Consider the following 144,179-nt stretch of genomic DNA (forward strand, 5'->3'; position numbering starts at 1 on the left):
TCGACAGCGAATAAAGCTTGGAAGGTATTTTATATGAATTTTAAGTTCGCGAGCGCGATCCAGCATTATAGGCCGCACCTAGAGCATTGACACCCTCGGAGGTGACCCGAGGTGACCCCCCTACATCCCCTACGTAACCGTTGCAGCCGGTACAAGTTATGATGACGTCGTAGCCGCCATTTCTGTTTTGACGCGCTTCCCGACGAATCGCTCCTCGCCAGCGGGTCAAACCTGAAGTGATTTGCCACGTCGAAAATTCCTTCCATCCCCGCCGCAAAAAAATCGTCGCCATCAGACAACGATGAGCCCGACGACGACAGACCGCGCGGAAATGCGTCACTGTTCTGTGTGCTCACGTGACCGAGCGTTTCACTCGCTAGGTGGTGATAGTTGCACCCGGCGGCTGGTCGTTTTTGGAGCTCTGTCAAACCGAAACTGAGGCTGTGTCGGTAATGAGGAGCTTGTAATTAATTATCTGTCGCGCGCTGCAGCAAACGATGTGCCGTGTTATGACTAATAGGCCCCCAGCAACACATTGCAGCAAAAAAACGCGGGGCAAAAATCTTTGTGTCAGGACTCCTTTAAAACTCGTTTGTCGCCTCTCACCCTTTCCTTGACTGCTTCTTCGCATCTAACCCGGCGATTATCAGCCCCCGGCGATTATCACGTGCTCCGACTCTTCTGCTGGACCGTCCCGCACCTGGCCACTGCCTCGGTTATTAGCGCGTGCCACTGCTGCTTTGTCCCCTCCCCTTCCCAAAACTACTTCGCGGAAGCTGGGTCCTGTGACCCTTGCACCTGTCTTTTCCAACCCTGTTTCCCCCTTCGCGTCTACCACGGCGGGGGTCGATTAGAGCTGTGCACGGGCCGTATTTCCGAGCCCGAGCCCGGCCCGGGCCCGCTGACTTTGTCGAAGGCCCGCCCGAGCCCGACGGCAAAGGGCTGCGAGCCCGCCCGGCCCGGCCCGACGTACGAAAACACAATCCCGGGCCCGGCCCGGCCCGGCCCGGCTTTTTGAAGGTTCGCTGTGAAAAGAAAACATCGTTTTCCGGTAATTTGGCATTTTATGGAGCATATCAAATATTGTCAAACGACACACGACGAACAGTCTCTAATAGAGACTGTTCGCGGCACTTTTGCTATACAAGTAGATGGCCTCATGAGTTCGCTCGCCAAAGCCGTCACGTGTATGGGGTATGCCAATGCAAGCGTCAGCTTGCACGAATGCTATGTACGTCGGGTCGCTCGTCGCTGTCGCGTGCATTTTCGCTCACATGGGATTTGGCCTTAAATCTAACGCGGAACAGTCGCGTGGCGCCGTCACTAGCTCAGGTGGTGTTACTTCTCTGTTTGTCGGAGTGCAACAGAGGCAGTGCTTTACCTGCTCCCCTTTTGTTTAAAGTAGCGAATGGAAAGTAAAAGCGGTAAAGGGCGGTCGCGGAAAAGGCGCTGTATGCGTGCTGGAAAACAATTCCCGCTCATTCTCTATATTTCGGGCTTGAGTCGGGCTTTGCGCCGGGCCCGAGCCCGGCCCGATAAAACTCCAAGTAGCCCTAGCCCGGCCCGGGCCCGAGGTGAAAATACGTCGGCCCGCCCGAGCCCGGCCCGCGGGCCGGGTCGGGCTCGGGCTTTCGGGCTACCCGGAGCCCATGCACACCTCTAGGGTCGATGCCCGGCTGTCGCTGGCTTCCTCGTTCGCCATGACTACCTTTGCTAACCCCTCCTCGGCTGACTTAAAGGGGCCCTGCAACACTTTTCGAACATGCTCAGAAAGCGCTGCCGATCGGTAGTCGAGGCTCCCGAGAACACGCGAGCCAAATATTACAGCGATGCGCACGGCCAGGAATTTACAATAAATTCTCAAAGTCAGCTGAAAATCGCTCCCTCTTCTTTCGACAAATCTTGCAAGATTCGCGTTGCCTCATGGTACAACCGGGCGTCACTCTGCCCACCGGATGTGCAGCTTTTGTGTGGTTTACTGGCTCCTACTCGAGGAAACAGCAGACGTTTATGCAAGAAACTGGCTTCGGAATGGAATCATCAAGTTCGGTACTTCAAGGACTGCTTGCGAGTGGCCTGTCACAGTCAAGGTGGAAACGGTTACCGTCGCTACCAAGAGTGGTTACGGCTGTCGGAGAGTGCTACAGAAACCTTGTGGAACCAGGCACGGCAAGGCTTACCGAAGAAGAAAAGACACATAGGGACGGAAGGAAAGGTCATGGTACTGGGCGATCTTGCCTTGCCCGACCATTATGAAAGACTTCTACAACACGGTCCGAAGTTCTGTGTTGAACCGGTTCTCTCCCGTGCCGAGAAGGTGGAAGTGGCCAGGTCTGTGGCAAGTCGGGTGAAGGACGAGGACAAACTGAGGTGCAGTACTGATTGCGTAAATGTGTTTTCATCTAGCAATGTAAGACCAAACATAGGAAAGAAACTTGGACCGGTGATTAGGTTTCTGTCCAATAGCGGTAGTCGTATCGCTGTTTCGGATAAGGAGGGCTTCTTTGTGATTTTGCCGGGGAAAGTTTATTTGGAAAAGGCCCAAGTCGCTATAGATAAGAATTTCCGGAGAGTTGAAGAGAAGGCCAGTCTTGTGAAACGTCGGGCCGTTAGGAAGCTAGCTGACTTGAACCTGAGCAGGTTATCTTCAGCCGTGAAAAACGAAAAGGGTCTGTTGTTAGAAGCATTTTTTACGGTAAAAACACACAAGCCAGACCTTCCGTTCCGTACCATTGTATCAGAAAGGGGTACTTGGCTACACCTAGTGTCTGGTTTTTTACAAAAGCATTTGGATTCGCTCCGGTTTTTTGACCCGTTTTTAGTTTCAAACTCCATGGAAGTCGTTGAATACCTAAAGGGGGACAGTGAAGTGGTTCGCGATGCCTTCAGTATTGATGTTGTGGATTTATACTATTCCGTTCCGCATGGTCCGTTGCTACAAAGTGTAAAAGAGTGCATCACAAACAACAATGATGAAGTGGCTTTTTGTAACGCCAGTGGGGTGTCCGTAGAAGGTTTTATGGAAATTCTGTCAATGTATTTAAGTTCCACGCTTGTGGGGTGGGGTGACAAAGTGTACGTCCAAAAGGATGGAATTTGTATTGGGTCTAGTGTCGCTCCGATCCTGTGCAATATCTTTTTGAGCAAACTCGACACAGCTATGGAGAAAGAGCTAGAGGGCATGGGTCTGAAGCTGTTCAGATTCGTGGACGACTACCTTGTTTTGGTAAAAGACAATCCGCGCACGGGCACGCTAGTGAATGTTTTGAAAACTTTCAAGAAAATTGGGTGCGGCTTACAGTATACCTTTGAAGTGCCAAAAGAAGGACGTATTCAGTTTCTGGACCTTGAAATTAAGTTGTGTTCCTTTCACACGTGTTGGATGTATCGCCCCAGATCAGTAAAACCTTTGCTCAGCTATCATTCAGCTCATTCAAAGATAGTTAAGAACGGGATCGCCACTTCATGCATAAAATCCGCCCTCACAAAGTCATGTGTACATTCGATAAATGAAAGTGTTTCCGAGCAGATTAAGCGCTTAAGGGGAGCTGGGTATCCAGACGAGTGTCTCCTCTTGGCTTGTGAAAAGAATCGCCGAGAAGTAAAGAAAACAATAAGCAGCGCTAGTGAAGAAGACAAGCAAGTCGAGGGCGGCAAAGAGCGATTAGTGGTTATCCCGTATCTGCATAACGTCTCACATCGGTTGAAAAAAGTTGCTTCAAGGTATGGGGTGCGAGTTGTTTTTTCAGCCAAAAATAGATTGTCTAAGATTTGCCCGGCAGTGGAAAGGTTGGCCACAAAGAAAAGCGGGGAAAATACGGATGGATGTCAAATTAAACATGGCAGGAGGTTTGTTGAGTGCAATAAAGAAGTAGTCTACGGTATTCCTTTCACATGTGGAAAGGAATACGTGGGCCAAACAGGACGTTGCCTGAATGTACGCCTTCGCGAGCATGAGAGTTCACTAAAGGGGGCCCCGTATTCGCACTTGGCGATGCACTGCAAAGAGTGCACCTGCCAGCCAAAACTTAGTGACACAGAGATAATTGATATGCACAGAAAGCGAACGACAAGGGAGATAATTGAAGCATTTCGAATTAAGAAAGGAGGTGAGATGTGTGTTAGCCAGGCGTCTGTTCTGCTAACCGATTCTGAGTTTGCTTTTTTTAGATATGACATGAACCAGTGCAAATTTTTTCTTATTTTTTCTTGTTTGGAGAGGGGGGGGGGAGGGCTTAACACGTGTTTACTTGATGTATGCGATGGGTTATCGAAGTGGTGTTTTGTTGATTCACTCTGTGTTAACAAGGGTGGTGTGTGGTGACGAGGATGCATGTTATGCATATATAAGATTGTTCTTTCCAAAATAAATTTTCAGTTGCTAGTAAGCGCTCCGTCCTGTGTCCTTTCTGAGTCTTCGTATATTTTGCGCTTGTTTCATCATGAACCTATACCAACACGCCCAACTGGCAGTCATCTTAGTTGTAGTACTCTGAGCGCTGCTGGTGCGGCTGCTTGCTGCGTGCTTCAGGTATATTGTCGTTTGGCATCAATCCTCGGCACAGAAGACAATTGAACGCTGTGTTAAACTGTGTCCGGACCTCTCATGTATGTTATTTTACTTCAGGTTACACTGCATATCCTAGCTTTAAGAGAAAAAAAAGAGTAGACAAGGTTTACATGTCACCAGGTCGGTCTCGTCGTGTTGATGGGCGCGCGTCGCTTCGCTGAATATGTATTAGTTAAAAAAAAAAAAAAATAAATAAATAAAGACGAGAAATCATGTTCCTGTCGTCATGAGAGCAAAAATCTTTAGTGAACGTCAGCACGAGAGCGATACAAGTTGCACTGTGCGGAAAATAACTTGCCCAAACGTAGAGCTATCCGCGACTACGAAGACGAAAAAAAAAAAAAAACCCGATGGGACGAAAAAAAAGAAAAAGAAAGCTTTTTGCGCTTCTTTTTTGTCCAAGCAGTACTTTCAATGCACGTACACTGCGTTGTCAGCGCAGGACTTCGAGCGCAGTGATGCGTTAAACGTGATTGAATATGAGACGGTCGCCGGGAAGTAGGTTAGAAGCGCGCCCGCGGGGCGACGACTGGCCGCATGCCGTTTGCAAAAGTTTAACGTCACGGAAATCTTATGAACGGCAAAATATTTCCTGCTGCACAAGGGATAAGTGAGTCAGTAAGAGGTTTTGGTGACACACACAATGTGGCGGATGAGCAGTAGCCCGCTCAGGCCGGCGGCGGCAGCCTCAGCTGATTGCTCAGCGCCGATATCGTCGCTAGGCCTATACTGCTTCGAAGCTGCAATGTATAGGTATGTATACGTACGTTAAGAGCCGCCTACGCTTATATAAGAAGCTAAGCTTTGCTACCGCTGTTGCTGCTTTACGCTGCGTTCGCGATAATATCACATTTTGAAAAGAATAGGGAAATCCCGGCGGCGAAGTTGGCTGCGATGCCGGCACGGTCGAATTTTCGCCGTGCACTCCATGGCGCGAGCTGTAAACATAAGTTTGGCTTGTATCACAGGTATCGTTCACACTAGACACATCACAGTCGTGATCGCTTTTGAAGAGAGGTCGGTTTAGGTGTCGCTATATATTTAAGCGATCTATGTTTTGCCCGGAAAACACGTTGTATCCAACCTGTCACCGCTGGCGGCGATCGCCCCGACGAGGGGATCGAGTACACGTTGTATAAGTTTTGCTGTCGCTGATCGGCACATCAGTGGCGCAGAAAGCTTGTTATGACGCAATAGATTGTTGCTAAATTACCATGCATTATCACAAACACGGTGAACAATACGTTGAAAGTGCGCGGTAGTTACCGCTCCGTCCGACTTCGTTGACTGTCGCACACATTCCTGTCGGAGCTTGACAACCTTTGCAAACACGTAAAATCCGAGTCCTTTTGCTTCAGGTTGCTGTTGCAACATCTCAGCTTGCAGCACGTGAACCCAACCATCGCGATTCATCCAAATACGGCCCCTAAAGCTCGATAATGCAGCTCTCTAAGTACCGGCATGCACTGCGGCAGCGGTGGCGTAGTGCAACTCGCGGTGAGATCGGAGACCTATAGTGCTGCCAGGCCCGAGGCATGATGGCAGTTTGGCGTCCGGGCCATGGGGCGTCGCTACCGTCGAAACGATTGCAGCGAACCTGGTACGGGCGGGAAGTGAAGGCCTCAGTAAGCCTAATTAAAATAAAATAACGCGGCCACGGTAGTACACAGTAGTAAATAAAAACGTGCTTTTGCATTAAACTATAACCTTTTCTGCTGCCCTACTGATCCTGCCTCGCCATCTCAAGATGCGAGAACTGGGAGGTCCGCCTGTAGACTACAGATTCGGCATTGCAGCTCGCTGTGGCTCGGGCTGCCGACGTCACGAAGGTACATAGCACAGTGTGGGACTGCGCTATAGCCGAGAGACTCATCATCATCATCATCAGCCTGTCTACGCCCACTGCAGGGCAAAGGCCTCTCCCATGTTCCGCCAATCAACCCGGTCCTGTGCTTTCTGTTGCCACGTTATACCTACAAACTTCTTAATCTCATCTACCCACCTAATTTTCTGTCTTCCCCTTACGCGTTTGCCCTCTCTTGGAATCCAGTCAGTTACCCTTAATGACCACCGGTTATCCTGCCGACGTGCTACGTGCCCGGCCCATATCCATTTCTTCTTCTTGATTTCAACTATGATATCCTTAACCCCCGTTTGTTCCCTGACCCACTCTGCTCTCTTCCTGTCTCTTAAGGTTACACCTATCATTTTCCTTTCCATCGCTCGCTGCGTCGTCCTCAATTTAAGTTGAACCCTCTTTGTAAGTCTCCAGGTTTCTGCTCCGTAGGTAAGTACCGGTAAGATGCAGCTGTTATATACCTTCCTCTTGAGAGATAGTGGTAGACTACCATTCATGATTTGATAATGCTTGCCGAATGAGCCCCATCCCATCCTTCAAGGGGGTTCCAAATGCGCTTGCTTAAAAGGATGTCTTTTGGTCTGTCTGCCGCTATTTCTGCCCACCGTGCTGTTTACCTATGCTAACTGTCAACATACTTTTATTACCAATTGGTTATTCATAACTTTATTACCATACTTTCTCGCCTAGTATCATGCCCAGTTTAGTGTAGTCTTGCTAGTGCAAATTATGCCATGTGCAAATGAAACCTGTCTACATGCCCTTTTTGTCATGATCCCCGACAGCGTTGAGAGTATAAGTGATAAATGTAAAATAAATTATGGAGGTGTGGTGAAAGAAGATGCAGCAGTACAAAGTGGGAGTGTGGCCGTCCTGGTGGCCCACTCCAGTTTATTGACACACAAAAGGGCGCGCCACCGCCGCTACGCGCTGCCAATCGGTCCCGTCTTCAACGACAGGAATGCAATTCCAGTAAAGCAGGTCCCACAGCCACCTGTCACAGCTCCTGGATGCTGCTGCACACAGTACATGGCATACTTGAGGCACATCCAAAACACAACACAGCATCAGAACACCATTTCTCATTACAATAAGCCAGAGGCGGCGCCAGGAGTGCCTTCAGGGAGGCAGGAAGGCGGAGAACTTATGCTTGCTCTTGTGGAGGGAAGGGGGGGCAAAGGACGGAGGGGGGGGGGGGAAGCTGCCTCCCCACGCCACCCGCTGGCACAGCCCCTGTTACAAGCAAGAATGTTATATATGCATCTCAGACTTCGTCTGTTTGGGATCGATTACAATTAACAGTGTGAAGAATATCTGCAATGCTACAAACGGCATCAGACAGTTTATATGGCTTTGCACTCATCTACTTTCGACAGCAGCACTCGTTTACACCAAAGGTGACCTCTTTAATAGTGGTTACCTGTTTATTCCTTAAACAGCTGCGTTCCCACAACACTGGAAAATGAACACTGCATCAGCAGATAGTGAGGAAGAGTGCGGTCACAGAAAAATTACCTTTTTTAAGGCTAGCGGGTGAACAAACTCAGGTTTATAGACAAATGCTATTCATAATGATAACTGAATTAGATAAGCAGGTATTGGCTGTTTCGTTCCTGAGGTTAACTTCCTTTCACTTATGTAATCTGCAGTAATTATCCTACATCGTTATTATACATGACCTGCAGCAGCATTAACCCTTTTGCTACGGAAAAGAAAGCAGAAAAACGTGCCAGAATTATTGGAAAATCTTTTCACTCAATTTATAACGCTTTTTTTCTTAACAAAACGGTACCATTCTTTCAATTAGGTAGGGTTCATTAGGTAGGGCCATTTTCCCATCATCTAATCTCATGATCTACAGCACTACTCGATTCGCGATGAACAATTTTCTTTTACCCAAAATTCGGACTAATTATAGGAAGCAAACTGTAGCATTCACCTCTATTTCCCTTTGGAACACTCTTCCGCTTATCATGAAAACCACAAGACCATTACATCATTTTAAGAAAGAACTAAAAATGCACTTACTTCATTCTGAATAGCGATAGAGCAACTGTGTCTTTCATTTAAGGTACGTGTGCTTAGTTGTTCAGTGTATTTTGGACATAGATTATCTGACTATTGTATTGTTTTTTTTCTTTGCCTTTTGTCTCATCATTTTTGTTTTGCTGTGATATTTTAAAAGCGTATTAGTTTATGTAATGACATGTATAATTATTCTGTGAATGCTATGTTTTTTTTTGCTTAAATGATTGATCTCGCTACTGTTGCTACTATGATGTGCATATTACCTTATTTCATTTTGTACAGGAGGTCCCGATACAGACTATGGGACCTCCTCCTGTATACCAAACGCTTGTAACTTCGCTCAAGATTTAATAATAAAATTCTGATTCTAATTCTAATTCTAAAAAAAAAATACTCCAAGGTGGCTTCACCGCATGGCAGTACAATGAAAAATGGCAATAAAATGAAATCCAAGACCCAAATGGCCCAACGTGGACAAGTGTGGCTAGCTAGCGTCAATGAAAAAATCCGTAAACAGGGGGTGGGTGCTCGAGCCGACGTTTCGTCAAGTGGACTTGCCTCTTCTTCAAGGCTGCAACTGATTTCCTTATTTTAAGCCACGAAAGTTACAGCGTGAAAGGAACGAGGACAAAGGAAAAACGAACACCACAGGACGAGCGCTGACTGCCAACTGAATGTTTATTGCATGAAAACCAGCCTATTTATACAATCCCAGAGAAACATGTGCGAAAATTCCAGACCATATCAAGAAGATTTTAGAGAAAGGTCCCAAGTACAGTTTTGAGCCACGCTTAACTGCTCCGCAGCTTCTTGCCATGGGCAGGAGCATAAGAGATAGAGCGGAAGTTCAAGACCGCGAGCGAGTCATCGGCGAGGCAGTGGACTGTGTCCTCAAGCATGCTCCGAGGAAGGTATCAGGAAATGCGCCCATAAAAAGTGCTATCAGTTGCCTGAAAGGCGCTTCAAGTGATACAGGCCGACAAAGGTGGCTTTGTTGTTCTGCCTGAAAGGTTAATGGAAGAAAAATCCAGGAACGCCGTTTTGAAGAACTTCAAAGGACATGCAGCTGAACTCAACGAGGCAGCTTGTGAACACCGTGGATTCTGAATTCCTGGAAATGTTCTTCACATGCAAGACCCACAAGCCTCAGTACCCTTTTAGGGTAATCATGTCCGAGAAGGCATCTTGGCAGTGCCACCTAGGGAAATTTCTACAGACTCATCTAAAGAAGCTGCCGATAATGGACCCTTTCCTGGTAAGAAGCTCCGACGAAGTCATTTTCCAGATTAACGAAGCTCAAGAAACTGTTCGGACTGCATTTTCTATAGATATAGAGGACTTGTTTTATTCTGTGCCGCATGATGGTCTTATGTCAGCCATGCGTGAAAGAATAGAGGATGTTGGGGAAGTGAATTTTCAGAATTCAGTGGGTCTTAGCAGCAACAATTTTTTAACGCTTTTAGAATTTTATCTTCATTCAACAGTAATTAAGTTTGACAGCCATTTTTATATTCAGCGAACTGGAATATCTATTGGTTCAGCCATAGCTCCTATTTTATGCGACATATTAGGGGCGAAGCTCCTTAAAGCGGCACCCGTTCGTCCCTCGTAGTGCGTAACCAGTCGTAACGCTAGTACCAGATCTTGACCTCCAAGGTGGTGCCGGTGGGAGATTTCTCCTGTGCGTTGTTGAACAATAAAAAATTCACAGCGTGCGCGTTAACTAAAAGCCGAATTCTTCTGTCTCTCATTCCCCATTAGCAGCCATTGGCATGTTCCAGTAGGAAACGTTAGAAGTAGAAGTGTAAGTGTTAGCTAAAAGCCGACTTCTTTTGTCTCTCATTCCCATTAGCAGCCATTGTTTACCTCCAAGGTAGTGCCTGGTGAGATTTCTCCTGTGCGTGATTAAACAATAAAAATTTTGTTCAAAACGCCGTTGATTGATGAAATAAACCAACGAAAGACGCCAGATGTTTTCTAAAAGCAAAACGAAAAGACGCCAGCTGCTTAACGAAAGACGCCAGATGTTTTCTAAAGCAATGGTTTTCTAAACAATGAAATTCACAGCGTACATGTAAAATTAAAGTGAGCTGCAAGTCGTCATAACTCTCATTGAACCTTCTGTATAAACGCGCCCGATCTCACGTCGGTGATGATGTACTGGGCAGAATTCACGGAAGATTCACGGTTTACCGATGAACCTCCGCAGCTTCGCCCACTCATCATCATTCACTCCGTGGATATGCTGCGATTTTTTTTAGCTTCTCTTGACAATGTTATCGCAGCTAAGTTGATACACACGCCTGTAACACAAGTGTTGAGGTACGTAGACGATTATTTAGTTGTTATAAAGAATAGTGATCGCCACCTTTTAAGAGACCAAGTCGATAACAAACTAGGCATTTTTACAAAGTCATCTAAAGGACTCAAGTTCACGCATGAATTGGCGATGAGTAACCGTATTCAGTTTCTAGACATCAACATTTGTTTTTCATCAAGTAAGCATGTATGCTGGGCCTATCAGCCTAGGTCAAAGAAAACCTTGTTGCCGTATGACAGCGCGCATACCAAGTTGATCAAGAGGGGCATAGCCGCCACATGTATTAAGGGAGCACTAAATAAGTCTTATGAGCATGAATGTGAACGTAGCCTGATGAATCAACTAGCACGTTTACGAGAAGCAGGGTTTCCCCAATCTGTGACTACTTCCGTCTGCGAAACAATCTTGCAGAGTGCAAAAACTGAACCGGGCAAGAAAGAAAAGAGGGAAGACAAGAGGCCAGTGCACGTAGTACCGCACCTGCACAAGTTGTCGCACAATCTTAAAAAAGTTTCAAACAGGCACAATGTGAACTTGCTTTTCAATGCCCCTTGCAAAATGCCATCGATAAGTGTTCTCATGAAATAAAAAGCAGGCCCCACAAGTGCACCACTAATCACAAAACCCGTTACACTGATTGCACGAGTAATGTGGTGTATCGAATTCCCATGAGCTGTGGAAAAGTGTATGTTGGTCAAACTGGACAGTGTTTTAATGATCGCGCTCGTCAGCACAGCAATAACATAAAAAATAGATATGGTAGCCATTTGGTTGACCATTGCAAGAAGTGCACATGCGTTCTCATGTTTGCAAAAACAAAATACATAGCCAGAGGAAAATCTAAGAAAGAAAGAGAAATTTTAGAGGCATTTTAGATCAATCACGAAGCAGACAATTGTGTTAGCGCACCCTCACTTCACGGAAGGAATTAGGCTTCCCGAAAGATAGATTAGACTCGTCATTACGTGCGGTTGATGTGCGCATGTTTCTCTCGGATTGTACAAATAGGCTGGTTTTCATGCAATAAACATTCAGTTGGCAGTCAGCGCTCGTCCTGTGGTGTTCGTTTCTCCTTTGTCCTCGTTCCTTTGGCACTGTAACATTCGTGGCTGGATGATTCCACGTAAGATCGAACAAACGATGGCTGGTCGACCTCTTAAATTTATTCCAAAATTTTATATATTATTGCCTGATGAGTGGAAAGAAGAGATCCGCAATTTCTTTTGCCGCCAAAAAATTTTTCGAAGCACAGGAAATCAATAATGACAGAGCGGTGGAGTGGAGCGCTCATCCATTCTGCTGTTTTGGCCAACTTTCGTTATGAATTGCACAAAATATATTAAAGTTAGGTAGCTGAAATTTATTTAACTAAATATATGCATGTTTTCACTTCTGCTCAGGTATTTTTAGTTTTTATCTGTAGTGTAGATGTTTTTATAAAAAACCTCAAAATTGGCCCAGGAAACCTTATTTTATTTACTTTGAAGGTCTTCATCTCAAAAAAGCCTTGTAGCAGAGCGACGAAAATTCCGCATTACGTTCTTCGCATACTTATCTACCAAACTGCCGAATCTTATATTTATATAACTTTTCAGTAAAGAGATACGATCGGGCTAATTTCAAGAAAACACCGAACAATGGAAACTTCAGATGACAATTACAAAAAAAAACCCCATTTTTTATATTTTTAAACTTTGTCCACTTATTCCCCTCCACATCAGCTTTCACAATCATTAAAAACATATTGCATAATTTCGTTGCACTAATAGTTACGACCGCTCCAATGAGACCCTTATACCTGGCGACAACTTTCTGTGGCAGCACAGCCAAGGCTACGCAACCGAACCACGCACTTTTTTACTCCCCTTCTGTACGTAGTCCGCGAACGCTAGCTTTTGTAGAATACGTAGCATAAAAGAAAACATAAAAACAAAAGAAATAGGTATTACGTTCAAGATTGCTTGCATTGAAAGTAAGAATGATAATCCCGTAAAGGATTTGCGATTTTTTCTCTTTCGAGTTTCAGGTTTTCTGGTGTCCGTGTCACGTTTTCCGTCCCCACTCAACAACGATGGCGTCGCTCGGCTGCAACAGGTGCACATCGAAGCTTGCAAGTGAGCATAAGCGCGTGTTCGTTAGGTGATCTGTGTTCATCGACCAGAAAGAAACGAAGACAGCGTTGCGTTGTGAATTATTTTGTTGATTTGCCCATACTATCGCCGAGAAAGAAGTGTGCAAGTGATACCACCATGGCAAGTGGGTCTCTCATCGCGATAGCTTCCTTGACGTTGACGACGGCGACCTGCAAGTCTTCAGCAAGAAGAGCAGCTTGAAAGCAAAACTGCGATTGGAAACAGTACGTAAAATAAGTGGCCCATTTCATAAAATGCGTTGCATACATGGTCGGTATTTCGGTTGCCTACTATTACTGATACAGTCGCACCGTACATTGCGTCTAACACCGTGCCCGTCGGCGTCTACGGCGGGAGGCGTTTTGGCGTTTTGAATGAGAGCGATTTACGGTGACAAAATCACCCATGCACAGCTTTGCCTCAGCAACGGACGCGTTCATGACTATTATGCGACTGACAGCGTGATTTTCAATTTCCAAAAAAAAAAAAAAAGCATTCTTGACCACGGGAGTAAGGAACGCGTGTCACCCGTTTGTATAATCGCACACGTGAGACGCCCGCTCCTGAGTGGTCGTGGCCAACATATCTGCTGCCTTTCGATGCCTTCGCGTCCCCTAACAAAATAACGCGAGCGTCTCCAGAAAGTTATAGCGTCTCCAAATGTAGGAAAACGACGATGTCGACCATGTGTGCACCGAAATTCAGAAAATGGCTTGTTACCTTTGCGTAAGGTTTCCAATTGCGCAGTTACTGCTGGGCCGTGGCTTTTCTTTTTTCTTTGAAAAGTAAAACCGACCGCTTTAATAAAGCTGATTCCTGCGTTCCTTCGCAATACGAAATATTCTATCGCTTTCCCCAAAAATAAATGTAAACAATACTAAATGGTGCTCGCTTTGCACGTGGACTTAAACCGCTAGCACATTAGCGTTATATAATTTGATTTGCAGAAGACCTCAGCAACGATTCAGGTATTTGTGCTGCATGCTTAAGTATATCAAGTCATGTGGTAGATTTCGACTATATCTGTGAATAAACTATCTGCGTAAATTCCCAAATAACATCATGAATACTCGTATGGAAACGCACATGCATGCGCCCGCGAACGGACTACTTGGCGTAGTAATACATGTGCAGAAGCTCCGCCCACGTAGCTTTGACTGTGCTGCCACAGAAAGTTGTCGCCAGGTATAGGCAAGGCTCAGCGCACCATGCTGGTCTAAAGATCCGATCCTTCCATGCTTAAGAAATAAGCTTCTTAATATAATTTTTAGCTAGTGTGGATGGTAGGAGAGTCAAGTTGACAGCGTTACTGGGGTCCCGTCTTTTGCTGCATGAACTTGCCGAGAGCTTTCGGTCCAATGCGCTCAGAATCAGCACTTTCCTTCAGCTGAATTTCCCGATGCATCACCTTAAAGGGACACTAAAGAGGAACAATGAATTGGTTTATATCGATAAATTGTGCTCTGAGAAGTCTAATGTCGTTAATTTCGGTATGATAGGTTTATTAATAGAGGAGGAAATCAAGTTCAGTTTCATTTTTAAATTTCGCTCTGAAATCTCCCCGCGTGATGTCACGGATTTCAAAGTGTATTTATCGTATTTTGGCGCCATTGGCTCAACAAGATTATCCTAAACTTGGCATGTTAAGTCTATGGACCCCTCAGAGGACAATGCACTTCATTTTTATCGATTAGGAACTACTTAGTCCCTAGTAGGCGCCGTCAAAATATGTGACGTCACGGCGAATGGCGCGGAAACTTCTAGGTGGCGTCACCACCCGCATTTTCTTTTTGCTCGTTTTCTCGCTTTACTAAGCGTCTTCTTGCAGCAAGCGTGGTGTTTTTGGCATTGTGAAAGAGTGCTTTACTAATATGAGAAAAATCGTTTTGCTCTTTAGTGTCCCTTTCACTTTAGGCACACAGTATCTTGCAGCGAACATTTTCGGCTACCACCTCCTGCACCTCAGTTTGTTTTCTCTTGATGTAGGCTGGCCTGAACCGACTTCTAACTGTGCCAGGAGGTTTCAAAGAGGACACGCCGGTAGTCGCAGTGATCTGGTTAATGACGTCGATTTCTTTTTCAGGGGGCATAAGAATGTCATCGTTCAACTGCGCGTTCCGTGAAGCTCTTTCATTGCCGTCGTAGCAAAAGCACGCGTAGCAGAAGTAGTCCGTCTCACTGACAGTCACTGATCTTTCGGGTGTTAAACGTTCCTTCAAAGCATTGATGTCGGTAACTCTGAGAAATTTTGGCTTCTTTGCAATAATTAAGCTTCTTGTGCTTCGAAAGGTTGTGTGAACAGTGGACCGAACGCGCGGCCAGTTCAGGCCGTCTGCTGCCGACACCTAAGATAGGCAAGCGCAACCGGTTACCGATAGGTTTGCTTTTCTTTCCATTGACATTCATATTTTGCTTTGCCACTGAAGCGCCACGTTCATGCTTTCCACTGATCACAACTGGCGCAGCGCAGTTTCTCTGGCAGCAGCGTGCGTAAAGCGAGCGCTCATAGCCTCATAGCTCTCTTATAGAGTTTTCATCTTGCTTCCATCTCCGCCGTGTTATCTGCGCTTAGCTGCGATGCGAACAGAGGGCGGACAGAATAGCGAAGCTCCAGTGCACATGCGTTCAAGTCACCCGAGAGGTGTTGCTGTTTGGAACTCAATCGGTCTGAGGACGCGAAAAGGAGTTCTCACTGCGCCGTCTCTTACAACGAGCATCTCGGGTGTGCGCGCGCCTGCTTGGTAGCCGCGCGTTCGTGGTCGCTGCAGTGACCAAATAATTTCAAAATTAGTCTTCAGTGCCGTCGACACCTTTTTCGGCACTGCTGGCAATTTAATAAAAACAAATCCAATCCTGCCTGCATTTTATACACTTCCTGGGCAAGAAGTCGGAATTGCCAGTCCTTGCCTAAGGGTCTCATTGGAGGGGCCGTAACTATTAGTGCAACGAAATTATGCAATATCTTTTTAATGATTGTAAAAGCGGATGTGGAGGAGAATAAGTGGACAAAGTTTAAGAAATGTAAAAAATGTTTTTTTTTGTCGTCCAAAGTTTACATTCTTCGGTGTTCTCTTGAACAGCCCGATCGTATCTCTTTACTGAAAAGTTATATAAGTCTAAGATTCGGCAGTTTGGTAGATAAGTATGCGAAGAACGTAATGCGGAATTTTTGTCGCTCTGCTGCAAGGCTTTTTTGAGATAAAGACCTTCAAAGTAAAGAAAATAAGGTTTCCTGCGCCAATTTTGAGGTTTTTTATAAAAACATCTACACTACACATAAAAACTAAAAATACCTAAGCAGAAGCAAAAACAAGCATATATTTAGTTTAAAGAAATTTCGGCTACCTGGCTTTATTATATTTTGTGCAATTCATAACGAAAGTTGGCCAAAACAGCAGAGCGGATGAGCGCTCCACTCCACCTCTCCGTCATTATTGATTTCCTGTGCTTCGAAAAAATTTTTGGCGGCAAAACAAATTGCGGATCTCTTCTTTCCACTCATCAGGCAATAATATATAAAATTTTGAAATAAATTTAAGAGGTCGACCAGCCATCGTTTGTTCGATCTTACGTGGAATCACCCATTAAAATGCTGTGCCCCTGCTTTGCAACTTCTTCGCCGTGTCCACGCGATGCCGGTTTAATCTAACATTAACAGGCTGTCTCCTTTCGCTAATGTACCGTTTTTCACAATATGAACATTCGATCACGTAGATTACATTTGAACTAGTGCAGGTAAAACTAGATTTTATATGATGGACGTAATCACTTCCGGTGCTTTTAACTATAACGTCATCTTGAAGGTGTTTACAAGTCTTACACCTTGGACGAGAACAAGGTGTTATGTGGGCAGTAGAATGAGGGTTTACTTTTGCATGCACTAACATGTCCTTAAGATTCCTATTGTGGCGATGCACGACCTTTGGTACTTCGGGAAACGCTTTCCTAAGGCGCTCGTTGCTTGCCAGTATTGGGTAATACTTACGGAGGATATTATATATAAAATCTAGTTTTACGTGCACTAATTCAAATGTAACCTACATGATCGAATGTTCATACTGTCAAAAACGGTACACTGGCGAAACGGGACAGTCTGTTAAAGGAGCACTGACACAAAATTTCGAAGGCGAGATAATGAGTGAAATAGATGTATGTGGAGCCATACACAACGTCTACGAAATATCAAGGGCCAATATAGCCTAGAACATATTTAAAATCAATTTTAAAGTGCATGCCGCGCGACTGAGCGAGATGCGAGCGTCTCGCGACGCCAACATCAACGCGGTGGATATGTAAACAAACCTACGTCACGAGTTTGTGTCGGCTGGTTGTGCCCGTGCGCTTATGCTACCTGCCATTTCTTCCTCCGTGCCTGCGGCTTTGCGTGTGCTGGTTGTGCTCCCTTCCACTGTTCGCTCGTCGTGCCATTTGGCAGATGTTATGGCGCGCTCACACAGCGGCAAGCTTCGCCGGCGAGGCATTCGCGCCTCCGAAAAACATGGTCGCACTGCCAAAAGCGGTTGTCGTCCACTTCGAATCTATCAAGTGGCCGCCGTGCGCTCTGTAGCGTGTAAGCTCCGCACTGATGCTTCCATTAGCTTTAGATTCATGTCCTTAAGGTTCGACAGCAATGTATTCGTCCCGATTCGGCGCCGTTATTGAGAGCCATGGTCAAATAATCGATGCTGTAGGCTTAGCGAGTCGAAATGGGCGCTTCCGAATGCTCGGAGGACATAGATTACGCGTTTGTTAGTTGTTTCTAATCCTCCATAGCTAGCGCCACTTGACCTAGTGCCACCTTGGGGACACTTTATTTGGTTTTACACGACGCCTTTTTTAATGCCGGACAGACTAAAACGCTCTATTGACTGCTCGAACCATGCCTGGCAACAACACGGACGACGTCCGCACTTCTAGCGTGAAAAACGCGGATCAAATAAAAGCAAGCAGCTCGAAGCGTCCCGCGTCAGACGAACTGGCGTAGCAGACGAACCGTAAGTGCGGCGCCCGCCGCACCCGCTCTCGCGCGTCGCCTACGTCACAATTTTGCGTGGTCACGTGGCCAGCTGTGTTTACCCGGCCTCCGGAAGTAGTGCGCCTAGCTTTGTGCTCTTTGAAGCCGAAACTGCGACTGGGCGCTCTAAAAACGTCTCTAAATAAATAACCGTCGCGCACTCGCGCAAACGAGGTTTGCAGCCGTGATAAGATCTATTGCAAAAAAAAAATCACAGTTTCGCCGCAAGGGCGAAGCAATGAATGCGATAGCAAGAAACTAATTCTATACGAAGTGAGGCTCGCCAATGGATACTCTCAGTTTGAACAGCGCTCCTGTTACAAAGGCGGCCGAAGCAGCGAAAGAAACTAGCGTGCTTCAAGTGTCGAGCTGTGACACTTGATAGTTCGCGCTCATCTTCTGTTTGTTCGTTTAGCGGCGTCGTTTAGCGGCGCTCCGTAACATGAGAGCGGACATCACGGTTAAAGCTTGAAACATCCCTCTTGCCCTCACCACGAGAAAACCGCGCGAGCAGACAGCGGAAGGCCAAGGTTCTCCTTGCGCAAATATAAGAAGAAGCGAGCGAGCCCGCCGACGACTTTTAAATGCGCTCGTCGCGCTCCTAGCGCCATCTCGCTGGTAATGAAGAAACGCTTATGAGCGCCGGCCATCTCTGAGTCCGTCCAGCGGCAAAGGGTGTGTATATAACGCTCGCCGTTAGCTATTCGGAGGACCTGCGTTCCGTGGCGTAGTGGCTAGCGCCACTCGCTGCGGAGCAAGAGGTCCCTGGTTCGATTCCGCGCTTCGGAAGCATTTTTCTGAATTATTTTTCTTTGGGGCTTTTATATATATATACATACTTATACATATACGGTGCATGACGGCGACGGCGACGGCAAAATCCAGCCGAGACTGTCCATATAATTGCTATCGCAATAATAAAAAAAAGGTGCAAAATTTTTGTGTTAGTGCTCTTTTAACGTTAGACTAAACGGGCATCGCGCGGACACGGCGAAGAAGTTGCCCAATGGAGTGGCACATCATTTAATGTAGCAGGTCACAACTTTGGTGATCTCAAACTTTGCATACTTCAAACTTCCGGCCCTCAAGGGACAGAAAATATACCGAGTCATACCTTATGCATATGTTCAATACGCTCCAGCCAGCAGGCATTAACGTTGCTAAGGGGGCTCTTGAATCCATTCGGTATGGTACATACACAACGAAAACCAATGAGACTTAAACCCTTCTTCTAAGAATTTCAAACCTACTATTGTTAAGTGCCACGTGCTTCCATTGACAACCATTATTCTGCGAAACGTAAACTCCCCCCCCCCCCCGTTTCTTCTTTTTCTTCTTTTTTTCCCCTTGCTTCTGACTCATTCAGTTCGTCAAAGCGGCCTCTCCCCCACCCCCACTTTGGCAGTTGCCCTCCCCTTCTCCCTTGTGGTGGAGAGGGCACGAAGCATATACACACGAGCGCTAAGGAAATCAGTTGCAGCCATGAAGAAGACCACTTGTCGAAACGTAGGCTCGAGCACCCACCCCTTGTTTACGGATTATTTCATCGCAAGCTTCCATCTTCCCCTTGCTGCCGTTTTTTTTTTTTTTTTGATCTTATCTAGCGTCAAGAAACACAAGCATGACGAGTAGTTTTCACTGGTTCCGTGTGGCACCAATTTTTGTTGATGACGAGTAGAGTCGTCATCGGTCATTCTGTTACAAAATCTCATGACGTCTATACTCATCAACAGTAGCGAAAGAGTTAAGGCACAATTGCTGAGGGCAAATCACAGTCAAACATATCCGCGTCGTCGCCACCGGCGGCCAGTATCAGTGCACAACAGACGCCCTGCTACTGCCCTAGACTTGCTTTGCCGCCACGCCGTGATCGCAGCGTCTGCAGTAGGCTTATCGCTGCTGTTATACACCGTTCGCCCCCGGCAGCCAGCATCAGTGCACAGGAGACGCCCTGCTACTGCCCTAGACTTGCTTTGCCGCCACGCCGTGATCGCAGCGTCTGCAGTAGGCTTATCGCTGCTGTTATACACCGTTCGCCCCCGGCAGCCAGCATCAGTGCACAGGAGACGCCCTGCTACTGCCCTAGACTTGCTTTGCCGCCACGCCGTGATCGCAGCGTCTGCAGTAGGCTTATCGCTGCTGTTATACACCGTTCGCCCCCGGCAGCCAGCATCAGTGCACAGGAGACGCCCTGCTACTGCCCTAGACTTGCTTTGCCGCCACGCTGTGATCGCAGCGTCTGGAATAGGCTTATGGTTGCCGTTATACACCGTTCGCCATCGGCAGCCAGATCAGTGCACAACGGACGCCCTGCTACTGCCCTGGACTTCCTTTGCCGGCCCGCCGTGATCGCAGCGTCTGGAATCGGCTGATCGCTCTCGTTATACAGCGTTCGCCACCGGCAGCCAGCATCAGTGCACAACAGACGCCCTGCTGGTGCCCTAGACTTACTTTGCCGCCACGCCGTGAGCCCATAGCTAGCGAGACCGATAGCTAGCGCGAATGGCCCAGACGTCACTGTGTATGAAGCGTAAGGAAAGTTTGAGTGACGTCAGACCACATTAGTATGACGTGTAATGAGCGACGACCCCAAGGGACCACGGCTCCGCTGCACCAGGCAAGCCAAGGGAGCATTGGCTGCGAACTACTCTAATTTTTTCTGAGCTTGTTGACGAAGTAGCCGAAGTTGCCCGCATTTCTCAAAGTGCTTTGCATCGTCATGCGTAGCTGCGAAGGCGACATTAGTCGGTTCGCACACTTTGCTTCCGTACACCCGGTTGGCGTAAACGTGGGAGGATGGATGGATGGATGCTATGAGCGTCCCCTTTGTAACGGGGCGGTGACATGTCTGCCACCAGGCTCGAAGGAAAAAAAAAAAAGCTTCGTTGTTTTATGCTGGCCTAATACCTTATTTACATTGATTAAATCTATGTTATTATACCAAAAAACTATAAATTCACGGTCTATGTCTCTGCCTCTTAAGGCAGAATGACCCTATTTTTCCCCCCATTATTTATTTTTGTTCTTTATCTCTACTTTTCTGCCTGGAGGATGGATGGATGGATGGATGCTATGAGCGTCCCCTTTAAAACGGGGCGGTGACATGTCTGCCACCAAGCTCGAAGAAAAAAAAAAAAAAACTTCCTTGTTTCATGTTGGCCTAATACCTTATCTACATTGATTAAATCTATGTTATTATACCAAAAAAATATATATTCACGGTCCATCTCTCTGCCGCTTAAGGCAGAATGACCTTATTTTTCCCCCATTATTTATTTTTGTTCTTTATCTCTACTTTTCTGCCACCAATACTCTAACCGTCTCTTACTTATTTCTATCGCGGACGTGTTCAGCTTTCCATTGTTGTCCCTAAAACCCAAGGCTTCATGTAGACTCGTGCCCACACGTATACCTGGGTGAATATCGCCACATTCAATCAGTACATGTTCCATCGTTTCCTTAGTTCCCCCGCAGCATGTACATTGTTCTTCTTCGTTACTGAATCTCGCTTTATAACTACGCGTTCTAAGGCAGCCCGACCTTGCTTCAAACAGTAAAGCGCTTCCCCTTGAATTATCGTAAAACCTTTCCCTCCTTATTTCGTTTTTTCCCTTTCGGTAGTTACTCAGAGCCGGCTTCTTTTCCATCGCTGCCATCCAATAAGTCCTCTCCGCCTCTCTGACCTTCCGCTTAATGCTCCTTGTTGCCATATCGCCCGCACTGCTAGCCGTATATTTACTGGTGAGCCTCCTAGTTCTTTTTCTCCACTGCGTGTCAACGCTTTTTCTATACAAATACCTGAAAACCTTCTCTGCCCATCTACTGTTCTTCATTTTCCTCAGCCTCTCTTCGAATCTCATTTTGCTCTGAGCTTCCCTCACTTCAAAGCCTGTCCATCCCATATCACCCTTTACAGCCTCATTTGTCGTCTTCCCGTGAGCGCCCAACGCGAGGCGGCCCACCGTCCTTTGATTTACATCCATTCCTGATTGTACCTCTGACTTCATGCACACCACTGAGTTCCCAAATGTAAGCCCCGGGACCATCACACCCTTCCACAGACCTCGAAGCACCTCGTACCTATTGTATCCCCATAAAGCTCTGTGCTTCATAATTGCAGCATTCCTCTTTCCCTTTGCTACCGATGCTTTCTCTTGTACCTCCATATATCTATCCCCCTCATTTACCCATACTCCGAGGTACTTGTACTCGCTTACCCTCGGTATTTTTTGGCCCTGTATAAAGACCGCATGGTCCTCGTGATCATTGAATACCATCAATCCACATTTTGTTGCACTAAATCCTAGTCCTAGAGCCTCACATTCCCTTCCGCATATATCTGCCAGTCGCTGTATATCATCTTGACTGTCCGCAAATAAGACAATATCATCAGCATAAAATAGACCTGGAAGCTTCTGCTCAACCATCGTGCCGACCTGCTTGTGTGACAAATTAAATCCAATGTTGCTACCTTCTAGCGCTTTTTCCATCCTCACCATGTACAGCATGAATAACAGCGGGGACAAAGGACATCCCTGTCTCAGCCCCTTGCTAATTTCAACGCTGTCCTTGCTACTTATTCCTTCCCATTCTATACAAACTGTATTTTCCCGGTATATTTCCCTCAAAAGCTGTATACAGTCGTCACCTATGCCCACTTCTTTCAGTATATCCCACAAAATTTCCTGATTAACGTTGTCATACGCCCCGGTAATATCTAGATAAGCTACGTATAAGGGCCTGTTTTCTATTTTCGATATTTCTATACACTGGGTAAGAACAAACAGATTATCGTCTAACCGCCTGTCAATTCGAAATCCATTCTGAAGTTCTCCCAAAATATCATTTTGTTCTACCCACGCTTCTATTTTTAATTTTACTGCCTGCATCGCCAACCTGTATAGCACCGATGTAATGGTTAGCGGTCTATACGAGCGAATGTTATCCTTTTCTCCCTTGCCTTTATAGATTAAGTTCATTCTACTTTTTCGCCAACTGTCTGGTATTTCCCTCTCCTGTAAGCACTTTTCTACGGCTTTCAGCAGTGCTTCTTTAGTTTTATGTCCGAGTTCGTTAATGAGGCTGACGGGAACCCCATCTAAGCCCGGAGTAGTGCGCTTAGGAATTTTTCCTTCGGCCTTCTTCCAATTGAAATTCTCTAGTACTACATCTTCGTCAGTTGCACTCCTTTGCGTACTTTTACTCACTGGGGGAATCCCCTGGGCGACCTTTTTAAACGAATCAGCTGTTATCTTTCGGATGTAACCTAGCGCTTCATACCCTTCCAATTGATTTCCTCCTTCATCTACCATATGTTGTTGCATTGTGACAGACTTCCTACCCAGTGCTTTTAGGTGGCTCCAAAATATCCTAGGCGCGGCCTTCTTCTTTTCGCGAATCTCTGTCATCCAGCGTTCACTTTCACCTTTAATTTTTGCCTCGACTAATTTCTGCACAATGGATTTTTGCTCTAAATATATTTCCCATATTTGGTTGACTTCGTCCTGTGGCCGCTTCTCCTTTATTGCTTTTCTGTGCTCCCGTGATGCCTCACGTCGCTTCTCGATCGCCTCCCGGATTTCTTTGTTCCACCAACTTTTTGGCTTTCTCTTTCCTTTCCAACAAATAGTTTTCTTCTCTTTTTCCATTTCTTTCGTGATTACATGTAGCAGCTCACTATACTTCCAGTCTTTGCCTGGTAGTTCGTCTACTTTTTCCTCGACTCTTGCGGCTATATTTGTTATTTGTTTGTCATTTAGATACAAGCTGCCAAACTTTGATTCTATGTTCTTATTTTCAGTTTTATATCCCATTTGTAATATTATGCGTTTATGATCACTACCCAAGCTGTTAATGCCTTCCTCGTCTATTCTCATCTCTCTAAGTTTGTCATATATTCCTTCTGTCATGAGACAATAATCAATGCTCGATTGCCGGTTTCCGACTTCCCACGTGATCTGCCCTTCACACTTAGGCCCCACGTTAACTATCTCAAGACTACGTTGCTCGCAGAGATCTAGCAATAACTTGCCATTGGTGTCTGAATATCCGTCAAGGTCATGAATGTGAGCGTTCATGTCCCCTAGAAGGATTATTTCGGCATCATGACCAAATTCTTTAATATCGGTGCTTATGCATTTCACTATCTCCAGATTCTTTTCTCTGCAGTTATTGCCTGTCCACAAGTAAGCTACACCTAGCCACGTTTTCTTTCCACCTACTGTGCCCGAAACCCACATGTGCTCTGAACACGTTTGTTTCACTCTATTCAATTTTGTTCTGCTATGAATTAGCATTCCAACACCCCCACCTCTCCTTTCTGAGGTGATCCTGTTACTTCCTTCCCAAATATAATTGTCAATATGTGGTGGCTCTTCCAAGTCTCTAAGGTGTGTTTCTGTAACCGCATAAACACCTATCTGTTCCTTGCTTAACTGCTCCTCAATCTCTAACCATTTTGCCTTTTTTCTGCCACCCTGCATGTTTATGTAACTAATTGCAACACGCGCCTTCTCCCTTCTTTTACTTTTTCTCTGGTTTTTCGCTATACTGCCTGTCAAAGAGTCCCCCTGGTTGTTTTCCTCATTAGAAGCTACCGTGGGCACCGAAGGGCCCGCGTGCCCCCCAAAAAAGCTACTGCGCGTCCTGCCAGTCGCCAGCCCACCTCATGACCAAGCCTCTTATCGAAGTGAATTCTGTCTCTTTGGAAACCGCCCCACCTGTGCACCTCCCTGTTTATATCCACTACCTCGAAGCCCTTCTCTCGACTAATTCGCCATATCTCTTTGTTTGCGTCGACAACCGCTCTTTGCAAGTTGATATTTCTCACTGGTACTTCCGGTATTGTGCATACCACTATCTGCACCTGAGAGGAAATGGCGCGCATGTCCTCGACCCCTTTCGCCAATGTGGTCGCTAGTTCGCCTGATTCTTCATTCAAGACGTCGTTTAGACCTCCCGCGATTATCACGAGGTTACGTCCATTAGCCTTAGTTGCGAGTTTTGCGCTAGCTTGTCTCATCACTGATCCCAGCCTATGTCCCGGGAACTTCCCTATTAAAACTCGTTTGTCGCCTCTCACCCTTTCCTTGACTGCTTCTTCGCATCTAACTAAATTCGAGTCCCCGGCGATTATCGCGTGCTCCGACTCTTCTGCTGGACCGTCCCGCACCTGGCCACTGCCTCGGTTACTAGCGCGTGCCACTGCTGCTTTGTCCCCTCCCCTTCCCAAAACTACTTCGCGGAAGCTGGGTCCTGTGACCCTTGCACCTGTCTTTTCCAAACCTGTTTCCCCCTTCGAGTCTACCACTGTGGGGGTCGATGCCCCGCTGTTCCCGCTGTCGCTTGCTTCTTTGTTCACCATGACTACCTTCGCTAACCCCTCCTCGGCTGACTTAAGCCTTTCCCCCATAGCCATCGTTTTTTCCCGCTCTGTCGCCAACGCAATCTCCAGCTCGGCGATTCTTACCATGAGCTTATTCTGGGCAGCCATCATTATTTCCATTTTCGCCTCTAACTCGCATTGCTTACACTTGGCGTCAGCTCCCTCTGTCTTCTCATCCGTACAAACCTCTATTTTCCATCCCATTCCGCACCCTGAATTCCGCACCCTGAACCAGGTTTTCCAGGCCTGGTTCATATTAGCACCACCTGGTGGCGCTAATATGAACCAGGCAAGCACAGAATTGCTGTTGCAGAAACGCTAATATTCTCCATTAGAGAAATTTAGCGAGTCTTGGAAGGATCCGGACGGTTGCTCGCATGTGTGTGCAAGAGCAGACAATGCAGCACTGCGTGCTGCATCGTCTGCTCTTATTGTGGGCCCACGTGTTCAAGCCTCCTACACAGTGACGTCAGCGTCGCACTCGGCGCCCTGAAACCAAAACCGAAAGTCGCTCACAAAAAATAAAGAAGATATTAAATTATTTAGCGAGAATACATGAATCCAGGAGCATGTATCATGCTTCCTAGAGCAATAAGAAATGTTTGCAACAAAGAATGCGCAAGCCACAAATTTGATGGCACCACCGGGGGTGGTGCCGTCAAATCACCTTTGGCAGCGGCTCACGGACGCAGGCTGACAGCTTTCGTCTGTTTTTCAGGTTGGTGTGCACCTTTTGTTGCCTATTGTCCAGTGCCGCTGCCATAGGTGATCAGGGTGTTTACCGAGTTGACATTTCTAAATTCCCTGAGTTTTCCAGGTTTTCCCTTAGTGTTTTTGCTGAAATTCCCTGAGTGAATGAATGGAAGAACTTTATTGTTTGTCCGGCAGATTAACGGCCCGGGCTCAGGTCTCCCATGTCGGGACGTCAAGGCCTTGCCTCTCCGCCGCTTCACGGGCCTGCTGGACTGCCCAGAGTTGGTCAGCGAGCTTGGAGCTGCGCAGAGCGGCTTCCCACCTCGCCGAGAGAGCATCGGGATTAATACGTTTGGCTTTAGCCTCGCATTCCCAGAGCATATGCTTAAGCGTAGCTGTGTCTGTCTGGCAGACCTTACAGATGCTGGTGTTATAGATATCGGGGTATATTCGGTGATATAGCAGTGGATTAGGATAAGTGTTAGTTTGCAGCTGTCTCCAGGTGACCGCTTGAGCTCTGCATAGATTGCCACGAGGCGGAGGGTAGCATCGCCGGGCCAAGTAGGTCTTGGTCAGTTCGTTGTATCCCGTAAGTCGATCCCGGTCCGCGAACTCTTCGACAAGGCCAGCTCCTCCCGCACGGGTTGTTGCGTCGCGTGCGGTGGAGGGCACTGCCTCGTTAAGGTTGGGGAAGTGCGGGCAGACTTCGCCCATATGGGCGGGAAACCAGATCAAGGTAGCCTGAGAAACATGGCCGGCATTCGCAAGTATACGAAGGGCTTCGATCGAAATCCTACCCTTAGCGAAATTCGGTACAGCTGTGCGCGAGTCACTGAGTACACTTTGAGTGTCAGCGTCAGTTATGGCCAGAGCAATGGTCATTTCTTCAGCTACCGCCGGGTGTCGGGTCTTGACACTAGCTGCGTGCGTTGTCGTTTTCTCTGTGTTGATCACGACGATAGCGAACCCTCGTCCGTCCGGATAGCGCGCGGCGTCAGTGAAACGCGCGTTCTTATCGGTGCAGTATGCTTTCAGCAGAAGTGTAGCTCTGGTTTTTCTGCGACCTGGGTTGTAAATCGGGTTCATGTTTCTCGGCACCGGGGTGACTTGTATCTTCTCTCTTATCCCCTTAGGTATGTCCGCCTTGTCACCGTGCTGTCGGTGATACGTGATGCCCAACTCTTGTAATATATGCCTTCCCGTGCTGGTGATGGTGAGCCTTTCGAGGTGTGAAATTCTTTGCGCTTCCGCTATCTCGTCCAATGTGTTATGGATCCCCAGTTGGAGTAACCTCTCAGTGCTGGTGGATTCCGGTAGGCCGAGGGCGATTTTGTATTCCCTGCGGATGATAGTGTTAATCTTATTCTTTTCGCCTTTATACCAATTGTGCATAGACGCTACATATGCGATGTGACAAATGACAAAGGAGTGGATCAGCCTGATCAGGCTGTCCTCCTTCAGTGCACCTCTTCTATTTGTGACCTGTTGAGAAGTCTGACGGCGTTCGTGATCTTGTGATTGAGTCTCTTTATAGTTTCACCATTCACCCAGTTGGATTCGATAATCATTCCAAGGACTCGGATGCGATTGACAATAGGGATGGTGCCCCCGTCTTTGGTCTGTAATTGGATCTCTTCGTTTTCTCTTGTTTTAAAGAAACTCTTGGGAGGCCTGCCCCTAGGGTAGGCCGGTACAGCAAGAGTTCTGACTTTTTGGGAGAACATCGAAGACCGGTGCCTGCCAGATACTCCTCGACTACCTCAATGGCATCCTGCAGGGCCGTGTCGATCTGTCCGTCGCTACCCTTAAAGGACCAGATGGTGATGTCATCCGCATATATTGTGTGATTGACCTTGCTAACTGTTTGGAGCCTTTTGGCAAGGCCAATCATGATCAAATTGAAGAGCATCGGAGAGATTACCGAGCCCTGCGGGGTCCCTCTGCTGCCGAGCTCCTGTTCTTCGCTTGCTATATCGCACGCTAGAAGGATGGCTTTCCTTCCAGTGAGGAAATCTCTAACATAGTTATAAATCCTCTCACCGAGATCGAGCTCGGATATCTGTCTCAGAATGGCGGAATGGCTGACACTGTCAAAAGCACTCTCCAGGTCTAGGCCCAGGATCGCCTTAGTGTTGCGAGACCTGTTATCGAGAACCTGATGCTTGAGCTGGAGCATCGCATCCTGCGTCGACAGGTGTGCCCGGAAGCCTATGATGGTGTGCGGGTATGCTTCCGTAGACTCGAGGTAGTTGTTGACGCAGTTGAGGATGGCGTGCTCCATTACCTTCCCTATACACGAGGTTAGGGAGATGGGTCTAAGAGTCTCGAGACCGGGGGTTTTGCCAGGCTTGGGTAGAGACCATGTTGCTTGAAGATGTCACTCTCTAGCATAGGCGTGCGCACAGGGGGGGCAGGGGGGGGGGCGGCCGCCCCCCCTAATCACCTAAGAGGAAGGGCGCAAAGTCAGCCCCGTACATTTACCCTTAGTCACCTAAGAGGGGGGGGGGGCGAAATCTGTCCCATACATTGACTTAGTAGGGTGGGGGGCGCGCTGCGATTGGCCTTTGCCCCCCCCCCCTGATGGGCAACCTTGCGCACGCCTATGCTCTCTAGTACGCACGGTAAAAAATAAAAACGACTTAATCCCATTTGAATAGTACAGAAAACAGTAAAATTTCAATATAGCGAAGTTGGTAAAAGCGGCAACTTACTTCGTTATATCGAAACTTCGTTGAACTGAAATTCGGCCTTTCATGCAAGGCATAGTTACCAAAGGATTAATATTAAACTGAGAATGCCACAAGAATGCTCGACTAATACGGCAACATGAAAAAATATTTTTATTTTATTGCGTGAAAAAGAATCAATTTGGTTGAGCCTAAGGTGCAGCAATCACAGATGCCTTGCCAGAGTGTCACCTGTACAGACGAAATAAATGCAGGTTTAACGCACTGTGGAATTGAGCTTACTCTGCTGCTGCGGGTTGTCAAATCCTCGCGCGATGCCCAGAGCAGTGTGACGCCTTTGCTATCATGTTGCTCAGCCGAACCATTTACTCTCCACGAACGCGCAACATCGAAAACCGTCGCACGTTAGAAAAAAAAAAAAAAACAGTTTCACCGCGAGAGCGAAATAGTGAATCCGATAGCAACGAAGAGGAATTTTATACGAATATAGGCTAGCAGCTCACTCCTTCAGGAAACGCAGCCGCTGCACTAAGAGAAGTGTCCTATCTATGGCTAAGGGGCTGATACAGGTGCCTACTTTGAGGGGGCGGGGTACAAAGGCTGAAGCCACCACATCAGCAGCGCATTTGGGTGGGTCACGCATATTTAACACAGCCCAGAGGGGATTATGGCGGCGCCTAAGAAGCCTTCATTGGAAATGTGCATAGGGAAGCAGGAAAGAGCAGAACGATGAGGAGAGAGGTAGAGAGCAGGGACGAGATTCTCTTTACCCCTTTGGGCAATGGTAGGCAAAGCAACCTGACAAAGGGGGCAAACTCAACAGGCAGCCTAACAAAGGAGATGGACAACAGGCACTGAAGGGAGGGGGCGGGGGCTGGCTTTGGGGGGGGGGGGCGATCGCTGCTACCGCCCCCTCCCCCCTTTGGATCCGCCACTGCTATGGCTTCAACGGAAGTTTTGCAATTAGAGCACAACACCTACAAAGGCATGAGCCGTCAGCTGATCCCCTCTAAAGATACCGCGGCACGTGACCACACCGGCTGGTATAAAGTACGCACTTCCTGTCGCACTCACGCAGCTCCCCCCCCCCCCCTCCCCAACCCTCCGGCTCCCATCTCCATGTGCCCATCGCGCGGAGATGATGGTCGGCTGTTTCATCTTTGCTAAAGCCCCGTTCGTCGGCAGCGCTCGCGCACTTTCACTCGCACATGGAGCATACGACGCGCGGGGTGATGTAATCGCGATTTGGAGTTGATGAGGAACATCATGGCGAAGGCAAAAATTCGGCTGCAGTGTCTATATGATTGCTATCGCAAAAAAAAAAAAAAAAAAAACGCACTATAGCTGCGGGCTAAGATCGCATGAAAGCACGGCAACAGCCTGAATTACGGCGCATCCGATTGTGGTGGACACGTTACTGTTTTCCGACATCGCGCGCCGAATCGAGCACGTGGGACCCGGGCCGGTGTCGCGAATTTCGGTCGCCGCTATGCCTTGGCTCCGAGAAGTTTTGTAATTCGGCTTTGTAGCAAAACATCCACATCAGCAGTGGTGTGCCTGGTAATTGCGAGCTGCAGCCCTAAAAAATATCGGTCGACTGCCTAAAACTGGTTTCAGCAGTGCCCTCCCCGGAAAGAAAAAAGAAAAAGGCTTTCACTTATTTGCTGTGGTTGGGCCCGTTAATAACGCTCGCTCTCGCCTGGAAATTTATTCTATTCTTCATGGAGTCCTAAATAGCATCTCTGAAGCTAGGGATCAGAGCGAGTGAGCTCTCCGATAACAACCAACAAGCGTCGCAGTCTTTTTTCTCGCCGATCGGGATGGCTTGCAAGATACCAGCCTTGTAGAAGACATCCGCTTCCTGAACGATCGCGATCGCTTGCAAGATAACTCAAGCTCGTTACATCTACTGCTACCGCTTCTACAACTAATCATGGTTGTTACTTGACACGCGGCGATAACAAAAACACCATATCGGGCGCTAACGCACCGCACGCGCGACAAAGAATACAGAACTACACCACGTATTCACAGAACACCCTGACAGCATGCCACGGCATTAGCCGGATTCTCCACCGCTCCGAAGGCGATGACAGCATCGAGGTGCGCCACTTCCCCGCTGTTTTTCAGGATCCCTCTTTGTTGGAAAGTCGGCGACATTGTGGCCTTTGTGCTGAGACACAACATCCCCAGCGTTTGCATGCTTTTGCTTGCGCGCAGGATGTACGATGCGCGAGGTGACGTTATCGATTCGGACTATATACAAAGCATGACGGCGAAGGTAAAGACCCACCGAGACTGTCTATATAATTGTTATCGCAACAGAAAAAAGTATTTGGGCGCCCAACATCGGGGAATCTGTTAGGACGAAGCCAAGTAAACTGCCCGTCCTGTATTTTCAGGTTTTGCTGTGCTATGCAACTGAATTCACGAACACCCTAGACGTGAGCCTGGCCATCAAAACATCTGACCATCGTTGCTTGCAACATGCTGTGCGGCGTTCTACGAACGTCATCGACTATGCACCAGCGCATGTATATGGAACGGCGACGACCTCCACCCTCACAATGACAACGGAGCGCGCAGGCTACTTAAAGGGACACTAAAGGCAATGACGTTGATTGTTGAAATAGTGGTCCAGAAACCTCGTAGTGCTACTTTTATGCCAAGGAAGTGCTTATTTCGAATTAAAATCACGTTTTAGTGTTCCGCATCGCTTTAGCGCACTTCAAATCACCCGCCTGAAAGCGGTATTTCGCACGTCACTGTTGCCGTGCCCAACGTTGCCCGCCTTTCCTGCGCGGCGACATGCACCATTCGGGCATCCAGCAACATCACATGCATGCGGTATTTTGTCGAACTTTCTGTCAGAGCTACTTTCACGAGCGTGCAAAACACACGCGGCAGTACGCGATACCGAAACTACCACTGAGACGCGACCGCGTGAGCAAAGCAGGGTGCCAGGCGAAGCGCAGTTCGGCGAAAACAAAACTTTTGAACCACGCGCGCCATTCCCCATGGCAACGCCAAAGAGGTTCTTTTTTCCATGAATCAAACAGAAACGAACAAGCAGCATTTTATTACGTCTCTTGATGCACGGAAGGTTCTTTTTTTATTGCAGCTAGTTTGATTACAAGCGATTAATTGTATTCAGACTCTCACACGTCATCGGGCTCACTTCCAAAATGTCCCACTCGTGGCGCTCATCATGTGATACATTTAGCTTAATTTCTCGGTAAGTAGGGCATTGCTGTTGATAATATTGCCGTTTTAGACGTTGTCATACACTGAGCTTTTACTCTGACATAAATTGTTATTTGCCATTAGTGTCCCTTTAAGAGCAGTCGGCACCGAGGACTTTCGTGGGCACGGCGAATCTGTTACGATGAAGCCAACCATAGGTGTGCACAGGGTTCCCCTTCGGAGGGGAGCAAAGGTTCATCGCAGTGCCCCCCCCCCCCTAACCTTCCTCATGCGCACGCCTATGAAGCCAACTAAACTGCCTGTCCTGAACACATATTTGGGTTGCGCGAAAAAACATGGACGAAGGGTAGTGCACAGGACGGGCGCAAACTTCAACTGTGAAACGGAAGGCCAAAGCGGCACAATATGAATAGACATCAGCCTGACACGTGCTCATAAATGACAACAAAAAATCAACAAAAAAGGCAACAAAAAAGGATACTGTACTTATAAAAATTGCAGTGAAAACGCCAAATAAACAGTTGATAGTGAAAAGAAATCAAACAATGATCAGCAAAGGCATGTGCACTGACTGCAAGCTGGAATAAACTCACTGTCCAACAAAACGACTAGGTTTCATTACACAAAACTATCTAAAAATTGCAGCTCCTTAGGAAGCAAAGTCAGCGAAGGCTTCCATTATTTCCCTTTCCATCTTGCCGTTACACTTGTAGAGGATTAGTGTATCCCTTAAGTTCGGCGAACATTCACACCGCCTACAGTGCAAATCCAGGAGGCCACCCGTGCGGGAACGAATGGCTAGTCTGAGCTCCCTCGCCCTTTCGTTAAAGCAGCGCCCTGTCTGTCCTATGTAGCAATGTCCACAGGACAGGGGGACTTTGTAAACCACAGCTGTTATACACTCAATGGAGGGATCAACGTGGCGCTTACGACAGGGCATGCGCCTACTTTTGTGCATCATTGCACAAACTTTTGCCAACTTGCACGGAGCCGGAAAAACCGTTCTAACCCCGTAACGGTTGGCAACCTTTTTTCACATTATGTGACACGCGTTGTATGTAGGGCATTACGTGCACTGGTTTTCTTTCCGTCACAACCTGGCTCCATTTTCCATTACCGTTCATGCTCTGAAGCAGCCGTTGACAGGAGGATCACATTTGATGGGTAGCCAGCACTGAGCATGCGTCCCTCCTGGAGTGCAAGGCTTTCTCGACCTTATGGTGGCATGATTTTTCCAGTGCCGATCGACAACATAAGGACACAACTGCGTTTTTTGTGACCTTGGAATGTGCACTTTCATACGACAGCAATACCTTGGTAGTTCTTGGTGTATACATCCAACAGACGTGGTTACGCGTAAAAAATAGACGCAAGTCAAGGAATTGTAAACTACCGTTAACTGGCTTCTCGTGTGTGAATGTCAGAACACAACGGTGAGGTTGCTTTTCGGAATGAGGCAGGTGTGACAACTGAACATTTCTTTGAGCTTCTGGACTTTTACCTGAACTCCACCGCCATATGTCGTGATGGAAAATATTTTGTCAAAAAAAAAAAAAAAAAAAAAGAGATTTGTATAAGGGCCTTGGTCGCACCGGTGCTCAGCGGCATTTTTCTAGCCTCTGTAGATCGTACACTTGGTGCTTCTATTTCTTCGCTAGGAGTGGTGCGAGTACTCAGATATGTAGACGATTATTTAGTGTTCGTTACCGCCCACAATGATGTTGTTTTGATAGCAAGGTTTAAGCTATTGTTGGTAACTATTTTCAGGCTTCCAAAGGTCTGACACCTTGCAGTCTGTGCACATGCCTTTGCTGATCATTGTTTGATTTCTTTTCACTATCAACTGTTTATTTGGCGTTTTCACTGCAGTTTTTATACGTACAGTATCCTTTTTTGTTGCCTTTCTTTTGTTGATTTTTTGTTGTGATTTATGAGCACGTGTCAGGCTGATGTCTATTCATATTGTGCCGCTTTGGCCTTCCGTTTCGCAGTTGAAGTTTGTGCCTGTCCTGTGCACTACCCTTCGTCCATGTTTATTTGCGCAACCCAAATATGTGTTCAAGATTGCACCAACTAGCCCAAACGAAAGCTTTACTGCCTGTCCTGTATTTCCAGGTTAATAGGTTTGGGTAATGCCCCAAAACACGTGTTGATCCTGCCATTACATGCTTGTCGATGTTACTGCTGCTCTGTGGCAATGTAGAACAAAATCCCAATCCTAAGGTAGAGGATGTGCTACAAAAGCTTTTGGAAGGACAGAAAGAAATCAAAGAAGACATAAAAGTGATTAAGGCTGACTAATCTTCCTTCTTCAGTCTCATGGTTTGGCTCCACGGTTACTATCTGTCCTAAGTAGACGATTTTTTTTTTTACAAATTCCAGTGCCTTGCTACCTATCGCAAAGCGCTGTTCTCTTCCGAGACTGTTGAACATTACCTTAGTTCTCTACATAATAATTTTCAGACCTACCGTTCTGCTTTCCATGTCCAATTCAGTAATCATGAGTTGCCATTCGTCTCCTGAGTTACTCATCAATGTCATCAGCGAATCGCAGGTTACTAAGGTATTCTCCATTAACTCGTATACCTAACTCTTTCCAATCTAAGGCCCCGAAAACCTCCTGTAAGCACACAGTGAAGAGCATTGGGGAGATCGTGTCTCCCTGCCTTACACCCTTCTTTATTGGGATTTTGCCGTTTTCTTTATGGAGGAGTATGGTGGCTGTGGAGCCGCTGTAGATTTCTTCCAGTACGTTTATATATGGCTCGTTGATGCCCTGATTCCGCAGTGCCTGCATTACTGCTGATATCTCGACCGAATCAAATGCCTTCTCGTAATCTATGAAGGCTACTGTATATTGCCAATTATAAGTCGACATTTTTTTCGTAAAATGACCTTCCAAAGTTCCGGGGTCGACCTATAATCGGAGTCAACCTATACGCGGAACCGTAAAGTCGACTTATCTGTGGGGTCTGACGAAAGGTCGTCGTCCTCGGATTTCCAGCTATTTGACACATCGATAACATCAGCCGCAGAGGCAGCGGAGTCGCGGCAACAGCTCTCTCCCAATGCGCGCGCGCCGCTTCCGGAGCCGGACATTTTTGTGATCTGCCATGACGATCGCGAAACTATAGCGAAACCACGCGAGGCGAAACTATGGAGCGCGTTTAAAAATCACTGCCGTGCGGCATTAATGCAAACTGCTTGGGAAACACGGTCTCGAAAGCAGCATTTCAAACCTTTGATAGAGGGCGAACGATGCTCTATGAATAAAGAGGAACTTATGTTGCGATGCGCCCTGCAGTTTTGTTTTCATACAGTAGAAACAATTCGTTGACAAACCATCAGCGTTCCACAGAAAAGCTGGCAACACTTCGCGGGGAACTAAACCACATGACCAGTCACATGTGCCCACAAGCATCTTCGCGTCTTTTTGCACTCACGTCTGTTCGCCATTTCTGCATTTCGCTTCGCTTGCGAGCAGTGGTGTGCCCGGTTTGCGACGCTTCCAAACGGACGCCAAGATGCCACCGCTACGCCGGCAACAGTACAGCGGTGCTTTCATGAGGCAAGCGATCCTCTACGCAGAGTCGGAAAGCAACGTCAAAGCAGGGCGCAAATTTGATGTGTCGGAAAAGTACGTGAGGGAATGGAGAAAACAAAGGACCAAGATCTTCGCGTGTGCTGCTACACGCCGTTCCTTTCGCGGACCGAAGTCTGGACGATACCCTGCCGTTGAGGAGGCGGTTCGAGATTGGGTTCACGACCAGAGAAGCAAGAGCCTGAGTGTTTGCTACGATGATATTGAAGCAAAAGCACGTACTGTCAATGATGCCTGGTATGCACTGCCAACTGACATGGTCCGCGCGGTGTTTTCCACGTGCAGGACCTCAGTACTACCGGCACCCGTTCCGATGGCGAGCAGCAGCAGTGGCTCACACGATGACGAGTCGTAAGCAATGTTTCACGGGCAAAATGTTTCTTTGCATCACTCCCTCTTCTGAAAAACTTATTGGTGAGCTATGGCCGCAGCATGAGGCTGTGTTCGGAGTCAACTTTTTTTTTTTTCCCCTAGAAGGGGTTGCAAGTTGGGGGGTCGACTTGTAATCGGCAATATACGGTATATATAGGGGTTGGTTATATTCCGCGCATTTCTCTAACACCTGACTGACAGAGTGAATGTGGTCTATTGTTGAGTAGCCTGTATAAAATCCTGCTTGGTCCTTTGGTTGATTGAATTCTAATGTTGTCTTAATTCTATTAGCTACTATCTTTGTAAACAGCTTGTAGACAATGGACAGTAAGCTGATTGGCCTGTAATTTTTCAAGTCCTTGACGTCCCCTTACTTATGGATTAGGATGGTACAGTAAAAGCTCGTTAATTCGACACCCGTTAATTCAGAAATTTGGATAATTCGGACCGCTCTATTGGTCCCGGCCAAAGTGCATGTTAATCTATGGGACCAAACCTTCGTTAATTTGTCAGAATTCGGCTCCACACCGCTTAATTCGGACAAATGCTGACGGCTGCCGCTACACAAAAGTGCGGTAAAGCAGCGCTGGCACCACTGAAGTGAAACCGAAACCTGAGTGGCATCGCCATCGTCATCAACTAGTGGTGGCGATCGCAGCGTCACCGAACGTCGGCGTCTTCTTTCTTCGCTCCACTGCCACTGCGCCTCGGATGCCATTTTCCCTTGTGTTGTCGTGTCGGCACCGTCTCTTCTTGCGGAGTTCTTTTTCTTCCGTTGTGACCGTGTTTGCATGCCACCACCATCGTGCGTTACAGTGATGGCAGAGGACGTTTGCCTGAGCACTTTCGACAGTTTGCGTGCGGTTGGCCATTTGGAAGAGTTAAGAAAAATGGTAATGTCGGCCGAAATCTGCGTGAAAACACCAACGACCATTACAAGATACTTTAGCAAATAAAGGTATGCTTCTCCAACTTGATTTTAATGTTTTTCCTGTTCATTCGTTAATTCGGCATTCAGTTAATGCGGACATTTTTTCCAGTCCCGTGAAATCCGAATTAACGAGCTTTTGCTGTATTAGAAGAATAAGGATGGGATGGAGCACATTCGGCAAGCACTCTCAAATCATGAATGGTGGTTTACCACTATCACTCAAGAGGAAGGTGTATAACAGCTGCGTCCTACCGGTACTTACCCACGGAGCAGAAACCTGGAGGCTTACAAAGAGGGTTTAACTGAAACTGAGGACGACGCAGCGAGCAATGGAAAGGAGAGAGAGACTCTTTATTGGAAAAACAGATTTTTGCCGGCGTCAGTATACCGCTGGCATGCTACTCTGTGTAGGGATGGAAAGGAAAATGATAGGTGTAACCTTAAGGGACAAGAAGAGAGCAGAGTGGGTCACGGACCAAACGAGTGTTAACACTTTCCTGTCCACTCGGCCACACGCTTGCGTGGTGTAACTCATACTGAGCGCGATAGTACATGTAAGTCATGTCTGTATGTTTAAAATATGCACCTTTTTCAATCATTTCTCTTGCTTGGCATGTGCTGCCACACTGCAGGAATAATTAGAATTTTTTGCCTGTGCCGATGTCTCTCCGGTTTTTTTTAATGCTTTACTACAGCGGTGCGCCGGCTAGTTTCAGTTTCTTTCTTCCGCCGGTTCCGACTTATTGTGCCTTTCCAGTTTAGAATCTCTCAAAGGGTGACCATTTTGTGACACCCTCGTTTATTGCTCCCCGGGGCGCGATTATGCCCATTTCCGTGAAGGCGCTGCTGACTGACCCAAACGATGCCGCTGTGGTTGCGTTTCCTGTTTCGGGGGCTCACAAAAACCGCTTCCGTCTCGTTGGCGATAAGATGAAGGATTATTATAGGTTTCGGACTTGTGTTCGCTTTCCATACGCGCTCACAACTACACAGTTTTCTTCAGTGCACTCACCCGCGCAGTTTGCTTATGCTATGGAAGTGTGTGCCACTTTCTCTGGCACAAGTGAGTCTAGCGGTGATTCGGAGGACGACAAACCAGAATCTGATTCAGTATATGTCAGCCTGTCATACGAGGAGTTACTTAGGAGTTAAGACTCAGATGTTCAGTGAGCGACACCTCAAAAGCGAGCGCGGCGAGACGATGCTAACTGGATCAAAGGTGGCTTTCCTTGCCCCGTGTTTCCACTTAACTTGTGTTTCCATGCACTTATTTTTGTACTTCTGTGAACTACACAGACATTTATTTCGACGTATAATTTTTTAACAGTCATATAGGTTTTTTTAAGAATTTATCTTGCTGTTACTCACGAATAAACCATGTGTATGTTACAACCCAAATGATTTTTTTGTCACTTTACTGTCACCCAGAAAGATTTCAGACAATTTTTTTCTTAAATAGATTCGTCTGAATAATTTTATTCAGCAATAAAGATTGACCCACAAAGGGTGAATGAAACGGGTCAAATAGATGGAATTTGCTCAGACTTATCAAAAGCTTTTGATCGAGTTTCCCAGTCGGACCTAATTGGTAAACTACTTGATCTTGGAGTTAATTTAAATATAGTTCAGTGGATTCAATCATATCTTACTAATAGGACGCAATATGTGGGGGTGAATGAAAACAAATCGAAGACTTTAAATGTAACAAGTGGCGTCCCTTAGGGGTTGGTATTAGGACCTGCTTTATTTATTTGTTACTATATCAATGACATTACAAATGGACTTAGTAGAAAAGATACCGTTTGTTTATTTGCAGACGATTGCCTAATATATTTTAAAATATCATAGGATCCATTAGAATTTGCTTGAGCCCAACAATCAATCACTGATTGGTGCACACGATTGAAAGTGAAAGTAAATCACGAGAAAACAGTATACGTGTGAATAACTAGGAAAGCAAAGAATGTGTTTTTAATTACATGTTAGACAATAAGCCATTAACACAGATGAGACACTTGAAGTATTTAGCAATTCCGATCTCAGATGATTTATCTTGGAAGAAACACATCACTAATTTATGTAATGCCGCAGACGTTAAACTGGTCACTACGATGTAGGCTGAAATTTGCTCCCCGAGATGTAAAACTAACTGCATATACGACTGTGATACGTCCCGTACTAGAATATGGCAGCATAATATGGATCCACATAGAAAGAACGAAATAAGGATAATCGAGAAAACACAGAGGCGTGCAGCAAGGTTTACGATGTGGAAATATAAGTACACAGATTCTGTGACTGAAATGCTCGCTGAACTAAACTTGTGTGAGCTTTCATTGAGGTTGCTAGAGTAAAATTCATTTACTAAATGAAACACAGTCGTTCTAATTTTAACACTCACAAATACATACAAAACAGAATGTTGTGGACTTGACAGTCTGTTAGATCTAGCTACGAGAACCAATATGTGCCCACACCTAGAAAGGTTGACACCTCGAAATACTCACTTTTTTTCGAAAACAATTGAAGACGCGTTGCTGCATAGCCTCAGCAAAATTAATTCTTCAGAAGGATTCGAAAAAACGGTACTGGCCAATTATTCTTCCACGTAACTACACTTACGTATTATTACCTTCTTTTTTCAGTGATAAGAGGCACGTATGCTTTGACACGATTTCGCATAATTGTAAGTGATGTTGGAAAAGTTCCTGTCTATGATATTCAGAATTTTTATACGTGTGGTACAGCTTTTGCTGACTGTAGTGCTTGCAGTCTGTGTTGCTTTACGCTCATCGTTGGTCACTACTGTGTAAAACTGAAATTAATTTACGTGTTGTACTTTTGGTTGGATTTGTCTTGCAGTTTGCATTACGATTTGTACGGTCTGTATGCTTTGTTGTTTTCCCTGATTTCGTTGCTTGTGTCTTTAACGATGTTTCAAGTGTATTTCATTAGTCTGCCCTGGAGCCGCCTTTGGCTAACAATATATGAAAAAAAATAAAGCCCACCAATGCCATTTCCGCGTGTCTTGATTGGATCAAGTTTAGAGTTTGGAGTGGACTGGGGTGCCGTATGTGACACAGCAGCTTACTTTTTCTGTTGTTTTGTTAGTAAGAGAGCTCTCTTTTGTTATTCACGTGCATTGTACTCAAAATGTAACCAATCCACTCCTGCTCAAGTCCTGGAAGTTCAGGCCAGCAGTATTCAATAAATAAATAAATCTAAATGTGGCCAGTGCGGCCTCTATTTCTTGCTAAATTTAGTGCTACTGAGAACATCTTGAGGCTGGTTGGGAATTCTAGCACAGCGTGGTGCAAAAATAAGGAATTGTATTTAGGATGACTGCCAGTTGGGCATGTTGGTAAAGGTTCATGATGAAACAAGCGTGAATTGTATCAAACTGGTGCAGGTGTTGCAAGCCTACCAGCACTGCCTGTCGACGTTTACAAACGCTTGTCAGTTCTTTTTTCTTTTTCAATTCCTCCATGTTTTTTTGGTGAAGTGGTGTTGCAGTGGCAAGGTCTGAACTTTGCACACGACATCTATCTGCCAGCAATGGAAGCAAAGCATCAATTTTAAATGCCATTGTGCAGACCAGGAACGCATGACTGCAATGACATCCAGTATGAATGCCGTTTACTGCAAATCACAGGGGTATTAGTCAAAAGCAAAAATCTTGAGGTACTTGACGAGACCGAAAGAAGGCCGTGGAAATGGCCTTTTCTTGCTGCTACCATCGCTCACTGCTACGCCGGTGGTTTACGACACACTCCTCTCAACAAATGAATGCCCTATTAAACGAGAGTGCATGGACCGAGTGGCGGCCAGACCCTCACCGGCAGGAGGCAAGAGAGGTCCTCACTTGAGCGGGCCACTAGCCATGTCCCGTGCCCGGTACTGTGTCTTGCCATGAGTCCACGGCAGGTACCGGTACTTCAACATGTGCTGCATTAATAAGTGCCAAAACATTTCTTTATGACATTGCTGTTTAATTACAGCATAGACCACTTACAGTATCCACACTATAACCAAACATTAAAAAAAACCCCAAAAACTACAAATGCGTGAAACATGTGGACCATGTCATTGCGCACGACCAAGAATTTACATAAGTGAACAGGAAACCACTCTTCATTAAGAACATTGAAAGCTTGCCAGTGGGCTTCACATGAAGCAATGAAATCCCGCAGAGGAAACAGCCGTGCCGGTTGATTCCTTGCACTACTTATTCCTGTGCTCCTTTGAGCAGTGCTGTCAGTTCTCACAGAGCGGTAAGCAAGCCATAGCTTGAGGAGACCGCAGTGAGACCAGACGAAGCCGAACCTAAACAACTGTCCTTTATTCAAATCCATACAAACTAGGCTTGTGCAAATAGTAAACTTTAGGTTTGAAGTGAATAGTGATTTGGTCAAATAATTTCGAATCCAATTCAAATAGTATATATCGCATGTTATAAAAAAAAATGAGCGCATTTGTCATGACCCAACTAACCTGCACAATATATTTTAAGACTGAAACAAGGCATATGCAAATGTCATTCTTTTTGGTTCAAAGGGAAGTGGAAGCAACTTGAAGTAGAAGGATTTGACTTTCGATAGAATGCAAGTGATAACCTGTAAAATATGTTACATTTTAAAATTTTACTAAGGGCATATAAGCTGGTATAACAAGCTTTTAAACTTAAAAAATGATGAGTTGATGTGAGGGCAACATGTTAACTTAGCCTTGAAGTGGAGCTTCGCAGCAGTCCAGATTTCCCCTGAACAGGTGTATATACAGTATAGCACCCCTGCATTGCAGTGAAACCACCTTTACAGGGGGTTTCATTCGGTTAATATGTGTCTATTCGTTCATTTTGAATACTCCGAAATTTCGGATAATTTAAATTCGCGTCAAAGCGAATTCGAATACTGTAATATTTGTTTGAATATTCGGACAAGCCTAATACAAACCCTTGTCACCTAGATGGGGGCACTAACCGACACATTAACATGTTCATTGCGGCACGCTTTTTTTCAGTCTGGTTTTAGGTGCGGAGTGACCCACCAGTGGGCCATCGGGTATATTCCCCAGGTGTTTCGTGACCCACCGTTGAGACACTGGCTATGCCTGTTTCTTTTGCTCCAGCGGGATGGCGCTGCCAGCTTTGCAGCGTGTGTTTTGGTGCGTTTATTTGAAAGATGCAATGCTGTTCTCTGCCTTCTACGCGTGAATCTAGTTAAATACAAAGTGCTTACCACAAGAAAACACATGAAGTCACTTTTATTGATAGAAATGTTTATTGGGTAGATTTATCGGCTCCTTGGGAACAATCGCGCCACCTCACGTCCAATGCAATATGCAATATATACTTGAAATACGTGGCGCAAGGTTGCAACTGCGAAGAAACAAGAAGAGACAGAAAGAACGCCTTCTTTCTGTCTCTTCTTGTTTCTTCTCAGTTGCAACCTTGCGCCACGTATTTCAAGTAACGATGCACCAACTAGCCCAACATAACGTACTGTTATGCAATATATATTAGTTGGAACATTGAAGTTCAGATGGCAGCACAAGATTGAGAGCTGTCACGCGTGGGTCACCGGTGGGTCACGCAGCACACAGCAGAAAAAGATTTTTATTGAGTGCGTTGTGGGTCACCGGTGGGTCACAGCCTTTAACATCACAGAAATATTCTTCGGGGCGTATGTATCCTCATGCAGCAAAAATCGTACCTCTGCATTCAAGTGTCAATGTTATCGCACCCGCAAGCAGAGAAATGCACGTAACTTCACAGCCGCATAGGTGGAGCACAGGCTGTGACCCACTGGTGACCCTGACGCAGTGAAGGTGTTAAAGGGCCCCAAACCACCCAGAGGTCGAAATTTAGTTGTGGTGTGACAGTTCTGCACGAGTCTGCAACGAACACGTAGCCGTGAGAATGTTTCGAAACGGTGCCATAACAGCGGAGTTATACGCGTTTGATGATCGAAACACTGCGATCGCTCGTTTCACCCTTTCCTTCCCTACGCTCCACTCGTCTGCTGATCTCCTCACTTAAAGTCGCTTTGCCCTCCTCGCCGAGTGCCCCTCTCAATCTTACATGACATACCGTCATCGCTGACGAAACAGCGGGCGCTTCCGGTTGCCGCGACTCCGTGCAGCTAACCACTGTTGTTGCCATGCCGGCCCGTCCTCGTACAAATTGTGCCGGTATGGACCCTGTGTTACGTGCATGCCTTCAAAAGATCGCCAACATTATGGACCCGTACGGTGACACGTGTCGCGTCTTTTCGCTTTTCCAGTCAGCGCTTTGCAGCCAAGCACTGATGCGTGAAAGCCACTGCAAAACACTGTAGGATTCAGTTCGCGCAGCTTATCAGACCGCTAGGTGTGACTGCTGGTACGTTAGCGATTTGACAGTTGCGTTACCGGCTGCAGTTGCCGATTCACAAGCGCACACATGCGGGCAACACGACGAAGAACAGCAAGGAGCGTGGACAGCTGCTTGCAGACTAACCACAAGTCATAGATTCTTGTTCGACCAATCACAGCATTGCCTGCATGCCGCGCCACAGATCTAACACACTGACGTCGCACACGTCAACAGGCAGACCGGAAGGGTCAGGAGAGGAGAAGAAATTGTTTCTTAGAATTTGTGGTGCGCCCGCGGCTTGTAGCGCTGCCACGTGTGGCATCGTTGATCGTGACGGCATTCTGCACACGACGTGCGTGTTTACTTGAAATGTTTGCAAAAATATCGGAGGTGGTTTAGGCGCCCTTTAAACAGCAGCGACCTCTACATAAGTTTCAGCGGCCATAGTTGAAACAGTCCAATGGGACGATGCATCAGCCGCTACACAAGCACACAACACCATCCCGATCACCAGCCTGTCCCGAGTCACTCGTTGATTCCGTGGTTCTGGCAGGGCCTTGAGGAGTGGGATGAGATGCTTGCGGCTGTGGCTCTGACGCTGCTTCCGACGAAGCTTGTGATGATGGAGCAAAGAGGACAAGGTGACACCGGTTGCGCTGCAAGATGCCGCCTCGTCCTGTTTTTGTGATGTAGCTCCTGGGTTTCTGTGCTGGGCTTAATACACTTCCTTTTACATTTTACGGCCGTACCCAGACTTGCTGTCCAACCGGAAGTTGCATTTGATGTCTGGTCCAATGATGCTTGTAGTAGTTCCTTCGTTGCTTCCTTTTGGAGGATGCATTTCTCAACGCAACTGTGTCCTTCAGTGCCAGTTTGGGCGTAGCAATTCTTCCCTGCTGGGGACATTGGTACTTAGCCATTGGTACTGGGACTAACGCCACTGATGCCTGAGGTATCCTTGTATCTTAGGAAAGCCAGGTGGGGGTCTTTCACCTTGTTGAAGAGTTTTTTGACTGACATGACCATTCTCTGCACTTCTCCACTCAACTGGGTGTAATGAGGACTAGTTGTCGTGTGGGCAAAGCGATACGAGGAAGCGAAGGCTGCGAAATCTCGTGACAAGAATGGCAGCCCATTGTCAGATCGAACCACCTCTCCCATGGTGGGCGACCATGCTCTTCAGTGCATCCACGACAGCTTACGCGGTTATGCTCAAGGCCGTTACTTCCGGGTACCTGGAATAGTAATCAACTACCAGGAGGAGTTTGTCCATTGAATTGAAATAGGTCCATGCCGAGAAGTTGCCATGGACAATCAGGGAGAGGTGCCGGTGTAAGGGGATCGGCGAAGTTAACTAGAGTGGAAGCGCATTTCTCTCATTTTCTAAGTTTCTATCTTTTCGATGTCGTAACCCTGGTGCTGATGCATGAGAGAGTATCAGCTGTAGCCAAGAGCTTTCCCAGCACATGATCTACCTAGAATTGGTAAGGCATTATTTTGATCTGCAGGCTTTGTATTTTCGGAGGTCAAGGTCCATCTTGCCAAAAAGAGAGACGAGGGATAGGTGATCTGTCTCAATATCCAGCAGGATGCCACTTACGAATTTGTCGGAACAGCCAGAGAGCCCAGGTTATTGCCAAAGCTTCCTTTTCAGTTTGGCTCTGTCTTCGTCATTGCTCTCGAGGCAAGAGTGACAGTACAGCGCTCACCTGATGGCTGCGTCTGCAGCAGGACTGACCCAAGTCCAAACAAACTAGCATCAGCTGAGACAGTGGTGGCATATGGCCATACACCTATTGCACATCAGTAGCTCTTTCCCCATGACAAATGCAGCCTCTTGTCCATGTTGCCAAGTCCAGTTTGAAAACTTCTAGAGGAGGGCTCTTACTGGAGTGGTAATATCAGAGACGTGTGGCAAGAACCTGGCAAGACGGTTGATCATTCCAAGCATATGCCTGACTCCTGCAACCATGATCTTGACGGCTGTGACCTTGCCCAGGTATGACCTGATGCCTTCTGCAGATACAATTACTCCGAGGAATGGTACTTCAGACATACCAAATGAGCATTTGCTCTTGTTCAGTGTGACCCCAGCCTCGGTAAGACAAGACAGAATGTGGGTCAGTCGAACATCATGTTCCTCTCGAGTGCATCCGAAGATAAGTATATCATCAGTAATATTTGCGACCCCTTCCAGTTTCACTTGACGGAAACTTGGTGCTCCAGCTTGGACAACACAGCGCTCATCTTCGTTGGTCTCTTCGTCCCGTGTCTTCCCTTGCGTTGTAATTACAATTTGAAATGGAGAACACTGCTGTGTCTGCAATCAGCCTAAGGACTTGCTCAACTGCAGGGAGGATCTGGCGTTCTTGAAGTACCGCTTGGTTCAGCCGAGTTAAGTAGACACACCGACGGTAGTCTCCCAACGCTTTCAGAACCACCACCTGTCTGAAACACCACAACGTTAGTCTGTCGACACGGCGAATCACTCCGTCACTCTCGACGATGTTGAGCCTGACAGTTTCGTGCAACGGGATAGGAATTCGACGAGGTACACTAAGGGAGTGGCATCTGGTTCCAAGCCAATTTTATATTTGTCCTTAAGGGTGGCAAGAGAGTTCAGCTTGCAGTGAAGCCTCAGGGCTCTGCACTCTGCCAAGGAAGCTCACAAAATCTAGTGCTTGTATTGCCGGCAATCCCAGAAGAGGTAGAGAGGGACTTGATGACCAAGAGTCGCTGGGAGGATGTCTTCCTAAGCCACTGGAGTCGGGCTGTATCTGAACCCACAGTGGTTGACCTCCAGGTCATCCCTTAAGTGTCGAGCTCCGCTGGATGTTTGAGGAAGCCATCTGCTATAGTGAAAACCTCGGCTCCACAGCCACCTTTGAATTGCACTGCGTAGTCATCGACGGTGATGTCCACTACAAACGACTTGGCCATTACGCCGACAGCACTCAGTTGAATGGAATCGACTTTTTGCTTTGACTTCCGAGAGCGACAAACTTCTGCAAAGTGTCCCTTCTTACAAAAGTTGCAGAGCGAGCTGCGTGCTGGGCATTGTGGGTGAGGATGAGATGTGCAGCCACAGAATCCACAAATGGGCACCTCTACATCGTGACGGCAAAAGAAGGCTGAGCGTTCTGGTGAAGGTATGGTGAGCGGACTTCTGCATCTTCATAGCATCCATTTGCAAAGAGCTGGGGCCATTATAACTTGTTCCAACTTGAGACTGTCGCTTTTCCTTTTCAGCATCTTCAGCGTGGCGTGCTTGCGTCCATGCCTCTTGGAGAGTGAATTTAGCATTTCTGCAAAAGCCGACGACAAATCTGTCACATACTAGCCTCTCTTCAACTTCCACTGAAGGATAGGTGCAGCATTCCACCAACCTGCATAATTCGGTGTAGTACATATCGTCTTGCTGCTGTACACGCCTGTGGAAACGCGATGATTCATAGAGCTCATTACTAGGATGTACGAAGTGAGAGGCAGCATCAAGTGAGAATGTGTCGAGGAGCGGACGCACTTCAGGGCCCATGCAATATAGGAGCAAATGCACCTGTGTTTCTTCCGATGCATTTCAGAGATTGCGACGTAGTCCTCAAAGCGGCTTTTTCCCGTTGGCCAGCTCATGGCATTTTCGAAGTCTCAGTGCGTGAAGGTTGGCGCCAAACCATTTCAGACTCGGTAGACATGGTGGGGATGTTAGCTCCAAGTCGGTGCTCGACAACTTCCGACAGTTAATTCTGAGAGAGCGATAACCAAGCCACAGCTTGAGAGGACCGCAGCGAGACCACCAGTCGACGCTGAGCCAAGCAACAGCTGTTCTTTATTCAACTCCATACAGGGGCGCTACTAACCAACACATAAATAGTGGTGCAAGACAATGCAGATGAACAGCAAAGAAGAGAAGTACTGATATGCTAACAGGAGATTCAGTGAAAGTGACAGGGAAATTATGGGAAATTGAGCAACAAACATTAAAAACAAAACAGGGCACAACATACAAGGTCCCCGATTTTGTAAGTTAAACAGGCATGCAGTAGTCACTGCTCATCACCACAGCAAGCCTTGGCTCACCATGACATTTTTCTCTCCCCACTTTGCTGCTGGGCATCCCACAGTTAGGCATGACTTCCAAGATTGCTACATTGTCTCGAAGGTCATGCCCTGACCATGTGGCATGCAACAGCGAGAGGTGGCCGTTGGGATGAGATGGAGTGGGACTGCGACAGTATGAAAGAATGTGAGAGCACATACAGTGTGCAGCTACTTGCACACGGCTACGTGCGACCTGAGGCTTTAGTAAAGGTGGGAAGTTTCACACTGCTGTTTTGAATGGCCCGTGAGCACCACAGAAAGGGTTACCTATATTCAGTGCGAATGCGTGAGGATTTCTTGGTTTTCGGGACCATCTTAGTTTGTTGTATCCATTGATAGGTCAATTTTAATTAGTTAAAATTTGGTTTCAAATGCAGGCATCTCTATGGGCTTTTGAATAGGAATTTTGTTTACTTCATTATATCCCATCTCGTTATGATGAAAATGGAAAACCAAGCTTATTAACCAAAAGATCCGAGCATTTAGAAACCTTATATAGACCTTTTCACTGGAGAGGAACGCCACCATGCTGGGCTGCGCGTGAGAGTACAAAGGCTGACGTCACAGCCTCGGCAGGGCATTTTTGGGGGTCACACCTATTTATTGAAGACCAGAGAGGATTATGGCCGGCTGTGAAAAGGTCTATAAATGATCCGCATCTATAGAAAAAACAAGTAAGCAAAAGAAGATGGGCATAAGACAACAGATGTCAATAGTGGTGCATAAAAAAGTAATACCAGCTGCTAAAATTAGCCCATTCACGAAGAGTTTTTCGTTGCGGTGTTTGAATGTTGTTAGTGAAAGGTAGAAATTTATTTTTTCCCTGACACGACTCAGAAGCAGAGGCCCACAATGTTCAGTTAATGGGTCTTAAGGCTCTCCTTAGTTGTTTTTTAACCAAATTTGACAAGAATTCGCATGCTTGTTTAATTTCTTCTACCGATTCTAAAGATGCAGTTATTTTTTCTGTCAGTTCATACACAGTTAAACCTGCCTACAATGAACCTCCATACAATGAACTCCTCGATATTACGAAGTTTTTTTATTCCCCGTCATTACTCCATCGAAGCACATGTATTCGTGACCTCTATGTAACAAAGTGGCAGAGGGAGACACCCTTGATATCACGAATTTTTGCCTTTGACAACCTAGGAATTTTCCCCCGAATTTTGTCATTTTCATTTCATTTCATTTCATTTCATTTTTATTTCCTTAAAGACCCCCAAAAGGGTATTACATAAGGGGTGGGTAAATATACAATCAGCTGCATTGTCACAATGATCAATGTGAAGTTACATTTGAAATGCTATGCATGAAACTTGATGGGCACGTGATAGTGGCAACATCGTGGGAAAGGCCGTTCCAGTCTTTAGCTGCTCTGAGAAAAAAAGAAGCAGAAAATGCTTTAGTACGGGCACATGGGCGAAAAACTTGTAGTGCATGGCCGGTGTGATGAGATAGGTGAGCTGCGGGGATAATGTAAGGAGGGCGATGAAGGGGCGAGTAAAAAAACTTGTGAAATAATGAGAGGGTTGCAATGCGTCGACGATAAGACAAAGGTGATAAGTTGCACTCTGCTTTGAGGGATGGAGCACTGATGTCGTATGAGTACGAAGCATGAATGAATCTAGCTGCACGATTCTGAATAGTTTCTAGAGAATTTGCGAGACCAACTTCAGGCGGGTTCCAGATGGGAGATGCATATTCTAACTTTGATCCGACTAATGATGTACCGTATTTACTCGCGTAATGATTGCACTCGCGTAATGATCGCACCCCTAAATTTTGTCGCCTAAATTCGATTTTTCTTTTTCCCCGCGTAATGATCGCACCCCGAACTTGCCGCATCGATATGTCGTGTGCCAAGTCTAGCCGATGATCATCGCGTTTATCATCTGTCGAATGTTGCGTTAATAACTCTTCCGAACTCGCCAAGTGAACTGCACGCACCAAACATATTCGTAATTTTTGCCCACCGTTGGCGGAAACGTGCCATTTAGGATTGCAGTAAAGGCAAATGCCGCAGTTTTCACTGAATGCCCGCCATGTGTTTTATGTCTGTGGCAGCTGAACGCGCCCATCTTTGTTTCTGTGATCTGAAAGCAGGCATCGCTACGCTAATGCCGTAAATTTACTGATTTAAATGAAAGCATTCCTTATTTAGACAGAAGAGACTGTTTTGACGCGCGTGACGTACTCACAACCACTGTGACTGACGAAAAGAAGACAAAAAAAATGCGGTCGCTTCGCTCTGTGGGCCGCCATGTTTGTTTTGCTATCCCGCACTGTTACAGCGGCGGCCGCCTGTTGGTCAACCTGTTGTCATCCCGCAGCAACAAGCTGCCGACGCATTCCCATAATTCCTGAAAAAGCCGTGCCGCCGCCATCCCAGCCGCCCGTCACGGCGTCACCTGACACCACGTTTTTTTGGCTGTGCTTTGTGATCGTCTGTTGAAGCGCTGTTTCACCATGGGGCGGTATGCGAGCTTTACTGCCGCGTTCAAGCTGAAGGCGCTTGATTACGCGCTAGAGCACGGAAACCGCGCTGCCGGCAGACATTTCGGCGTCGACGAAATCCGGATCCGATATTGGAAAAAACAGCGCGAGAAGCTCATGGCTACGAACAGCACGCGCCGGGCTTTCCGCGGACCCAAAACGGGCAAGTTCCCTGACATCGAAAAGGCAGTCCTCGAATACGTGAGGGACATGCGCAAAGACGGTTGTGCCGTGTCATTAGACATGGTACGGACGCAGGCGCGCACAGTTTCCCGGAGGCTGGGAATAGCCACAAAGGACTTCCGCGCCAGTTCCGGCTGGACGACACGCTTCATGCGGCGGAATGGACTGTCGCTGAGGCGGCGGACGTCGTCGTGCCAGCGACTTCCATCCGCGTACGAAGACAAAGTGATCGATTTTCACAGGTTCGTCACGAGGATACGCCAGAAGAACGGTTTCCTGCTGTCACAGATAGGCAACGCCGACCAAACGCCGTTGACGTTTGACATGCCTCGAAGCACTACTGTGAACGAGAAAGGTGCTCGAAGTGTGCTCGTGAAAACGTGTGGTGCGGAGAAGCAGCGGTGCACCGTGATGCTCGCAGTGACGGCAGACGGGCGGAAGCTGCCGCCGTATGTGATTCTGAAGCGGAAAACAATTCCGAAGGGAAACTTTCCCCGTGGCATCCACATCCGCGCTCAAGCAAAAGGGTGGATGATGGCAGACCTCATGGTCGATTGGATCAAGACGGTTTGGGGGCGAAGAGCAGGAGCGCTTCTGCTTCCTTCACTTCTTGTGCTGGACAGCTTTCGGGGCCATCTCGTTGACAGTGTCTGTACCGAGCTGAAGGAGCGGCGCACGGAAATCGCAGTGATCCCTGGGGGTCTAACTTCGCTGCTACAGCCTCTGGACGTGTCACTGAATAAACCGTTCAAGGACAACGTCCGGAGGCTGTACGCAGAGTGGATGGCGGCGGGCGACCACGATTTCACGCCAAGTGGCAAAATCAGGAGACCCTCCGTGGAAGTCCTCTGCTCATGGATTCTCGAAGCGTGGAGTACCATTTCCAACGAGGTGGTCGTCAAGAGCTTTAAGAAGACTGGCATTTCCAACGCGCTCGACGGGACAGAAGATGACCGTCTGTGGGACAGTGAAGACACTGCCGATTCCGACAGGGAATCGTGCGGCGACGACACTGACGCCAGTGACGCTTCGGACTCAGAATGAATGTTAGGGGGTCAGAGAGTTCAAAAATAAAAGGGCAGTGTTCCATGCATGTAGCTCCTGCGTAATGCGTGCATTTTATTACAAAGGTAAGCCTTACTCTACTTTTATTTTTGGTTATGTTCATGATAGCTATCGTAAGAATTCAAATTAGCGACTTCTTTGCGTTTTCGGTGCTCAGAATATTGTTTCACGGAAAATTTACCCCGCGTAATGATCGCACCCCGAAGTTGGCGTAAATTTTTTTGAAAAAAAAGTGCGATCATTATGTGAGTATATACGGTATAAGCAAGTAGTTTTATGTGACTCGGAGCGTTGCGTAAATGACGTTTTAAGAAGCCCAAAGTTTTGTTAGCTGATGATGTGATTTTAGCAATGTGAGTGTTTCACGACAAATTGTAGGATAGGGTGACTCCAAGGTATTTATAAGTGGTTACTGATTCGACAGGGACATTAGCTATGTTATAAGAAAAGCAAAGAGGAGTTAGACGACGAGTGAAGGAGATTAGTTTGCATTTAGTAGGTTTTAAGGACATAAGCCAGTCATCACACCATTGCAGGATGTGGTCGAGGTCTTCTTGCAATAAGATGTGGTCAGAAGGGTTAGTAACGGTTCTATAAGTAACACAATCGTCTGCAAACATGCGGAAATTTGAAGATACATGCAAAGGTAGGTCGTTGCGTGCACTGATTGCGTGCGGTTAGTCAAGAATTCTTTTATATATTTTAGTACATATAGGGTGGAAGTTTAAGGAAGACAGTTTTATTATTAGGCGTTTGTGGGGTACCTTATCAAAGGCTTTTGCAAAATCAAGGAATATGGAATCGGTTTGTTTGTTTATGTCAAGGTTAGCATGAAGGTCATGAACGAAGATAGCAAGCTGGGTTTCGCGAGAGTGGCCCCAACGAAACCCATGTTGAGAATGGTGAAAGAAGTTATGGGAGTCGAGAAAGTTCATGACGTAAGAGTAAATGACATGTTCCATGAGTTTGCAGGGTACGTTGGTCAAGGAGATCGGTCGGTAGTTTAGTGGAGAGTTTCTGTTACCGGATTTGAAGACAGGAACGACCTTTCCCACTTTCCAGTCGTCTGAGATGACGCCTGTTGAAAGAGATTGCGAAAATAACAATACAAAATAAGCCGACGCAATATGACGTATGTTTTTCAACAGTTTCGCATTAATACCGTCCAGTCCAGATGCTGATGTTAACTTCAACTTTTCGATGAGGGATGAGATACCGTCAGCAGAAAAACTGATTTCAGGCATGGCAGATGTGATATGACATGAAAACACAGGTAAGGGTACGCGTGATTCGTTAGTAAATACAGATGAAAAAGCGTTGTTGAAAGCATGAGCGCATTCTGCATCTGGCACGAGCAGGGGCCGCATGCATCTGCGCTCGAGGCGGACAGGCCAGCGTTCTTGCCACCGTGAGCGTGCCCTTCCCCCCCTCCTTTCAAACCCTCAGCTGCTCGCGGGTGCCCCCATGGCGGCTTTCTTAAAAAAAAAAAAGTAAAAATCGGCTTTTGTGTTTGCAGTGCCACTCTTCGGTTGTTGCAGACGTCTCTGAACTGCACTTCGTTAACGTGACACTAAGTGAAGCCACTATAAAAAAATAAATCCTTGCTCCATGTCGTTACGCTTCAAGTTTGTGCAGCATATGTGGGGCCGTGCTGCATATGGAGAGTGCTTTTCCAAATATTCCATCTTATCCATGTCGTTCGCTCTTCGTTGTCGACGCCGTGCGCATGTGCGTGCTTTCACTGCCCGCACATGGAGCAGCCCGATTGCGTGCAGCTTTGTGGATTTTTTTCTTTTGCTTTTTTTGGAGGACAGCGCCGTCACTACCGAAATGTCAGAGTAGGTGCCGGTAGAAACTGCTCGAGACAACGACGGATCTTTGGAGGTCAGCTCGTTATGCACTTTGCCGTCTTGCTCCGCGCCACGGGTTCACTAGGCTGTAGGCCTCCATGATTAGGTCTGGCAACGCTGCGGCGCATTGCCGGAGCCGATCTCGGAGGCCACAGCTAGGCAATGACGGGGCAGCATTGTATTGACGTCCCACGAATGTCCAGTATTGCCATCCCTCACAAACAAGCAATAGAGCAAAATAACGCAGTTTCTTGATGCTAAACAAATGTTCTGGGTGAGTTTTGCCTTCAGTTTTTCTTTTGTTTAATTTGTGTTTCTTTTCCGAATTTTCGTGCTGAAACTGCATATAACGAAAACCTGTTTGCAATGAATTTTCTGGGTAATTTGTCAATTTCGTTATACAGTATAACCTCATTACAACAGACCTTCATAGTGAAGAGGATTTTGGTCTGTTGTAAAAGGAGTATGTAAAATCCAAGTACTGTTACAACAGACTTTTATGTAAACGCTGAATGAGTCTGTTATAACCGGAGAAAATTGCAAGTCACAAACATGGTCGTATTCTTAACGGGGGACAAAAAAAAATGTGATTTTTGGAAAATCGTATTTTCAGTTTCTGTAGCCCTTTTTCTATCTGATTCCAAAGTATCTTCACTGAAAAGTACGTAGAATTGCTACAAAAAACTTTTTTTGCCTGCCGACATGATGAAAATTGCGAAAATAGCAAAAAAAAAAAAAGAAAAATGCCACCATATTGGGCTCGTCGTAAAGAGTATTTCTCTGTGTTCAAGTTCTCCATTTCATCTAGCTCCTCCTTTCAGCAACAAGCGTACAAAAAGCACATTTTCGAAGTTCATTTTGAGGCCTCCGATCTGCTTCTGTCATGATGCTCGCTTCGGCAGCGTCGTCTGCTGCTTGTGGGTCGCGATGTCATGGCTGTCGAAAATTGTGCTGACACGTTCGCACTCGTTCTGTGTTCAAGGGTCGATGATAATTTAGAATATAATTATGCTTTAGTTTGGCAGCTGCAAGCGGAAGCTCAATCATCAGATTACGATAGCGCGCCGCACTCGTGTCGAACATCGCAGGCGTGCGACTACCCGCTGTTAGAGGTTCGGCTTCTCAGCCCTTCAGAGCTTACGACGAAGAGCACCGCGGGACAACTCTTTGTACTCGCGATCGGGCATGATGTACTTTGCAACATCGGGCACCGCGGCCACGCACATCGCAACCGAGCTTTCTACTCGATGTCGTCGCTAGGCCTAACTCCGCTCACGGTGCCGATGTACAAGACGAATCCAAACTTTGCACGCAAGAACATCCCACTAGCGGACATGCGAACGCGAAGAAGCCGCAATGTCCTTGTCGCAAGCAACGAATTACATCACACGCTAGCTCCTCAGATCCGCGGATGGGCATTTCGCGCATTGGCAGCGGACCCACCGGCCAAGCTCCCCGCGCAGCGACCGTTCGGAGAAGCGGTGGCAGCGGCTAGCAATTTCGTGCGTCAGCGTCCCAAACGCAACATCAAGCACACTGCGCGCTGATCTTTTGTCGCTACAGCTAGGCATAGCTGGTCATTGACAGACCGGAGATCGGTGGCCTTCGTTCTTAAATCGGTACGTCGATATCTGCGGCGCACTGTACCCGTCCCGAATGCGCCGAAAGTATGCTAAGCGATGTTTGAAGTTGAAAGTTATATGTCCGTGGTAGAAAAGTCCGCTGTAAAGGAGTCCTGACCACGTTACTGGCCTGACATTTTAGTCAATTATATCCGAATGTCCGCTGTACCAGAATCCATTGTGAACGAAGCTCAATCAATAGACCAGATAGGGAGGTCGGCATAACGCCGCAGATTGGTCTGTAATATCCGGATGTCTGTTGTAAACAGATCTGCTGTAACGAGGTTATACTGTATCCAGATATAACTGTATATTTAAGAAAACAATATACTTCGTTCTTACTACAACAGACAACTAACCACCTCACAAACATATGCAAATGACATGCGTCAACAGCAGAAAGCACAAGGCTCACAACAGAGGAAGCACATTTATGATTGCACCATTTACAGTACATTAAAAACTCCATTGCTTTGAACATGGCCATGCAGTGGCCACACAAAAGCAAATTTAAAAAAAAAGACTGAAAACCAAACTAATTAAAATTTGCTTGCTATGGTGTGTGCTCCAATCCCTTAGCTTCATGCTGCTAAAAGAATTTTTATTCTACCTGCGATAGCCACTGATATATCGCAGTAAATGCCTTGCTGGGTGTGTACAATGAGTACTATATTAAGAAAATCAAGAAACCAAACAAATGTGACAAATGAAGGTTGTGGAGAGGCACAAATGTGTGTGCACATGCACACTCGCAAAACGTGAGTTGGCCCTCAAGTTAGTAGACCCTCACGGCAGTGAAATGCAAGCGTGGCATCATTGAAGACGTTGTTTTGGCGTCAGCACAGGCAAAAAGTCAGGTGTCCTACTCGTTTTTAAACTGATGTTACAGCTGAAATATTAACCTCAGAGAGAGGAAACTTAGCAGATAAGGAGAGTGATAGATGCGGATTCCAAAAATGCTAGTTTCGAAAAATCAATTTTTTGATTATTTTATTGATATCAAGACCCATGTCCCCCCCTTATTAAATATAATATTCTGTCCTTGTAGCAGCTACCCTAAAACGCTGTCTACGCAGTGGATACATGTGTGCCATTTCAAGAGTGGGAGAAGCTTGTGCTTATGAATGAGTAGCTTGCCTTATGTTGATTCATATCCTTCCGGTCACCAGAATAGTTTTCAAATAGGCATCATTTTTCTTTTTCTGTTCAACTTTTGCCACACCCAGCGGGCATTGGTAATAGCTCAAGAAGTCTTTCATACCTTGATCTGCCGCTTCATGGTGAGGCAGAAGAGTGTGATGAAGTAGAGCAGAAGGATGGGCCAGAAGACGGGCACGTTGAATGCGTCAAAAAATGTGCACGCTATCGCCACCAGTGTTGCTTTGGTGGCCGAATACCTGCACATACAAATTGGAATGTGTGTGGCAGCACTGGTCTCAATTCATTACCTTAAAGGGGTACTGACAATATTTCGCGGCCGATATATTGTGTCAGTATTGTATAGCCTGCGGGATCGATTCCGGTGAACATGTTTATATCATCTGCAAAATACCAACAGCAAGTATAGCTTGGAAGTTATTTTAAATGAATTTTGAAGTTTGCATGAGCGATCGACATCCTCGCGCTAATCGCACCCTCAAAGGGGACCCTTGGGGACCCTGTGCTTCCCTCACGTGACCACGCTGCAACAAGTTATGATGACATCATAGCCGCCATGTTTTCTTGCCGCATTTGCTCCAGCAGCCTACTTCTTGGTGGCTGCTCGCGAACCGTGCGGAAGTGCGTCACTGTTCTGTGTTGCACCCGGAGGCTTGTCATTTTTTAAACCGAAACTGGCCGGTAATGAAGAACCTGTAATTAATTATCTGTCGCGCACTACAGCAAACGATGTGCTGTGTAGCGACTGTTATGTTATGTTATGTGTGTCCCCCAGCAAGACATCGCAGCAAAAAAAAAAAAAATAATAATAAAGAAAAACGTGAGGCCAAAATTTTTGTCAGCACCCCTTTAAATAGTGCAAAATGAGACACTGCCTAGAGATCCTTTTATTTCTATTATTTAACTTTCAGTGCCACCCCATCTGAATGAAAAAAAAAAGCAATTCTTCGGGGGGCTCGTCTTTTTGTTGGACACAACTAACGAAGCTGACCGAAATTAAACCAAGGAAACAATAGGAGACACTATTTGTTGTGTTTAATATGATGATGATGACCTAAACTGAAAGGAACTAAACTGGACAAAAAAGCACCATTTTCATCTGTGGGATCCCAACCCACAACCTGCTGCATGCTACAATGTACCATGCTGCAATGTACGATGACGCAAGTGGGTAATTCCATGAGAGGTCGAACGCGCATGTCCGGTCGATATTTCTGCTTGGTTTGGTCAGCGCCTCCTCTATTTTTCTGTGCCTGGGCGAAAGAGAGGAGCGCAATGGGAACCGGCCGTCAGTGTTAGTGCGGCTTTTAGCCGCTTGGCGCCACCACCGTAGTAGACCTGTCGTCTTTCGTGGAAACGAATGCCGTGGCTGCATTCGAAGCTGCTATTAGCCCCGAGAACGAACAATGGCGGCGCGGCAGTCGCGGCGATGTGACGTCACGGCAAGGACTCGCTTGCTCTGCGGCCGAGGATCGCCTTTTTCCGCGCCCGCCGCGTACCCGCTCTTTCGCGATACGGTGGTGATTACTGCTCATTCTTGCGATGCAAATCTCCCAAGGGAGCAGGTTGAAGTTAACGCTACTAGCGAAAGTTTAATAAGCTGTAGAAAGTTAGGATAATATAGCTTATAATGGGCGAATCCCGTCCGAACGGAAGCTTCGCCGTGAAAATGGTGATGCACGAGAGCAAGACATTAGTTGTTTTCACCGCGTATTCCAAGACATTGGCGCTAAAAAATTTACGCTAATGGTTCTAACTTCATTACAACGTGGCGTAGACTCCGCGGTTAGAACACGCGTCCTGCAGATTACAAATTAAATTAGGACGTTTTTAATTCACTAAATACATTGCGTCCCGCAGATTACAAATTAAATTAGGACGTTTTCAATTCACTAAATACATTGTACAACTTACGTCTGCCTTTGCAGATTATCTAGGTGATTTGACAGAATTGCGCCTTCTGCTACAGTAGACTTCAGATTAATCTGCCTATCATAACAAATCACATAATACATCCGGGAAATTAAACAAAATAATACTGCCACGCACACAATGGTTTCGGGAAATTCTGATTTGTTAGTATACTTGGATTATGTAAACATTTCTTCTCAACACTCGTCTGGGATTATGTGGCCGTATACCCTGATTTGCATGAACTGCTGGTCCGGTCAACCGCCGGGTCACAAGCGGTAATGTTAAATTCTCGTGGGCGCACTGTTGATAACAATCGTCTGCAAAACAAACGCCTGAAAGTCGAAATGAGCGTTTTGAACTGTTTCACTCTCAGTGACGTGGCCCACGTACTAATTGAACGTCCTTCGTCTTAATGAGTCAATTAATGGTCTCGCACGTCACGTCCACATAAAGGTTCACGATGCTCAGGGGTATATCAAATGCAAAAAAAAAATTAGTTTATGAGCAGGCTATCTAAACTAGTACTTATACAAGTGTACAGCACCGTTGCTACGATGCTGCATAAAGACACAATCTGACACCAATAAGGAGTTTCTGCAATTAACCTCAACTTTTTTATGTTGTGAAATGAAGCCCTGAAATTATTGCGAGAAAAACGTGAAACTAAACAACATGATGAGTTAGCGAGTGCGCAAGAAAAACAAACACAACAACTGCGGCAGTATTCTCGGGCGAGCGCTTTCGAGATATCTTGCGAAGCTCAATACTGCATGCGCTTTCGTAATCGTACGCGGGGCTTGGCACACCGGCAAGAACGCTGTCCGCCGATCGCGGATGCGTCCGATGCATATAACACTTGTGGAGGTGAAGCCATCATATTTTTAAAGGAATCGCCCGTGAACAACACAACCTAATAATATGAATAAGGTGTCTTGCGTGTCAAGACCACGACTTGATTGTGAGACACGCTGTAGATTAATTTTTACCGCCTCGAATTCTTTAACGTGCCCCTGTATCTAAGTAGAGGAATGTTGCTTTTCACACCCGTCGAAATGCGGCTGCTGTGGTCGAGAATCAGACTCATCCCCGAAGTTAGCAGCGCGACACAACAAACCTGATCACCCCTTTCAAAGTGTGCACGATGGCGCGCTGGCACCGTTGGGGACTGTGAAGAAAAGATGCATATAACTTTCTGCCGTTTTACTAGGAACATTATCGATGCTGTTTTCGTCATTCATCTGAAGCTTGAGACAGGCAAAAAGCGAACGTAAACAGCGGAACAGCGCACGAAGCAAGCGCATGATACGCCGGCGCGTCACGGCGGGCGTCGAAGAGTCCTTGCCGTGACGTCATCCGCGCCTCCCGCCAGGCGGCGCCACCCCAACTTCTCGGGGCTAATATGGTTCAATTTCCAGCTGTGTTCGCGCTGTTTAAAGTATAATGAACACTTGTAAACGGGAATCATGAAGCGCTTGCCATTCTGGGTACCCAGCCTGTTTCAAAGGCATGTGTCGTTCGCGGCTATTTGATCGGGACGCTCGCGCGTCGTCTGCTAGGCCCATACCAGAGAGCGCATGCCAGTGATGCGCGGAAGATTGTTTTGTCACTGTTACGTTCACGTGAGTGATAGTCAGTTTTTGACTGTCAGAAAGCGGATTTTTGAAAGCAGCATTTGCCAGGAGCTAATGCTGAAAGCTTGGGCGCTTAAAGTTCCCCGATGAGTGCTAGTGCCTACTGGTGTAGCAGACTATACGCAAGCCTGGAGTTCATGCACTAAATAGCAAGAAATGTCACTAGACTGCTTCCAGGGATATACGTGATCACCTGTTCTCTTCTTAAAGCCTTTGAGAATTACATTTGTTGCCACCGAGAGAAAGCAACAGTTGCTGCCAGAAAATTAAGAACTATGCCAAGTGATTCCACCATTTCAGAGCTTAAACCAGTTAAATCGTGGTGGTACGAAAAACAAAGAAAATTCAGCTGCATATACCGCGAGCTTCCTGCAACGCTGGCCGATGTGCGTGAACAGACCCTGTTGTTCAAGTCTAAAGTTGTAGTGCCGACTCTGAACTTGAGCGAATGTGATAGGTGTGAAAAATGCGGCCTCTTGTCAGCTGCTTGAGTTCGTCTTTGTTTTTGTCGACGGATTGTTGTAGCCTCGGTATCTGGCTCCTCAGCTCTCTTTCTTTTCTCTTCCATTTGGCCTTTTCGGTAGTGAGCAAAGTAGAGGCTGAATGTCTGTCGACCTGGACGCATTTGTCGCATGGGGCAACCTTGCCAGGCTTGTGCACGCATCCATAGTGACACTGTACTTGACGACTGTCAGTTGTTTCGCCGGTAGCGCATGTGGTCTCCATGGGCTCCGATTCTTCAGCTTTGGGACCTAATCTCACCGTTGCACATGGTGGCGATCGCAAGGCAGCGTTGCTACTGGTACATGCATTCGTTGACTGTTCGGACGCAGCAGGGTCACGTTCAGTGATACTTGCTTCAGTTGTTATCTTGGGCTGCAAACGTGAAGGGTAGTCTGCAAAGAGTGACGCTACGGCATCCTTCTAAGCCACCGCTTCTCATATTCTATGAAATCTTCGGGTCGTAAATGATGGCTGCACATTCTAGTGTAGTTTGAATATGTAGTAGGAGACCAATTATTCCGCCTAATACTGCAAGCCACCTCTCCCGAACACCAGCGGCAGATGGAATTTCATGGCGGGACAGCCGAACGTTGTATTTAGGCAAAAGCCTTAGATGCCTCATCAAACGCGATAATTGACCGTCGGCGGTGTCAACACGAGTGATGCAAGAAATCATCACGTGATGATGCCACAGATAATAAAACTTCGTGACATCATCGTGAAGTCACATCACATGCGTCGTCATATCATATCTTCGCTTGATCAAAAAGGGCCGATCACGAAGGCAGTGCATAACCAGCTGAGGTTCAGAAAGCTTGCAGTGCCTCCGATCCTTGAGGCTGTAAAGAAAACCACGTCAGGTGCAGAAAAATCTCAGAGGGAGGCAGGGGATGTTCAATATATTGACTGGGGAAAAAAAAAACAAAACCAGATGGCTTTCGCATTTCAGTCGTCTTAGGTAGATGCACAAGGGACCCTGTGAGTTTTTTTTTTCCCTTTATCAATAAAGGGAAATAAAAAAAAGACAATCATGATTTCTTTCCGTTCCATTTGCAGAGTGGAACACAATAGTAACGACATACTAAGGCATGCGAATGACGTGGCTGCAATAGCATGAAATAGACAATAAAACGCGAATGCTGTCAAACTCGAATGCAAGCATCGAACCAGCAGCACGGCCTGACAGACTGCCCGTAGGATATGTCCAGTGGGGATGGAAAGAAACGCAAACATGCAGCACCTACATTCCTTGCTGCTTCGCATTTATTTTCAAATGGTTGAAGCCTGGATGACTGACGAAAAGACGGAGTCCTCCATAATACAATCAAAGACTATCTAGCGTCTTTTTATTGCCACCACAGTCAGAGCGTCATGAAAACAGTGCGCCGCTATGTTCGCGTTTCTTTCCATCCCCTTGTACCTATGAAAGCCTGTGAGAAGCACGAATGCAAATAAACTCGGATGAAAACACGAATTCGTGAGCTTCGTAATACGCGCGGCCGCTCAGCGCCAGCTTCCCGTATGGACGGATCGATGCTATGAGCGTCCCCTTTATAATGGGGCGGTGACAAGTGTGCCACCAGGCTCGACAAAAACACCCTTTACTCTTTTTTTTTCTTAGTGTTGGCCTAGAGTCCCTACCTCAATTAAATCTATCTTACTACAGGAAAAACAAAACGTAAATTCTCAGCCCAGTTCTCTGCCCTTTACGGCAGAATGTCCTCATTTTTTTTTCAAATATTTTTTTATTTTTGTCCTTTCTCTCTAATTTTCTGCCAGCAGTACTCTAACCGTGTCTTACTTATTTCAATCGCGGGTGTGTTCAGCTTTCCATTGTCGTCTCTAAAACCCAAGGCTTCAAGTAGGCTCGTGCCCAAACGTACACCTGGGTGGATATCTCCACATTCAATCAGAACATGCTCCGCCGTTTCCTTATCTTCCCCGCAGCACGTGCATTGTTCTTCTTCTTTAGTGAATCTAGCTTTATAACTACGCGTTCTGAGGCAACCCGATCTCGCTTCAAATAGTAGAGCGCTTCACCTTGAATTATCGTAAAATGCTTCCCTCCTTATTTCATTTTTACCCTTTCGGTAGTTACCCGAAGCCGATTTTTTCTCCATAGCTGCCATCCAGTAAATCCTCTCCACCTCTCTGACTTTTCGTTTAACGCTCTTTGTTGACATATTGCTTACACTACCAGCCGTATATTTACTAGTGAGCCTCCTAGTTCTTTTTCTCCACTGTGTGTCCACACTCTTCCTATACAAATAACGGAACATTTTCTCTGCCCATCTACTCTCCTTCATATTCCTTAGCCTTTCTTCGAACCTTATTTTGCTCTGAGCTTCCCTCGCCTCAAAACTTGCCCATCTCATATCGCCCATTTGTCGTCTTCCCGTGAGCACCCAATGCGAGGCGTCCCACAGTCCTTTGATTTACATCCATTCCCGATTGCAAATCTGCCCTCATGCACACCACTGAGTTCCCAAAAGTAAGCCCCGGAACCACTACACCTTTCCACAGACCTCGAAACGCCTCGTACCTATTGTATCCCCACAATGCTCTGTGCTTCATTTTTGCAGCATTCCTCTTTCCTTTTGCTGCCGAGGCTTTTTCCTGTACCTCCATGTACCCATCACTCTCATTTACCCATACTCCAAGGTACTTGTATTCGCTTACCCTCGGTATTTCTTGGCCTTGTATTGACACCGTCTGATCACAGGGATCGTTGAATACCATCAATCCACATTTTGTTACTCTAAACCCTAATCCAAGAGCTTCACTTTCCCTTCCGCAAATATCCGCCAGCTGCTGTATATCCTCTCGACTGTCCTCAAATAAGACGATATCGTCCGCATAAAATAAACCTGGAAGCTTCTGCTCCATCATCACGCCGCCCTGTTCGTGTGAGATTAAAAATGAATGTTGCTATTTTCTAGCACTTTTTCCATCCTCACCATGTACAGCATGAATAACAGCGGGGACAAAGGACATCCCTGTCTCAGCCCCTTGCAAATATCAGCGTTTTCTTTGCTACTCATACCTTCCCATTCTATGCAAACTGTATTTTCTCTGTATATCTCCCTCAAAAGCTGTATACAGTTGTCGCCTATGGCCATTCCTTTCAATATATCCCATATACAGTATAACCTCATTAAAACAAACCTTCATAGGGAAGAGGATTTTGGTCTGTTGTAAAGGGAGTACGTAAAATCCAAGTACTGTTACAACAGACATTTATGTAAACACTGAATGGGTCTGTTATAACCTGAGAGAATTAGGAGTCACAAACATGGTCCTATTTTGAAGTCGAGGCTTTGACAGAACCTCGTCTGGTCGGGAAGTAACATGATAGAATAAAAGCAGGACACCGACCATGAAATAAAATGCGGAAAAAGACGTTTCGGCTCCCCTGATGGGAGCCTTGTTCACAATGAAAGCGAGGACGAGTGAAGCGGTGCTTATGAGGGCTTTAAAATATGACGTAAGCAGCGGCTGTAGATAAGAGGGAGCGTTCCGTCATTTCGGTTCAAAGTATGATCCGTCGTCTGAATCACGATGGATTCTAAATGGTGTCTTGCAGACATTTTTTTCTCCTTTTCCAAGATCGTGGTGTTATCGAAATCAATGTGGTGGCTCAAGTTTTCAGCGTGCTCGGCCAAGGCATTCGAAGAAACTTTTTTCTTGTTGACGTCATTGACATGCCGTTTGATCCGCTGTTCAAAATTTCCTGTCTCGCCGATATATACACTGTCACAGTCTTTACATGGGATCCGATAAACTACGCCAGGAAACTTTTCTTTTTGAAGCTTGTCTTTCACATTCACCAGCCGATGACGCAATTTCTGCGTAGGAACATGGGCTACTTGGACGTCGTAATGGCGTAGAACGCGGGCGAGACCCTCGCTAACACCAGGCACGTACGGTATAGCGGCGCGTTTTTGTGGCAACACACGGTCAGGTCTTGGCGGCTGAGACAGCTGGCGTTCCACCGAGTTCAGCATAGATTTAGGGTAGCCACATGCCGAGAGATCTCGGTGCACTTGCTGTAGGTCAGCAGCCCTGCTACTCGGCGTTGTGCAGATGCGGTTGGTTCTGGCGACAAGTGAGGCCGCCACCGATATCTTCTGGTTTGTCGGGTGCACCGAGTCATAATGCAGGTACCTGCCGGTGTGCGTGCTCTTTCTGTACACAGAAAACATCAGACTGCGCTGGTCACGTTTCACAAGGACGTCCAGGAAGGGTAGTTCGCCGTCTCTTTCTACCTCGGCCGTGAACTGAATAGAGGCTTCAATGCTATTTAAGTGGGACAGGAATGAGGGAATTTTTTCTTGCTGAATTATGCAAAACACGTCGTCTACGTAACGAAGGAACACCTCGGGCGGCCTCGCTACATGGTCGCAGCGAAACCCAGCGGATGCGTCGATGGCGTCTACATTACTACCGCCCCCAAAGCCCCTGGAGGCGTCACAGGACCCTTGGGTTGCCTGGAAAACTTGGAAAAGTGAGTTTCTGCTCCTTTCCACTGCTACAAAATTGAACGATCAGCCAAAGGTTGTTCAAGCAGCCACGTTGCTAGTCACCATAGGCAAAGAAGCTCGAAAGGCATACAGGACCTTGAAGTTCGAGGAGGCGGAAGACAGAAATGATGTTGAAGTTCTAATTAAGAAATTTGAGGAGCACTACAGGCCCGCAACACACTTAACATTTCAAGAATTTCTTTTTGGTTCAAGAAACCAAAAGGCAGGCGAAACGTTTAACTAGTGGCTAACAAAACTGCATGTGTTAGCGAAGAACTGTGAATTTGGGAATCTTGAAGACCGCATGTTGCGCCGCCGAATCATTTTGGGCACAACGAATAAGAGCCTGCAGCAAAGACTGATGGCCGAAAACCCGACGTACGAAAAGACTCGACATATGCTGTGCGCATGAACAAGGCAAAGAGCATTTTCGAGAGATAATTGCAGCTACAGGATCCAGTGAAGGCACCTTTGTAAACGCAGTCGCAAGAGGAAAAAATGTTTGCTACAAATGCGGGGGTCAAATGCATCGCATTGACATGTGTCCAGCAAGAGGAAAAACCTGCCGAAAGTTCGGACGGCTGAACCATTTCGCTAGAGTATGCAGGTCACCACGAAACGTCAGCCAACAAATGCGAGAGCTACGACACTGATTTTTTTTTTTTTTTTTTACAAACGTTGACTGTCGGTGCAATCGCCACCGATGACTGGAGCGCAAATGTGTACATTGAGGGCCATTCCATCACATGCAAGCTAGATACTGGCGCCAACTGTTGTGTCATTTCAAGAAGCGATGTTGCAAAACTGCCAGATAAACCTCAGCAAGCTTGCAACATTAAGCTCACAGCATTTTTTGGGCACACAACAGCCGCGCATGCGCAAGTTCACTTGACACTTTCGGCCAATGCCAGAACCAAAGAACAAATGTTTTTTATTGTCGAACAAGACGTCCCTGCCACTATGAGCGGTGCAGCAGCTGAAAGTCTTGGCTTCATCTACCGTATGCGAGACATACAGCAAGCATTGCACCCTCCAGTGCAACCTTTTGCAGACGTCTTCAAAGGACTCGGGCAGCTAAAAGACTTCGAGTACGACATGAAGCTCAAGCCAGGCGCTGTGGGCATCGTCGTTCCAGCGAGGAGAGTCCCCGTGGCTCTTCAGGACAAGGTCAAGGCCGAGCTGCAGCGCATGGAAGCCCAAGGCGTCATAACAAAGGTAACGGAGCCAACCGAGTGGTCTAGCCATATGGTTACAATCGTTAAGAAGGACAAGGTCAGAATTCGCCTGGATCCTACGGCGCTAAACAAAGTACTGCTGCGGGAACATGACCCAATGCCAACCCTAGAAGACGCAGCCTCACAGATATCTGGTGCCAGGTACTTCTCAATGCTCGACGCAGTGTCAGGATTCTGGCAAATTAAGCTAACAGAATCAAGCTCAAAAGTCTGCACAATGAGCATGCCGTATGGGCGCTATCGGTTTCTTTGAATGCCCTTCGGCATCGCGTCAGCTCCAGAAATCATTCAAGCAGCTATGCATCACATTCTGGAAGGCTTGCCGTGCGTAGTCGTGGTAATGGATGACATACTGCTTTGGGGCCGCACAAAAGAGGAGCACGACCACAACCTGTTACTTTTGTTGTTACGCTGTGGCGAAAACAAGCTCAAGCTTAATCTAAAGAAATGCACTTTTTTGCAGCCTGAAGTCCGCTACCTCGGGCACATTCTTAGCACTGAAGGCCTCCGCCTGGACCCAGGTCGAGTGAAGGACATACTGGAAATGGAAGAGCCAAAGAATTGTAAGAAACTCCAATGGGAAGGCACAGCGCAACTGAGACAATGGACAAGAACACGCAACACAAACAGCGCTCGTTTGTGTTGCGTGTTCTTGTCCATTGTCTCAGTTGCGCTGTGCCTTCCCATTGCTATGAACCAACTCGCCCAGACCAAAGTCTTACTGAAGGAACTCCAAGTCTTTTTAGGCATGGTGAATTATGTACAACGTTTCATTCCTAACATGTCCGACGTGACTGCCCCCCTAAGAACATTGTTGCACAAAGACATTGCGTGGGTTTGGACTGACGCTCAGGATCGTGGTTATGAAACATTGCGTGAAAGCTTAGCAAATGCACCAGTTCTTGCTTTCTTCGACGCAAATAAGCCAGTCATCCTGTCAGTTGATGCCAGCCAAATGGGCGTTGGCGCTGTGCTTATTCAAGACGGCCGTCCCGTCGCATTCTCGTCCCGTTCACTAACAGAGGCACAGCAGCACTACGCTCAAATTGAAAAGGAAACCTTAGCAATTGTGCATGGTTGCGTCAAGTTCCATGACTATATCTTCGGCAAAGAAACTGTGCTTGTTGAGACCAATCACCGCCCGTTGGTGCCGATATTCAGCAAACCACTTCATCAATGTCCACTTCACCTGCAGCGCATGCATTTGACTTTGCAGCGATATCCCATTAACTTGATCTACAAGCCAGGGAAAGAGCTTTTTCTAGCTGACGCATTATCTAGGTTTCTCAGCAAACAGCTCATGCAAGAAGAAATGGAGCAATTTCATGTGAATGTGCTTGAATACATTTCAGCTTCGCAGCAGTGCCTGAGGGACCTTCGTGCGGCAACGAATGACGATCCTGCCCTGGTCAAGCTTCGAGGTTACGCCGAAACAAGCTGGCCTGAAAAGAGCGAGGTGCCCGAAAGTGTTCGTCAGTACTAGTCCTACAAAGAGGAACTGCACACACAGGATGGTCTTGTTTTTCGCAGCAACAAGGTAGTTATACCAACTTCACAGAAACACGGAATTATGTTGCTGCTTCATGCTGTGCACCCGGGAGTTGAAAAGATGAAGGCGCGGGCAAGAGACATCATGTACTGGCCAAATATGTTGCGCGAGATAGAGAAATTTTGCAAAAACTGCAAGGTCTGTCAGAAGTATCAACCGCGGAACGCCAAAATGCCTCTTCTTAGCCACGACATCCCAAAGCTTCCCTGGGAATTTGTTGGCATGGACCTGTTTTTCCATGAGGGCCGTGAATTTGTCACAATAGTGGACTACTATTCTTTCTTTTTTGAAATCCGTGAACTCTGGCAGAGCACTGCTAGCGCTCTGACATTATGGTGCACAGAATTGTTCGCCACACATGGCTTACCGTTGCAGCTCTGCAGTGATAACGGCCCGCAATTCAATAGCCAGCTTTTCAAAGAGTTCTTGCAAAAACTAGGTGTTACCCATATTACAACAAGCCCTTATCATCCCAGCTACAATGGTATGACGGAAAGAGCCGTACAAGAGGCAAAAAAGCTTCTAAAGAAATGTTCACGCAGCAGGGTTCATTTTTATATGACGTTGCTAGAATGACGCAACAACCCCAGAGATGATATTCTTAGGTCCCCTGTGCAGAGACTCGTGGGACGGCAGACCAGGACCCTATTGCCTGTACCAACCAGCCACCTGGAACCAGAGGCAGTTCCAAGCAAAGCCGTTCACAGCAGGCTCCAGGAGATCCGTCAAAGCCAGAAGGTGTATAGGCTTCCCAAGCAACGCTTAGCGGCGCTGCTGCTCTTGACAGGCAGTGCCATCTCTGGCAGAAAAAGAGAAACTGGGGTGTAAGCAGCGAGCGTTTTCCCTTCTCTCCACCGCGTTGCCGCTCGCTTCTGTGCACGTGCAGAGCTCAAAAAGATCTCACAGCTGGACAAGCACTTCCGAAAAGCGAACTTGATAAAAGGAGAAAGGCTCGTCAATCACGTTAACGGTGAAGAGCAGACGATCGACGACAACGACGCCCGACTCAAAGCGAAATGCATTTCCCAAGTCGCGATTACACCGTGTAGGACGTATACCTCGAGGTAAGTCTCATTCTGTCATGTTAAAGATGAATAATGGTCCACATGCACTCCGAAATGAAGCCGTGCACGCTATGGATGTTCTGCGGCGTGGACTACGAATCATATGATTGTTGTTTTGATATGGCATGCTTAACAGCAGCAGCCGTGTACTTTCGTGAACAAACGTTTGCGGCGTGCGAAAAAAAGGAATTACACGGCCATGGCCCTGTTTCCTGAGAAGGTTAGAGTGAAGTCCTTCCGTGCCACTGGAGAATCACCCGCCGATTAAGACGCGAGACAGCTAGCTGAGCTTTAACCACTGTGAAGCAAGATGAACTGCTCGCCTCGTTTTTCGGCTCTCGTGTCATGCTTGTGTCTTTTTATGATATCGACTTGACAGGCGTATAAAACCTGCTGCGTGAACGCGGCTAGAAAATCGCACAAAGTCAGAAGGTGGTTACTTCAAGGTTGCAATTGCAAAGCATGTATTAAGTGCCAGATATATTTAGCGGCTTAAATATATATATATCACCCTAATAAAGTGACAAAAACAAAGCAAACCTGCAGAACGATGTCAAAGCTTGCTGCAAATGCACAGACGTCCGTTCCGGCGTGATAAAGCAGCCTTCCCGACGCGTGAAATGCAGGCGCCGAACTTCTGATGATGTGCCGAGTTCAGTTTAATTCAACCAACCGCGCAACGCTAACGATATAACGCGAGTGTGAACGTTAAACAACGACGGGTAGGTCTCACGAACACGGGGAATCAAAACACGAAGTTGTTTCACCTACAACCATAACTGGACTTTCACAATGCGAGAAGACAGCGTGTAATCATTACTGTAGTCACTGCGTGCATGCGCCGCGTTACTTACCGATTCAGGTAGTCGAAATGAACGAAAGCGATGAACTCAGACAACCAAAATAGAAGGCGAGACAGCGCTGTCAGCTATCCACGCTTGCCGCCTTAATTTCTTGTGCGACACGACCGGGAAACAATACAGTTTCACATGTAAATCGCGTGCCTTGGTGTTGTCTGCACTGTTGTGGCAGCCCACGACACAGGAATACTTCCGACCTCACGTACCACTTCCGTGGGGTCGCTTCTGCCATCGCGGAAATGCGCAGCTTCGCACAGCAAGCCTCTCGGTTCAACGTGCTGAGCTGACGCCCCCCCCGTTACCCGCACCGACAGAAGAATGCGTGCGCTACCGCTACCGTGAAAGGGGCTGAGTCGGCCGCGCATAAGCTCCAGAGCTTTCCGACAGAGCCGCAGCGCGGCGCTGTCGTCGCGCCGCAAACTTGAGCTTGGGTTCCATATTACAACTGTGGAACGAACAATCTACCAGCCCCTTTCTCCAGGCCAGCCAGTGTCCACATACGACACCCTCCAGCGAATGTGGTCGCCTGCGGTTCTTCTGAGGCCAGCAAACCCGCCCTGGTCAGCAGTCGTAAGAACAGAAGATGGTCGAGAATTCAGGCGCACAAGAGAACACCTGAGGGAGAGGACGACGCACAGTGACGATGGCCTCAGAGAAGACCACTTTCCTCAAGAGCTACGCCGAAGCACCAGAACTCGCCGCCAGCCCTGTCGATACCCGCAGCTTTAAAGGCATAATTTATTTGTTTCCCACTTAAAGGAAGATGTAGCACGGCTGGGTATGCAGCCGTCACCTAACACCTGTAATCACGTGACATGTTACGTCACGCTTCTTCTCTTTATATAGCACTAACTAAACGGCAATAAAGTTGTTCTTCACCAGACTGCCGGCCTCGCTACAGTTTGAAGTTCAATTCAAGGCCTCCGATTGGCTGCTTCCGCTGTGATGCTCGCTTCGGGATCGTCGTCTGCTGCTTGTGCGTGACGAGGTCGTGGCTGTCGAAAATTGCACTACTTGGTGACGCGTTCGCACTCGTTCTGTGTTCACGGGTCGACGATAATTTAGAACACTTTAGTTTGGAAGCTGCAAGCGGAAGCTCAATTATCAGATTACAATAGCGCGCCGCACTCGTCGCGAACGTCGCATACCTGTGACTGTAATAGCGTTGACTCGTTGGACCCGCTGTTAGAGGTTCTTATCAGCACTTCGGAGCTCACGACGAGGACCACCGCGGGACAACTCTTTGTACTCGCAATCGAGCATGACGCGTACTTTGAAATATCGGGCACCGCGGCCATGCACATCGCAACCGAGCTTTCTACTCGGTGTCGTGGCTAGGCTCAACTCTGCTCACGGTGCCGATGTACAAGACAAATCCGAACATTGCGGGCAAGAACATCGAGCTAGCGGACATGCGAGCGAAGAAGCCGCAATGTCCTTCGTCGCAAGCAATGAATCGCACCACCCGCTGGCTCCTCAGGACTGCGGATGGGCATTTTGCGCATCGGCAGCGAACCCCCCGGCCAAGCTCGCCACGCAGCGACCGCTCGGAGAAGCGGTGGCAGCGGCTAGCAATTTCGCGCATTAGTGTCCCAAAACGCAACACGAAGCACGCTGCACGCCGATTTTTTGTCACTACAGCTAGGCATAGCTGATCACTGACAGACCGGAGATCGGCAGCCTTCGTTCTTAAATCGGTATGTCAATATTCGCGGCGCACTGTTCTTGTCCCGAAAGTATGCTAAGCGATGTTTGAAGTCGGAAGTTACTGAATTTGGTATGTCCGTGGTAGAAAAGTCCGCTCTAAAGGAGTCCTGACTATGGAATGGAAGAGGAAATGGGGTTGCTTTACAGACAGCACCATGTTTGACGTCTGACCCCCGTCAGTGGGCATGGGCTGAAGATTGCTGTTGCGAGTACTTCATGCCGCTTGAGTTATGTCGGCGACAAGCTGGTGGAGATACAAAATTTCAAAAAAATATTTCTCAAGTTAAAAAAATAATACTCTTTTGTAACTTTGCCTATGTTCAGCTAATACATAGAGCTTTCAAATGAAATATCATGCATATTTTTAGTCCGACCACCAAGGCAAGTTTTTTGACGCTGAATACAGAGCTTTTCTCAAAAAAAGTGAAATTCGCAATTTTTTTTCAGACGATCTGCTGCATCTTCAGCGACTAAATTATTTTTCTCTTGTAGAATGTCGAACAGGCCACCAGTGTATAATTTATTTCTACCCTTTGAGTTTGCCTTGTTCCTGAAAGAAATATCAAACTTTGCAACTTTATTCAATTTTGCTCGTGCGAAAAATGCTCGAGGCATCGGTATACATAAATAAGTCATTATTTTTACAGTTACATCACTTCATTAGCTTGCCGGAAATACCATTTTATCGAGTTTTGCCCATAAACGTCATATGAAAAAAAAATGTTATTTGATGCCTTTTAGCTCAGTCGGCGCCAAACTGCAGGCTCTCACAAATAGGCGGGAAAATTTTTGGCAACAGAAATAAACGAGCAGAACGAGTTTCGAACTTCAAGAAAAACGTGGAAATTTTTTCAGCCATATTTGTGATGGTCAGAAAAACGCTGGATGACTTGGCATGGAATGACCCATATATATAGGCAAGTTTTGCCAATTATAAGTGCATTTCTGAACAAGATAAAGTGCGCGAAAGTTTCTTACACTCCGTTACACATCGTTCTGATTGTGTAGATTAAAAAAAACATTGCCATCTTGGATTAGTTGATTCCTGGCATCTGAACATTGCTATGTTGCACAAATGTAACAACATGTAACAACATGTACATGGCGTTTGTTTTTCTCAATTGAAATAGGCCCTAAATGCTTCTATGGCCGAGTAATTCCTTCGATAGTGAAGACAGCAACCTTTCCGGGAGAGACGACGACCCCGAGTGCAAATAAATTTTCATTCAATAAGTGTGCAGCAAGTTTTCTGCTCGTGTTCCCAATTTTTTTCATAAGAGATCGGTTTATTCGCATGCTACTGTGTCGTTTCGTCACAGGTCTACCCTTACGTCTGTGCTTGTACGTATAAACTTTGGGCTATCGTGCTAAAACACTGTGTTTTACTACATGTTCCCATTGGCCTCAGTTCCAAGCGTCCACACCACTCGTTCCCTGGCGCTCCTCTTCCTTCCTTGGCCAAGCCCAGAACGCATAATAAAAGTTGTTCTGCATATTCTCGAGTTACACAGGCTACATCTTCAGCCTACGGTTGCGTTTGGCTCCGTTTTGCGACAAATTTTACTTGCTTTGTTTACAACATGGTTCCTCCTTCATATGCTCAACTTTATGTGGAAAAGTGCTTCCAGACTACTCAGGAATTTGCATGACGTACCACAGGAAGCGCATAAACCACCTTTGTTGAACAAGCAAGGGCAACTGCTTCATTTTGTACCCAACAGGAGTGCACCCACTCATTGTCATGTGCAAATAAATATCTGAGTTGGAATAGCATTGAGTATCTTTCCCCTTCAACTTGTTCCTTATTTGCTTGCTGTTGCAAATATGCAACAAGATGTGAAAATCCACAAAAATTATTTTCTATGGTAGTAAAGCTGCTGTTATGCTTCCGTGCTACTCCAGGAATATTACAGTAAAATCTCGTTACTACGAACATCAGATTAACGAATTTTTTTGAAATTCCCGCCAAAATGTCTATATTGCAGTGTAAAAAAACTTTCAGTACTACGAATTTGAGAATACCGAATATTTCAGATTAACGTACGTAATTTAACCCCGAAATCAACAAGATGCTTCGTTATTACGAAGTTCCGCGAATGTTTCGGTACGGAAATCACTGAAGCTTACACCAGTCATCATCTGCAGCAGATATGATCAGCGTCGACATCAACGCGAGCGTCACCAACTGGTCAAACTGGTCAAACCAAATCAAACAACGTCGTAGGCAACGTTACTAGACTAGGTTCAGTTTATAAACTCTCCGCCGGCGCCGTGCTTCGCTTGTGTCTCTGTTTTCCGTTTGGCTGAGACAGGTGGCAGGAGCGTTCCATCGAGATCCACCTTCGTGGCTCGCAAGGCTGTGCTCAGGTTCCCAATGTGCATGTTTATATACATTTAACCGTGTGGAAAACCTCAAATGCATCGCTGCAACATATCTTAGCTTATCTTAATATATCCAGTCATTGTGTGTGTCACTTCTATCCCTTGTTCGGCGTCTTCTTGACTGGTTTTTGCCTCAGCGTCATGTACCAACTGACCCATACTTCGACTTTATAACATATCTTAGCCACTAACGTTTTTTGTGCATGCTTCAAAACATGTGAGAGCGGCATGCTTTAGTCTCGAGCCTAAAGCTCCCAGAATATCAGGCGTTTCATATTGCGTGCGTGGTTTTGCTACCATTTAGTAACCTTGTTCACTACTTTCCCGCATGCCCTGCTTTTTTGCAATTAGCCTAAGGTTACAACGCGCGTCATTTGAACACAACATTTTGCATTTCTATTTCTATACAAACGATTCGCACAGAAACCTATGCGCGTCGCAACTAACGGCCGTGGCTTCCGTGTTCGTGAGCACCCCCCCTTTCAGCGTAACTGCTGCTTCATGCTAACTCGGCGGGCAAATCGTGGCCACTGTACTCACTAGCTATTCAGCATAGATTAGAAAGTAACAAAGCAAAGGGGCTTTCATTCTTCAGTTTATTCAGGTGTAATCACTTCTGTCTACTCCTACTGCCATGAAATAAAGGATAAATGCGCTGGTTGTCCTCCCACTTTTAAGTAAACTCAAGTTCACACTCCACAAGTCTCAAGTACTGGCCAGTACATATGTCCACCGCAGTAGTATAGCGGTTACGGTGCTCGGCTGTTAACCTGAAGGTCGCGGGTTCGATCCCGGCCACGGTGGTCGCATTTTGATGGAGGCGAAATGCTAGAGGCCCGTGTACTGGCGATGTCAATGCACATTAAAGAACACCAGATGGTCGAAATTTCCGGAGCCTTCCACTGCAGCGCGCCTCATAATCATCTCGTGGTGTCAGCACGTAAAACCCCAGCTATCATTGCTTCGGCTGGTACTTACAAGAGCTTTGCACGCTTTCTGGCAACTTTAACTTGCACACTCATGTCTTTGTGTTGCCATAGAAACTTTGTATAGAAATGCATGCGAGTTACTCAATAAAACTTTAAAATAAGTGCAGAGAGCTAGGAGCGGAAAAGAAGTGGCGGACCGACCGGCTTGTGTTGTTCCGGTACCCACTCGTACAACCGGGCACACAACATGTTGGCATTACTTGGTCGGCTTAGATGCACACACAACACTTCATCAAATTAGCAGTCATGTAAAGACATCAGCTACGGAGCACTGGCAAAGTTCCGAACACACGGCAACAGAAGAAATAATGCGGGCGGTTAACTGCCACAAGTAGTTCCAACGGAGACTACACGGAGTACTACCAGAGAGCATCTATACGACTTTACTCGAGCTAACTGCAGCTAACTGCAATCGCGGGCCACCCTAACGCGGGATCCCGATGCGAGTGCAGCGCCAGTCGAAGCGAAATCGGTGGTGGTTTCGCGCGAAGCGGCGCAGTTTGTAAATTGAACCTGGTCTAGTAACAGTGGTCGTAGGCTTAGTCCTGCTGTTAACGCTGTTATCACCACGTTTCCAGTTGCTGTCGTTTGGAGCTGCGAAGTTGAGATCGTGTTGTGCGGTCGCTTTTCTGGCAATGAGTTCTCCTGGCCCCAGCGTTAAAAAGAAGCGACGCCAGTTTACGCTCAAGGAAAAAGTGGACATTCTGACAGAGCTGAATGCTGGAAAAAAGCAAGTGGACATATGCAGGGAGCGTGATATCACGCCGTCAACAGTGGCAACGATACTGAAGGAATCGAGAGAAGATCGTGAAATTACATCGAGAATCACAGCTGGCTCCCTCAAGAAAACGCTTGCGGCTGGGCAACTACCAAACCGTCGACGACCCCGTCCTCGCATGGTTTAACCCATTGAGGGTAGAATTTTTTTGCAAAATCCAGTCCAAAAATGTGTAATTTTTTATTGCTGAATTAAATTCTTCAGATGATTCTATTAAAAAAATTATCTCAATTTTTTTTTCGTGACCGTAAAGTGACAGAAAAATCGTTTTTGTTGTTATATACACATGGTTTATTCGTAGTAAAATCAAGCTAAATCCCCCCCAAAAAAACTTAACAGTTTTTTATAAATAAAAATTATGCATTGTATTAAACATAGCCCATAGATAAACAAAAATAAGCGCACCAGAGTACTTTTCCGGTAAACATGTTCGTGCTCTAACACTAAAAACGTTTCAGCGTGTGATAGTCTTTGAAGCAGGGCTCGCCGCGCACGATTTTAAGATGTCGCTCCTTGATCGTCATCGGAATCCGAACTCGTCAAAAAGTCCTCGTCTAACAAACTGAAATCCAATGAATCAGATTCTGATTCGGCACTTGGGGAATAGTCTGCATCGGAAAAATCGCTGCTCGACTCACCGGCAGCAGATTCCATAGCGTAAGCGAACTGTGTCAGTGAGCGCACGGAAGAAAACTCAATGGTTGTGCGTCCGTCCGGAAAGCAAAACGAGTGAAAAAGCTACAGTAATCCTTCGTCTTATTGCCAACAAGACGTAGTAAGTTTTTCCGAGACACCAAAACAGGAAACGCAATCATGGCGGCGTCGTTTGTGTAATTTAGCGCCGCATGTAAACAGATGTAATCACGCCCCGGAGAGCAATAAACGAGAAAGTAACAAGGGGTCACCCTTTGAGAGAAAAGAAACCAAACAGCCATCAGCTTTGCGGGCGCAAGAAGCGAAAACCACCCGAAGAACGAAACCGAAACCAGCTGGACCGCGTGCGCGCGGGATCCGCCGCGCCTCTTTGGAAAGCAAAAAAAAAAAAAAAGACGGAGAGACATTGGTGCAATAAAAAATTTCCATGTATTCCCGAAGCGTCGCAGCACATTTCAAGCAAGAGAAATCATCGAAGAAGGCGTGCGTTTGAAACCAACCAACCACGCCACGGGTGCGCTCGGTTGCGCAAGCGACAGCCAGCGCGCCGTTTTGCGAAGCATAAAAAAGCAACAAGGGAGAGACATCAGTGCATGAAAAAAATTCCACGTATTCCCGAAGCATGGCAGCACATGCAAAGCAAGAGAAATGATCGAAAAAGGCGCGCACTTTAAACCAGCTGCACTGCGAACGCGCTCGGATGGGCGAGCGATAGCCGGCGCGCCGTTTTGGGAAGCGAAAAAAAAAAATACAACGGAGAGACATCGGCGCATGAAAAAAATTCCACGTATTCCCAATGTGTGGCAGCACAGGCCAAGCAAGAGAAATGCTCGAAAAAGGAGCGCGTTTTAAAAATAAACGCTATGCCGTTGAAAACCCTCAAGGGGTTAAGGATGCCAGACAACACGGTGTGCCCTTGTCAGACCCTATTATTTAAGAAAAAGCGTGACAGTTCGCGGTCGCTTTGGGCACCTTCGGCTTCAACGCAAGTGCCGGATGGCTCTATCGGTTCCAGCAGAGGAACGGCATCATGTGGCAAGTCGCGTGCGGGGAAGAAAAGACGGCCGATGCCGAAAGTGCGATTGCCTGGCGGAACGAGCACTTTCAGGAAATCATCGAGTCGTTCGGTCCAGACGACGTTTTAAACGCCGACGATACAGCGTGCTTTTATCAGCTGTTACCTGATAAGACAATGAACTTTAAAGCTGAAAAATGCAAGGGCGGAAAAAAATCGCGTCTTCGCGTGTCAGTGCTCTTCTGCTGCAACGCCACAGGCATGGAAAAACTCAAGCCTCTTGTTATTGGCAAGTCCGCCAAGCCTCGCTGCTTGAAAAATGTTGTCTCGTAGCCTTGCGACTATCGGGCAAATAAGAAAGTGTGGATGACGCGGGAACTGTTCACGCAGTGGCTGCTGCACTTCAACAACACAATAAAGAAGAAACAAAAGAAGGTTCTTATAATCGTTGATAACTGCTCGGCACATATGGTGAACGTGCGTTTGAGCAATATGCAGCTTGAATTTCTGCCCCCGAATTGTACGTCTTTGCTCCAACCTTTAGACCAGGGCATAATAAGATGTGTGAAGGCCGAATTTCGGAAGCGACTTGTGCAGCGCCTCTAATTAACATATGACTGAAGCTGCCCACGGAGGTCAACGTCCGTCAAGCCGCAGAAATGCTGACAGGGTCGTGGTGGAACGTCAAGGCAAGCACCATCAGCAACTGCTGGCAAAAGGCAGGACTTTTCGAGCCTTCACTTACGCCGCAAGACTGCGAGCCTACGCCACGAGACTGCAATGACGACCCAGAGCTTTGGAATGAGCTTACCGAGAAGCTCCTGGTTGACACTGCGGTAACCTTCGAGGATTACATAGACAGTGACTGCGCAGCGGCTAGGTCCGCAGAGCTCACCTGCGAAGAAATCGTGAGTCAAGTGCATGAGCAAGATTGCTGTAGCAGTGACGAAGACGACGCTGGAAATGCAGAGTCTGGGACAACGGAAGAGACTATTTCCAGCTCGGACCTTGTGGTGTTCCTTGAGAAGACCCGATCAGTACCTCGGGTGCTGCAAGGATGTACCCGAAGACATCCTTAGGAAGGTTGCGGATGTGGAGGCATACATGCACCAGCGCCTGCTTTCTACTCGCCAGAAGAAGATAACCGACTTTTTTTAAAGGGACCGACAACTGATTTTTCTCGACCCAGTTTTTTACGGCGCGACAAGAAGCTCACCCTTCGTAGCGTTTGTAGCTGTAGTGGTTTATCCTAAAAGTAGGGGTGTGCGAATATTCGAAAGTTTCGAATATTCGTCGAATATTACATTCAAAATATTAGTATTCGATTCGAAAATCGTGTATTCGAAAAGTTTCAAATATTCGATAACTTCGAATATTCGAAAAATTCAAATATGCGATTCGATTATCATGCGTAAAATAACTCGCCTTCCACATTTCTGCTGTGTTCGTATAGCTAAAAACGTTGCCGAGAGGAGCGATAAACATCGTAAGTACACGGAAGCACGATATCTGCCTGCGACGAGCGCACCAATACGTATGATTTATTGCTGGTGCATCTCCGACGTGCAGCGCTGTTGGCGATCATGTAACCGTACATTTTCAACATTATGCGGCCGTAACGTGCCGCACTACCACTCGTTCACTATGCGGGACTACTTCTGAAGAAAGACAGTGACCCATGTGACTGGTGGCGGACTGTAGGCACCTTCAGATACCCCAGTCTGGCAAAGCTTTGCCCCATGTACCTCCCTATACCAGCCACGTCTGTTCCAAGCGAGCGTGCCTTTTCAGTGGCGGGGGGGGCGGGGGTTGTCTCTGTTACAAGGGAGCGCCTGCTGCCTGATCATGTAGAGCAACTCATATCTCTTCATGATAACATCTAGTCATTACTTTCATTGTGCCGTGTTATTTGCTTGTGTTGTGATGTGCATTGTGCTAGCCTGGACATTGTGTTCTGGAGATAGCAGTGTATGTTGTGTTGCCAGTCAGGCTGGTAATGTTTTTTTTTCTTCAAATAGCTGCATGTTAAATAAAATATTGTTACTGTGGAGGCATTTTTTCTTTGATATTCGATTCGTATTAGAAAAATTTGATATTCGCACACCCCTACCTAAAAGCACATAGTTATTTTATAAGCACTATTTTTCGATCTGAAAGGCTCCAAACACGCATGAAGGCTTGCTCTAGCAACACTGAGAATTGATAGTGATGCCGCTAGCCCTTGTGAAAGCTGTCGTTCTGCTTTCGCAGGAGTTACTGTAACTATGCCTAACCACCTTTATTTTGAGCTTTCCAACCATTTTTGAAAAAAGCAAGCTCTTACAATGAGATGATGTGGCTTTATACACCTTCCCGGCATTTGTACAGCGTTGTGTGGGCCTGCACCCAAGGTTGCCTGTGTCATAGATGGCTTGTCCCGGCGTCGTTACTCTCTCGATACACGAGCCAAGCGAAGGCAGCGCCACTTTGTTACATACAACTAACGCAGGCCTATATGTACATTTTTATGGAGTAATATATTGTAATACAAAGAAGTGAACAATATTTCAGTACTAACAAAAAAGTCTTCGAACGCGTACACCACTCAACGGTTACGTGACCGGCTTCATCGGACCGTTTATGATTTTGCCGCCAGAGGCGCCAAAGGTCATTTTTCGCGACTTCCAATGAAGAAATAAAAATATAAATCCACCTCATACGAGATAAACAGGGTTGGTTTGAGTCAATGCAACGGACAATCTTTCCATGAAAGCAGTCATCTCATTTCATGTTCCGGGCAGTTGTCGGTCCCTTTAAGCAGTAAATTGTTTCCACTCGGTGCCCAGTGTTTTGTTCATTGTTTACGCCCCAACACGTGCGCCTCCTGTGAAGGTACGTTATTTTCGCTGATGTGTTGCATTACAAACATCATTTTTCAGTACTATGATATTTCAGAATAACGAATTAAATTCGGCGGTCCCGCTAAGTTCGTTGTAACGAGATTCTACTGTATTATGATGAAACAAAAAAATGCGCACTAACGGGTTGATGCGGCCTTCTGTTTAACGCACCTGCAGGGCACCAACAGCCGAAATAGGATTTGGAGCAACTTTTGGAGCACGAAAATCTTGCTTTTGGAGCAAGCTACGGGAAAAAAAACTCTTTTTTGTAGCACAAAATTCCAAATTTGGAGCAGCTTCACAAACAAAACTTGCTTTTGGAACAGCAACAAAATATATATAGTATATGCAAATCTTTCAATGTCACCACAATCATGTTTTCAGCGCATAACATGCTGAATAAGACCAATGAATTCTGCGGAAACCAGTAAGGCTTTGTGCATGATGAATTTGCACAAAGGTTTTGCACCAAGGTCCTTTACACCTGGCCTACACCACCGGCTGATCATGTCACTGTTGCAGTCCACTCCATTCAGCACCGATGCGCTGAATTTTGTATTCCGCCCTGTTAAGAAGATCTCTGTGGAAAAAGCCCATTTTAAAGAGAGGCACCATATGTATATACAGTTCAAGAGAAAAGTCTAAGTCCGGTGTGTTATGCCATGCAACGTCTAAGACAAACCAGGAAAACTGTGCAATCGTCGTATGTGCGCCCTCCCCCCTTATCTTTCACATATATATATATATACATACATATAAGGAATGAAGAAAGAGACTACGACTTTCGTTGGTTGGGCACTGTGTATTTTCACTAACGTTTCGTCTGGTGGACCAGACGAAACGTTAGTGAAAATACACAGTGCCAAACCAACGAAAGTCGTAGTCTCTTTCTTCATTCCCTATTCTATTGGGGTCTGCGTGATTCTTGTCCCACTACTATATATATATATATATATATATATATATATATATATATATATATATATATATATATATATATATATATATATGTGTGCGTGTGTGTGTGTGTGTGTGTAGAGAGAGAGAGAGAGAGAGAGCTATGCACAGCGAAAATCGGCATCCTTTCATTGTACGCAGTGCCCGTCGCCGAGTAAAGCCGAAACCTTGCTAGTTTCGTGCAGCGTGTCACCAACAAAGCTGACGCCGTCACTGCCGGGTCGGTCGCGTGCTCTGCCGTATGACAGCTTTTCCAGAGAAATATTCCTACTCGCTCTGCTCATGACCGCAAGCAGGGATACGGCAAAGATTTCGTTGGGTGAATGCAGCAATGGTGAGCTGCTTTCGTTCCTGCAAGCGATACGCAATCTGTGTTTCCGCTCGGGAGGCAGCAGCCGGCGGCATGTTTGGGTCAGTCGCGTATAAAATACTTGCAATATATTGACAGTAGTACCAAAAGCACTATGGCACACGCGCTACCGAGGCGATATTGCCACGCCCGCTTCTTCTTTTATTTTGATGTGTTCGAGTTTGACCAGCAAGGACGGTTATCAACGCTCGACGCTGGCCCCGAAGCAGTGTTCGAGAAGCTTCACGATTTTGGTAGATCGTTTTGTTAAGATTGCGCGCCGCACGCGAATGTTCCAGCTTTGTCGAGAGATAACGCCGCCACCAGTGATATTGCTGGAAAGTTCCATAGCGCCTGTATAAAAGCCGACGCGCTTGACCGCTTGTCAGTTGATCGACGGACGACGCCCTGTTCACCGCTATCATTGTACAGCATGTATTGCTGTAGTTCTAGTTCTCATTTTCCGGCCACAAGTTCGGCCAAATAAACAGTTTCATCCTGCAAACGCAGACTGCTGTCTTCGTCGACGTCACGACCACATGACATCTGGTGGAGGTGCTGCTTCATGATCCGGACGCCACCGCGGAGCGCTGACCCAAGACCAAGCCGCGAGTAAGGTGACTTGTTGGGCGAGTTGCTTCATTCTTACGGTAGAATAGCGCAAATACGAGTGTTTTTGCTATAATTCCCTGAGTGAAGCAGAACTTTGTTTTATGTCAAGATGGGTAGAGACCATATCGCTCGGTGACGTCACTCTCTAATACGCACGTTAGAAAATAAAACGACTTAATCCCGTTTGAATAGTACATAGAACAGTTAAACCTCAATATAGCGAAGTTGGTAAAAGCGGCAACTCACTTCGTTATATCGAAACTTCGTTAAACTGAAATTCGACCTTTCATGCAAGGCATAGTTACTGAAGGAATAATTAAACTGAAATGCCACAAGAATGCTCGACTAATATGGCAACATGAAAAAACTTCTTTTTATTTTTGCGTGAAAAAAAAATCAATTTTGTTGAGCCTCAGGTGCAGCAATCACAGTTAGATGCCTTGCCAGAGTGTCACATGTAAATACGAAAGAAATGCGGGTTTAAAGGAGTCCTGACACAAAAATTTTCGCTCTGCGTTTTTTTGCTGCAATGTGTTGCTGGGGGGCTGTTAGTCATAACACGGCACATCGTTTGCTGCAGCGCGACAGATAATTAATTACAAGCTCCTCCTTACCGACACAGCCTCAGTTTCGGTTTGACAGAGCTCCAAAAACGACAAGCCGCTGGGTGCAACTATCACCACCTAGCGAGCGAAACGCTCGGTCACGTGAGCACACAGAACAGAGACGCATTTCCGCGCGGTCTGTCGTCGCCGGGCTCATCGTCGTCTGATGCCGACGATTTTCTTGCGGCAGGGATGGAAGGAATTTTCGACGTGGCGAATCACTTCAGGTTTGACCCGCTGGCGAGGAGCGATTCGTTGGGTAGCGCGTCAAAACAGAAATGGCGGCTACGACGTCATCGTAACTTGTACCGGCTGCAACGGTTACGTAGGGGAAGTAGGGAGGTCACCTCGGGTCACCTCCGAGGGTGTCAATGCACCAGGTGCGGCCTATAATGCTGGATCGCGCGAACTTCAAAATTCATATAAAATACCTTCCAAGCTTTATTCGCTGTCGATATTTTGCAGATGGTACACGCACGTACACGGGAATCGATCCAGCAGGCTATCTCGGCCGCGAAATTTTGTGTCAGTACCCCTTTAATGCCCTGTGGAATTGCGCTTGTTCTGCTGCTGCGGGTTGTTGTCAAATCCTCGCGCGTTGCCCAGAGCAATGCAACGCCGTTGCTACCATGTTGCCCAGCCGAACGATTTGCTCTCCACGAACGCAAAACATCGAAAACCATCCCACGTTAGAAAAAGAGTCACAGTTTCACCGTGAGAGCAAAATAGTAAATCCGATAGCAACAAAGAGCAATTTTATATGAATATAGGGTAGCAGCTCGCTCCTTCAGGAAAAGCAGCCGCTGCACTAAGAGAAGTGCCCTATCTATGGCTCAGGTACCTATCTATGGCGGATTCAGGTACCTAATGGGGGGGGGGGGGGGGGGGGGGGGGGGGGAGGGGGGTACAAAGGCTGAAGCCCCCGCTCAGCAGTGCATTTTGGTGGGTCACGCATATATACAACAGCCCAGAGGGGATTATGGCGGTGCCTAAGAAGCCTTCGTTGTAAATGTGCATAGGGAAGCAGGAAAAGGTAGAGCGATGAGAGAGGTAGAGAGCAGGGACAAGATTCTCTTTACCACTTTTGGGCAGTGGCAGGCAAAGCAACCTGAAAAAGGGGGCAAACTCAACAGGCAGCCTGACAAAGGAGGTGGACGACAGGCACTGAAGGGAGGGGGAAGATGGCTTAAGGGGGGGGGGGGCTATCGCCGCTACGCCCCTCCCCTTTGGATCCGCCACTGCTATGGCTTCAACAGAAGTTTTGCAACTAGAGCACAACATCTACAAAGGTATGAGCCGTCTGCTGATCCCCACTAAAGATACCGCGGCGCACGCGACCACGCCCGCTGGTACAAAGTACGCACTTTCTGTCGAACTCACGCAGCGCCCCCCCCCCACCACCCCCCAACCCGCCGACTCCTATCACCATGTGCCCATCGCGCGAACGAGACGGTCGGCTCGTTTCATCTCTGCTTAAGCCCTGTTCGTCGGCAGCGCGGCGACTTGACAAGCGGCGATAACAAAAACACCATATCGGGCGCTAACGCCGCACAGCACGCGCGAGAAAGAATACAGAACTACACAGCGTATCACAGAACACCCTGACAGCATTGCGCGATACGATGTGTCGTGGTTCATGGTTCCCGCATGCCATGCATTAGCCAGATTCTCTCCCACTTCACCGCTCCGAAGACGATGACAGCATCGAGGTGCGCCACTTCCCCGCAGCCGCAGCGGCCGTTTTATTTGAAAAATGCGTTCACAAAATATCGAGCTAGCGCTACCGCGACCTTCGTTGCCTTTCAATAAAGTTACTGTGGATTTTCCCTGATGGGAGCACAATTTCCCTGAGTTTTCCCTGAGAATTTCCAGACTACCCAAAATCCCTGAGAATTCCCGGTTTTCCCGGTTTTCCCGGTCGGTAGACACCCTGCGCGTTGCTCGAGAGATGTCATCCTTGGTATGGACTTCTTAGGCCTTCATGGTGCGATCATCGACCTGAGGTCTAAGTCAATAACACTGTCCATGGAAAAGGCACTACCGCCGCACACTCCGCCAAGAAAGCACGCCTTGAATGTGCTGGAAGACCAGGTCTCCATTCCCCCTCGCTCCAGCATCATCATTTCCGTAGGCACTCAGAAATCAGCAGACCTGGAAGGCGTTGTTGAAGGCGACCAGCACCACTTGATTAACCGCAAGATTTGCGTCGCAAGAGGAGGAGCAGAGCTGCGGGCAGGGAAAGCAACAGTTATGCTCACGAATTTCAGCAACGAGTACAAGCACGTGAGCAAAGGCATGACGGTCGCCTACATCGAAAAAATCGTAGAAGCCAGCAATGCTTTCGGCCTCACCGATTCTCCCGAGCCTACTCCGACGAATAAAGCACCGCAACCAGCTTTCGACATCAATCCCAGCCTTCAGAAGCGCAAACAAGAACAGCTCAAAACCCTGCTCTTGCAATACAAGGACTGCTTTTCGTCGTCGTCAAGAATTCGGCAGACTCCCGTGGCAAAACATCGCATCATAACAGAGGAAAGCGCCAGACCACTCCGTCAGAGCCCGTACAGAGTTTCGACGCGAGAACGCGAGGCCGTGAAGAAACAGGTCGACGAAATGCTACGCGACGACATCATCCAGCCGTCGAAGAGTCCGTGGGCATCCCCGGTGGTGCTAGTGAAGAAGAAGGATGGTACTCTCCGTTTTTGCGTCGATTATCGTCGCCTGAACAAAGTCACGAAGAAGGACGTGTATCCCCTTCCCCGGATAGACGACACCCTGGATCGATTACACAACGCAAAGTACTTTTCGTCGATGGACCTCAAGACCGGTTACTGGCAAATAGAAGTTGACGAGAGAGACCGAGAAAAGACTGCTTTTATAACACCAGACGGCCTGTTCAAGTTCAAGGTCATGCCCTTCGGTCTTTGCTCGGCACCTGCGACTTTTCAACGGGTTATGGATACAGTACTGGCCGGCTTGAAGTGGCAGACGTGTCTCGTGTACTTGGACGACGTCGTTGTGTTTTCCTCAAACTTCGACGAACACCTTCGGCGCCTTGAAGTTGTACTGCAAGCAATCAAGAGCTCCGGACTCAACTTGAAGCCTCAAAAGTGCCGCTTCGCGTACGAGGAGCTCTTGTTCTTGGGTCACGTGATCAGCAAGGATGGTGTTTGCCCGGACCCGCAGAAAACAGCTGCCATCGCTGACTTCCCGACGCCCACTGACAAGAAGGCCGTACACCGTTTTCTCGGCTTGTGCGCCTAACAGACGTTTCGTCAAGGAATTTTCACGGATCGCCGAGCCCCTGACGCAACTCACGAAGGCAGACGTCGAATTCAGGTGGGAAACGTCGCAAGTTCAAGCATTTCAATAACTGAAACGACGCCTGCAGACGCCTCCCATACTTGCGCATTTCGACGAATACGCCGATACGGAAATCCACACCGACGCAAGCAGCGTAGGACTCTGCGCCGTCCTTGTGCAAAAGACCGACGGATTCGAAAGGGTCATCAGTTATGTTAGCCGGTCGCTATCAAAGGCAGAAATCAACTACTCCACAACAGAGAAGGAGTGCCTGGCCATCATCTGGGCTACATCGAAGTTTCACCCCTACCTCTACGGCCAGCTCTTCAAAGTTGTGAGCGACCACCACGCCTTGTGTTGGCTAGCTAACTTGAAGGACCCTTCAGGTCGCCTCGCACGGTGGAGCCTACGGCTTCAAGAATTTGACATAACCGTCGTTTACAAGTCCGGAAGAAAACACTCCGACGCTGACTGCCTGTCCCGCGCCCCCGTCGACCCACCGCCACAGGACGACATGGAGGATGACTGCTTCTTGGGAACCATAAGTGCCGAAGACTTCGCCGAACGACAGCGAGCGGACCCAGAACTCAGGGGCCTTGTGGAATACCTTGAGCGCAGGACCACCGTTGTTCCCAAGGTATTCACGAGAGGACTGACGTTGTTTTTCTTGCGCAACGGTGTTCCTCCTTAAGAAGAACTTCTCGCCGCTTCCCTTCTCGTGGTGCCCTCGACATTGCGACCAGAGGTCCTCCAGGCTCTGCATGACGACCCGACGTCTGGACACCTGGGTGTTTCTCGCACGCTCGCAAGGATACAGGAAAAGTACTACTGGCCGCGCCTTGTCGCCGATGTAACTCGCTACGTTAAGACCTGCCGGGAGTGTCAGCGACGCAAGACACCGCCGACTAGGCCAGCCGGACTTCTGCAGCCTATCGAGCCACCTCGACGGCCGTTCCAGCAAATTGGGATGGACTTACTGGGGCCGTTCCCGACGTCCAATACCGGAAACAAATGGATTGTCGTAGCTACCGACTACCTCACCCGCTACACCGAGACAAGGACCCTACCCAGAGGCAGTGCCGCCGAGGTAGCGAAGTTCTTCGTTGAGAACATCCTCCTGCATCATGGCGCCCCAGAGGTCCTCATCACCGACAGAGGTACGGCGTTTACTGCTGACCTAACTCAGGCAATACTGAGATACAGCCAAACAAGCCACCGCCGGACCACAGCGTACCACCCACAGACCAATGGCCTCACCGAGCGGCTAAACAAGACCATCGCCGACATGCTGGCCATGTATGTCGACGTCGAACACAAGACGTGGGATGCCATCCTTCCGTATGTGACCTTCGCATACAACACGGCCATGCAAGAAACGACGCAAATGACGCCGTACAAGCTGGTCTACGGAAGGAGCCCGGCAACGACGCTCGACGCAATGCTACCAACCGCCACCGACGAAGACGACCTCGACGTTGCCGCCTATTTGCAACGCGCCGAAGAAGCTCGACAGCTCGCCCGCCTGCGCATCAAGAACCAGCAGAGGGTCGACAGCCGTCACTATAATCTTCAACGACGCCACACGGAGTACCAACCCGGTGACCGTGCATGGGTCTGGACGCCGATACGCCGACGTGGGCTCAATGACAAACTTCTTCGGCGATACTTCGGGCCATACAAGGTGCTTCGACGTCACGGCGCTCTTGACTACGACGTCGTCCCGGACGGCATTACGAACTCCCAGCGACGCCGTGCACAACCTGAAGTCGTCCATGTCGTGCGCCTTAAGCCGTTTATTGCGCGTTAGCGAACCTGGGCACTCTACTTTTTCCTTTGTTATTTGTAATTTATTTGTGTATGCACTTGTTTTTTCCTTTCCATGTTCTGTTGCAAGCATCGGGACGATGCTTTTTCAGAGGGGGGCAATGCCACGCCCGCTTCTTCTTTTTATTTTGATGTGTTCGAGTTTGACCAGCAAGGACGGTTATCAACGCTCGACGCTGGCCCCGAAGCAGTGTTCGAGAAGCTTCATGATTTTGGTAGATCGTTTTGTTAAGATTGCGCGCCGCACGCGAATGTTCCAGCTTTGTCGAGAGATAACGCCGCCACCAGCGATATTGCTGGAAAGTTCCATAGCGCCTGTATAAAAGCCGACGCGCTTGACCGCTTGTCAGTTGATCGACGGACGACGCCCTGTTCGCCGCTATCACTGTACAGCGTGTATTGCTGTAGTTCTAGTTCTCATTTTCCGGCCACAAGTTCGGCCAAATAAAGTTTCATCCTGCAAACGCAGACTGCTGTCTTCGTCGACGTCACGACCACGTGACATCTGATTGCGTTACTGATTGCGTTAAGGTTGCCGGTGACAACTCGCACTGGCGTGCTTGTTAGTACCTGCCATCAAACCTTCGCGCCAGCAAAGCAGTGACCGCACTCGCGTCGCAGACAAAATGATTAGTAGACCAATGTCCACATTTCCCAAAAAGCGGAAGGCTTTTTTGGCACATTATGGTGTCGGCCTCAGCGCGAGTTGAAGGGAGCAAGTACCTTGAAGAATTCGTTCGGCTAAGGCAGTCAAGGTTTTCGTATGTAGTACTTCTCTAAACAACACTTTACTCGTCAGTACATTTAAAAAGACTTTGCTGTATATACAATTCGCGGATTCGTGCACGTGAGCATTGCTAGTTGAACAAAAGCAGTGTTGAACCGGACTCCACCTAACAATAACGACTCCCCACTAAGATTTGCAGCACATGTCAAACGGCCCGTTTTCCAGTTAACTTTCGTTACGCGGTGCTTCCACAATAAATGGCCGCTGACCATTGCACATGTTGAATGACGTTGTAGAGCAGCGTTTAAACTTTAAACCAGCAGTAAAAACTTCATTTAGGCCCATCTGCCCAACAGCCAACCCGCCAGATCCAGCACCACTGGATCGGATTGGATTGGATGAAGGAGCCTCTTCCAACATTAGGTCGCCAATGCGGGCTTCGTTCCGCGCTAAAACCATGCTAAAACTAGCACAACCAAAAAAAAATTTGGTGGTTACCTGGGGAATTTTGGCGCAGTTTTGACAAATATCGCGGTTTCGGTGCAGCTCGGCGCAGAAAAACGAAATTGTATCAAAATGGCGCAATTGGCGCAGCTGTTGCATCCCTGCACCTGCAAAGGTTAGTACGCATTTCCTGCATCATTCACAAGCATCTGGGACACGCTCATATGCAAGGACAGACTTGTCAAGTTTGTTTAAGTGTTGTGGGGGTGCTATCACCCCCTGTAAAGTCGTTTGCGCTTCATGGCGCACGCGCGTCTCGCAGATTAGCCCCAGTTAGGTTTAACAGCCGCCGAACGAGTGGTGGCGCTGTGATCGCGCGGGGTAAGGTGGCACGGTGGATAGACTGGCGCACAGAAAACAGCAGCAAGTCTCTTTGGGGTTTGGCAGCGTTCGTGGACGGTCGTCTCGCGTCCGTGGAGTGATACCGCGTCTCAATTCCGGCGGCCCCCTCGTGGTTAGTCGAACGTCAGCGACGCCGTATTCGTGGTACATTGTGTGTGTTATGTTTTCTGTGTATTGTACTGGCATTGTATAAGGTTACTTAGCGCATTACTAGTTATGTATTAAATTCGGCTGGCGAACTCGCCGTATGTAAAAGCAGGTTAATAAATCTACACGTGGTTGTTACCCGACGGCGTGAACGACTGTACATTTTGTCCACTTTCTTTGTTCTGATGCTGAAGCATGCTACGTGGGCACTGTAATGCAAGTGCAGTGCGTGATGATGTCATTATTTGCTGCTTTCTCAAGTAACTGAATGCGCCCTGCTGAACAGACATGTCCATTAGATGAAGAGTTCGAGAATAGCTCCCCTGTTCTGCTTATTACAAACGAAGGCGCATCTTAAGTTAGTTCTGCATCTTTGCTTCCTTGCCCCTTGGGGCGCCAAAGGTCATTTTTCACAACTTTAGTGAAGAAAAAAAAATATAAATCCTACCTAACGAGAAAAATAGGGCTCTTACTGAAAAACAGGGCTCGTTTTGCCAATACAATAGACAATCTCTGCCTTAGTGAGATTGTCTCAATTCATGTTCTGAGCAGCTGTCTGTCCCTAAACACTTTGCCTACTTTTACGAAAAAGAATGGGCCAATGGATGCATTGCACACCTTCTCCTCGGCAGGCGTGCACTTCAGGGGACCATGAGAACTTTTTTTTGCACTGGCAGCAAAGAGGCGTAGGTGCCTCACCTACGAGTCTTCAACATTGCTTACTGACTCCAAAGGGCCACATGAGTTTTCAGTGATATCTGGATCAGCAATTGCCACATAGCCCCCAAAATATTCTAATTAACCGGGCTGGCGCTGAGCGCCACTTCAAGTTGTCAAGTCTGATAAATACAACTTTTTCCACTCTGTCTTCACAAAAGATAACAGAAAAATCCCGCAACTTACGCCCCCTGATATTTCGGGAATCAATCCAATAGAAGTAAGTGACGAAGGAATATTTAGTCTTTTGCTGGAACTGGACCCGAAAAAATCTTCGGGACCGGACGACATTCCAAATTCTTTTCTTAAGCGATATACAGAATGGTGCAGCAAAAACTGTCACGTGGTCGTGACGTCGACGAAGACAGCAGTCAGCACGTCCGAGATGAAACTGTTTATTTGGCCGAACTTGTGGCTGGGAAACTGAAGGTCAAACTACAGCAATACACTGATAGCGTCGAACAGAGCGTCGACCGTCGATCAACTGACAAGCGGTCAAGCGCGTCGGCTTTTATACAAGCACTATGGAACTTTCCAGCAATATCGCTGGTGGCGGCGCGATCTCTTGACAAAGCTGGAACATTCGCGTGCGGCGCGCAATCTTAACAAAACGATCTACTAAAACCGTGAAGCTTCTCGAACACTGCTTCGCGGCCAGCGTCGAGCGTTGATAACCGTCCTTGCTGGTCATACTCGAACATATCATTTGCCAGTAGTACTTTTCCTGTATTCTTGCGAGCGTGCGAGAAACACCCAGGTGTCCAGACGTCGGGTCGTCATGCAGAGCCTGGAGGACCTCTTGTCGCAATGTCGAGGGCACTACGAGAAGGGAATCGGCTCGAAGCGGCGAAAAGTAGTTTTTAAGGAGAACACCGTCGCGCAAGAAAAACGACGTCAGTCCTCGCGTGAATACCTTGGGAACAACGGTGGTCCTGCTCTCGAGGTATTCCACAAGGCCCCTGAGTTCTGGGTCCGCTCGCTGTCATTCAGCGAAGTCTTCGGCACTTATGGTTCCCAAGAAGCAGTCATCCTCCATGTCGTCCTGCGGCGGTGGGTCGACGGGGGCACGGGACAGGCAGTCAGCGTCGGAGTGTTTTCTTCCGGACTTGTAAACGACGGTTATGTCAAATTCTTGAAGTCGTAGGCTCCACCGTGCGAGGCGACCTGAAGGGTCCTTCAAGTTAGCTAGCCAACACAAGGCGTGGTTCGGTGGGTCGGTGGGTCGACGGGGGCACGGGACAGGCAGTCAGCGCCGGAGTGTTTTCTTCCGGACTTGTAAACGACGGTTATGTCAAATTCTTGAAGTCGTAGGCTCCACCGTGCGAGGCGACCTGAAGGGTCCTTCAAGTTAGCTAGCCAACACAAGGCGTGGTGGTCGCTGACAACTTTGAAGGGCCGGCCGTAGAGGTAAGGGCGAAACTTCGATGTAGCCCAGATGATGGCCAGGCACTCCTTTTCTGTTGTGGAGTAGCTGATTTCTGCCTTTGATAGCGACCGGCTAGCATAACTGAAGACCCTTTCGAATCCGTCGGTCTTCTGCACAAGGACGGCGCCAAGTCCTACGCTGCTTGGTGTGGATTTCCGTATCGGCGTATTCATCGAAATGCGCAAGTATCGGAGGCGTCTGCAGGCGTCGTTTCAATTCTTGAAATGCTTGAACTTGTGACGTTTCCCACCTGAATTCAACGTCGGCCTTCGTGAGTTGCGTCAATGGCTCGGCGATCCGTGAAAATTCCTTGACGAAACATCTGTAATAGGCGCACAAGCCGAGAAAACGGTGTACGGCCTTCTTGTCAGTGGGCGTCGGGAAGTCAGCGATGGCAGCTGTTTTCCGCGGGTCCGGGCAAACACCATCCTTGCTGATCACGTGACCCAAGAACAAGAGCTCCTTGTACGCGAACAAGAGCTCCTCGAACAAGAGCTCCTCGTCGAAGTTTGAGGAAAACACAACGACGTCGTCCAAGTACACGAGGCACGTCTGCCACATCAAGCCGGCCAGTACTGTATCCATAACCCGTTGAGAAGTCGCAGGTGCCGAGCAAAGACCAAAGGGCATGACCTTGAACTCGAACAGGCCGTCTGGTGTTATGAAAGCAGTCTTTTCTCGGTCTCTCTCATCGACTTCTATTTGCCAGTAACCGGTCTTGAGGTCCATCGACGAAAAGTACTTTGCGTTGTGTAATCGATCCAGGGTGTCGTCTATCCGGGGAAAGGGATACATGTCCTTCTTCGTGACTTTGTTAAGGTGACGATAATCGACGCAAAAACGTAGAGTTCCATCCTTCTTCTTCACTAGCACTACGGGGGATGCCCACGGACTCTTCGACGGCTGGATGATGTCGTCGCGTAGCATCTCGTCGGCCTGTTTCTTCACGGCCTCGCGTTCTCGCGTCGAAACTCTGTACGGGCTCTGACGGAGTGGTCTGGCGCTTTTCTCTGTTATGATGCGATGTTTTGCCACGGGAGTCTGCCGAATTCTTGACGACGACGGAAAGCAGTCCTTGTATTGCAAGAGCAGGGTTTTGAGCTGTTCTTGTTTGCGCTTCTGAAGGCTGGGATTGATGTCGAAAGCTGGTTGCGGTGCTTTATTCGTCGGAGTAGGCTCAGGAGGAATCGGTGAGGCTGAAAGCATTGTTGGCTTCAACGATTTCTTCGATGTAGGCGACCGTCGTGCCTTTGCTCACGTGCTTGTACTTGTTGCTGAAATTCGTGAGCATAACTGTTGCTTTCCCTGCCCGCAGCTCTGCTACTCCTCTTGCGACACAAATCTTGCGGTTAATCAAGCGGTGCTGGTCGCCTTCAACAACGCCTTCCAGGTCTGCTGATTTCTGAGTGCCAACGGAAATGATGACGCTGGAGCGAGGGGGAATGGTGACCTGGTCTTCGAGCACATTCAAGGCGTGCTTTCTTGGCGGAGTGTGCGGCGGTAGTGTCTTTTCCGTGGAAAGTGTTATCGACTTAGACCTCAGGTCGATGATTGCACCATGAAGGCCTAAGAAGTCCATACCAAGGATGACATCTCTCGAGCAACGCTGCAGGACTACGAAGTTCGCGGGATAAATCCGGTTGTTAATGGTGAGTCTCGCTGTGCAGATTCCCTCCGGGGTTACGAGGTGACCTCCAGCTGTCATGATTTTGGGGGCCTTCCCAGGCTGTCCTAACTTTCTTCAGCTTCGTGGCGAACGGTCCACTGATGACAGAATAGTCGGCTCCGGTGTCGACGAGGGCTGCGACGCTGTTGCCGTCGATAAGAACGTCGAGGTCACTAGTTCGTCGTCTTGCGTTGCAGTTAGGTCGTGGCGTCGGGTCACGGCTACGTCGGCTTGTTCCGCTGCTTCCGTGCGGCGCGCAATCTTAACAAAACGATCTACTAAAATCGTGACGCTTCTCGAACACTGCTTCGCGGCCAGCGTCGAGCGTTGATAACTGTCCTTGCTGGTCATACTCGAAGACATCAAAATAAAAGAAGAAGCGGGCGTGGCAATACCTTGGTTTAGTTTTCCGCAAGTCTCTCGCCGTATCGAAGCTTCCTGATGACTGGAAAAAAGCTAAAATAACACCGATTCCAAAAGCAGGAAAGATCGATGATCCTTTAAACTTCAGGCCTATTATCGTTAACCAGCACATCATGGAAAATATTAGAACATACAATTTTGAAACACTTAACCCTTTTCTTGGAGACGAACGGCATCTTGTCATCGAGTCAACACGGGTTCCGTAGCAGATTATCGACAATAACGCAACTAACAGGTTGTTCATGATTTGGCACTATCTAGTAACAATTGCGCAAACAGATATCATATTACTAGACTTTTCTAAGGCATATGATACCGTATGTCATAACAAATTAATTGCAAAGCTCCGAAATATCATCAGAGATGGATTACATCGGAGATGGAATATATACATCATCGGAGATGGAAATATATAATCATGAAGGTTTACTAACACGTTGGATTGAAGACTTTTTAACTGACCGTTCCCAATATGTCCTGTTTGAGCAAGTACCGTCACATATCCTACCTGTCACGTCCGGAGTACCACAGGGCTCCGTTCTGGAGCCTTTGTTATTTCTTATTTTTATTAATGACATCACAGACAACATAACTTGCAACATTAAGCTCTTAGCCGATGACTGCATTATTTACAAAGAAATCAACAAACATTCAGATGAGCCTGCACTCACTGATTCCTTAAACATGCAGATGTCAATTAACCCCCAAAAAACAGTATGCATGACGATAACCCGAAAGAAAGAAGCCATCAATTATGATTACAGCATTAAAGGCATTGGGCTTCAAAAAGTGAATGAACAAAAATATCTAGGTGTCACAATTACGTCAGATCTCCGATGGGATGTGCACATCTCCAATGTTACTTCAGTTGCTCTGCGCAAGCCCTTTTATCTTCGCAGACGCCTCCGGCTAGCCCCTCAATCTATCAAGGTTTTAGCCTATACTACCTACATTAGACCAATATTAGAATACGCTAACACAGTATGGTTTCCTTATACAGTCACTAACATAAAAAAAATAGAAAATGTACAGAGGAAGGCTGCTAGATTCATCTGCAACAAATATAAACGCACTGATTCTCCCACAAATATGCTAACGAGCTGTGGCCTCCAAACGCTAGTGGTTAGAGCAAAGCAAGCACGCCTGAAATTTCTTTTCCAGCTACTTCACAACTATTATAAAATTGACACATCAGTGTACATCTGTCCATCAGAGTATCGCGTAACCCGGCGCAAACATTCGCACACACTAAAAGAGTACTGTTACCACAATGATACTTTGAAGCATTCTTTTTTTCCGCGTTCTGTCAGGGAATAGAACAGTCTGGATCCCTCGGTTACTACTGCGAATTCATTATCTGACTTTGTCTCACAAGTAGAAAGTATCACCTGATTAATACAATAGCGCTACCCGCCGCAGATTCATTCATTTCGTCACCATTGAAAGCGTATCAGTGGCCAAGTGCTCAGTACAGAGTGTTTTTTGGTTTGCTGTACCTTGCCTGCGTAGCACTTCATTTCATGTATGCTTTCTGTAATATATCTATATTACGTGCGTATTGTATATTATATATTTGTATATTGGTTCTTTTATATTTCTGTATATGATTTCCATATGTATATTTGCATACTGATTGTCCATTGTTATTAAGAAAATTGCATTGTATAACTTTTTGATCACTGCACTGGATTCCTGCTTTTGTTTTGTTGCACTTGCATGTCCAACCTGTATGCCCACCAGCTATGGCCTCGGAAAGAGACTGGCAGTACTGAAAATAAATAAATAAATAAATAAATAAATAAATAAATCGCCCACTCAAATTCGCATTACAAAATATGGGATCACAGAAATTCATTGAACTAAATGGGATTTACTGTACAACCAAGGTCAAATTAATGACGTTTAACTGTGTGTGTGTGTGTGTGTGTGTAAAACTAAAAATTTTTGAGCAGTTGGTGAGGACAACACTTTGTGGTTCTGGTGCAACTCACCAGAACTTGAACTCTGGTAACCGACGAATGAACGGTCGGAATTCTTCATTGACCTTCGTGGGAAGCTCAGGACCGTCCTCTGTAAAGCAGAAGGTCAAATGGTAAAACTGCAGGAAGGGGAAGATGGAAGCTGTAAACAGGGGGTGGGTGCTCCGGCCGACGTTTTAGACAAGTGGAGGACTCCAGCCTTGAAGAAGACAAGTCCACTTGTCGAAATGTCCGCTCGAGCACCCACCCCCTGTTTACGGATTTTTTCAGGTAAAATGGTGAAAACACAAGCACCAGACAGGGCTTGTGAGAGAATGCCTTATTTTCACACTTTAAAATTACGGCATGTGCCATTTAGGGGCCCATCTACTGCATGAGCTGAGTAAATGCCACAATTTCAATGCCCTTATGACTGCAACAGTGTTATGTTTTTCACCAGCTCTGTTTAACTCATTAGTAGAGAAGAGAAATTTCTGGCCACCATGTACAACTTGACCTTTGGGACTGGCTACTTTGCCATAAGGTTGCCAACATTGACAATATGAAATCCTAAATGAGTAACTATTTAAAACTACAGCTTGTATTTTTAGACTCAACCTAACAAACTGTGCTTATTTGAATTTCACTATAACAATGCTTTACTCCTACCCCAAAGGAACAACGATGTGGGTGCCTGAAGTGACACGGTCCAATCGCCATTCGTACCTTTTAAATTATGCCTTAGAGATGTGCTGTCACATGATGGAGGCTGACAGTGCTCATGGCAGCTACAGGCGCCAGTGCACTGGAAACATCTGATTTTCAAGAACAGCCACGATGGCCTATTGCTGCAGGAGGAGGAGCTGTTAAATTTTATGTTTACCTTTTGTGTTCCAGTGAAATACAGCCACCAGGACAGAACAAATACACAATGAAAATCAAGAATGCCTCAGAACATTGATGGAAATAAGGTATGCTCGTTTTTAGCGCAAAGTGGGCACACAATTTCTGCTCCTTTTGTTATTTTTAATATCTTGCAATGGTAAAAATAGCGATACGCATATGAGAGTTGACGCCTTTTTTATATAATCACAGTAGAATCTCGGTGATACGAGCCCAGCTGATAAGAATTAGTAAAATTGCACGGCCCAATTCCATTGTGCCGAATGGGTCAAGATTCCGATGTTCCGAACACTTTTCTGGGTTGCGACTGGCGATACAAACATGGGTAACGAAGCTGTCGAGTGACGATCAGACAGCAGCATGCTCCGGAAGCTTCAGAAGTAAGTGACCAGTGCACACAGAGTAAAAACTGTACTTGTCATTTGCCACAGCTGCTGTGGACGAAGCCACGGTCATGTAATTCATGGCAAGGATGAACCTCCAAAAGTACACGCACATCCAACGCTCACCGAGTCAAAGCGATGCTGCTTGCCGCAACTGCGGTAATTGCGATCATGGATAGCAAAGACGTAGTTCTGAAGGCGCATGTGCGGCCAGTGCACACGGATTGAAAATGGAATTACCGTTTGCTGCAACCGCTACAAACGAAAATGCAGTGGCTGCTATGACCGGCCCTGCAAAACCTGATCTGCATGGACACCTCGCCTATCGAGGAACACGGAACTTGACGATACCTTCAATTGCGCCGCAGAGGACACTCATCGGTGTGCCTGCCATATGCAGTCTGCGTCCCACAAGAATGCCTGACAAGAAGCCCGGGCTGGCATGTAAGGAGTGCGTCGAGTGTGCGCTCGTCTCTCTCTGGCCTTCTTCTTTCGTGCACTTTTCTGCTCTTGTGATGTTCTAAAAACTCCTGCAAATATGTAAATTAAATGTGTCTTCACCTTCATCCTTCTTTGCCGGAGACTGGGTTCCCGCCCCTCCTCGAGTCACATCGACAGGATTGGTTCACTCTTTCCGTAGGGATTCTGCCAGGTGTTTTGAATAGATGGCGATGCCTGTTGTTTGGCAGAGAGACCGTCAGGCATAAAGGAGAAGCTGAAAGAGGGAGCTGAAGTCCAGATTGCAGAGGCAAAAGGTGCCAGAGGGCGGGGAACAGAAAATATAGAGGCACACGAGTGAGCAAGACGGACCTCCTGGTGGTTTACAAAACGAACAAGGACATTGCTTTGTTCCTTGTACACTTCAAAAAGACTTGTGTGAGGATGGCGTTCAATCGTGCAACACGACCTCGAAAGCTTTTGATGGTAATGCTCTGTGAGGCGGCGGGCACGCTCGCGTCAGCAAAAGACGCGATTATATAGAGAGGTAAAGGCCTAAAGAAATTCTAACTTTCAGCAAAAGCATTTTGTCACCGGTTTAGAGACGCGCAAAAGAAAACGGGCGAAACATTTCAGGAGTTTCATGAAGGCAGATTTGATGCTGAAGTGTATATAAGGATAGTGACAAGGTAGTGGATTTATTCTGTCTGGAGTAGTTTTACGGGAGCTTAGGAAGTGCCTCTGTGGATTCAGGATAGACAGAGCGAGAGGAGCTAGCTGATGAGTACAGCATCTGTTGTCAGTCTGAGAAAACAAGCCTTCGTCCGTTTGGAAAGTTCCTGCACAAGGACTACCCCGAACGTAAAGCTGGTTATAATGAGAAAGAACAACACAGAATGGAACCACACAGTGAAGGCATTAGCATGGTAGGCAATGTACCAGAGAACAGAACGAAAGGAATAGGGGAAGAACAAGCGTTTTGAGGCAGAGAAGCCTTGCTGTGTTTCCGATGCCAAGAGCCAGGGCACATATTGGCTTAATAGAACGCGTTGCTGGGCGAGTTGGTGCATTGTCCGTCCCGTCTTCTTGTCTCTTGTGTCCCGTCTTTTTCGCGCTCTGCTTTTATTTGTACACATATTGGCTGGCTGTTGGAAACCCAAGGCAGTGCTCTCTATCCCAGGTGTTGACGACAAAAATATACCACTCTTGAAGCCTTACCTCCACGACTTAGTTGTAAACAGAAAGGAATGCAAAGTCCTTCGTGACACTGCAGCAGCTATCGACATTGTCCACCCCGTTTATGTAGAAGCTAAACATTTCATGGGTGAGTGAGTGTGGATAAAGCAGGTGGTAGACAAGAACAGCATTTGCCTACCTATCACAAGGCTAAAGATTGAGGGACCATTTGGGGTGAATCTGCGGTACGATTACCTTTTCTCCAACAAGTGTCAACTTTATCTTGAAAAAAAAAGGCTTTGGAGAATCGGTGGTATAGGCCATTACCCGTCCAAGGCACTTTGAGGACTGACTAACGTGAACAGACAGTAGCATCCGATAACCGAGACTGGTGAGTATGCATGAGGAAGGAAAGAAAATAGAAGCTATGATAGCTGGAGACAGTAAAGATGTTGGGGGTCCCATTCAGTCATCAGAACGGAAGAGGCATTTCCCCGCATTGTGGAGAAAGTTTCTTTGATCTCCTCGATGAAAACAAGGAACACTCTTCTCCTACCTGGAAAGCTGCTCTCTTCAGTCGGCCTGTGCTGAAGGTGCCCGATTTTGACTCCCCGTTTACACTGCAGGGTGATGCTAGTCATCCAGGAATGGGAGTGGTGCTTAGTCAAAATGACTCGGACAATAATGACCACACCGTGTTGTTGTCAGCAGAAAACTCACAAATCATGAGCAGGTGTACAGTGCATTGGTGCAAGAGTATGCGTGCCTCGTATTAGCAATAGAGCAGCTGCAATACTATTCGGCCGGATCACACTGTGGTCAATACAGAATATTGCCCTCTCCAAGGCTGCGTAGTATGTTGGCTGGAAACGGGAGACTCTCATGCTGGAGTCTCCCGTTGCGTTGAGCTGAAGTACCGCAAAGGCTGAAACAATGACAATGTCAATGGCCTTAGTCAAGGTGCGACATAGTTAACTAGCAAAAGGAAACACACAACTCCACAAAGCTTGTCGAGTTTGTCTGCATGTCTCAAGTGTTGATTAGTTTTACATGTTTTCTATTAGTGTTCAGCTGGTCGCCACCATAGTGTAGGCTTCTGTTGTGCAGTAAATTAGGAAAAGCCATTTCAAACCTTGGGAGAGCTGACTGTTTTCAGTGTTGGGGTTCCATTTGAGAGCATCCTTCCCAACTTAAGTCATTTAAGCCAGGCAGAGGAGAAGTCCAACTATGCCTACTGGCCCAATAGCGTAGCGTATGATGGACATGACGAACTGGCCACCCTGGACTGTCCTTGCTGCAGCCCTTCGTGCCATCTTCGACCAGTGGACGACCCGGCAGTGGCGACCGAGCCTGTGCAGCTGTGGACGACCACCTGCTGTGAGCGGGCATGTGTGGGTTTCGAGCGGATTATTGCGACGACAAGGTGTGCATGATGTGCGAATTGCTGTGTGGTGGGCAACAAGCGTGAGGCCCACGGATATGTACAACGGCAACTTCAGGGAGCAGTGTCACTGCAAGCCCTTACGTGACCTTCTCAGGCGGTGAAGGGCCTGCAAAGACCCCAGCCTCCAAGGACACCTCGCCGCTGCAAGGGATGTGCATGGGCGTGCCTGCCATTGGCAATCCATGTGCAATGGGAATGCTTGGCTAGAAGCACATGTCTCCAGTATAAACGAGGCAACCTGAAGTTTGCACGCACGACGCCAGCACCAGACGGTGGGCAGATTCAAACGCTGAAGGTCGTCGGCTTGCCCGTAGGAGTGGCTATACACAGCCGTGCACGTGCTGCTTGTGATTGCACTTAAGAAAGCCACGTCATTATACAAGCCTGTAGACACTCTTATTATATTGCGCAGTGACACAACAGCCTTGACAAGATGATAATCAATGAAAAAGGCCTGTGAAACCACGTATTCAAGGGAAATTCACAGGCAGAACAAGCTGTAAGCAGATGCAAATCACGATTTATTTTGCATATCTTCTCTCGATCATTGTCGTACAGCAAATGGAGTGGCCCTTACTCATACAGCAGTAAATTTTAGTCACCTTCTCATACATTGTTGCACTCATTCAGTACTTTCAGGAACAAGCACAATGGAACACCAACTGATGTGGAAAATAGTTCCGGTGCTGCACATACCGCGAAATATTTAAAACATTGATTGCAACTGCGTATCTGCAGTAGTTAGAAGGGGCAAAGCTCGCTGGTGCTCTCAGAGAATCCTACCTGTAGCCTGTGAGGCAGCTGCATGACAGAACAAGGGCTGTATTGTAGATTCATGACATAAATGTACAAATCAGGGGTGAGACGGCTGAAACTGAACTGGGAGGAGTTTTTGGAGCAGAACTTTGATTTGGAGCAATTAGCGGCCTTTATTAATGTTATCTTAGGAGCTAGAAAAAACAAATTTGTAGCAACTTGGGGGGACAAGTACATATTTTACTCGGCTAATAACACTGAAACAGCCTTTGGAGAAAGTTTTTGTTATAACAGCCAGGTATGAACTACCCTACACCACCTTTTCACAAACCATGTGACCTGTCTAATCCGAGTAACATATGAAATAATTGAAAAAAGTTCTGCAACTAGGTTCACTTCATAAACATAGAAAAAAAAAAAAGACGTGATTGCACAAGAATTATAGTTACATAGCAGAAGGCCTTTGCTTAGGATCCACGATATTTAGCAGATTACTGCCTTGCTTCATGTAGGTGCACTTATTTGCCTTCTCAAGCTTCCCCCCCGAGCCGCCTTTTCTATCTCTCAAAGCTGCAATGGGTTCTTCATATGAAGAACTTCAATTCTCCCATATGACACAACTGCCTAACTCCACTGATTAAAAAGTTAATTAATTTAGCTTTCTTAATTACTGTCCCAAATGATGTCTTTAACCATCTTGGGATGCCTGCCACTAAAGAAGAAGCATTTGTGAAGGCAGCAAGCAAATACACCATTTTCCTCATTTTTGAGGATTTTGGACACATTTCTTGAAACACCAGGTATATACTATGTATATGTTGCCCTAACTCAATGCTTATGTCTTTTCTCGCCAGTTATCTCCCGTTCAGTGAGAACCAACTGGCCTGGTGAGCACTTCCTTTGCTCATTACCTTCCGATATGTCTGGCTGCCTTTTATCCCACCTAATCATGCGGAGCCCAAAAGTGCCTACGTACATTTGTTTGTTCTTTTACCACTGTGCAGCCGGGCACAAAACACGTCGGCATTGCAGACACGCGAGGTGTGTAACCCCTCTTACTGCGTACCACAAAATCCAGACTGTCTGCCTGTCTGTCAGCACAACACAGTGACACATTTGATCCAACATGGCAATACCGTAGCACTAGCACATAGCCATAGAGTTTCTTACAATAATACCTAGAGGGGAATCTGGCGCTAGTGTCTACGCGAGCTCCTTGAGCGGCGCTTCAACCACCATGGGAATGATGGGAAGTACAGGCTTCGGATTTGCTTCGGATGGATTAGGTTCTTGAGATTCGCGACGCTTGTTTGCCGAGTGTAAAACAAAGCGGTATGAACATATTTACAATTAATACTTGCTTCATTCTTTTGTACGTAAAACTTATTACAAGAAGTATGCGTGACCGTGAGAGGGAACTGAAACCTCGACAAATTCAACCACCAGGGTATTCGTTGCTCTGCAATTGTGTTCCAGATTTGGCATCATAAAATAATGAATTATTCTTTTACAACACTTGAAAACAAACACGCTTGTTTTTCCCTCGAAAGTACGCATTATCCATTTATGGAAATAACAGCACTCTAATGAGTAAGAAACACTTAACTTATCGTCCGCTGCGATGCCAGGTGCGTCTGTCCAAGTGGCCTGCCTCCAACGCATCTCTCGTTTTGTTGTGAAGTCGAGTCAGAGGAGCGTGATGGTGCATCTACTTAGCTTCGCCGTCGTTTTGCAGTCGATTTGAAAGAGTTTTGACAAGTAGTGCTCACCACAAAGCGTGAACTCTATCCAACTTCCTGCACTGGCATGGGACGCTACATCTATGCGCAGCGGTGAGTGCACGACGCTTTGTTAAAACTGTCGAATACAACCTATAAAGCTGCAACAGGGCAGCAAACCAAGAAACCTAGCGGTCTTCAGCCTCTTTGAGCAACAAAAGCACTCCTTGAGTGCTTTGCAACGCACCCCACTGCCCACGCCTCGCAAAGAACGAAACTGAAACTGTAGAAAAAGATTCGTAGACAGTTCGCTAGTTAACGAAATCCAATCCGAAGCCTGTACTTCCCATCATTCCCATGGTGGTTGAACGATCGCAGTGCCAGTTTCCTCTCTAGGTTATTGTATGAAACTCTATGCACATACCTAAATGGAGCACCACTTGCTGCCTCCGCTTGTGACAGAGCCATGCAACATAGCCGAGTTTTCAAACTGAACTGGTTCTAGAAACGCAGACCATCTGTGCCGTCGGGACTAATGAAGAAACGCAGGATGTCGATGATGGGGCAAAACGCAGCGATTATTTGCCAGGTAGAAGGCAGCCGACTTCAATCTGAAGTAGCTCACGAGTTTTCTTGAGAGTTGCTCAGGAGGATCAGCTAAGACAAAAAGCAGAGACACTCGCTCTGAGCATAGGTATTACTGGCTGCAAATTCAGTGATGACTGGCTGTGTAACTTCAAGGAAAGGTATGACCTGGCTTTCAAACGAATGTGTGGTGAGTGTGGTTCGGTTGACCAAATGCCTGTGATGAACTAGTGTGCTAACAAGCTGTGTGCAATGCTGCCCCAGTACAGACCAGACAGCATCTGTAGCTGTGATGAGATTGTTCTGCAAAATGTTGCTGATCTGGTGAACCCTGCCACAGCATAAGGAGCATCTGAGAGTTGTTGTTATAGGTAACACCCGAGATGCTTTCAAGGGGTCAAGTCACTCCCTAGCTGGTACAAAACAAATTCAAAGGCACGGATAATGCAAGACCTCTTTAAAAAGTGCATTGAGAAGCTTGACCAGAAAATAGTTACGTCACCATAGAGTGCAGATATCGCGCGTGTGACCTCAATTACACCATGAGTGTAGGTGGTGTTCTACAAATGTAAAGGCTTTGTGAAGCGGACTTTCGCCTCTGCCACCAGAAGGCGGACTTGCAAGCTTGGCAGGCTTACTTATGCATGACAGCTGCCGCAGCTGTTCTCCCAACCACGAAACCAAATTTCGTTTCACATGTGCTGCCTTTGGTTGAGTTCAGGAGTGCGATCTCTTGTGCTGTCTAGGACAAGCTTTCTGCGACGGCATGCCAAGTTGCCAACCTGCAGCACGGCCGAGCACTAACCATCTCATATGCAGAAGCCGTGGAGGTGCAGTTTGGCGCTGAGTCAACAAAACACTTTGCAGTGGTCACATTCTGAAGGGGGTCAACTCACATCGTCAATGAAAACGAGGGTATGCTTGTGCAACACTCGAGTGGTGGTTCGCGGTCACCACTGCTTTCGACGTTGCGCCTGGGAAATCGAAGGCATGCGGAACTTTGCTTACCATTCCATGGAGAAGTCAGGCACATAAACGAGGAGCTCTGATAAGTTAGTTAGCAACTTTCTACTACAGTGCTTTCTTTTTGTGCTCGTTTTATCGGCATCGCAAGGTCGCGTACGTTAGGCTTTCGAAATTTGCAATATAGTCGAAACCCGCGATAACGAAATCGAAATCCCGAGGGAACGAAATTCTCACCGCAACGAAATATTTTCACAGCACCGGCGAACGCCTATAGAAGTGAATGCATTTCGTAACTCGCGACTACGAAAGATATTCATGCCGCTGTCCCTGAATAACGAAATTTTTGAAACACGAGTGCGCAAATAATCTAATCTCGCAACATTAACTACAATCAAAAACTGCTGAAATGCATTCATGCTACACTTAACTGCGCAAACATATCGCTGCAGCGCACTTGAGAAGCAGCCGCCATCATTGTTTACAAAAGAAAACATAAAGCTTACGACAATGATGATGATGATGGCGTGCCGAAACACCTGCTCGTTATCGCGGACTACGTAGCCAAATTAATATTCCTCATGGAGTTTCGTTCGTCGGCTTGGCTCTGTGCTTGGCTTTGTCGTCTTTGTGCGCACATGGTCGCGTGTGTGGAGCCATTTGTGGAGCGTTTGCTTGGTCGCTTGGTGCAACGTGAACTGTGTGTTGCGATTGCCTCGTCCGATTTTGCTGCCTGCGAAGACGCCGCCACCAACAAAAAAGCGGAAGTTCATCACGCTGGAAGATAAGGCTGCAATCATCATTCAGGTGGAAAAGGGCAGGAAAAAAATGGACATCGCTGAAGAATTTGGCGTTGCGTGCAGCTTGCTGTCCACGATTCTGCGCTGATCCAGCGGAGTCGGAAGAAGGTTCGCCTGTAGGCGCACTTGATGACGGTACTGGTGACAGCGCAGTGCCACCGTCACTGACCAGTGCATGGGGCGAACTTTGCACCGTGGCAAACGAGATTCCCGATCGAGAGGCATGAAATTGCTGTATGGTAAGGCCCGCCAATGCAAACTTACTGACTTTTGGAAATAAAATGTGTTTTTTGTAAACTCCATGTCTTTTCTGCCGCATTCTCGTGCCAACGAAATTCCCGCAAGAGCGAAATTTTGTGCTTTCCCCACCGATTTCGTTATTGCGGGTTTCAACTGTATTAAGCGAATGTGGATTTGCATCACAGCCGCACGACTCGATTCTCGGAATGGCATGACTGCCTGTTTGTCACACCTTGCACATGTGCAGCCATTTGCTCCTCCGGCAACTTACGTTACAAGTGGTCTATGCTGTAACAGGTAGTCTAACCACCAGAGCACAGGCGTGCACGTTTTCCTTGATCTACGTGTGGTTACACCACTGTAGCGTAATGTGTGCTTGTGAGGATGGAAGGATAGATGTCGCTTACAATTGTAGGATGCATGCTTGGGCATTTCGACTAGATTTCGTTTTTGAAATATGAAAACGTTTGGTGCAGCTTTGGTGCAGAATAGCGAAAATGCAGCAGGATTTGTCTTTTGGAGGCGCTTGGTGCAATCGGCGCAGCTATCACATCGCTGCAGTGATGCAGGACGTAATCCGCGACTGCTTTTGCCATGCAGGATTTGTTATTGACACTGACAGGACCCCCATGGTTGAAATTCCGCCAGTGGACATTATGGACGACCTCCATGTTAGTGCGGTCAATGCGGGAGCGGTTACGTTTGAGGAGTTTGTCAACTTGGACAGTGCCACCCTGCTCTGTGATGAATTATAGACGATGAGGAGATTGCCTGTCAGGTTCTCAAGCCAGCACAGGTGGGCAGCGACTACACTGCAGCCATCAAATGTGTACAGACCGTTACAGTGCTACTGTCGATCTACAACGATGGCCAGACTTGGTTGCGCTCAAGCATGCATGAGTGCAGATTGACCAGTTTTTCCAGCCAATACAGGTGCTTTTCTTCTAGTGAATCCTTTTTTCACACTCATACATTTTGGCGGTTTTTGCAGAGTCTGAATAAACAGTTGCGTTACCCCAGGACACAGGCCACGCCAGAAGGTATGGGAACCTTCACAATCGTTTGAGAAACTTCTGATAAGATTGCGCACACGGCGCAAGCAGTTGAGTCTATTCTGGAACTAAGGATAACACTGGAATGTTTGATAAGGCACGCATAAAAGCCGACAATCAGATTATCAACACCTGATGACCGTGCTCAGTGCTACTGTTGCGTTGTGAGTATATTGCTTCTTTTGCTGAGCAAAGGTTCACCCAATAGAGTTCCACCTTTACCGGCCTGACTTGCTTCTTCACCATAACAACCATGTGACAATACGAAGAAACGCTGAAATCCATGACATGAGCTAAGAGCATGTGCAGAGATTAAGGGCCAACTCTGACGATTTTTTGACCATGCGAAAGTAATGGTGCTTCCATGTTCCCGAGACGCTCCTGTCATGGGCCCGACAGTAAAAACACTCGGCAAATTCGAAAGTCGAAAGTAACTTTTAAATAATCAAACAAGTACAACATTGAAACCGAAATCCAACCAAGCAGTACTGTGCTCATGTGACATAAAACATGGTAAAAACCACAAGTCGTGCAAGGCATGCTGGTCCCGCCAGTGCGGATTGTGAAAGCGGCGAGGAGCAGACGCTCAGTGGAAAGCTGAACATGCTGCACCATCTGTACCATGTCTGACTCACAGCGCCACGTGCACAAGCTCCTTGGAGCTGTCGAACAATGACGGCTACAATATGGACAGACTTAGAGGTCAACTAGGATTGCCATTCCTCTTCAATGAAGTAGCTGTTTACGTTATCCAGGACCACTTCCCTTGTTCCATCCCCAGATGGCACCACCTGTCCAGGCTGCCGCGATAGGATAAAATGCCCACACTACGAAGCTTGCGGACAAATAAGCTTCTTTAATACTGCTATGGAAAGAATGCAGAAGGGTAGCGGAGCTTAACATTTTCGTGATCACGGCAAAACCGATTGTTTTTGGCGCAAACTCCAAGCTGCTCTGAGGTACCTCCTGGTACGCAAACAGCAATAAGGCCAGATATTGGTCCCAATTCTTCGGGCTTTCTCGGCACATTCGGCAAATCGTCTGCTTCAGTGTTCCATTAAATCGCTCCACAAGTCCATTGGCCATGGGGTGGTAAAGGGTAGCCAGGAGTTGCTCGAAAGAGAGCGGCCGGCTCAGTTCCTTCATAACCCGTGACATGAATGAGGTTCCCCAGTCACTGATTATTTCTCTGGGAATCCCCACACGAGAGAACATCTGAAGGGCCTCGACGACCCTCTCTGTCTTAATGCTTGCCAGGGCGATGGCATCGGGGTAACGGGTCGTGTAATCAACCATGGTAAGGACGTATCGGTTTCTTTTTTCAGAAGTTGTGACAACAAACCGACAATGTGAATAGCAACTCGATGGAAAGGAGTCTCTACTATCGGCATGCTTCCAAGTGGCACGCGACCAACCAAGTGTTTCTGTACAGTCCTCTGGCGGGTGTCACAGAATTTTACAAAACGAGCGACGTTGGATTGTACACCAGGCCAATAAAATTCCTTGAACACTTGGTCAGCTGTCCTCTTGGTTCCCTGATGACCAGCCAGAATTCCCCCGTGTGCCATCTTCAAAACAAACTCGCGCAGTGGGGTGGGCACAACAAGCTATTCCATCTCTTTTTCGATGGCAGTTTACATCTCCTGAAGAGAATGCCCTTCACCAGAATGAACTCAATTTCGGCTGATCTTGTAATGACCTTGTTGCCGAGTGCCTCGAAGCAGCACCGAAGTGTAGGATAGTCTTTCTGCTTCACTTTTAGATCAGAGCGGTTTAGGTGCAAGTGACTGATTGGTGCCACGGACAATGGATCCGATGCCTGCGAATTGGTGCCTCATTGCTGCTTTTCTTGGCCGCGGCATTGCAGACACCATCCAACACCGAGTCCGGCTGCTGGTGGCGCCCAGCCACCTCGTTACTCTGGAGTGTGCTCTTTACCTCCAAAGAATCATGTGGCCTCTGCCGGTCAGGGTCAGGAGCAGTAGCATCTCTCGCGCCCTCAACCCTTGCCACAACCACATCATAATGCCATGCTGTCACTCTGCCGGCAAATAAAGAAGGAGCCGAGGCTTACTTCAGGCTCAGGCAGACACTTGACCGACCGGTCTAGTAATGACATGGCTCTTTCCAGTTAGTTTCTCTTCTGGCACCAATGATTGCCAAACTATTACCGAATTGCATCCAGTATCCCGTAGAACAGTTACGCCTTGTCCCTCAAGCACACCTTCAACCGTTGGCATTCTGTTCACTTGCGATTTAGCGTTGTTCTCATCGTTTGTCCCAAATGAAGTGCTACTGGGAGAGGTGCCCTCTGTCGCAGAAGCCCTCAAACAGAAGCCCTCAATGGTCATACTGCACGATGCTTGGCCACCTGGGCCCATGTCATAAGGACAGGTGTCCCCTTTGTGCCCACTCTAGCGATGTTTCGAGCACGCAAGCCCCTTTGAATTAGGTTTTTGACCAATAGTTGCAAAGAAAACAGGAAATCTTTCCCTTTGCATTTTGTCTGTCTGGTACTCTCGATTGTGCTGCAAACTTTCCCGGTTCCTTATCGTGTTTGCTTTTTCGAAGGTAGATTAGACCCTGTGCTTCGAGGTAATGGTCCGTGGTCTCCACAAGCTTGTCCAGGCCTCTGCAACACCTTTCTTTCAAAAAGACTGCCAGCTTCTCGTGACATCGCCAGAGAAACTGTTCCGAAATGATCATACCCCGGAGGTCCTCATAGGTGCGCTCAGTCTTCGCCATTTGCTGCCAGTGGTCGAAGTATCCGGCCAGACGAGCAGCGAACCGTTTCCCTGTTTCGGAGTTCTCAGCTCTGGAATTTCAGAACTTGGCTCTGTGCCCTTCCTCGGTGTATCGAAAACACTGTAGGAGGGCTCGCTTCAGCTTAGCGTAGTCTACTGCGTCATTTGCCGCCATTCGACTAACCATGCTCAGTGCCTTTCCAGTTAAGCACAAACTGAGAGATAATGCCCATTTATCAGCTGGCCATCCTTGATTATTGGCCACTCTCTCAAATCGTTGAATATACGCATCCAGCTCATCTCGTCCCTCGTTGAACGAGGGAATGAGCTTGTGTGGGCTTTGGTAACCCTGCACCGAACTAGAACTCTAAACAGTGCTAGCTGACGGTCAACTTTTTGGCTAGTTGGTAAAGCATGGTGTAACGGGAAACAGCGTAGTAAAAGACGACGACAAAAAAGCGCTTCGTGTGGTGTGATTTGTGTTCCTTCTTTGTCGTTGTCTTTTACTGCGCTAGCTGACAGATCACTAACAGCCGCAGGGGCTAACATTGCCTGCTGTTCACGTAACTTTAGCTTGAGCTCAGAACTGTCTTTTGTAAGCGAGCTCTAGCGATCTCTTCTGCCTCTTTAGCTGCAGCGAAATCAGCTGTCTCTTGCTTTCGCCCGCTCCTCATCTACCCAGGTCCTTAGGTCTGGGTCCGATACGCCTAATTCCTTGCCAAGATGCAATAATCTCTCGAGATCCGTCCTCAGCCGACACGCACCCACAAAGTGATGCTCTATGAGGAGAGCAAGTCCTGTCGTGAACGCCAGTTTTTGCTAGGTACTTTTGTTTCATGCCCGCAGGTGTACTAAACGAAAATACGGAGTTGGTGATGTCGACGTTTGACCTCGTGCCAAGCTACCGCTCTTGGCCCTGCAGTCATCTGACATCGGCCCGTTTTCTCCCTTCCAGAGCACCTTTGTTCCAGACTGTTTTGGCAGTCTGGCTGCTGCTTTGTGGGCCAGCATTTCGTGTCTTGTGGGGAAGCATTCCAGTCACTACAAAAGCTAAAGCGTGAGGCCCGTGCGCTCGTCACACTTGTCGTGCGCTCGTCAAACACACGTCACAAGGCGGCGAACACACTTTTCCCATGAGTGCTTGCGCGTTCGTCGGTGGTGCTGCTCATGTGCTTCAAAGAGGTCTACTAGTAATGGATAGGTTGAATGTCGAAGTGCACGCTGGCAACACGAAGGAACAGCCACAGTATGGTAGAAGGGAGGGATTATTTTAAGCTGACCGCCCAGCTGGACTGCACCCAGTGAACTCTCCAGGTCCCATTTTCCATTAAAAAGAAAAGACAACAACACCCACGCACAGTCCTAAGCAAGAAGCAAAGGACAACACTCCCTTTCGGCAATGTCACTAGCATATGCCCGCTCGAGACACAGCTTCCGCTTTTGATTCATCGCGACCTGGGCAGCGGCGTCCTATGGGATGGCCTTCCTCTTTTTTAAGAGGCTCGCTTCTCCTAAACCCGCTCTCCACGCATTGTTTCAGGGAATGCTGTCACAGCTTTCAACTTAGAGAACTACATTCAGTAGGAACAAAGAGCTCGAAAACATGGAGAGCTGCAGCTCACTCATACATTCTCAGACTGACTCTGTGGAACATTTATAACAAGGAACGCCGTTCCCTCGACCATTCCTTCATAAACATAAGGAGTTACCATCACGGTTCCACCGACCTTTAACAGAACAGTAGTGCTCCTCCATTCCTCCAAGAAGGAACTAGATCCTGGAACGGCATTCCTTGGAACACCATTCCGTACAACACTACCATGGACCCAGTATACGTTACAGAAGGAGTTTTCGTACGGTGAAGTTCACGCATGCGCTCTCTTCAGCTGGTATGGTATTACCGTTACTCTTTGTGCAGCAAACCGGCACTGCTAACTAAAACACTAATATCGAGACCATGGTTGCAACAAAGGTTGAGCGCTGACTGCGAGTGTTTAGTGACTGTTATGGTAATTATATAGGGAATCGTGTGCAGCAGCCCACAGCGCACCACCACTTGCCACCCACTGAACGCTCGCCCACAGTGAACTGAAATTCGCACGCCAAACACATGACTGTTGCCTTGTGCACAGCAGATGCTGCAGGGACACCTCGGTTTCGTCACTTTGCCATAAAGGACATGACACACACAATGTGGCCAATAATCGAAATCAAGAGTTAGACTCGTCTGGTCGGGAATGCACATGGTCAAAGGGAGACACCGACCAAACACAAAAGGAACTTTGAAATAAAACACGTTTCGGCTCCTGTAGGTGGCCCTGTTCCCAATTTACTTCGCTCCAAGATCGCTGGCGTCTTCATGCAGGAGGTCATTCACACACTGGCTCACTGTGCAGTCAACCACAAAAGTTTACGGACCACATGGTGAAGAGCCTCTTCGCGACGTATCCCCTATGTCAGCGGCGATCGATAGCAGCGCTATGCCAAAGGCGTATCCCTCCCTTCCTCGATGGCCTGCCTGTTTTCTCACTTGGCACAAATATTTTCCACCTTACTCATTTTACCCCGATGCACTCCTCGGCACCCGTGGCTATGTGCTTCTGTCTCGAGAGCAGTCTATCAGCGTAAATGTTATCAGTTGCAACCTTTCTCACAAGGTGATACCTACCCAACGGCACACCGTTGGCAGTGCAATATGATAGCTTTGATTCTGCTATCAAAGTAGAATTGTGACGGTCACAGCATAGAGAAGTGCTTTCTGTGAAAACAACCAACTACAGTAGAACCCCGCTGTTACGTTCCTCACTGCTGTGTTTTCCCGGCTATTACGTCGTTTTCCGCCGGTCCCGGCATAGCTCCCATAGGATACAATGTATTGGGAACCCCGCTGTTACGTCGTAACTGTCGGACCGTTCCCGTATGATACGTCGCGAAGTGCACTCGGAGCCGACCGAGTGACTACCAAAGAGAGCGGCCATGGTGCATTTTCACGCAGCTTGGCCTCGTTTGACCGTAATATTAGCCGCATGAGAGGCGCAAGCAGCAGAATCTTTCAATTGATGCAAACAAAAGCATGGCCTTCGAGATTCAAATTGCAAAGATGGCGCCTATGACGTAACTGCTCGCGAAAGCAAGGCCTTCGAGATTGGCATTTACTATTGACAAAAGCATAGCCTTTGAGATTTGTATTGCACAAACATGGCGTGTATGACGTAATTGCTTGCGAAAGCAAGGCCTTCGAGATTGGCATTCACTTCTGCCATCGCGTTGGCGCAGACTCATCATCATCGTTATTTGCGGAGAACGAGAGGAGTTCGAGCTAAGGTCCCTTTAGTTCGAGCTGGTTGGAGTTTGCATGGTCGCGCGTGCGGTTCGCGGTCGGACTCGCCGCGCCGGTCGTGATTGCGTGTGCTTAGTTCTTTCATGCCTACAGCTGTTGGTGTTAAAAAAATCACATACGTTGATTACATTTCTGTGGATGAGGCCGTCCTTAGCTCCGCGTTTCTATCCATCGACTAGATCGCGGCTGAGCGCGCCAATTTTCGTGCTGCTCGTAAGAATTGAAATAAAATTCTGTACCACTAAATATTTTGCCGTTTTTCCTGTTTTTCGTCTCTTACGTTTATTTCCTACGGTCCCTTCAAAAACGTATCAGCGGGGTTCTACAGTAACAACGTGCTGCATAACAGTAAAAAATTGATATACCAGTGAATAACAAGAGGAGCCGTTTCAGGCCCAGCGCTGTGGTCGACAGTAGGTGGCACATTGCCAGGTGGCGTGGACGGGCAGTTTGACACGCGCTCGCGTGGTCTGTAAACTTTTGTGGTTAACTGTAAAAGCCCCCAAAGGACGTCGGGATCTCAGGTGCCTGCATGAACGCGCCAGCAATCTTGGAGCAAAGACTGGCAGCAATTAAGCGATCCACTGCACTCGGTGCGGTTGCAGCCCCAGCAGACGCGCATTGCTCACAGATCTTATAAACATAACATCTTATACATACTATTCACTCACAGATAATTCCAGTATTGCCAAACTTGAGAGATTTCTGAAACCTTCTTCATGCATATCGTTGGGTCAGCTTGTGTCGGTTCACCATCAATAGCATTAACCAACAAGGAGATAAACCATCAGCTCTCCACATGTTATCAAGAGGATAGGACGCATGTGCATTCTCGAAAATCCCCCTTCTCTCCTCTGCTGTGAAAAACATTTGTGTTTGCACAAATAAACGCAATGTTGGCAGTCAGCGCTTAGTGCGTTTTCATTTTTCGCGCTGTTTCACAGTCGTGAAGCACTTGGCCGCTTGACTGCTGCTTGAATGCGAAGCTGGAGAAAGAAAAAACTAAGCACAACATGACTGAAGTCATAAAAGTGTCGGCCCAGCATGCAACGCTTTTATCAAGGAGGTATGCATATAAATGCAGATGACGCTACGGCAGCAAATGCGCAAAAGTATTCGGCCAACATATCAGAGGTAATATGTTTCGCTGGCAATGGAATTTCACAGTGTGTTCATTTAGCAAGGTGGGCTGCATGATGTAATACCCCTGTCACACAGGGCAACTTAAAGGGGTGGTGCCATCAAATTTCGAGGCTATAACAAGCCTGTTGTGGGTTTCCTCTGTATGCAAGGACATTCCACACGAAGGGTCGGACACAGCAAACGTTTAGAATATATTTTAATTCACTTCCAAAGTGTACCTAAATGCCCATTCTCCCGATCGAAACCCATCGCTAGCGCGCCGACACTGACGTAGATCTGTAGGATGGGCAACGAAAGTTGCAGTGACGTCACACCAAATCTGCAGTAGTAACCTGAGTGACCTCCGGACCTCCGCCACTTCCGCAACGTACGTACCGGCTGTAGTGAACTAGAATATATTCTAGTTCACTATAGTGCTACATCACTCGCCGAGTTTCGATCGCTTCCTGGCTAGTGCGTCACAGCCTTGTGTGGTCACGTGACCACGCCTCCTACACTTCTACGTCACTGCCCAACCTCGGCGCCCAGAAACCGAAACCGAAAGTTGTCTACATCAAAAGGCGATAATAAATTATTTAGCGAGAATACATGAATCTTGGTGCGTGCATCATGCTTCCTGGAGCTATAGGAAACGCTTACAGCAAAGAACGTGCAAGCCACAAATTTGGTGGCACCACCCCTTTAAGCGCACTTTGAGGGAGTACACTTAGCCGCTAGTGTCATTTGCCCACTGTCACACAGGAACGCTTAGTGACACTTGCTGCAAAGTACACTTGCCGGCAAGTGCATTCGCCAAACTCACTTCGCTGCGACGGAGTGTGTAGCCTCGGTAGCAGCGAATTGCAAATGAATACGCTAATGCAAAACGCGGCGATCATGGTATTTTTAAACATAAGTTCTCGTTATTAGGAATACTGCCATGTATTCAAACAAACCATACTACAACAAAAAACCTCGCTACTCTCGCCCTCGGGCAGTTTGCGGTCACGTCCGCTAGGGGGATGCGGGAGCACATGCCGTGCAATGGCTGCGTCCATCGCGTTGTTTACTTCCTTGCACATGTGTAGGTCAGTCATTCTTTAGTCAGTTGCGACGGCGTGTGCCACGGGTGCCACTTCCACGAAGACAACGTCGTCTGACGCAGAGACGCGGGTGCTCATACGCCTTTGGGAGGAGCAAATGAGAGCTGCCAAAACACGTTCCAAACGCCCGTCACCACTACGCTTCCCTTCTGCACCGGAGTCCGCCACTTTTGTTTTCAATTCGTCTTTGATATGACACTGTCTTGTCTCGGCTCGCGATGACCAGTGATGTTATGCGGTTGCAATATTTACTTCATTTGCGCGCAAAATTTATTGTAAATTATGTTCATGCCTATATACGCTATTAAACAGCGAGCATTGCCAAAAATAACAAATATATGTCGTGCTACTAAACCACCAACTGCCATCATTTGCAAAGCACACTTCTCTTTCTCGCGTAGCAGCGCGCCGCCAAAGTGACACTCTGTGAGCGTAAGTGCACTCGCTCAAAATGACACTAAATTTGCCAGTGTGACCGGGGTATAATGCTCTCTTCTAGTCTATCTTCCTTTGTGATGTGAAACGCATGTTAGGCCTATGCACTTCCTGCGCTCGCATGGCTTGGCCTCGAACCCTACTTCGGCTAGCTACTTTTCTCGTGATGGCCATTGCGATGCATGACTCGAACTGGTTTTGAATATGCTCAGTTTAGCTTTTCTTTTTTCCCTTGAAAATGGGTTGACGCAGTTTAATGGGAGACTGGTATTTGCAAGAGCAAGGACTGACCGTAGTCGTCGGTGCCAAGGGCTGGATCCACCTTCGGCGTGAGAAAGGCAATGAAGAGGTTGAGGTGGTAGATGCCCAGCGCATAAGTGATGATGTACCAGCCCTGCAGGTACAGGATGCGCCCCAGAAATGCCACCAGCAGCAGCAGTGCCCCCAGCCACCGTGCCAGCGTGTACGGTGTCCATACATCCAGCATCCGCTGGTACCTCTACAAACAAAAAAAAAGGTAGTCTCATCATTAGCTTGGCAAAAAGCTGTTTGCCTGCTGGCTCAACTGGCCTATCATCCAAGGCCCTCCCTCAAACTGCTAACTGCACAGCGCTCTTAACAAACCTCTTCCAGAATTTTCTCAGCAGCTCACATGCATTTATAAGCTTTGGAACAATGCCACACTGTACTGCAACTGGATCACTTGATAGTAGCATTCGTATGCTGAAAGTAGTTTGGATATTATCTCAGTTTTCTTCACGGTTCCAGAAAACTTATTTTTTTCAGTCTACGCCTTGAAAATTTCTAAAATAATCCAAATGACCATTGCCAAAGGAGTAGCCTTGGATGGCAGCCTTTCTCTGATGTCTTTGGATCTCAAATTATCACGGTCCATTCCCTTCCACACAGAATAGGCTTCAAGGAGGCGGAGATATTTCACAGGAATGTTACCACTCTTGAAATACTCTCCTTGATCTGTTCATACTTACTGGAAGCATTCGGTTATGATGTAAAGGAGTGTGTGGCAGACATCAAAAAGTGGGCATTCTTGAGCTCTGTTTGGCCCTAGAATTGACGCTTTACATAGATGGGCAAGTGATGCTGAACGAGCAACAGAGGTAGTCCAGCCAATTAAAGATTTGGAGCAATTTCCGGAGCAGGAAAAAAGCTGCATTGGAGCAGACAAAATGCCATCACTTGGTGTAGTGGAGCAGGAAGTGCCTATTTTGGCGCATATTCCTATTATTGTGCAGGCAAGACAAAGGGCCGGACAGCGGTCATCAGTCCACAACGTACTAGATTTCCATTGTGGTGAATCATTAGTGGCAGGGCGAGCATGACACATACGGTATGTGCAAGTGTCAAAATGTCATTCCGAGCAGAAAAATTAATGTAACTTGAAACTAACAACTATTTTGAAAAACCTGGTGTCGTTGCAAATGAGAATAACCTGCTGTTTCTTATTGCTTACGTGCACTGTACATTCTGTCACCAGCCAAACTCATTCTGGCTGATGCCTCATTGCACCCAATAATTATGAACTATTAGGTGTGAAAATAATCACAATACATGTACATACCATGCGGGTAAATGCCAGTAATGAACGCAGACTATAGACAATGTAACGGCACTATCAAAAGGCTTCACTGCAATACACACTGTTGCTATGAAGCATAGTCGGATATGCTTATATGGTGGTTTGGGGCCGTCCATGGCGAAAGAGCTATCAAGGGCTAGGGTCGGTGCTGGATGGAGCCATTGGCAAAGTGGGGATTGGCTGCCACTTTTTTTTTGTGGCACTGAGTTCTTGTTGTCACAAGACCCTTGCTGCCATTGCCATAGTATGACTCCCAGAGCAGCGCACAGGCAGCACGAGGGTCGGTGAAAAAGGGCACCCTAGAACAGACGAGCTGACGAATGACGAGGCCTGGTGAGGAATGCATAATAATAATAAATATTAGGGTTTAAAATCCCAAAACCACGATATGATTATGAGGGACACTGTAGTGGAGGGCCATGGAAATATCAACCACCTGGGGTTCCTTAGCGTGCACCTCAATCTAAGTACACAAGCCTCAAGCATTTTCGCCTCCATCAAAAATGCGGCCACCGTGGCCAGGATTCGATCCCGCGACCTTCGGGTCAGCAGTCGAGTGCCATAACCACTAGACCACCGTGGCGGGGCGATTGCAAGCTTCAAAAGGTATCGTAGCACTAGCAGACGTGGACGAGAAAGACACAATGAGAGGAGCACTAACTTGCACGCAAGCTCTTTTTGCTGATTGATATTGAATCCTTAAAGGGTGCATCCAGGCGCTATTTGTGGCTCATAGCATGCCTACGTATGCATGGCTCAGCCTCAGCTACAGTGTCTAGAACAGTTTCTACGCACATTCGTTTCCTGCCACAATGTCACTTTGTAATCAAAGCACACGGCGACGCACAAAAGCACTTGTCAGCGCGCAAGCAGGAGCATTTCATGTAGTCCCCGAAATACACAGGTATTCAGGCTTAGCGTAATGACTGCAATGCTGAACACTGTGCACCGCAATTAACATGCGAATGTTCATTTGAATTATCAAGTAAGCTTTCGCATACCAAAACCTTCATTTGCGCAGCAATGTCGTTTAATGTGGTAGCCGTACAGCTGGCGTGCTTCAGTGGAAGCGCATCGGTTGGAAACAAGAAGAGAGGAGGGTACCACGGCAATCACAAAAAATCTGTGTGCTTAGACATTTAAGGTAAAAAAAAAGGTGCTCTACTGGTGTGCACGCAAACGGAACTGTAAACCTTGGCATAACTACAATGGCGCAGTAAAGCTCAAACAGAATTTTAGCAAAATGGCGCAGCTGGACCACAAATGAAGTGAGGTATCATTTTCGAAATAGGTGATGGCTCTTGGCATTTTGATGCCGCTTTTGGAGCAGGAAAAATTTTCATTCGGAGCACAGAGAAGTGCAAGAAATGCCGCAAAAACAAGCGCCGTCTTCCAACTGATGTTAGAAAAGACAAAAGAAACAACACAATATGCGGGCACAAAATAGTGACAAAATTGAATGGTCATCTCGCAGAGGATATGAATTTGTACAGATCCATAATGAAACTTCAGCACACAGAAAGGGAAAAAGTTCCAACAAATGGTAGCTTTATTCTAAAGGCAGCCCACGCATGCGCAAGTAGTCAGCATACAAACATGCTGAGCCATGCTCTGCTACCTTGAGAATGATCAAGTACATTTTAACTACTTCTCGTTTGGTCTGCTAAGCTTCTCGGGTTAGAGGCTCTTCACTAGTTTATGATCACCACATTCTTTACTTTGCCTATCGGGTATTTGTACTACACAATAACTGGGTGTATTGATAACATAAAATCAGTTACATTTTTATTAAACCATTAGGGCTTTGCCACGACGACTCACGATTCCTGAAGGTGTTCATTATACGGAGTTAATTTCGTTTCATAATTACACACCTCTCTTCCATTATTCCTAGAGCACAGTCAATGATTGCGTCTTTCGATTTTTCTTTCCTACTTTCGCATCCAAGTTGCACTGCATGCAGCTTGTGCATTGCTAACTCGACTTTCTTATAGAATCGTTCTTCTAATTCGTTGTCATGGCTGGACGTGGAGACGCAACTCTGGACTACTCTCATTTAAGATAGCCTGTTTAACAAGCGTTGATAGTTGGGCGATTGTACGGGACCAGTTTGCTAGAAGGTGGTGGCCTGTTTCATTTTACCACGATACTCGCTACCCATTCATTGATACTAGAGGATTATTCAATGTGCTACAGATCATATTTGGGAAACTCCCAAAACATACTACCCTTCCTTTTCAGGGAGCCCTCCGTAGCAGAGGATGTGCCCGTTGTTCAGCAACGTGCGAGCTTCCCCAGCAGTTCTAACCAATGATCACGTAGGTTGCTCATCGTACTGCCATCCCATGGATGGATAGATTCCCCGCCAGTTTTTGGATGTCACGGCTTCGCACGGGCAACCCAGTCGTCACGTACAGCGTTACGACCGTAGCATTTCAGACTCTCCTAGTTAAGCGCAATTTTTCTTTTTTAGCACAGCAGGCTTCCCACTGGTGGAGCACATGGCCATGAGGCCTTGATAGCGACTTGTAGGCACCCACCTGACCGGCGCGTTTGAAGAACATGGCCACAGAGGACGGCTGGGCAACGTCGCCCCCTTCCATCATCATCGTCTGGGGGGACTGCGCAGGGAGGGATTCACCGACACTGTTCGCTGCGGCGTAACCCACCTGCAGAGCCTGGCAGCTGCGAAATATCTCAGCACGGTCGATCGTCCAGTTATTCAACCCATACGCCACGTAGCGAAAACAGCCGCGGCACAACCTTCCGGTCGTCGCTGATGAACTGCTGCTGCTGCTCCACACCTCGGCTGCCCACAAATCGACATCAACAGCTCCCACTTGTTCACCGTTGCGTACCAAAAGAGACCTGTTCCCACAACGCTACTTCGTTATTTAGGAAGGCAATAAAGTTAACTTGGTCACATTAGTTTGTCTCCAATAAATACTGCCTTTTTTTTTTTTGAGGCCACAATTGGAGACAAAATTTTCAACTCTGGCAACAACAAAATACACTGGAGTAAGTTTAGAACAAAGTCAATCCAGTGGGAAGAAATCGCGCATGTTTCGCAGTCGCTACTCGTACAGTCTCCGCATCTTCGATCAAAGTGCCTCAGCAGAATGGCTTCGCCGAGGTACCTTCTAAGGTTCGCTTACCTCGGCACCAGATACAGGCAAGTGGATGTCAACACTTTGTTTGCTTGTGTGCGTGGATCCGAACTTGTACCAATTTCTTTTTCATTTTGGTACATTCGACTGGGCGCCGCCACTCTGACTTAGAGTTACTGTATATGCTACCTTCAGGTAAGGTAGCATATACAGTAACTCTACTCTGACTCAGATTGCTACGACACCTGGCCCGTATTCTCAAACGATCGCAAAAGGCGATAGTAGAGTGACCTAGAAGAGGGGGAGTGTCCAAAGCCGCCGGTTCCCGCGTGGGCCTTTTGCGGTGAACTCCCGCGCCGCGCCACTGCTGCGCCGGACCCGTGGGCTTTCCGCGCTCGCGAAGCGCGCGGAAAGCGAGGGGCGTCTGCTACGCGCTGTAGTTTTTTGCGCCGAGTTTCCACACAGGGCGCTTGAAGTCTACTTAACTTTTATAATGCGGTGTGGAATGGAGCTTATTCATCTTTACGCGTTGTGTTAATGCTGGGGAAACAACGGAATGCAAAAAATTGTGTCAAGCGGCATCAGCGTGGCCTAGTTCCGGTCACAGAGTTCGAGAACGTTGGTGCGTGCGTAAAAACGCGCAAAACAAACACGCACAAGCAAAGAACGAAAAAAAAAATCTTATTCCCATGAGCAATCGGGCAATAGCATCACGCATGCAAGAATTAAGAGTAATAAAAAAAAGTAAATTACACGCGCAGTCTGCTGAAATACTTAGGCGCAGTGACGGCTTCACACTACGAGCTTTTTACTCATGGTCGCCATTGGTTTGCTACCTATATGCACACCGCTTTATTCGACAATTCATTAGTCTCCACTAGAATTCTATTATGGACAGAGCACACCGGGAAGACGTAAGGGAAACAAAAGAAAGAGTGGAGACGGCCATATGACCGCAATGCTGTTGGCTTATTTTTGCTTCTGAGGAAGCGTACAGGTGCCCCAAAAGTAAAACGGAGCACGCGAGCTGTGGCCAAACGGGGCGAAACTGCATGCCAGCGCGCTCTATCAGAAGACGAGCTGCAGATAGCGAGAGTGCGTCGGATATGCCGCACGCTGGAGGGGAACGCTAACTGAGCCGACCAAACTCGGCATCAGCAATCGTCATGCTCTCTCCTCGCGATGTCGCCGGCGCCATCAAGTCTGGCGCGAAAGCCGCGCTCGCATAGCGCACAATGCTTTGCACTCGCCCACGAGGCTTCCCCAGTTTCCCTTTCCAATTACCTCCCGTCGCGCCGCAGGAGACAGGGAGGAGGTTGCAGGCGGTCGCCATACGTCTAGACTGAAAGTCATTGAAAGTCGCCGGTTCTGCGACGACCACGGACTGGTTACAGGCGCGTTTTGTTCATTTATGATCGATTGATTGATTTGGATGCAGTCGAGAGCACAGTAAATGAACACGATACTGATATTGCCATTGTGCTACCAAAACGTAAGCAAAATCCGGATGACGAAAAAGGAGGCGATGACAACTCAGGCACTTTCACTGTGAACGACATGTGGAGTAAATGTAGGTCGGCTAATCGAAGCCTTCAACAATATTCGCAATGATGATGATGATGTCTGTGGTCTTCCCCTTTATACCGGGGGGGCACCTTTTAGTGTCCTGACCGGAACGAGAAACAAATAAATTAAAAAAAAGAGAAAGAAAGAAAAATCACACCAGGTCCATGAACATCACAATTGTTCACTGTCTCCCTGACCACCACTGTAGAAGCCTTGCTTTTGTTATTGCTGTCGCTGCCAGGGGGTGCACGTTGGTATCGCGGCTAGAGTTACTGCATATGCTACCTTTAGGTACTTTAGGTAGCAGACATACTGACTCTAGAGGAAAAGCTGGGCCGCGCAAGAACGCTGACATCTTGGAACGTTGTCATTCTTGCCATCGCATATCAATCCTAAAGAAGCATCTGCACAATTAAAAACTTGCGGATATTGTTTTGTGTTTATTTTGAATACTTCTACGAAAGAATAGGACGGCTATTTATGCACTTTACTGCGCTCGGAAAGGAGCGTTTGCAGGCTCGTTAACTAGATGGCACCACCATATCAACACTCGCGAGTACGCGAGTGTGTGCTTGCGGCCGATTGCGCCGGTTTGCGCGTCGTGTTGAAGCCCCTGAAACTTCGTTCGCGTCGTGTATCTCGTAGTTGTCACAGTGTCTCGTTGCGTGCGTTTTCTGTCGCCGCATACCACTCGACTTCATGTGACAGCCCTTTTTTTTTTTTTTTCGAGCTGGAAACTTCAGTGCATCAGTGCAAACCAGGACGGACGGCAAAGAAGAGATGAGACAAGCCCTGAAAGTTATGTACGAACTAGTCACAACCGATTTTTTTAATACTTTTTAACGGCGATAAAGCTTCGTGGGCCGTGTAACTTTAGTTTCGATTGAAGCTTTCGGGAGGTGTCTCACTCACATTCGCCGCTGCATGCTGCAATCGACATTTTTCTGCTTTACGGCTCTCTGCGCTGAAGTACGGCAGCAATGAGCTGAAAAAGAACGTGGATACAGGTGTCTCGCCATTGCAAGTCGAATCAGCGCGCGACCACGGCCTACGGACTTTGCTTCGAGCTGCGAATCTCTCGAGTGACCTTTGTGCCAGCGAACGGAGAAACTTTGGTAGGGAGTGCCTAGTAAAAACATGCACAAACAGGTGGAAATTTTAACTGTTATCAACCGGACCAGCTGCACAGACAACCGTACACTAACACACGTCTTCACGCATCAAAACACAGCTGATGTTCTCTGAACAGCGCGTAGCTGGCTTAGGTTGGTAGATTAAAACTGATTACTACCGTCAAATATAGCGAGCGTCTCAGGGTCTGGCAACGCTGGCAACGATCGTTTTGTTCCATCATGGCGGAACCCATGCGGTTATAGGTTTCAATGCATGGGCCCTATGGGGAGCTTTTCCTCTAGAGTCAGTATATTAACTCTATGGTAGCAGAGTTGCGCATAGGTCCGCCATCTTGCCCACCGTGGCAACCATGCTAAGCAGGAAAGCCACCTCTCTGGAATGTAGGAGCCGACGCGGCTGCTGTTGTTGCTGCTGTCCTCTCGGCCGAGCGGCTCCGTGTACTTTCTCGTTCGATCATAACGCGTCGCTGGCGCAGTGACTTTCGCTTCGAAGAAAAAAAAAGAATGGAAAGCTCGGAGAAACAATAATTTGAGATGGAACAAGTGGAGATGGGACACTATCGCAAGTAATACTTTTGTTTTAAATGACAGAAAAAGTGCGACGGTCACGATTCTGGACCAATTAAATTCAGCCTAATTATTCGTTTCACGTAGTTTTTGATGCAGCGCTTCAAAAGATTAAGTGAATAGCTCGAGAAAACAAGTGCTAAAATTATCACTGTGTTTTACAAATAGCGCAAGCCAACGAGAATTTCGCGTACGTCTAGGTAGACGTGGCATATAATAAACAGTCGGTCATGCTTCAAACTTTTATGCCGCACAGTGCTTGGAATGAATCATGCTGTTTTGATAGACCTGTAAGGTTCATTTTCACACAAATCGCCTCCTTCACACAGTCACTCGCGCATATTTTTATCGTTTTGTCCCGTTCGATTTTTAATCAACCTTTGACCAGTGAGAGAGAAGCGATATATATCCTGTTCGTTATCGCCGGCTTCTGACGTCTCATGTGCAGTAGCCACTTGAGTCGGCGACGTACGACGGAGACAGACTTGCCACATGGAATCGAGAAGGCCTTTCCGTGCTCTTGTCGGTTCGTGCAGTGGAGAGCGCAGCATCCTGTCATTGTCGCTATTTCGCAACACTGAGTCAGGACGCTACGCCGCGCAGACGTTCGCAAAAACGGACAGCAGAAGACACCACCACAACAACGACAATCAATCCGAACTCAGCTGGACTAGCTGGACTATAGTGTTCTAGAATAGAACACTTTAGCTTAGAGTCACTGTATATGCTACCTTTAGGTAGCAGAGTAGCGCATCTGTCTTCCAAACGCCGCGAGCAACCATGCGTTGCGGAGAAGCTGATGCTCGGGCCAATTTTTGTATTTTTTGACGCTGACGCCGCAGTGAACTGGATTGACCCTTGTCATCGACAGTCAAGTTGATCACCGGTCTTCGACACGCCAAACATGTCAGTCGGCGACACGGTAGGCATGTCGCCTGCAAAAAAGAGAGTGAAGCTTCGCCGCATAGCTGCGGTTGCCAGCCAGACCTATGCGCAACTCTGCTACCTAAAGGTAGCATATACAGTGACTCTACTTTAGCTGGACCGTCTTGCGCTTCGTCGGACGGCTTGATTTGGCTTGATACAGCGGTGGTGGCACGGCGATCGCCAGCACCCGCGCGGCCGTGAAGTTGGCTTTCCCTAAAACGGATGCTTTTTGCGCACGTGAGCGCGCTGGGCGAATGGTGGCGCGAGCGGCGAGTTCTATCAGAGGCGCAACTCTGCTACCTAAAGGTAGCATATTGTCACGTGGTCGTGACGTCGACGAAGACAGCAGTCGGCGTTTTCAGGATGAAACTGTTTATTTGGCCGAACTTGTGGCCGGGAAATGAGAACTAGAACTACAGCAATACACGCTGTACAATGATAGCGGCGAACAGGGCGTCGTCCGTCGATCAACTGACAAGCGGTCAAGCGCGTCGGCTTTTATACAGGCGCTATCGAACTTTCCAGCAATATCGCTGGTGGCGGCATTATCTCTCGACAAAGCTAGAACATTCACGGGCGGCGCGCAATCTGAACAAAACGATCTACTACGATCGAGAAGCTTCTCGAACACTGCTTTGCGGACAGCATCGATCGTTGATAAACGTCCTTGCTGGTCAAACCCGAATAATTCAAAATAAAACAAGAAGTCAGCGTGGCATTGCCCCCCCCCCCCTGAAAAAGCATCGTCCCGATGCTCGTGACAGAACAAAGAAGAGAGAAAAAACAAGTGCATACATAAATAAATTACAATAAAAAAAGAAAAGTAGAGTCCCCCAGGTTCGCTAACGCGCAAAAAACGGCTTAAGGCGCACGACATGGACGACTTCAGGTCGTGCGCGGCGTCTCTGGGAGTTCGTAATGCCGTCCGGGATGACCTCGTAGTCAAGAGCGCCGAGGCGTCGAAGAACCTTGTATGGCCCGAAATATCGCCGAAGGAGTTTTTCGCTAAGGCCACGTCGGCGTATCGGCGTCCAGACCCAAACACGGTCGCCGGGCTGGTATTCCACGAAGCGTCGTCGAAGATTGTAGCGATGGCTGTCGGTGTACTGCTGGGTCTTGATGCGCAGGCGGGCGAGCTGTCGAGCTTCTTCGGCACGTTGTAAGTAGGTGGTCACGTCGATGTTTTCCTCGTCGGTCACATTGGTAACATGGCGTCGAGCGTCGTTGCCGGGCTCCTTCCGTAGACCAGCTTGTACGGCGTCATCTGCGTCGTTTCTTGCACAGCGGTGTTGTATGCGAAGGTCACGTATGGAAGGATGGCATCCCACGTCTTGTGCTCGACGTCAACGTACATGGCCAGCATGTCGGCGATGGTCTTATTTAGCCGCTCGGTGAGGCCATTGGTTTGAGGGTGGTAGGCAGTGGTCCGGCGGTGGCTTGTCTGGCTGTACCTCAAGATCGCCTGAGTTAGCTCCGCTGTAAACGCCGTACCTCTGTCGGTGATGAGGACCTCTGGGGCGCCATGACGCAGAACGATGTCTTCAACAAAGAACTTCGCTACCTCGGCAGCACTGCCTCTAGGTAGGGCCCTTGTTTCGGCGTAGCGGGTCAGGTAGTCGGTAGCTACGACGATCCACTTATTACCGCTAGTCGACGTTGGGAACGGCCCCAGGAGGTCCATCCCGATCTGCTGGAACGGTCGCCGAGGTGGCTCGATCGGCTGAAGAAAGCCCGCTGGTCTTGTTGGCGGTGTCTTGCGTCGCTGACAGTCTCGGCATGTCCTTACGTAGCGAGTGACGTCGGCGGCAAGGCGCGGCCAGTAGTATTTTTCCTGTACTCTTGCCAGCGTTCGGGAAACACCGAGGTGTCCTGCTGTCGGGTCGTCGTGCAGGGCCTCGAGGACTTCTGGTCGCAATTCTGGAGGCACCACGAGAAGGTACTTGGCTCGATGTGGCGAGAAGTTCTTCTTTTGGAGAACGCCGTTGCATAAGAAAAACGATGCGAGTGCTCGCTTGAACACTTTCGGAACGACGGCGTTCTTGCCCTCGAGGTATTCCATAAGGCCTCTGAGTTCCGGGTCGGATCGCTGTTGTTCAGCGAAGTCGTCGGCACTTATGGTTCCCAAGAAGTAGTCATCATCCTGGTTGTCTTGCGGCGGCGGGTCCACGGGGGCACGAGACAGGCAGTCGGCATCAGAGTGTTTTCTTCCGGACTTGTAAACGACATGAATGTCGAATTCTTGCAGTCGTAGGCTCCACCGTGCGAGGCGACCGGAAGGGTCCTTCAAGTTAGCCAGCCAACACAAGGCGTGGTGGTCGCTCACAACTTTGAAGGGCCGGCCGTAGAGGTAGGGGCGAAACTTCGATGTAGCCCAGATGATGGCCAGGCACTCCTTTTCCGTTGTGGAATAGTTGATTTCTGCCTTTGATAGCGACCGGCTAGCATAACTGATGACCCTCTCCAGCCCGTCAGTCTTCTGCACGAGGACGGCGCCGAGTCCTAGGCTGCTTGCGTCGGTGTGGATTTCCGTATCGGCGTCTTCGTCGAAATGCGCTAGTATTGGAGGCATCTGAAGGCGTCGTTTAAGTTCTTGAAATGCCCCGATTTGCGCCGTTTCCCACTTGAATGGCACGTCGGTCTTCGTCAGGTGCGTTAGTGGCTGGGCTATTCGGGAAAATTCCTTGACGAAGCGTCTGTAGTAGGCGCACAAGCCTTGAAAACGGCGTACGGCCTTCTTATCGGAGGGTGGCGGGAAGGCAGCGATGGCAGCTGTTTTCCGCGGGTCCGGGCGAACACCATTCTTGTTGATCACGTGACCCAAAAACATGAGCTCCTCGTACGCGAAGCGGCACTTTTCAGGCTTCAGGGTGAGTCCGGAGGTCTTGATTGCTTGAAGTACAGCTTCAAGGCGTCGAAGGTGTTCGTCGAAGTTTGAGGAAAACACAACGACGTCGTCCAAGTACACAAGGCACGTCTGCCACTTCAAGCCGGCCAGTACTGTATCCATAACGCGTTGGAAAGTCGCGGGCGCCGAGCAAAGACCAAAGGGCATGACCTTGAACTCAAACAGGCCGTCTGGTGTTATGAAGGCAGTCTTCTCTCGGTCTCTCTCGTCGACTTCGATTTGCCAGTAGCCGGTCTTGAGGTCCATCGACGAAAAGTACTTGGCGTTGTGGAGTCGATCTAGGGCGTCGTCTATTCGTGGGAGAGGGTACACTTCCTTCTTCGTGACCTTGTTCAGGCGACGATAGTCGACGCAAAAACGTAGGGTTCCATCCTTCTTCCTCACTAACACCACAGGTGACGCCCACGGACTCTTGGACGGCTGGATGATGTCGTCGCGTAGCATTTCGTCGACCTGTTTCTTGACGGCCTCGCGTTCTCGCGTCGAAACTCGGTACGGGCTCTGACGGATTGGTCGGGCAGTTTCTTCTGTTATGATGCGATGTTTCGCGACTGGGGTCTGTCGAATTCTTGACGACGACGAGAAGCAGTCCTTGAATTGTAGGAGCAGGGTTTTTAGCCGGTCTTGCTCGTGCTTCGGGAGGCTCGGGTTGACGTCGAAATCTGGTTGGTTTCGTCGATTCGTCGAAGCAGGTTCGGTAGCATCGAAGAGGGCGAGAGCATTGCTGGATTCCACGAATTCGTGGATGTAGGCGACCGTCGTACCAATGTTGAGGTGCCTATATTCGTGGCTGAAATTTGTCAGCACTACCTTTGCTTTGCCATCACGCAGCTCGGCTATGCCTCTTGCGACGCAAATCTGACGGTTGAGAAGTAGGTACTGATCGCCCTCGATGACACCGTCAAGGTCTGCGTGTTCTTCGGTGCCGACGGAAATGATGATGCTGGAGAGAGGCGGAATGGTGACGTGCTCTTCTATCACATTCAATACGGGCTTTCCTGGCGTCGTGTGTGGCGGCAGCGCTTTTTCTGAGGTTAGTGTTATTGACTCAGATCTCAGGTCTATTACGGCACCGTATTCACTTAGGAAGTCCATCCCAAGTATCACGTCCCTGAAACAGTGCTGCAGAATAACAAAGCTCGCAGGATAGGTTCGGTCACTGATGCTGACTCTTGCTGTGCAGACTCCAGCCGGCGTTATCAAATGACCTCCAGCGGTGCGGATTTCAGGACCTTCCCAAGCAGTCCTATCTGTCGATAATGGCAGCGGCGGTAGGTGTGGCCGGCTTCTCCGCAGTGGTAGCAGAGTGACGATGATCGGGGGCGCGCCAAACGTCGGTCTTCCTCGGCGTGTATCGCTGGCTGGCTGGCGGGCGGTATGACGTCGGTGGTGGCGGCGGTGGTGCGTGGCGGCGGAACTGCTGGTGCGGCGCGACGTCTTGACGTGGGCGAAGAGGGGGGGCGTTGCGTCGGGCTGCAGCAGCATACCTCATTGCTTGAAGCTGCGGCGGTGCCGGCTGAGAAACACCCAGTGACTCTTTGATTTCCTCGCGGACAATGTCTGCGATCGAATCCACTTGAGGCTGCGGCGAAGGTAACAGCTTGCGCAACTCCTCCCGCACGATCGCTCGGATGGTTTCGCGCAAGTCGTCGGTGGCTAGTGAGTGCACTTCGGAATAGGTTGCAGACAGCGGCGAGCGGTTGTACTGTTTCGTCCGCATGTCCAGTGTCTTCTCAATAGTCGTAGCCTCGGTGAGGAATTCGGCGACCGTCGTGGGCGGGTTGCGGACAAGTCCCGCGAAAAGTTCTTGTTTGACACCCCGCATGAGCAGGCGAACTTTTTTGTCTTCCGCCATCGCAGCGTCGGCCTGACGGAAAAGTCGAGTCATCTCTTCCGTGAAGATGGTGACGTTTTCGTTTGGCAGCTGCACCCGGGTCTCCAGCAAAGAAGCGGCTCTTTCCCTGCGGACGACGCTTGTGAATGTGTGCAGGAATGCGCTGCGGAAAAGCTCCCAGGTCTGCAGTGAGGACTCCCGATTCTCAAACCAGGTTCTGGCCGCGTCTTCGAGGTAGAAGTACACGTGACGCAGCTTGTCTTCGTTGGTCCAGTTGTTAAAGGCGGCGACACGGTCGTATGTTTCAAGCCAGGTTTCCGGGTCTTCAAACGACGATCCGCGGAAGGTTGGCGGCTCCTTGGGATGCCGAAGAAGGATCGGCGCAGGCTGCACGGGGTCGGTCATCGTCGCTGCGGTCGATGTTGGGATCTGCGGCTGTCTGTCTTTTTCGGGAAGGAGCCCGTGCTCTGGCGGCAGTCCCTTCTGCCTGCGGCTTGTTCGACGATCCGGGTTCTCCTTGCCGTCGTCCTCGTCGCGGCTTGGGCTTGGGTCAGCGCTTCGCGGGGGCGTCCGGATCATGGAAGCAGCAGCACCTCCACCAGATGTCACGTGGTCGTGACGTCGACGAAGACAGCAGTCGGCGTTTTCAGGATGAAACTGTTTATTTGGCCGAACTTGTGGCCGGAAAATGAGAACTAGAACTACAGCAATACACGCTGTACAATGATAGCGGCGAACAGGGCGTCGTCCGTCGATCAACTGACAAGCGGTCAAGCACGTCGGCTTTTATACAGGCGCTATCGAACTTTCCAGCAATATCGCTGGTGGCGGCATTATCTCTCGACAAAGCTAGAACATTCACGGGCGGCGCGCAATCTGAACAAAACGATCTACTACGATCGAGAAGCTTCTCGAACACTGCTTTGCGGACAGCGTCGATCGTTGATAAACGTCCTTGCTGGTCAAACCCGAATAATTCAAAATAAAACAAGAAGTGGGCGTGGCAATATACAGTAACTCTAATCGCGGCTGCAGCCTCCATCCGGTGCGCCACAGTCTTTCACAAAGCCGAGTGCCTCCGGTAGTGTGGCGCCATCTGTCTGACGAGGACACAGGCATTCGCAGTGAAGCACCAGGTGTTCAATGCTCTCGTCCTTCCCGCATGTCCTGCACTGTACAGTGCCACGTCAGCCAACGACGGGTCGAAGTGACGCCGATACACCCTAAAGTCCCTTGATATATAGAAAGTAGCGACACTCTCCTCCATATCCTCTCCCAAGTGTCCAATCCTCCTCTCCCAAGTGTCCAAACCGTATCAATCTCCTCTCCCAAACGACCGCCATGCGGGCGCCGGCCCTATCCGCCTCGTGCGCTGCTGCTTTCAGTTGTACTGGTGGCGCCACCAACGGCGAACGGTGGCGAAAGGTGGATACGCGCGGCTCATAGAAGCCGTGGGCAAAGCGCCCGTTACTCGCCGTTTTTCTATTCATTTTTCATTCTGGTTTGATATTTGTACTGCCGACGCTGCTCCACTAGACAACCATGCCGTCTGTTGCGTCGATTGTTCTATATTATTTGTTTTAAAATGACAGGCCCGCTTTTTATGCGTGCGCGCGATGCACTGCGTACGTTTCTTACGTGCATGTGTCCAAGTTGTTTGCGTGATCTGTTAACACAGATGAAATAAAAACTGTTGCAGTACAAAACAGCATTCTTGTTTTATTGAACACCCCAAACAGTACAACAACAATGACTATTACGGCTGTATGCCTGCTTAAGAAACGCACATAAGACACGCGTTTTTATCTTCGCCCAACACTCGTAGCACTCAACTAGGCCAAGAAAACCAAAATCTAACTTGCTCAACGTTTTAACAGCCGTCACACAGCTGCATAATAATGCGTGAAAGTATTTTAGCAAATGACCAACAAACGTTCACACAGCGTTTTTTTTTTTGTTCACAGACCGTGTTAACGTATAAGAAAGTTCTAACTGCATTGCAATCACATATTTCGGAATATATCTAATCACGTTCACCATTGAAGCCACAATCCTCTAACACATGCGCTTTAAATTGAGCATGGCATTACTCAGATTTATATAGGAAATGCGAACGCGTTTAATGTATCTCGTATGCTAGGTTCTCCTTTGTAACGTGCAGCTCAACATAAAAAGGCCATTCTATAAGTAATGTTCGTGGAGTAGCGCGCCTATAGAAGGCACTACTTAAAGCTTCACTTACATTTGCAAAACGATTATTCCATTGCAATTCAATATAACCGACCCAACAACGAAACAACACACTTGTTGCACAAGGCGGTATCAGGCTGAACGCGCGATGCCCAAGCGCGGTAGTTTTAAGGTGTAGCACAATCGTGCTCGTACAGTAAACGCTAGAAATTTCTGGCACAATGTCGTCAGCTTGCAGTCACTTCAGCGGTTCCCACGATGTGCCCAATTGAACGTCCTCAGCGTCATCAAAACTTGCTACGACTGGGGCCGAGAACCTCACGCACACACATCTGTCTTTGGACTAAAACGCGGTCTTTGGCAGAGGCCCATCTGTCCAAGGCACCAACGGAACAAAAGTACAACAGCAGCTGAGGAAGCGTCTGAAACAGTGCTGTTGATGAGAGGCAAAGATGAACGAAATCAGGGCTCATCGTCCGACGTGTGGCCACCGCCTTAACACAATATTAACGTCGCAACGTTCAAGGAAGACGCGACGAAAGCGACGAGCCCAGCCTGCCTTTTCGGGTGCGCTACTGCACAAACTAGATAGATAGATAGATAGATAGATAGATAGATAGATAGATAGATAGATAGATAGATAGATAGATAGATAGATAGATAGATAGATAGATAGATAGATAGATAGATAGATAGATAGATAGATAGATAGATAGATAGATAGATAGATAGATAGATAATGTGGCCAAGTACCCTTTGCAACGGGTGGACTCAATGAAGTGTCCTAGCCATATATAAAAAAAAAACACGAAGGAAAAGAAAACATGAGTTAAAAAAACACACAGACACGTCATAATTCAGAGGTCACACACTTCCAGCGCCGTGAGTGTCCGCCGTGAGTGTTCGCCTTGTGTCCCTCCACCACACTTCGAGGCGAGCTTTCGTGGTGCGCACACTTTTGCCGCAGCGGTTTCCCTCCGCATCGAAAAAATCCGAGGGCTTGCGGCAGGGTGGTGCCCTCTGCCGTAGGGGGAGTCAACTTCGAACAGCGTAGGAGCAAGTGCTCCATAGTCTCCCGCACGCGACCGCAGGACCTGCACACCGCCGCGCGCGTCTCAGGGGCGCAATCAAAACGGCTTCGATAGTCGAGAGTGCGCAGCGCGCCCGCCCGAGCCTCGAAGAGGAGGGCGCCACCACAGCTGTTGTCGTACAGCGCTGGCTCCGTTGCAATATCTTTCTTGCTTTCCCGGTAGAGGTTGAGGGTAGTCTTGGGGAGCATGGCTGAACGCCACATTTCTCCCTCTGCCTCGCGAACCCGGTCACGAATGCCTTTAGCAGTCTCTCGCTCAGGTCCAGTTTCGACATAGTCGAGGAGGCCGTATTTCCGCCTCAAGAACATCACTCTAGACCTCCATTGAGTGCGGATGCCCTTGATGTAGATGTAACGAAAGAGCCTGCGTGCCCACCTGTTGTCATTCATGGTCCGTAGCCGACATTCGAACGAGATTTTGCAGTGGGCCTCTCGAGCCTCCAACGAAGACCATCCGACATCCCCCTGGATAGCCTCTACGGCGACGCGGCCATGACATCCCAGGGCTATGCGGCCCACCTCTCGTTGCCCACGTTCCAGCCAATCCCGTGTTGGGGCTGACAGACATATGGCAGAGTTAGCGTAGGTAAGTCCAGGCACATGCACGGCTTTCCACAGGTCGCGCACCATGTGGTATCGGCTGCAGCCCCACAGGCATTGTCGACGCAGTATGCGGTTGGCTCGCTGTGCCACTTGTCTCAAGTGGGTTTCATGCCCCGCTATGAGCTTGTCTGATGTGGACAGTAGCACGCCTAGATAGCGGTATTCCTCCAATCTGGGAAGCTCCTCGCCATTTGGTAGTACCAGAGCAGCCTCGCCACAATCTCCAGAGAACCGGAGCACCGCTGACTTCTTCGGATTGAAGGCCAGGCCTAGAGTGCCCAGATGGTTGGCTGATGTCTCGACCAGATGCTGCAGTTGCGCCTTATTTTCCGCCAGTAGCACGAGGTCATCCGCGAAAACGAGGCCGGGGAATGTCCAAGTCGTTGGGGTGCCGTCGTCGGACCAGTTGAGCTTGAACCCCACACCTGAATCCAGGAGGGCATGATCCAGACCCGCTGTATATAACATATACAGCAGTGGGGAAAGAGGGCAGCCTTGTTTCAGTCCCCGCTGTACTTTTACTGGGCGCGTGCGTGTCCCACCAAAGGTGGTTTCAACTGTGTTGCCAGTGTAGAGTCGGCGCAGTAGTTCGATCCACACGGGCGGCATATTGAGTTCTTCCATCCGAGAAAGAAGGTGTCCGTGTGGCACGCTGTCGTACGCCTTGGCTACGTCCAGAAAGCAGGCGATTAGCCCGCGCGATTCCCTGCGTGCAATCTCGATGCTCTGTATGAGCACAAAGAGATTGTCCAAGCTGCAAACTGGATGGATGGATGCTATGAGCGTCCCCTTTGTAACGGGGCGGTGACATGTCTGCCACCAGGCTCGAAGAAAAAAAAAAAAAAAGCTTCCTTGTTTTATGTTGGCCTAATACCTTATTTACATTGATTAAATCTATGCTATTATACCAAAAAAAATATAAATTCACGGTCTATCTATCTGCCTCTTAAGGCAGAATGACCCTATTTTTCCCCCCATTATTTATTTTTGTTCTTTATCTCTACTTTTCTGCCACCAATACTCTAACCGTCTCTTACTTATTTCTATCGCGGACGTGTTCAGCTTTCCATTGTTGTCCCTAAAACCCAAGGCTTCATGTAGACTCGTGCCCACACGTATACCTGGGTGAATATCGCCACATTCAATCAGTACATGTTCCATCGTTTCCTTAGTTCCTCCGCAGCATGTACATTGTTCTTCTTCGTTACTGAACCTCGCTTTATAACTTCGCGTTCTAAGGCAGCCCGACCTTGCTTCAAACAGTAAAGCGCTTCCCCTTGAATTATCATAAAACCTTTCCCTCCTTATTTCGTTTTTTTCCCTTTCGGTAGTTACTCAGAGCCGGCTTCTTTTCCATCGCTGCCATCCAATAAGTCCTCTCCGCCTCTCTGACCTTCCGCTTAATGCTCCTTGTTGCCATATCGCCCGCACTGCTAGCCGTATATTTACTGCACAGTGCAGAGCGCGCGCTCTCACGGCCACCGAAAGAAATAAAAGAAAGTGGAGAGAGGAGTTAGCTTGGAGCATGGCCAGTCGGTGGAAGCAAGAGGACGTGTTGCGTCGTCGGTGTGGCGTATTGTCGAGAGATGGCGCTAGTTTGTTTTTGCGCAACGGAACCGCAAACTTCATTGAAAATGCATGTGATCCTATGGGGGTTTGGAGAGGGTACAACCGCCTGAGCCGAGCGGTGGCGCCACCATACCGATGCACGAGGCGCCACCACAACAACGGCGTTTAACCGCGAAAATAAACGAATTAAGGCTCGCGGTCCTACATTTAGAGAGCACTGAAACACAACCGCAAAAACGCCCACAGCAAGGGTCCCACCAGCGCAACGCTGCGCTCGCAGCTCGTCGGCTCGTCTCAGCGCTCCGCGAACAGCCCTGCGCGCTGCTACGCTAACGAAAAAACAATATAAAAAAGCAGAGAGAGGTTAACTAACGACATTGCAGAGCGGTGGAAGCAAGAAGAGGTGTTGCCACGGCCGGGCTCGACTGCACGCGCGCGCTAAAAGAAGCGCGCGTGCGGTCTAGCCCGGCCGTGGTGTTGCATCGTCGGTGTGGCGTGTTGTCAACAGATGGCGCTAGTTTGTTTCTGCGCAACGGAATTGCAAACTTCATTCAAAATGCATGGGATCCTATGGGGGGTTGGGAGAGGGCACATCCTCCTTTCTCCTCGCTAGTCACCAGGGGAGCCTAGCGGTGGCGCCACCATACCGATGCACGAGGCGGATAACCCCGCTCGCGCCACTTCCTATCAAGAATGCTATGCCACGCAGATAACGCGCGCGTTTCCCAGGCGACGGCCCGTGAAGCGGGGAGGTGGAAGGCGGGAGAGGAGGGCGCCGGCGTGGCGGCTCGGTTAAAAGAAAGACGGTACTTTACCAAAAATATCCAGGGACTTTAATACACCCGAGTGCGGAGCGCTCCAGCACGGGCCTCAAACAGAAGCGCACTGCCGACACTATTGTCGTATAATCGTTCGGCGGAGATGGTGGTCTTGTGGGCTCTGTATAGGGCCAGGCTAGGTTTCTTCTCCATAGCCGCCTGCCACATCGACGTCTCGGCTTCCTGCACTCTATCCCGTACTCTTACTGCCCATTTTCTCTCACTGTCCTCCTGGACTGGGTCAGTAAAAAGGGAGTACTTGCGGCACAGATTGTGGAGACGCCTGCGCCATGGTGTGTTCATGCCCTTGATAGCTGTGTATCTAAATAAACGACGGGCCCACCGCTGGTCGTTCATGAGGCGAAGACGGCCTTCGTAGGCCGCCTTGCTCCTTGCCTCTCGTGCCTCGTAACTTGACCATCCGAGGTCACCTTGTACAGCTTCGACAGCTACACGTCCATGACACGCCAGCGCCAGTCGCCCAACCTCCCGCTGACCTCTTTCCAGCCACTGGCGTGTTGCTGCGGAAAGGCAGATGACGGCGTTGGCGAATGTCAGCACTGGCACGTGTACTGCCTTCCACAGTTCGCGCACCAGTACAAACCGGTTGCACCACCACAGACTCCGCCGTCGCAATACGTTGGCGGCCCTCACCGAAGCCTGTCGCACGTGCTCCTCTTGCTTCTCATAGAGATCTGCGGAGGTGCAAAGGTTGACACCGAGATACCGGTACTTATCTGATACCGGAATGCTTCCTCCGTCGGGAAGCTGCACATCAATGGTCTCCACGCCTGAAAACTGCAATATGGCCGATTTTTTGGCATTGAAGTGAAGGCCCAGACTCTTCAGGTGGTCGGCCGCCAGTGTTACCAACCTCTGAAGGTCACTGCTGCGCTCAGCCAGTAGTACTGGATCATTAGCGAACACCAAGCCGGGCAGCGTCCATGTCTGCGCCACCCCACCAATCATGGGTCGGAACGCGAAGCCAACTCCCGATTCCACGAGTGCCTGCTCGAGTCCCGCCACATATAGCATGTATAGCAGCGGAGACAAAGGGCAGCCCTGCCTGAGTCCTCTTGTCACCTTCACAGGCTGTGTTCTGGTGCCTCTGAAGCATGCTACCACCGAGCTATCTGCATAGAGCCGCCGGAGAAAGTCTGTCCACACGCTCGGCATTTGTCGTTGGTCTAACTGGTGGAAAAACTTCTCGTGTGGCACACTATCATAAGCCTTGGCGACATCCAGAAAGCATCCAAGCAGACCTCTGGTTTCTCTCCGTGCCACCTCGATGGTCTGGGTGAGCACGAAAAGATTGTCCTCCAAGCGTCGGTTCCGTCGGAAGCCATTCTGGAGTTCAGACAGTATGCCCCTCTTCTCCGCCCAGCCGCTCATCCAGCCCTTCAAGACTTGAGCGAAGAGTCTATATAGGACGCTCGTCACCGTGATTGGTCTATAGTCGCCCAGCAGTCCAGCGTCGCCTCCTCTCTTGCACACGAGGCTTACTCTGCCGCATTGCCAGTCGGATGGGATTGGGCCGTTCTTGAGGATGGTATTGAAGATTCCCGCGAGGTGTTCACGAGCAGACTTCCCCAGGCATTTCACAAGGCCCGCCGGTATGCCGTCCAGTCCGGTAGCAGTACTTGCACTGATACGCGGGAGTGCACGCTCAAGAGCGATCCTCATTATCTGCCAGTGGTCCTCTTCACTTGGTTGGTGAGGCTTATCTGGGTCGTCGTTTACTGCTGAGCTCGATTCGTCATGTGCCCATAAAGTCACTGGAATGGGAAAAGTACCGCGACCGTCCTGCCCGCCGCCATATTTGGTCCAGCGCGGCCGAAGCAGCGGCGGCGCGGTGTTGATTTCACGCGGAGTAACGGAAGTTTTACGCATTGCGTTCGCTTTTGCAGCCCCGAATGAAACATGCCGTTGTTCTCTAACTGATTAGGAAAGAAATAGCCGCAGTTTTCACTTGCCTACACGCGCACGCACGCGTACTAACGCGATGAAGCAATGCGAACTGCGCGGCGTTTACGCGCTCGGCTGTCGGCATTTATTAACTGCGAAGCATTTCTTAGCGCACTTCTGCGAGTTTGAACGTAGTATCTATCTATCTATCTATCTATCTATCTATCTATCTATCTATCTATCTATCTATCTATCTATCTATCTATCTATCTATCTATCTATCTATCTATCTATCTATCTATCTATCTATCTATCTATCTATCTATCTATCTATCTATCTATCTATCTATCTATCTATCTATCTGTCTGTCTGTCTGTCTGTCTGTCTGTCTATCTGTCTATCTGTCTGTCTATCTATCTATCTATCTATCTATCTATCTATCTATCTATCTATCTATCTATCTGTCTAGTCTGTCTGTCTGTCTATCTGTCTGTCTGTCTGTCTGTCTGTACTGTCTGTCTAGCCGCCCACGACTATGTGCTCTCCTGGGCGTTTCGTTAATCGTTAATGAGATGTATACCAAATTTGGTATGGCATAACATGACTGTATGACGAATATAAACTACAGGTGGTAACATGAAATTAATGAGATGTACGCCATGTACGGCATGATTTACATGCCACGCTCATGGTGCACTCGCGGCCGCTTCGGTAGCTTGATACACAACAAAATTGATATGGCGTGACAAGACTGTATGACGAATATAAGTTACTGGTCATAACGTGCAAATCATGGCAGGCATGCCTTGGAAAACATGATTTACATGACATGGTCTCGGGTCACTCGCGGTCGTTAATGAAATGCATATATACCAAAATTGATATGACGAGATATTTCTGTATGATGAACGTTAGTGACAGGTGGTAACATGAAAATCATGACTTGCATGTCATGTACAGCATCACTTACTTGCCACGCTGATGGTGCTCTCGCGGCCGGTTCGGTAGATTGATATACACGAAAATTGGTATAGCGCGAGGTGACGGTATGACGAACATGAATGACAGGTGGTAACGTGAGAATCATGACATGCATGACATGCACGGCATGATTTACTATACACTGTCTTTGTGAGCTTCCGGCTGTTTTGTTAACTGGATGTATACCAAATTTGGTATTTCATGACATGGGTGCGTGACGAACATAAATTACGTGTCATGCGTTGTATAGATTCTACATGCATGCATGAATGACAAACATGCAATATATAGTGAACTAGATGTCATACGCAGCTCTTTGCTGGCTGCTTCGCATTAGATTGATTTCCACAATGCGTGGGATCTGCCGGATTGACACAAAGGCACAACTATACAGTCACGTGACGCGCTAGCATGCATATCAAGCCAGCAAACCGGCCGCGGGTGCACCATGATCATGGCATATAAATCATGCCTTACATGACATGCGTGTGATTATTTTCATGTTACCACCTGGTATTTATGTTCGTCATAGCCACGTTACGCAATACCGATTTTGGTGCATATCAAGCCAGCGAACCGGCCGCGAGTGCACCACGGACTTGGAATATATATCATCCCTTACATGACATGCGTGCCATTATTGTCATGTTACCACCTGGTATTAATGTTCGTCATACAGTCACGTCACGCAATACCGATTTTGGTGCATATAAAGCAAGCAAACCGGCCGCGAGCGCACCATAAGCATGGCATGTAAATGGTGCCTTACATCACATGCGTGCCATTATTTTCATGGCACACACTGCTTTTTATGTTCGTCATACAGTCACGTCACACAATACCAATCTGTAGCAGTCAATTTTCATAGCGCACTGATCGTTATATGTGAACCCAAAGGCGTCAGTTTTACGCCAAACATAATTAAGAGCTGCCCGGCAATGTTATTGTGCATGAACCTTCTGCGGCAACCACGTGAAACAACCTGCACTGGCGCAGCGGAGACGAAAACATTCCCCGAAACAACATTTGCGAATTCTAAATGAAACGATCGCCTCACAAAGGCGGGTATCAGTCGTGGGGACAAATTTTTCGCGCCGTATTCTGTGCAGCCACACAGCCCGTCGCTTGGCATCCATTTTCCCGCTGGAAATAGCAAAGAGGGCTTTGGCCGTTTCCCGCCGGTTGCTGCACCCAAAAGCGCAGCACCAGGCCTTCTTCGATGGCTCGACAGGCTTGCGATGAAGTGTAAAAACGATACGGGATGTCGTAATGTTCCTGCACGCTTTTCTGAGGCTATAGAAACAATCTCCCTTCAAATCGCCGTGCGTCGGCGGCCGGGAAACACTAGCGAGGCGAGCGAGGCGGACCATTTCTGTGGCGAAGCCGCCGAAAGGGCGCGGCGGCGAAGAGAAAACGAACGCGGTACTTTTACCGTTCCAGTGACTTTATGTGCCCATAGACTGTCGCGCCGCCAAGCGGAATTCAGGAGCGTCCTCTCGAGGAGGGTTAGTAGACGATAAAATGGCAGCACTACGCAGTCGCTCCCTTGTTCGGCTGTGCTAACCTCAGTGTTAACGCGTTGGCAAAGAAGGAACACTACGACTTTGCATGTTCCCTGCATCAGTGAACAAACCGGGACCTCCGTGACACGAGAAATCTGATTCGTTCTTGCGAGACGCAAAGTTTTCGTGAAAATACGCGCCAACTCGCGCTTTCAATGCTAGCCCACAGCGACTATCAGCTTCGCGGGGCTTTCTGTAGCCACGTAGGTTAGTTAAATGTTATTGTCTGACATATTCAGTTGAAGCTCACCCTGTTTTACTTGCATATAGCATTGGTCAGTGTTTCTTGTAGTGCATGAATCCCATAACACTGTACGCGGGAGGTCGCGCGGGCTCGCGATGTGCTCTTGTAAAACAGCGATCTCAAGTTGTCGATACATTAAAGTAGGACCTCTATCCTTTCGTCAGCAGAGCGCTGTTACTAATCGTGCGAGCGACGTTTCAATCATTCAAGGACGCGTCTGCTCCACGCCTTTCGTGGAGCGAACGCTTTCCACACCGTCCTTCGCCAGTGTGTTGGTTTCGTAGCCAGCGCTGCGCCGCTTGTTTTTGTACGTTTGTTGATAGGTGGCAGCACACTGCAAGCGATTTGCTCGTTGACCGATCTGAGAGCAAAATGTTCTTCGCGCCCAGACGTCTCTCTAATTGTAAACGTGGTGACGCGGAGTGGTCGAAGTCGTTCGGCGGAAGAAATTCTTCAGATTGCTTTCACCAGTGATGTTGAAAGAAACCATCGTGACGACGAGGATTTTTCACTGGACGTAGAAGACTGAAAGCACCAAGAGTGACAGCGACGATGTACGATCAGCTGCTAACTCACGACGCGCGAGTTGCACTTCACGTCCCCTCGTGCGTTAATGTTCTTTCAAGCTCGTAAGTCACTTTGATTGTATTTAACGTGTAATATCCTTGAGCGAGATCAGAATAAAAGCATCGTTCCTCTTGTGCATTGCATGTATCACAATTATTGTGGATATTATGGAGCGCCGCATCGCCAACACGCTCGAGCTCGACCAGCGAAGCGAAATGGTTAGAGCGACGAAACGTGCAGTCACGGCTAACTTCTTCGACGTTGCGAAAAGGATACGTGTGCATTCTTTTCGATATTCATGTTTCGATTGTGCTGATCGAGCCTGCAACGAGCGAGTGAAGTGAATTGCACACGACTAGAGTCTCAGCATGGCTGTGACACAAGCGCCACTGAATGGGATGCTAAATGCACGTGTTCCGTTGAAGACACAATTCCGCGTTCCCGACTGCGCAAGTAATGACGACGGCGTATTATGTCTGCAAACAATCACCACGTTAACCGTGCGGTCCCGTGCAGCAGCGATGACGCCATAGGCGTACCAACCGGGGGGGGGGGGGGTAACCGGGGGGGTACCTCCCACTGAGAAACGTTAGGGGGGGGCGGAGCCCCCCACTTTCGACAGTGGTCATTGTCGGTTGCAGACTGGGAAACTAACAAGTCGGGCAAAATTTTACTTGAACGCTGCAATAACGTAAATATGTTATAAATTTTTTCCGCCGATTCAGCTGTGACGACTTTCCTCCGTGTGTCATGACCACGCACTGTAGGCTCTCTGCGGTGCGGGCTGCCTATTCCGCGCTTTCGCGTCTTGCGTTCGAGCATTGCAGAGGAGGCTATCGCTCAGCTGGGGCTCTATAACATTACAGCAATCTGTCATGATTTTATTTTGTTCTGCCTGGCCTGAAATTATTGTAATCGGCGACACAAATACGGGCGGGAACCAGTGAACGTTTCCCGATCAAACGCTCTTTTTTTTTCAGGAAATTTAGTTTCCTTGAAAACGATTAGCATCGCCACTGCTCCATATCCAAGCTGCTGCGAGTTGATGAGTTTGCAGAAGTGTCGAGTATTTTAGTTGTGCATAGCCAGGAGAGCTAAAAAATCACAGCATATCCACGGAGTGAATGATGATGAGTGGGCGAAGCTGCGGAGGTTCACCGGTAAACCGTGAATCTTCCGTGAATTCTGCCCAGTACATCATCACCGACGTGAGATCGGGCGCGTTTATACTAAAGGTTCGATGAGTTATGACGACTTGCAGCTCACTTTAATTTTACATGTACGCTGTGAATTTTCATTGTTTAGAAAACCAATGCTTTAGAAAATATCTGGCGTCTTTCGTTAAGCAGCTGGCGTATTTTCGTTTTGCTTTAGAAACATCTGGCGTTCTTTCGTTTTTCTTTTACAAAACATCTGGCGTCTTTCGTTGGTTTATTTCATCAATCAACGGCGTTTTGAACAAAATTTTTATTGTTTAATCACGCACAGGAGAAATCTCACCAGGCGCTACCTTGGAGGTAAAGAATGGCTGCTAATGGGAATGAGAGACAGAAGAAGTCGGCTTTTAGCTAACGCTGCGAATTTTTCATTGTTCAACAACGCACAGGAAAAATCTCCCACCGGCACCACCTTGCAGGTCAAAGCGTAAGACTTGTTACTCCCTACGACTACGACTACGAGGGACGAACGGGTGCCGCCTTAAGGAGCTTCGCCCCTAAAAAAAGATTCCCACTTTAGTCTCCGATTACCTTGATTCACCTTGCTTATCATATGGTATCCTGCAGCGGTCGCGGCGGCTTTTGACAAGGCTGTGGAGTCGAGCACACTGGGAAGCCCAGCTTTCAACTTTGCTCCGTAACTTGATCTATCTCACCAGGGAGATGATCAGCTTCCACGGTTTTCTGGACTAAGAAGGCTGCCCACCTCCAAAGGAGTGTGTCTGTCCTAATAATGTTTATTTCTCTCTCTATCTCTCTGTCAGCAACGATGAGTTCACAGAAAGTTTTATACGCGCAAGAGCAACTCAACATCGTTATATACTACTACTGAAAGTATCTATTATACACATATAAATCCTCTCGCCCGCTGCTATAAGCATCCGCTGCCGATGTGACTGGCGGGCAGCCTTCTTGCATGACGTTCAGAAAGAGACATTGTGTGGCTATTCCGAAAAAAAAATATATTATTCAGCACAGTAATGCGATGCCTATTGTGCAGACTTCATTTTAACGCCGCGAGTTTTCGCATACTCGTGACGTCTCCTAACAAGGAGGCGATTTAATTGCACACCGAAAATTTTTGACGAATAGCAAAGAACCAGTGACCAATAATACACCGCATTCAAAATAGTTTATTATTATTTGTTTCTTTACGCAGTCATGCGTAAATGATAATTACGCGGTGAATCACTTGCGCGTCATTTGTTGCGTCGTGTTACGAGCAGGTGCTGTGAGCGTGACCCAGAAACTTTCGACCATTCATGAACAGCTAACGACCTTTACGGAAGGAGGCAATGCGGGGTAGTTTAACGTTATAATAATAATAATAATAATAATAATAATAATAATAATAATAATAATAATAATAATAATAATAATAATAATAATAATAATATCTGGGGTTTGAACGTTACAATCACCCACATTTTTTCAAAGAAAATTTGAGCTTACACAGTTTGCGTAGGCTATCTATTTGGAGGGGCCGGAGGGGAGGAGTAAAGGGGCCACTTCACCGCTTTCCGTCCACCCCCACCCAGGCTGAGAAAAACAGGAGAGCAAGGAACGACACCTAGTGTATAAACTCGTAGTCATTTATAATCTTATAACTATGCTCAACTAGCTCAATGTGGTTTCCATAAATATTTTCGACTGAACTTGGTCTTCTTCTTTAGAAAGACTATATTAGAGGGCTCTAAGAGTAAAGAAATTGGCACTCGGATTATCCTGAAGACTTCTGCGAAGTACCTTGCTTTGTCAGCCACATGTTTTGTTTAATAAGTGAGCATTTAGGGTACTACAGTCATAGCAGATTCTTCATACTCATCGTATGTAGAACGCCATACTGAGTCTGTGAAGATTGCAGATGGATTGCTCAGATGAAGTACAGGTTAAATGTGGCTGTACTTCTTAAGCATCACGGTAATATTTCCAAATGCTGTGTCGTCGCAGCATAGGACGGCCCAGCCTGCACAATCTGTTTGTGCAGATTCTTCCTTGATTGAAAACAGTTTTGAAAACGCAAATCATCTAATCATCAATATGAATATAAAAAATCACGTCAAATTCAGCAATTCAGCGAAAATGTAGTTCTCTCTCTCTCTCTCTCTCTCTCTCTCTCTCTCTCTCTCTCTCTATATATATATATATATATATATATATATATATATATATATATATATATATATAGCCCCCCACTCGCCAACGAGTTGGTACGCCACTGGATGACGCTACTCGCTGGCGGCCAATACTACTGCGGCAAATCCGTCAGGCAGGCTCGGTACGTACACGACCTCCTCTGGTCGTGGGTACGTACTACCTCGGAGTGCCGTTCAGCTCATACGTCAGTTTTAGTTCATGCAGTTTTATGTAGCACGCACAGGATTTTGCAAAGCATCGTTATGCACGGTAACGGAGCTGAAATCTAACCTTTCACACCGCAGCAAATAATTAGGTGGCGAGTACTTTGCACTTTCCATGGTTTGGGAAAGTATTTTAGTCTCATATCCAATTCAACGAGGCTCATGACTTCATCCGGTGAAAGTGGCACGGGCCGTACGTCCGCACGTGCTATCTGTTCCTATGCTAACAAACGGGTTGACCCGGGTTATAGTGTTGAACACGGGTCAACCCGGGTTGACCCGGGTTGACCCTCCTCCTGGCGCCATCTTGAAAAGCATGGCGCGCCACCTATAGTTCATGGGCATTGCGAATTCCGGCAAGATTACTTATCATCTTACTTCAGTGGCATCACCAGGGCACTCAGTTATCTAGAGTGTACCGTGCTTCGGCGATGATATGATGCAACGACGAAAATTAGCGCAGTTTTCACCCATACACGTCCCCGGAAAGGAAGAATGCTAGAGCGCCCCTGTATATTTCTCAAATCAAGGTATTTCGCGCCGAGACAAAATGGACCGTAATGAAAAAAAAGTAACACTACCATAGATGAATTGATACCTCCTTACAATAATTTGTATCAGGAAAATTCAGCAGTTGCCGTCCGTTTCTCCGTAATTTGGACCAAAAATAAATGCAGTAACAGAAAAAAATACTTGCCTTCAGTGCATTCAGAAGATCCCGGCGGCAATGCTTGCTCGTACGCAGAAAAACAAAATCACAGCATATCCACGGAGTGAATGATGATGAGTGGGCGAAGCTGCGGAGGTTCATCGGTAAACCGTGAATCTTCCGTGAATTCTGCTCAGTACATCATCACCGACGTGAGATCGGGCGCGTTTATACTAAAGGTTCGATGAGTTATGACGACTTGCAGCTCACTTTAATTTTACATGTGCGCTGTGAATTTTCATTGTTTAGAAAACCATTGCTTTAGAAAACATCTGGCGTCTTTCGTTAAGCAGCTGGCGTCTTTTCGTTTTGCTTTAGAAACATCTGGCGTTCTTTCGTTTTGCTTTTACAAAACATCTGGCGTCTTTCGTTGGTTTATTTCATCAATCAACGGCGTTTTGAACAAAATTTTTATTGTTTAATCACGCACAGGAGAAATCTCACCAGGCACTACCTTGGAGGTAAACAATGGCTGCTAATGGGAATGAGAGACAGAAGAAGTCGGCTTTTAGCTAACACTTACACTTCTACTTCTACTAACGTTTCCTACTGGAACATGCCAATGGCTGCTAATGGGGAATGAGAGACAGAAGAATTCGGCTTTTAGTTAACGCGCACGCTGCGAATTTTTTATTGTTCAACAACGCACAGGAAAAACCTCCCACC

The 144,179-nt window shown here is 47.7% G+C and overlaps 1 protein-coding gene across 4 annotated transcripts; it reads right to left on the reverse strand.

Annotated features, from left to right (window-relative positions):
- Nucleotides 1-7,278: 7,278 nt before the first annotated feature.
- LOC119391006 (protein RER1) lies at nt 7,279-118,923 on the reverse strand. Of its 4 annotated transcripts, none has more exons than XM_049415017.1 (7): nt 118,814-118,923; nt 118,199-118,526; nt 114,353-114,560; nt 94,893-94,971; nt 55,722-55,857; nt 40,657-40,739; nt 7,279-7,441 (listed from the first exon to the last, which is right to left on the reverse strand). In XM_049415017.1, exons 1-7 carry the CDS (start codon nt 118,906-118,908, stop codon nt 7,426-7,428), a joined length of 945 nt encoding a protein of 314 aa, XP_049270974.1. In that variant the 5' UTR covers nt 118,909-118,923; the 3' UTR covers nt 7,279-7,425. The 4 variants fall into 4 exon arrangements, with proteins under 4 accessions (XP_049270974.1, XP_037514640.1, XP_037514642.1 ...); XM_037658712.1 differs by having other exon boundaries at nt 7,279-7,444; XM_037658714.1 differs by having other exon boundaries at nt 40,631-40,739.
- Nucleotides 118,924-144,179: the final 25,256 nt, after the last annotated feature.

The sequence above is a fragment of the Rhipicephalus sanguineus genome, chromosome 4 (genome assembly GCF_013339695.2).
Source record: "Rhipicephalus sanguineus isolate Rsan-2018 chromosome 4, BIME_Rsan_1.4, whole genome shotgun sequence".
In the NCBI taxonomy this organism is placed as follows: Eukaryota; Metazoa; Arthropoda; class Arachnida; order Ixodida; family Ixodidae; genus Rhipicephalus; species Rhipicephalus sanguineus.

Coding starts and splice junctions, on each gene's coding strand:
- LOC119391006 (XM_037658712.1), bottom strand. CDS start 118,908: ATGTACCAAAATGAAAAAGAAATTGGTACAAGTTCGGATCCACGCACA. Junction 114,561..118,198: donor TCTTCAAACGCGCCGGTCAG/GTGGGTGCCTAC, acceptor TTTTGTTTGTAG/AGGTACCAGCGGATGCTGGA. Junction 94,972..114,352: donor CCTTGGCACCGACGACTACG/GTCAGTCCTTGC, acceptor TCTGCTTTACAG/AGGACGGTCCTGAGCTTCCC.